Source organism: Centropristis striata, chromosome 1, assembly GCF_030273125.1.
Source record: "Centropristis striata isolate RG_2023a ecotype Rhode Island chromosome 1, C.striata_1.0, whole genome shotgun sequence".
Lineage (NCBI taxonomy): Eukaryota > Metazoa > Chordata > Actinopteri > Perciformes > Serranidae > Centropristis > Centropristis striata.
Window position 1 is genome coordinate 19,741,161 of NC_081517.1, and position 129,745 is coordinate 19,870,905.

Genomic DNA, 129,745 nt, shown 5'->3' on the forward strand with positions numbered 1-129,745 from the left:
TGGGCAGGTGGGTTTCAAGAGGTTTAAAATATTATGAAATTCTCTTTTATTTCCCTTTTCACAGCGTACCGGCTAAACATTTGTTTTATTAGTTTGGTTTGTTTCTGTTTTGTTCATTTATACCAGAAAATATAGGGTAAAATATATTCAACAAAGAAATTGATTTCTTGTATTCCTGGGACATTCAACTTACAAATAGCAAAAAATAGTATTCTAAGACTAAATAAAAACTATTACTTAAAGCTGTTTTCATGAACATTGCATGAAAACACAAGCCATGTAATGATTTAGGTCACATATTGCAGTATCACAGATAACAAATCTAATAAAACATGATCATTATGAATGTTTCTTAATCTCTTTTTGTCAATAATTAACATGACACTGCTGCCTGCCATTGGGCTCAACTCTCACACGCTTCCCTTACTCACGCAACAGGTCCGTCCCGCAGGAGATAAAAGCCATTGGGTGTGTTGTGGGGTCTTAGTGTAGCTAGTGTGAGAGAAAACACGCAAAGATGGGCTTCCTTTTTCTCTCCACTGAGACATGGACCTTCCTGCTGGGACTCATAACACTTATCTTAGTGTAAGTGTTTAAGAGTGTTTGCCCACTGAGTTTGTGTGCTTGTATGATAAAAAATATTTCTCCTCTAACTACATTTTGTATTTTGTTTAACAGGTATTCCTGCTGGAAATTTGGAACATTTAAGAAATTGGGCGTCCCTGGTCCACAACCAATCCCTTTATTCGGCACAATGCTGGCATATAGAAAGGTTGGTAAACTTTTCAGAAGCAATGGACTGTAGATTTATAGTATACACACTTGTCAAGGTCATTATTAGGGACCGAGCACTAACGGTGCAAGGACCCTATTGTAATTGAAGGGATTATTATTATTATTCATCTCCCAAATGAATCGCCTTTTTGGGGCCTTTATCATATTCAAAAACTCCTGATATTTGGAATATACATAAATCTCTTGTGAAATTTACGTATTCTAGTGGTCCCGGGAATGGGCGTGGCACAATGGCTCACCAGCGCCCCCTACAAACTTTTCTACCGTGAAGGCATTACTCCTACCCGTTAAACCCTATCCACTTCTAACTTGGTCAGTGTCATCATGAGGCCTTTGGGATGAAACATACTCGAAATCTTGACTGACCGTCACACTATATGGGCGTGGCATGGCGGCAAAATATGAAAACACGAGACTGTATAACTTGACTATACATTGTCCAATCTGTCCCTAATTTCTCACAGGTGATGAGGGTCCACCTCTGAACACACCCACATGTCAATATTGATACACTGTCATTGCGCCCCCCCACTGGCAACAGGAAGTAACAACTTTTATGCCTAGCCCCAGCAGCAGGTTTCACGTACAGACACGAACTTTGGTACACACGTGCTTCATGTGGAGACGCACCTAAAAGCCTCTTGGACCCATACCTCACACCAAACCGGAAGTCCGCCATCTTGGTTTGAAAATCGCAGCATTCATTGTTTTTGGCCATTTCCATGTTGTATACTTTAACGAACTCCTCCTACAGATTTCATCCGATTTACTTCAAACTTGGTCAGTACCATCACAAGGCCTTTGGGATCAAAAGTTGTATAAATCTTTACCGATGGTCACACTATGTGGGCGTGGCATGGCGGCAAAATATGGCGTCTCGCCATAACACACGAGACAGTATAACTTGACCATACATTGTCCAATCTGTCCCAAATTTCACACACGTGATTAGGGTCCAGCCCGGGACACACCCACGTGTCAATATTGACACACAGTCATAGCGCCCCCTGCTGGCTACAGCAAGTATTATGTTTTACACCTACCGCGAGCACAGTGGTAGGAGACACGCCATTTTGGATGCATAGGGACTGAGCCCACATCGCCGCGTCCGATGTGCCCTCCCCTGACGGCGCCTCCCCCGATGGCTCCACTCTGCGAGGGCCCGTTCAGTACTGCGCGCAGTCCTAGTTGGTATTGTTGTTTAAAAATAATGGTATCCACTTAAGTAAAGACATTGGGATGATAGCCACTCTGGTTCTTGTACATCCTTCAGAATTCACACTATTATTGTTAATGATTAGCATGTTTAAATATTTTTTTAATGCTACATACATTTTCATTATGTTGAAGTAGACCAAAGATTTAAGAATGATGCTCATTTCATAATCTGTGTATTATTATTTTTGTTCCTAGGGGTTCACTAACTTTGATGAAGAATGCTTCAAAAAATATGGGAAAACATGGGGGTAAGCATTCTGTGTTTCTGTATGAGCTGCTTGTCTGTCTAAATAAATAAACTCTGTCTACGAGACTTAAGGTAGACATGTATGCAGCTGCATGGAAATCTCATTTAATTTTCTTTTTATATTCTATTCTCCTCTTTTGTAGCATTTTCGATGGCCGTCAGCCCGTCCTGTGCATCACAGATCCTGCCATGATAAAATCTGTTCTAGTAAAGGAGTGTTACTCTTTCTTCACTAACCGCAGAGTATGTACACTCATCATATAGAAATCACTCGTTGTAGTTGTTTGAACTCTTCTCATCATCTGCAGATGTTCCCACACTCTTACAGAACTTCCGTCTGAACGGACCACTGTACGATGCCGTGTCCATCGCTGAGGACGACCAATGGAGGAGGATCCGCAGTGTGCTCTCGCCCTCCTTCACCTCAGGAAGACTGAAAGAGGTACAGAACCCTCCCACTCTTTACTGCATAAAGTCTGTGCTGTTACTCGACTTGACTCTTTCTAGAGCTATTCACAACCTGTTTGTCATGTGACTGCAAGGGTTTTGTTTGTGGACCCCAGAACGTTGACCATTTTATTTACAATATACACAAAAATGGAATATTGCTGCTTCCAAGAGGCAAAATCAGGGAGAATGCTGAAGAGTCATCTCTGGAACTGGCCAGACACAGGAACTGCAATCAGGTGTGTCTGCAGCCGGGAACGGCCACCTCGTACAGCCTGATGGATCTGGGGGTAAGCTTGCGTGAGACTGTCTAGAGAGGAAGGTCCCTGGAGGAGAGCCATACCTGTTGTCCAGGTTGGTACTCTGGGTCTGGGGTGCGATGACAACTCACCAGACGCTAGTTCTGAACAGCAGTGCAGACCTGGGAAGCTCAGGCCTTCCACACCGAATGGCAACATCAGACTTGGGATTGCACAAAGGAGATCGCTATCTACCCCTCCTGCGCAGGTCTTGGTTGGCCAGCTCAGTCTGGCTATTGGTCTGAGTATGGTACCCTGAAGAGAGACTGGCTGATGCCCCAAAGCCCCACAAAAGGCCTTCCAGACCTGGGATGAGAATTGGGGACCTCGGTCTGATACGATGCCCACAGGGATGCCATGAATACCATGAATACGAAAGACACGAGAGGTAGAGGGAGTTCTGCAGTCTCCAAGGTGGAAGGGAGCTCCGGAAGGGCCATGGCTTGCTTCAGCAGGGAGAGAGTGCAATAAATCCCTGGGTGACAGGTGATGGGGTAGTCTCCTCCATCTCCTCGGCAGCCAGCTGGCGGGAAACAGCATCCGGTTTTCCATTCTGGGAACCAGGCCGGTCGGTGAAGGAGAACTGGAATTAGCCTAGGAACAGGGCCAAGCCAGCCTGTCTAGAGCTTGATCTTTTGGCAGAGCGGTGGTAGGAGAGATTCTTGTGGTCCAGACTAAGATCGGATGGGTGGCACCCTCCAGCCATTGTCTCCACTCCATGGCCAGCATTTCCCGATCTCCCACATCATAATTCCTCTCTGTGGGGGAGAGTTGGATGTGTGTGTGAGTGGGATGAACCTTCTGGTCCTTGGAGGAGCACTGTAAGAGGATGGCTCCCGCCCCAGAGTCAGATGCGTCAACCTCAACGAGCTGGATCAGGGTGCAACAGGATGGGAGCAGAGGTGAACAGACTCTTGACTCTGGTGAAAGCCGCCTCGGCCTTGGGATCCCAAGAGAAAGGGAGTTTAGAAGAAGTCAGTCGAGTCAGGGGAGCAGTGGCCAACTATAGTCACAGATAAGTCGGTGGTAAAAGTTGCCGAACCCCAAAAACTTTTGGAGTTGTTTACTGGAAGAGGGGTTGGGCCAGTCAGAAAGCGTCTGTATCTTAGTGAGGTCAGAGCGAATCTTTTGGAGAACCAGACAGGCGTGTTGCACATGTTCCTCTGTATTGCGGGAAAAAAAGTGGATTGACAGAGACAAACTATCCCATAGGAGGGATCCCTGTAGCTGCAGCCGACTTGAAGGAGCAGGGCAGTTTATCTTCTCGCTCGTCAGCACCTCCCCTGGAAGTGGTGAGACCAATATATTGGCCATATGGGACATTCAGCCAGGAAATGGCTGGCCTGTCCACAGTGGCTTCTGAGTTCTCTCTCTTTAGCGCTCATGCATATGGTTGTCTAAACAAATGGCTAGAGAAATCAGTTCATCTAGAGATGCGCATTCATTATCAACCGACAATTCGTCTTTCATCTTCTCAGATAAACCATGGAAAAACCCTGTTTGCAGGGACACCTCATATCATACCTCTTACAGGTATGATACATTATGAAATCCTGCTGCCTGGCAGACAATTTTTTCGGTGTTCAAGAGGTTTTTTACCAGCAGCCATATTATCCATAGAGGTTTCCTCCTCTCCAAAAAAACAGACTATATTTAAAACCAATAAAGATCCTATTGAATGATGGCGGTTTATCAGCGATTACCATCCTATATGTATTAGTTTATCCTGTAGGTTGTTATCAGCCCATTCAATGGTCTCCTATATTAACTGTCTGTGTCCTCAGATGTTTGACATCATGAAGCACCACTCTGCGAACCTGATCAGCAGCATGAAAAAGAAGTCAGACAAGAATGAGCCCTTGGAGCTGAAAGAGTAAGGATACTTTATACTTCAAACATATTTCATTTATTTAAAATGATTACAGGAAATGCATAAAGTTGTTTTTTCCCATGAAAGGGGAGGGTCATCCCTGGTGTGTTTGTTTGCTCTTCAGGTTATTTGGAGCCTACAGTATGGATGTAGTAACCAGCACGGCCTTCAGTGTCGACATCGACTCACTCAACAACCCCTCAGATCCTTTTGTCACTAACATCAAGAAGATGCTGAAGTTTGACTTTTTGGACCCTCTCTTCCTCACTGTTGGTACATAATTCATTTTATGTCTGTAAAGTGCTGTCATTTATAATTTTGAATATCTGTCCTGTGTCGTTGATAACTGTGTTGCTTTCTGCCTAATTCCAGCTGTCTTCCCCTTTATGGGTCATTTTTTTGAGAAGATGGAGTATTCCTTTTTCCCTACATCTGTCACAGACTTTTTTTATGCTGCACTGCAGAAGATTAAGTCTAATCGAGAGCAAACCAAGCAAAAGGTATGACTGTCTGCAGTGGTGGGAAGTATTTAATCTTAGAGGGAAATTATGTACTTTTTTACTGCATTACAATTATTTGAGAGCTTAAGTCACCAATTACGTACAAATTAACATTTTGCATACAAAACATACAAACTCAAAGTAAGCTACTTGATTAATTAGCATCTCATTGATCGTCATCTTTCATGCAAAAACATTTTATTATACTAGTTTCTGAAATGTGAAGATTTTTGCTGCTTTTAAACATTTTGGTTAAAGAATATTTTGAGGTTTTAGTTGATGACTGTAGTAACCAGTTACTTTGCAGATTGATTATTAATACAATGAATAATAAACATAACTTACATTTGTAAAACGCCTTTCAAGAAATCCAAGGATGCTTTCCATGGGACATAACTGAAAGACAGAGAAAGTGGGCATGGATGACAGGGTTCAGAGGAGTAACTGAGGTGAAATAGGCCTCGGTGAACAGATGGTGCTTGAGGAGTTATTTAAAAATTGCCAGGGATTGAAGGATTGGGGCGGCAGACAATTCAAAAGGGTGAGGGCTGCAACGCTGAAGGCACAGGCTCTAAAAGTTCACAGTCAGGACTGGACTTCCAGGACGGGGTATTGGGATGGAGGAGGTCAGTGAGATACAGAAGGGCGTGGAGGGATTTGCAGGTCAGGAGGAGGAGTTTGTAATCTAAGCGTGGCTTGATTGGAGTTGGTATAGATGGATGAGGGTGGGCTTCATGTGCTGCATGGGCCTTGACCGGGTGAGAACTATGGCAGCAGAGTTTTATACATACTGGAGCCTGTTCAGGGATTTGCTTGGAACCCCTGACAGGACTCCATTACAGTAGTCCAGGTGGGAGGTGAGAGCTGCATGTATTAGGGGTCTCTCAATGGGGCGGAGAAGACGGTTTATGGTAGAAAATAGCATTCTGGGGTAGAATTGGACATGGTTTTTGTAGGGCGCAAGGTGAACAGTGAAGCCAGATCTTTTGTACCAACGCTCCAGCTGACGGCTAGAGGCCCGCAAAGCATGGAGGTCGTCGGGCTGGATGGTCTGAGTTTTGAGGAGGGAGAGCGAGTTGAGACTGAGGGATAGAGCGGTGTCGTAGTGGGTCACCAGGCCATCGAGCATGGCGCTGTGGGGATGAGAAGCCAGGTGCATAGCTAACTGATTAGTTGGGGCTGATAGATTTGGGTTCAATAACAAATTATTAATATGGATTAAGTTATCCAGCAGTACGCAATGTAATTAAAATTAGCACACACCATCAATAATTATGAGAATATAATATATGTTATTCTAAAATGGGCCATACTACATAATAAGTACTTTTACTTTTTGGTCATGTAAATATATTTTAGTAAAACAACTTTTTAAATGCTGGCTTTTACTTGTAACAGAGTATTTCTACACTATGGTATGACTACTTTTACTCAAGTAAAATATCAAAATATCTCTTCCACCACTGACTGTCGGTGCATGTGTGTATCTACTATATGTATGATAAATGTAATCGTATCAGCAGTTTAAAAAAAAACTTTTAAAAAACTACTTTTACTACTTTTAAAAAAGTAATCAAAGCTAATCTCATATGCAATTTCTACTTTTAGGGCCGGGTGGATTTCCTTCAGCTGATGATTGACTCACAGAAAAACAATGAATCCAGTACAGTGGACCAGGATAAAGGTGACACACATACACAGCCACAGACAGTATCTACACACATGTTAAAGCATAGCTTAAAGCTAAACTATATCTCCTCGCTTTGTTCACAGGCTTAAGCGATCACGAGATCCTTTCTCAAGCAATGATTTTCCTCTTTGCTGGCTACGAAACAAGCAGCAGCTCTCTCTCTTTCTTGGCTTACAATCTCGCAAGAAACCCTGATGTGATGAAGCGGCTGCAGAAGGAGGTCGACTCCACCTTCCCTAACAAGGTGCATTGGGAGTAAAATAAGTCATTTAAATCTTCTTTCACTTTGTACTGGCCACCACAAAAAGTTGACAACCCCTGAACATCTGATATATTATCACTATATAAAACTGTTACGGCTAACATGCTCTTTCACACATTAAACAGGTACAAAGAGTTAACAAGTTTCAGGAGTTTCATCAGCCCACCAGAGTGAATTTAACCCATTGAAGCCTGGAAAGTGTTTACGTCGTTTTGTAGTATTTGTATAAGCTCTCAAATACTTCTTGAATTTCATTTCTGTCTGCTACAGAGGCTGAAAAATCTATTATTTAGTAGAAGAGTTCACACTTTTTTTCCCAGAATTTTTCCAGAATTTCCAGAAAATTAGAGGCTTATTTTAAAATCGGCCATCGGTTTTTCAGGCCTCAATGGGTTAAGGCAGATATTCACTTTTCTTTTGCTTGTGGTTTGATTCCTAAAAACACTTGAGAGAAGTAGCTGCTAGTTTGAAGCTGAAAATACACTTCTTTGTGATGAACATGAGTGATTGGTACTTGGATACATTTGCATGACATGTTTATGTGTCTGGCATATTTATTAGGGCCATGGGGCAATCGCACCGAGCACTATTGTTATACTGTGGATTTTTTCTTCTTCCTCTTCCGGACACAATTTCCCGCTACTCAAAGAGTTGCAGGACAAATTATATATCAAAACGTGCGGTTTGATTGGGATCGGTGTGCTATTACTTTTCACTACGGAATTTGAATTTTTCGCAACGTTTCGATAGGTCATATAGTTTTTTATCAATCCCTGTTCAATGACCATGATCATTTTTGGAGAAATTCTGAGATTATAATGGGTGTGTATTGCATGGAATCTTCGTGTCAGAGTGTGTGATGTCATTGCGCAGAGTGTAGAGGGACGGAAAAAATAAATTTGAAAACTGCGCTCCAGACTGCAAATTCCACTCTACAGAAATAATTTATACATGAAAATGTAGGAAAATTTGTCCTCTCACTCACAATCGTCTGGTAAAGCTGTCAGAGTTATAGTTTGGGCGTAGGACGCACAGATGCACCACCAACACGCACCAACAGCCTCATTGATATTAAAAACGCAGGAAGATTTCTGAAAAAAAGCATATTTAACAGTTTTTCAGATCGCTCTTACAAAGCTATTTCTTAATTTTTCTACACAAAAAACATATGTAGCTGTTCAGGAAGAACTCAGGACGCTCAAAGTGAAGTTGGATCAATGATAGGTATTATGGTTTTGCCAAAAATGCTTTTTGTTCAAGGCCAGAAATTCCAGTCTGTCCACCTCTGGCTGCTGTCACTGTGCCGGAACATTCGACAGCTGCAGTTAATTCCGTTGATTCCTGTGATTGCCTTTGATCCTTTGATGTGATTACAGTTACAGATACACGCACGCACGCACGCACGCACGCACGCACGCACGCACGCACGCACGCACGCACGCACACACACACACACACACACAAAGGTAACTTTATGTGATTTTAGTTACACACACACACACACACAAATGCGCACGTATGTGCTCCAGATATCCTCCAGATACACATGCTTCACACACACACACACACACACACACACACACACATTTTGAGGTTAAAGGGCATAGGTTGCTGTATAAATAGATACTTGAAAAGGAATGCTTGTTGTAGGTGTGCTCCTTGTATATAATATAGTATCATAACATTACTAGTATTAATTGTTTGAAATCTCTGAAGAATCTCATCATAGTGTACACACACCAGCAGTAGCCCCCATGACCCTTTCAGAACTTCCCCAGAGGAAATTTTCTAGTTGTTATTATTATTTCTATTGTTATTATCTATGTATTTATTTTCTTTTTTTAACTAGTTATTTTCTATTGTTTTTAGTTTATATACCTATATAATTTAATCTGTTTTACCTCTTGGTACATTATGCTGCTTCTGGTGTTTCCTCACTGTAAATTGATGAGATTTAAGATAGCCTTTCCTCAGTTCTTGTTTTTACTGGTCCTGTTTTTAATTGTTATTGAATGCTGTGTGTGTAACTAAGTACATTTACTCAAGTAAGGTGAGGTGCTTGTACTTTACTTGAGTGTTTCCACTTTAGAGGCAAATGTTGTACTTTTAAATCACAATGAAGTATTAAGTTAAGTTATTACGTAGTTAAAATGAGCCCGACCTGGACAACAGTAAAATGCTGCTTACATAAATGCATCAAACATAACAATCCAATAATATATTTAGAATATATTTGACAATCTTAGTGGGTCCATTCTGCAACAAGTACTTTTACTTTTTATACTTTAAGTACTTTTTGATGCTGATACTTTGGTACTTTGGCTTTGAATGCATGACTTTTAAATGTAGTGGAGTAATTTCACAGTGTGGTATTAGAACTTTAAATGAAGTAAGGGATTTAAGTTAATTCTATGTGTATGAAAAGTTCTCTACAACTAAAGTTGTATTGATTGGTGTTTGTGTAGGCTCCTGTTGAGTACCAGGCTATGATGCAGATGGAATATCTAGACGGTGTCATCAACGAGTCTCTCAGAATCTACCCCATTGTCACACGTCTGGAGCGCGTGGCCAAGGCGTCTGTGGAGATAAACGGCGTTGTTATTCCAAAAGATATGGTTGTGATGGTACCCACTTGGTCACTGCACCGAGACCCTGAGCTGTGGCCCGAGCCCGAGGAGTTCAAACCTGAGAGGTAAAGAAAAGACTGAGCATCTGCAGAAAGGACCTGAGCTCTACTGGTCATTTCTGTTATTGATTTATTACTGTGTATGGGTGCCCCCTCAGGTTCAGCAGGGAGAACAAGGAGCGTATTGATCCGTACACATACATGCCTTTCGGGGCAGGACCAAGGAACTGCATTGGGATGCGATTTGCTCTGGTGATGATGAAGCTAGCAGTGGTGGAGATCCTCCAGAGGTACAGCTTCTCTGTGTGCAAGGAGACTGAGGTGAGACCACAGATGGTCATCTTTACACTGCTTGTTATTGCTTTTTTTGGTGAATGAGCAATCCTTTTATATGGTCTATGAGGTGCACTGTCCCTATTTTTAGGGCCACGGGGCAATCGCACCGAGCACTGGTCCCATACAGCAATAGCTGTAGTAGGGACTACTGTTATACTGTGGATTTTTTCTTCTTCCTCTTCCGGACGCAATTTCGTCCCGCTACTAGTCCTACAACTTGAAGAGTTGCAGGACAAATTATATATCAAAACGTGCGGTTTGATCGGGATCGGTGTGCTATTACTTTTCTCTACAGAATACGAAAAACTGCCCAAAATTTTGCATTGAAATGAATCGGACGGCCGAAAAAAAAATAGTGAAAAAGAACAATAATTGGAGATTTTTAAATGCCTAATTTCACCTAGAGATTCCATTTAAACTTTAAACAGTAGACACAAGTCTTGTGTATTGGTGTATTAATCCACGTTTCGATAGGTCATATAGTTTTTTATCAATCCTTGTTCAATGACCATGATCATTTTTGGAGAAATTCTGAGATTATAATGGGTGTGTATTGCACGGAATGTTTGTGTCACAGTGTGTGACATCATCGCCAGAGTGTAGAGGGAGAGAAAAAATTGTAAAAAATAAATTTGAAAACTGCGCTCCAGGCCGCAAATTCCACTCTACAGAAATAATTTATACATAGAAACGTAGGAAAATTAGTCTTCTCCCTCACAATCCTCTGGTAAAGCTGTCAGAGGTATAGTTTGGGCGCAGGACGCACAGATGATTCACCAACACGCACCGACAGCCTCATTGGCTCCCATATTAAAAACGCAGGAAGATTTCTGAAAAAGGAAGATGGAACTGTTTTTTTAGATCACTCTAACAAAGCTATTTTTTCATTTTTCTGAAAAAAAAAACATATGTAGACGTCCAGGAAGAACTCAGGATGCTCAAAGTGAAGTCGGATCAATGATAGGTATTATGGTTTTGGCAAAAAGGCTTTCTGTTTGAGGCCAGAAATTCCAGTCCGTCAGTCTCTGCTGTCACTGTGCCGGAACAGGTGTCAGTTAATTCTGTTGATTGCTTTGATCTGATTGCCTTTAATCTTTGATGTGATTACAGTTACAGATACACACACACACACATGCGCGTAAGTGCGCACACTCCTCACACATGCATACATATGCTTCAAACACACATGCGCACGCACACACACACACACACACACACACACACACACACACACACGCAGGTAACTTTATTTTAATTACACACACACACACACACACAAATGCGCGCGTAAACGCGCATACTCCTCCAGATACACGTTTCTCATACACACACACACACACACACACACATACACACACAAACACACACACACACTTTGAGGTTAAAGGGCATAGTTTGAAATCTCAGAAGAATCTCATCATAGTGTACACACACCGGCAGTAGCCCCCGTGGCCCTTTCAGAATTTCCCCAGACTAAATTTTCTAGTATTTAATTGATAGCTAATCATGAGTGTTGTAAAGTTTGGTCTGTTCAAAGATAAAAAACAACAACAACCTGACACTGAATACACTTGATACTGATTAGGCAAAAATAGCAAACTCAACAAGCCGTCTGTTCTTTGCAGGAGGTTTCTACTCTCTGTAATACCACCATCTGATTCTTTGATTCATGCATTGTTGACTTTGTTCACACTTTTTTTCTCTTCACCTGTGTTTTCCTGCCAGATCCCCTTAGAGATGGACACCCAGGTCATGCTGATGCCAAAACGATCAATCCAACTGAAGCTGGTGCCACGCGCTGAACCCTCAAATTAAAAAAACCCAAACCAAGATAAAGGATAATCCTTTTAACTATGATGCTCTTGAATACAGAAACAACATGGTAATAATATAGTTATGTGTACTTCTTGATTAGGTTTTATTTATCCTTCATTTAAATCTCAAGGAATCATTGAGGGGAGGCCCTCATATTCAACGATGTCGAGAACACAGAAAAAAAACACAAGGAAAGAGCAAACAACAACATTTGTTTTTGTTCCTGTAAAGCTTTAATGGAATCCTAAACAGAATTAATAATAAATCATGTGTAATGCCTGTGTTAACAATAAAGGATAGTTTGGATTTTTCTTTATGCACACTGTCATGTCTTTCCCAGTAAGTCACCTGTGGGCAGTCTGAGCTGAGGTTAGGTGGACTTAATAACAAAAAATATAAGTTTATTATAATATTATGCCACAAAGCATCACCACCTGTCTCTTAACCATATGGTTAATCAACACCTCTCTGGAAAAAAAGCTTTACCAAAGGAAGGACTGATGTTTGTTGTGGGCTGATTGCACAAGTTTGTATTATATTTTTCAGGTGTTGTCATATTTATTTCCACCCTGTGTAAAACATTTATTTCCACCCTGTGTAAAACAACACAACATGGACTGAAATTAAAGGTAAATGGGGTTCATTGAGATATCAGCCAAGCAGTGAGTTAATGTTTGGCCAGATAATTAAGTCAAAGTGCATCAACCTGCCCACTGTGATTATGTCGTAATCAGTTTGAGTATATCTCTCTCTGAATTATTTATGTCACCACAGCGCCCTCGTGTGGATGGTCTGTTTTCCTGTTTGCGCATTAATAACTCATGTGCTCCTGCTTCTTCAGAAATCCAGTATCCGCGTCTTGCAACCACCTTGTTCTTTCCATGTTTATAAACAGAGGGTAGAGATAAAAAAAAAAAAAGAAAAGAAAAAAGAAAAAGACAAGAAATACATGAGGTGGGCAAACCAGACACATTACAGACACCACAGGTTCTTGGTGCTGAGATTAAAGAAAAATCACCATATTTGCTGAAAATAAATAAAATCTGTGATTTTACACTAGACTTGACAACTTAATGCACCATTTTTATTTATCTTGGCTAAGCACCCAAACTGTAGGATAAATAACTATACGATTAACTGTAATCCCCATGGATATATTTTTAGTGTATTTTAGAAAGGTTTGGTTAAAAAATATTATTTAATTTTATTTGAGATTTGTTTAGTTCAGAGAACTATGTGCAGTGATTTACATCTATTCAGATCCACTATCCAGGGAAGACATGAAAGTGAAAGACTGTAGTAAAGAAGCAGTTCCGAGTAAACCACAGCAAATAATAAATCTCTCGACACTGTTGAACTCAACCTCCAGTTTCCTGGTGTGACGACATGGATTGCAGCCTATCGGCCGAGGTGCTCAGATGTGGCGTTCATGTGCAGCCATCATAGCAACACTGTTGGCGACTACTTTTTTGCAGTTGCAGTTTGATTCCCCCAATCAGCGATCGGTATTACTGCAGCTTTTTTTAAATCTGATGTGAATATTATAATATCACAGACTTTTGTTGAGGCCTGACATGGATTTCCGGTAATTATAACATAATGTGCTATTCTGTTTTTGTGTTTTCCTGTGTACCTTTATTTTGTATTTATCAATTTTGAAGCAACTTGTTACTGTACCGTAGCAGCACTGTTAATGTTGTCTCATTTTTTTGGTCTAATATAGCCTAGTTAATCTTTATTTATTCTATTGTATTGTATTCTTCATTGTGTTTTAAAATCACATGATTTTTGCCCCGTGTAAAGCAGTTAAAGTGTTGAAAAGAGCCCATACGAATGAATTTAACAATAACAATAAACAAATCAAAAAACAATTTTCACTAAATGTAGTGTATGCCCAGCCCTAAAAAAAACCTCTACTCTAGGGGTCAAGCAGGCCTCAGTTTACACTTTCCACAAATCAGCGTGCTAGTTCGATCCCATACTAAAAACAGTTTAACTGCCGTAAAAAATTCTGATTAAAAAATAACAATAGTAATGAAACAAAATATAAATAAGCCCTTAAGCAATGTGGGTGGAGTTTGGCTGTACAAAAATTGTTTAATGAAAAAATGGACACGCCTCCTATATTAAATATAAATATTTTGTTGCATATTGGACATACTGTGTATATCCTTTATTTAACCAGGTAAAAGTCTTGTTGAGATTAAAAATCTCTTTTCCAAGAGAGACCTGGCCAAGAAAGCAGCATAAAAAATGACAAGTTACAACATTTAAACACAGTTAACATAAACAATTAAATACAATTAAATACAAATACAGCCATCACAACAACACCGAAGGAGCCTCAGTAGAGACTCATATGGAGCAGTCACACCGACCAAGAGAAATTCCTTCTTTATCCCTTAGAATCGATTTAAATTCACTGATTGTGATCAACTCAGACAATTTCAGGTGTGTTTTCAGGAGTCATTTTTTGTCAAATTTGTTTTGTTTTTTTGCCTAAATCATCTCCTCATGACGCCGGCCACCTATGGTAAAATCACCTACATCCTCAGTTGATCAGATCATGATCATAAAGTGTTACCAATGACTTGGACAACTTGAGTCTCAAAAAATTGCCTAAGTCATTTATTTCTCTCAAGTTACATCATTTACTGTGTTATTACTATGCCAATAGCCACCCTTTGTTACATCCTTTTTGAGTGAAATGGTCAATAAATGTCATATGTTACACTTTTGGTGAAGTTTTTTTTGTTTCCTGCAAAACTTAATTATTATTATTATGATTATTTTAACAGGGTGACGATTTGTTGTAATTACTGAATCTTGTTCGAAGCAGCATCTTACGATGAGGTCCTGAACGCAGCGCCAGTCCCGTTCCTGCGAAGACTCCGGTCCGGTTCTTGCACCGACTGGGACTCCATGTTGTTCCGACAGCCACGGAGCGAACAAGTGCCCTGGCCGAAAACTCTCACGTTGCAACTCTGTGTGTGCGAGAAGTAAAGAGTGTGTGTGTGTGTGCGTGTGTATGTGTTGACCCTCTGAAAGAAGATGGCAGACTACCGGGACGATACCGGGGCTCGAGCCCTGCTGGCTCTCCAGTCGGCACCATGCAGTCCGGTGCGCGTCGCGGTGACCTCTCACTACCACCAGCCCTCGCTGGCCCTCCTCGGTCCTCCGGTGCTGGACGCCCGCGGCGACGCCGGGATGTTTCCCGTGCGCCTCGCTTGTCCTCAGCCGCAGGCCCTGGCCAGACTCGAGGGCCGGGACTTTGAGTTTGTGATGCGCCAGAGGACGGTCACCATAGGCCGGAACTCGTCTCACGGCTCCGTGGACATCAACATGGGTCACTCGAGCTTCATTTCACGGCGACACCTGCAGGTCACCTACGATGAGGCGAACGGTTTCTCCCTCCGGTGCCTGGGCAAAAACGGCGTGTTCGTTGACGGGGTGTTCCAGCGGAGAGGGGCGCCGCCGCTTGGTCTGCCCACAGAGTGAGTGCTGTCAGCCAGTTAGCATAGCAGCTAAACACAGGCTAACTTTAGTAACACGGCAGAGCGACCCAGACTCACATGTTCGGTGTAGGGCTGCACGATTATGGCCAAAATGATAATCACAATTATTTTGATCAATATTGTAATCACGATTATGAATCACGATTATTCATCATGTTAGGGAAAACATCTGTATTTTTATTGCACTACTTTTAAACAAAATAGTAGGAACAGTTTTAGTGTGTAAACAGAATGCCTGGTGCTTGTTGTAAACAAACCGATCACCAAGTGAACACCTCCTGCAGCAGCAGCACATACACACTGTACTGCTACAGAGCTAACTTTTAGCCTATTAGCAATTTGCAGACTGGACGCTAAGGGGTTAACATCCCCTCCGGCTCTGCAGCTGGGAGAGACTGCTGCAGGAGGACTGTGCTTCGAAAAGTAAGAAGGAGTCAAAGTCAAATTTATTTCTATAGCGCATTTACAGATGGCTGAGCTGCACCACAGTACTTCACATAAAAGTGCAATAAAATACAGAATTGACAAAGGTGAAAGTAACAAAAATTAAATTAAAAGAAGGGATAACTTTAAAAGCACTGTGGGATTACTAGGGGACACTATTCCCTAGCACTTGCCAGAGGAAAACTTAAATTGAAGGCAAGAGAAAAGAGGTGGGTTTCCAAAAGCAGCCAATACCAGCAGAAAGGTCACTGGATTTATTGCCGCTTTTCTTGAAAAATAGTTGCTAAGGACGTCTGACAGGTCGCTAAATATAGCAACAAAGTTGCTTTTACAAACAGCGCGTGTTGTTGTGGTGTTAAGTACTATGTCACATCCTGCTTAGCGCTCACTCGTTATATTTAGGCAGCTACATGAAACCTTAACTATGCGTTCGCCCCTTGGTGGTTGGTGGACTACTGGTGTAGAAAGTGCTTGATTAGATATGCAGGAGAGCCGCATTTTAAAATGGAAATATCGCTGACGATTAGGTTAATTTAATCGTGGCAGTCAAAATCGTGATCACGATTAAAATGCGATTAATTGTGCAGCCCTAGTTCGGTTACCTAACGTTACTGATGTGATGGACAAACCGCCCCGGAGCCGGTGGCACGCTATGTTCTGTTTCCCCTTAGAAGTCTGTCATCCCCTTACTGTACACCAAACTCTTCAATGAAACTTCAAAACATCTATAAAACTGTATATGGGCAATGTGAACACATAAACACATAATAAATGTCAATATTTTGGTGAATATACTAGCTTTTCAAATTTTCAAATAGCTCCTAATGGTTTAACTGGAGACACATTGTGACGGGGATACAAAGTTAGTCATGACACTCCAATCAGAGTGGTTTGATTGGTCTGATCTGGTACAGCTAGCTTCCATCTGTAACCGTGACCCGGCCAGAGAAGCTGCAACATTATATGTCTCCATTTGATATGTGAAATAATAACAGTTCGTTTGTCAGAGGACCCCTACAGGGTATCTTGTACCCCACTTTGTAAATCAGTAAAGTTAACCTATCTAGTTTTAGCTGTTAGCAAACTTAGCTTCAGCTGGCCTACCGACAAGCCAAAGTGCAAGGTAGTTAGCATGTACAGTTTCTCCTTCCTGTGATTTTTTTCGCACATAATAATGTTCTGGTAGAACTTGCTTTCTAAAAAAACTTTTTTGTCACATGAATTTATTTTGGCAGGATAAAGTCGTGTCTCAACCGTTTCTGTGTGATAATGTTAGCTAGTTGTTAAAGCTGCCAGCTGACGTGTCGCCATCATGTTAACATTAATGTAAACAAACGCACCCTGACCGCTCAGCTCGTGTGTCTTGTGAGAAGAGGTGTGTTTGTTTTGTGCTAAAAATTGAAATTGAAATTTGTTTTATTTGTGTTATGAGGAACCATCTGGTGTTTGAAGAACATCACAGCTTTACTCTTGTTGCACTATTGTCAAAGCTAGATATTTTGCCTTCTCTTGGTCGGCTAATATGGTTGAAATGTGGTTGACTGTGTGTGTTAATCATAGGGTGGAACAGGAGGAGGAGGAGGAAGAGGAGGAGGAGGAGGAGGAGGAGGAGGAGGAGGAGGAGGTTGTTGTGGGGGGGTTGTGCTCTCATCCTCTCTGATTGGCTGTCAAGACTGTTTGGGGGTGTGTCTGGTATTGAACAGGAAGTACAGGCTGAAATGACATCCTCATTGCAGGAGCACATGGAGTAAACACAAGACTCACAAACCAAGGCCATATCCAACAGAGCAGTGTTCACATGTGCTGCTGTGGCCCTGGGGCCTCTTTCAGGATTACAAAGCTGTGCTAGAACTAAAGAAAACTGTGCTGAGCCAAAACTGGAACCTTTTCAAATGTAGAAGAGCTGGATTAATTAGTCTTTTTACTTATCCTGTTATATTTACACTACTTATACTTGATAATATTTATCTTTTACTCACATTGGACTAATGAAGTGATTTGACACTGCTTAGCAGAAAGACACATCAATAGCAACAAATCTCTTCTAATTGATGGCAATACAAATACAGTCCTACGCAAAACAGTTGCTTGTATTCACCCCTGTCATGTCAAACTTTATTAGAGGCACCTTTGGCTAAAATTACAGCTTTGATTCAGCATGGTTTAGTCTGTGTCATCTTGTTTCATCCGGAGACTGCCAATTATTCCCAGTTTTCTCAACAGAATGTCTCAAGTGAGCAGCAATTTTCAGGTCCTGCTTTGAATTTCAGATTTGGCTGTGGTCTGACATGACTGCTTCAGGATATTATTATTATTATTATTATTATTATTATTAATAATAATAATAAGTTATTCATTATGTGTAGGTTCGCCATAATGTTTGGGGTCATTGCTTTGCACTGACAGGCCTCTTTTAAGTCATAGTTATCCTGCTGGCTGCAGCAGGTTTTCTTCATTATTCTGTTTTGTTGCATTTATTAACCCTTTACCATCTCAAGCGCTTCAATGGCCTGTAACAGTGAAGCATTCACACAGTTTAATGTTTGCCATGATGTGTTTCTGCTGATGTGCAGTACTTTGTATGATCCCAAAAAATCGTAATTTTGGTTCTTTTAAACTCTTGAACCTTATTCCATTTTTTCTTAGATTCTGTCACACAGGATTTTCCCTACCATTATAAAGCTTTGGTTCCAAAGTCTAATAATTGTGGGTGGTCTAAAGTTTATTATCATCTGCTCTAGATTTCCCAACTTTTTTTTACACATATATGGTAATAGAAATCTAAACAAAACATGCAATTTACATAATTTTGAACCATTATTAATGTTTTCTTTATTGAAAAATGTAATATTTTCTTTTGGGGAGTAACCTCCCAACCCCCTGCCAGAGAGTGGCACCTAAGTCTTTCACAGACCTAGAGAAAACACTATCACATGTTTTCTAGCACTAACACTATTCAAAATGTCATGTGAGTTCTTTGAACAGTGGCTTTCTCTTTGCTACTCTGGCTGCTACAGCTGGGAGTGATGAAGTAAATAAGCAATAGTTGTTGTACTGTAGGCACTGTCTCTTCCCTGAAGCTTCTTCAGAGTTGCCACAAGTCTGTGTCCTCTCTGACTAGAGCTCTTCTTCATAGACAGTCAGTTGTTGAGGATGGCCTGGATTAGGCAGAGACAGCTGTACATGGGTCCAGATATGGATTGACAGCTGCATTTTTTTCAGAAGACAAATTATAGAGAAACGATGGAACAGACTTGTTTAACAGTCTGAAACTGCTTACAACACGTTTGTGGTCCTGTGGGGATCCTTTTTTTTTCATTTATTTGTCTCCACTGGGAGGTCTGAGCCTGAGCTCAGCACCCCTAGAATTAGCAGGGATTCAGTTTCTTGCTCAAAGACACAATCATCATATTTGGGCAGATATAATGGTTTTAGTCACAAAGACTTAAAGACTTAACTGAACCTTGCTGCCTGAAGCTGCTCGGAAACATTATTACATTAGTCATTAAGGTCCCATTGTAAAACTTCTACTCAATCCCTCACACACATAATTATTTTTAGGGGTTTTGTTTAGGCTTGAACTAACTTGGGCCTGGACTGATCCTCTGTTTTATTGAGGCAGTTGTCCAGACCTGCTTAAAGAAGAGAAAATGCAAGTTATTGGGTCTTGTGTTCTACACCAGACTAGAGTCTTGTCATTGGAAGGTGTCCGCTAAAGATATTGTTTATAATACAGTCAAACCCCTACAGTGCTCAAACAATAAGTCGACGAATCGATAAGTTTGACATCAGAAAAATAATTACCAGCTATTTTGATAATTAATTAATCGTTAAAGTAAAATTTCATGCTTAAATGGCAGACAAAATATTATTTCAGACTTAAATATGGAGATTTACGGGTTTTCTCAGTTTTGTATGATAGGAAACTAAATGTCTTAAATGTGACAACAAAATATTTAAGGGCATCACTTTGCGAAACTGGGATGGACATTTCTCAAATTTTTTTAAATCATCAGATTAATTGACAATGAGAATTAGTTGTTAATCGCATCCCAAACCTTAAAAAGGGAAAAAAGGTAATTTGCTAATGATATGAATTCATATTTAAAAATAAAAGCGGAGCATTTTGTCTGTTGTGACAGATCTGTTACGAACAATGTAAAATGTAAAACATATACGATTGTGATCTCAAGTTCATTCATTGACCTTGGGAATAATAGTAATTGTGGTATTATAAATGTTGAGATTTTAAGTTCTTTATGACAAGAAGTTTGAGTCGTAACTACTGTGATGCTTAGCTGCATTGTTTAGAACAGAATGCATTATTTTTATCTGTGTTTCTCTTTTCTTCTGACCCTCTTTCTCTCTTCTCATCCTGCTTTCTAGGTGTGTGTTCCGTTTTCCCAGTACAGTCATCAAGATCCAGTTCATGTCACTCCTGCAGCCAGAAGAGCACAGAGAGAGGGAGCAGCCTTCTCTCCCCCCTCGCCCGCTTCTCCCCCACATTTCCCCCCTCAAAATCAGCATTCCCACAATGCAGCAGCATGAAGAGCACATCAGGGCATTTGGCTCTCCGCAGCCTTCTCCCACAGGCACAATCAGGTAAGGAGAGCTCCAAAGATACTCACAATGATATGGACTGCAACAGGTGTATGTTGATAAATGCTGACACAACATGTGATACACACACTTCATAAATGCAGAGCAGGTTGTCCAGATTTGGACGCTCGAGTTTGGAAGCTGATTCTCATAACTTTTTAGTTAATTGTTTTGACAGTTAGCTAAGCTTACTGAGCTTTAATGTATTTTAGATTAGTTTGAATAAATTTTACGAATTGTCCAAGGCAGCAATAATCAATTTATATATTTTAAAAGAGGGATTGTTTTTTTTTTTTTTTTTTTAAAGGTGCTGTACCTTTTTTCCTCCTCATTTATTTTGTTTAAACAGGACTTGTACAGCTCCCCTGTTTATTTTATAAAGCAAGATATTTTTTTTACATTATTGGTTTAAAAATGTATTATATTTTCAAATATTCTAAAGCATTTGTTCAACCAAAAAAAATCCCACTGTTTTCATTTCTCATAACTGATAATAATAATCATAATAATAGTAATAATATTCATTATGTAATACCATATACGATGATACTTTCTGAGATGATAATTGTACAGTGAAAATCTCTTTCTGTTGCCTGCTTTTCAAAAGGCATCAGTGATGAAGAGACATGCAACTAGAGTCTGAAAACCTATTTACAAAACAGTAAATACAAGTCAGTTCCATCTTTGCATGCCATACAATCAAGTTCAATGGTACAATTCAAGTTCTTTATTTATCATATGCACAACAGTAACAGAGAAGCAGTCTTTGTCATGGCTCAGGCTGCCTCCAACAATACTAACTAAAAATTAAATTAAAAGAAAAAAGATGCCAATCACACAGTTAAACTAATAAAACATGAGTATCTTAATATAAAATATTGCAAGTTAAAAGAAGAGACAAAAAAATAAATAATATAAATTTAGATGGATTATACAAAAAGTGAATAAGGATTATCAGGGTTTTTTGCAAGTTGCTTTTCCACCTTGTCTTTGGGCCTGACATGTTTATTCATGTTTATGCAACCACAAACGTGAGGCTTTGTTTTCTTTGGTGTTACTCCAATTGTGACCTGAAGACCTGCAATGTTTCTACCAACCACATACTATATCAGCACTTAATCACTGACAACGCTCTGTCTGGTTGAAGCTGCTGCAGTGTTTCTGATGAGATGGAAGTCTGCACTCTAATAAGCTGTGATGGCACATGTTTGAAAATCACTGCTCTATAAATGTATGCAGCATGTGCAACTGGCAAGCGTGGCGGTGCTGAGTGTGCCCTCTGGTGGCCTGTGCTGGTTTCTACATCACACATCACACATCCACCCACCAATGTCAGCTTGTGTGTGCCTGCCTTATATGGAATGGCTGCAGCTTCGAGGCGCGTGATTGGTTATCGGGCAGATTGTTTTGCCTGTGGGACGTTTTTCCGTCCATTCGTGGTTTCCTTTTCAGAACCCCCCCAACCCCCCCACTCAGCCCTCAGCTCCTGTTCTCTCACACGTGGACACACACACACACACAACACACACAGAGTAAAGACACTTGCTCATACATCTCCCGACCACTTTCACTCGACCTTTTTCGGGCAGATTGTTGTGTCACCTTCCTTGATATTATGTACATACAGTACATACAACAGAAGAGTATTGTGTAAAAGCACGTGCTCACACTTTGACGCCGACTGTGTGTCTTCACAGGGTGGCAAGAGTCACTCTTCCGGTTTGGCAACTTAAATGAACTGTATACAATAACATTCTTCTGCCCATGCCAGCATTCATACTTCACTGCTGGCCCCAGTACACATGCAGACAGGGGTGCAATGCTTGTTTTAACAGCGTCAGAGGAAAAGAAAAGACAAACCCTTGCTCCTTCATAGAGGCACACATATCTTTTAATAAAGTTTAAGGATGCAGATTTACAGATAAAATCATGTTTTAATACTTAAAATTTCCCTGAGGAACTTAAGAAGTTTCTGGTCGTCTTCATTCATTTTTCAACGCTGAGCTTACAGAGCCTGCAGCCCAGTTTCCCCAGCCAAAAAATACAAACATATTCTCTCTCTCCGTGTGTGTGTGTGTGTGTGTTACTATCTGTGGCTCTCTGTTGCCAAAGGCAAATCAAAGCACACTGACTCTCCCAGAAACCAGTGTTTACTTTACTAACAGAAGCAGGTGTGTGTTGTATAAGTTACTAGGTTTTTCTTGTGTTTTGTCTCTCAACAGCACCAGATAAGAAACCTAGTTAATAATTAACATACTTTTGAGTTTTTTTGCTCATTGTTGTGTATTTTATGATCACTTTATGTGTATAGAACACCCTCGATCTGAGCTTTAATCATTTTCCCAAACGTAGTTCTTGTGTGTGTGTAAGACATATTTTGCTGTTGCATCAATTTTTTCTCTTGTATGCTAAAAGGATTACACTCAAAATATTATAATATAATGATTGTCATTCAGGATAGTTGTTTAACACTTTACTAGATTTTAATTTATAAGATAAAATAAATAAAAATTTAAATTAAAAATATAATTAAATCATCAGAAAGATTTCCATTTGTCTATTTTTGTTGGATCCTATTAATATTTCCTGAAACACCAAAAATGTAATTCTTAAAAGAAAACTTCCCCTTGCTTTCTTATTACTGGCTAATGTACTACTCCACCACACTTTGCATGGGAAAATACATTGCCAGTCTTCCCTCTGATAGTCTTTTGTGCTTATCTAGGTCATAAATAAGCATCAGTATTACATTTAGACTGTTTCATAACCACTTAAAACTTCTTCCAGTTGCTTTCATTTAACCTCTCCTGGTGCATGTTTATTTACATCAATTCTAGATTGTATTCAGAGGTGTTGGTGAGACTCTATAGACTTGGTGTCCCAGAGCAGCTGCCAAGTGATTCTAAGAAGCCTGAGCAGCTATGATTAGTATCACTCATTGCTCATTCATTAAGAAGGGGTATACGGTTTGTTCTTGTGTGAGTTATTTTTTCCACCATCACTTTTAGCCATTAATAGACTCTTTCCTCTTATCTCCAGTGTTCCCAACTCCTGTCCGGCTAGTCCACGAGGGGCAGGGTCATCAGGGTATCGCTATGGACGCAACGTGACCTCTGACCTCCAGTTAGCAGCTGAATATGCTGCCAAGGCTGTTTCTGAGCAGAGACGAAGCATTGTCGAGCAGAGAGGTGGGGGAAGTGAGCAGCGGGGGGAGTCGGCTGGTGGAGACAGCCCCAAGGTGAAGACCTAGTAACATCAAAATTGGTTAATTGCCTCAAAGGATACGCCATTTTCAATTTGCAAATACAGTAAGTACTTGAGGTTGGGTGGATGGTAATACTTCTGTCTTTTTCTGTCCAGGATGAGTCCAAGCCCCCATATTCCTATGCACAGCTGATCGTCCAGGCCATCTCTTCTGCCCTGGACAAACAGCTGACTCTCAGCGGCATTTATGCCCACATCACCAAACACTACCCCTACTATCGCACTGCAGACAAGGGCTGGCAGGTAGGGTGTTTCTGTCCAGAGCTAATTGTTAACGGCTTTCCATTGTTAACGATGACTGTTAGAGCTACACAGTATGGGATGGTCAACTTACGGCTAGGGTTGTCACGATACAAAAATTTTCATCTCGATACCGATAATCAGGAAAATATTCGATACTTGATACCATTTTCGATACCACAAGGATAAAAACATAGACCCCAAAATTTAACAGAAATATCTTTATTAACATGAAAAATGCAACATGTAAAAATTAACAGAACCATGGGTTAAATATAAAAAACAGTTGTGCAAAAAGAAACTGCAACTATGATAACAAGCTTCAGGTCTGAGGTAGTGCAACGAATAAATAAATACAATAAACATTAACAATTAGAACAATATTTTGAGGTTGTATGCTGTGCACAATATTAGGAAAGCTTGATAAAAAAGAGGTAGAGTCGGCTGTGTGTGTTGCTGTTTGGTTGCAGGTCGACTTTTCTCTGCTTCATTCTGGGACTTCAAGAGAGAAAATAACACTTTTCAGTCACCAACATTTATGTAAACTTATTAACTCTATGCTTATGTATACTGACACTGTGTCAATTAACGTAATATGGGCATACTACGTATCGATACTTTTGAAAATGAGTATCGTATCCGGATACAACGTTTTAGTATCAATACTTTTGACAACCCTACATACAACACAACACACTACACAATTTGAGCGCAGACAGACAGAGACAGAAATACCGTCTGCTTTGTCACTTTTTGACCCACCCAAACAAAGCAGTGATAGTTTTCAGCAAGTTCGAAATACAAACCGTATAAAGCTTGAACCCGCCCTACCCGTGGGTTGACCCCTGTCCCTCCAGGTCGATCAGCTCATCATTATCAATACATACTCACAGTTCCTCCTGGTGAAAGATCTTGTTGTATGTGGCTCCCTGTCACTGGTCAGTCACATAGTGTGAACTGTTAAACATCAATCTGACAACTTAAAAAGTCAGGTAGTGGGAACTAAGCATTAGTAACACTGTTTTGGTTGCATGATAACATAGGAAGTCCTCCTATGTTATCATACAACCAAAACAGTTATTTAGCTACTTAGGTGGAGTGTTGTTAAAAAAACTTTTGATGCCGTTACCAATACTTTGACACCGATTCCAGTACTTTTTTTCCAATTAAAAAAAAAAAAGCTATTACACCTTTACACATTATGGTTCAAATCTTTATATTTATTTACACAGCCCCTTGTGACTCACACTGTAGTCAAGCCTCTCAAAATGAAATACATGCACACAAGTGAGCCTCGTCTCTGTGTGTAACAGTGACATAGTTTTTTTTCTTGCATACATGTAACATTAGACAGACAACCACCAGCATTTTTAGATCTTGGTGCAAGCATGCTGCTTACTTATTGGCTAACTGACACTGATGAGATTAACGCCTTAGGCATTGAAGTTGGCATTTAATACCACAGCATTTTTCAATACACGGGAGGGTTGAGTAATTTCCTATAACATTGATCTTCTGATAAATTCCTTTAGATTAATATTTCTGTGTCCATTGATAAAAATGTTTTTTTTTGCCTCCCTGCAGAACTCAATCAGACACAACCTGTCTCTTAACCGATACTTTCTGAAAGTGGCCCGCTCTCAGGATGAGCCGGGGAAAGGCAGTTTTTGGCGTGTGGATTCTGCTTCTGAGAGCAAGTTGGTGGAGCAAGCCTTCAGGAAAAGACGCCAAAGAGGGGTGGCTTGCTTTAGGACGCCGTTCGGACCTCTCTCTTCTAGGTAAGTTGGTCACCTGTGACCTTCAGCTGCGTGGGTGTGTGCACACAAACGAACACGGACACACGCTCTTTCGCTTCTTATCTGTTACATTAACCCTTTCTCCCTTCTCTCTGCTTCTGCTCCTGGCTATCATTTGATTGGATAGAACAAAGTAAGTCTAATTTCTAGGTTAACATTCAGCAGAAGGCACTGGCAGTGAAGGAGCTCTGTGTGTCATCAGAGGTCTTTTGATATATTAACTGATTTGTCCCTTTATTCCTTCTTTTTCAGGAGTGCTCCTGCATCCCCGACCCACCAGGGCCTTCTTTCTCCTCCATCCAGCGGGCTGCAGACTCCTGAATGTCTGAGCAGGGAGGGCTCTCCTATTCCCCACGACCACCACGAACAGCTGGTTCACAAACTGGCATCTGTACCTGAGTATAGGCAATCTCAGAGTGCCCCAGGTGAGCCATGCAGGTGCACACAATTGTACACACATGAAGGCTTTCATATACAATACAAAACAGGTGAAATGATTGTGTCTGCCTTTGTGTAGGATCTCCACTCAGTGGTCAGCATGTCATCATGGCTGCACCTTCCCACCCATCAATCCCCTCTTCAGGCCCGGGAAAAGCCCTTGCTTTTGTTCCAGGTGGCGGCGGCCAAATCCAGCCCATCCATCTGCTCCAGAACCCCACTCAGTCACCTGTAACCATGGTGCGGGTGGTTACCAGTGCCCCTCTTACTTCCAACCCTCCGAATGGGTACAGCGCCCCCTCAGAGGGCAACAGTGAGCTCAGAGGTACAGCCAGAAGACTCTGTAATATGAGATACATTATTACCTGATTATCACATAAACTGGTCTGCTCAGCTCCTATTTGAACTATTTAAAGCTGTTGTGGGCTTGCAGGATTGTTAAAATATTTTAAATTATCTCTGTTTGTTCTCACATATTTTATTTGTCCAGTCAGTGGGGCATTTGGCTAAATTCAAGCATTCACATTATCATCAACAGGTTATGATTTTTGTCATGTGTTTGACTCTGGAGCATAGCACAATAGAAAAGTGACTGTATGTCTGTTAGTTTAGCAATTGTAACACTTTGTATTCCCTCAATAATAGATTGAAGCCGGTGCTACCAGAAGTCTGGCAAATAGGGATGTAAATTCTTGTGTTCGGATGTAACTAGCATGATAGAACATGCCCACATTAACAACACTGTCACTGTCAGTGATTTAACCAGTTATCCCTTATACAGAGTTGTTCTCAAGTTTGCATACAAAAAAAATAAATCTATGGGATCATATCGTGACCGGATAACATTTGCTTCTGTCTGGCACTAATGCTGAATGTGTGAACAGACAAAGTTCTTTGTTTAAAATGTAATATATAAGAGGTTTATCCCACTTTTTATTCCATGTAGACTAAGAAATCGAACCTGATATTGATGATCATTTAACCAGATTTTTTTTTGGCAGAGTGATCATACATGTGCACTAGTATTTATTTATATATTCAGTTAGTTGTGAGTTTTGCTGCCATATGTTTGAATTGAGTGTTTGTGTCTCTGTCAGAAGCTCAGCTGAACAGAGAGCGAGTGATTCAGACTGTGGACAGTGCGGTGCAGGGCGGGGATGGGCGAAACCTGGCCCTAGGTTTACATCAACTTCCTGTTCGTCCTGTTACCCAGAATGGCAAACACACCACTGCTGCTGTTGCCACAGCAACCAGCCTTGCAAATGCATCTGGTAAGATTTTTCAGCAGGCACTGCCTTACACATTGTCTGGTCATGATGATAAATATAGACTGATGGTTTTGCTTAACCCATTTAGACCACATGTAACTTTTGCGTTTTTTGGACGATTTCGTCTTTTTTAAAGAGACGTAACTGATTAAATGCAACGGGAAAAATTCTTCTGTGCCTCCACATGGAAGAATGGACAGAAAATATGGTTGAACAGTGACGAGAACATGCAAGACATAGGCATTTTTATGACAGACAGACAGAGCAACGCAGAGGCCGAATACAGTGTTACTGACAATAAATCAGACGATGACCCAGACTATAATGTGCCTACAGACCCGCTAGTCCACATCTCTAGTTACAGTACGATGATGTTACAGTATATGACAAACTGTCATGTAGTTATTGCACTACTGACAGTATGTTTTATTGAAAATTTGGCTGTGATGATTTTCTTTGTGTACCACACAGTGCTATACAATATATATATATTGTTTTTTAAAAAAAATGTTAATGCACTTTAGGTCAGAGGCAATGATTTAAAGTTAAAGCCAAACGTTTCACCTTTAAGATTTTTATTTTTTTTAATTTTACCTCATATTTCTATGTGCGTCAGAGGCTGAGAATTTTGATAATTCATATTTTTTTATGGTATTTACAAATTAAAAAAAAAAAATCTTAATGAATTTAAGGGTGATGGCAGTGCTCTACAGTTAAAGCCAAGGGTTTAAGATTTTTAGATGTTTTTATTTTTATGTCTCTATCTGCTACAAAGGCTGAAAAATAAATTATTTAGGATTAACATTGACATTCTGTGCAGAAAACCCTCAGGATTTGGTGGGTAGTTTTGACACGATGCTTAGGTTTTAGAGGGGACGGACTTGGGTCTTAATGGGTTAAAAAAAATCACTTCTTAAACTTCACTTTTATAGACTTGCTTTTATGTATATATTCTCAATATAGTTGTCATTTTACCTTTCAATTCTGTTCTTATTAGTTAATTACTTTCCCTTTGTATCTGATATTGTCTTGTAATTGATCCTATGCTCTCTTTTATTATTTTCTTATCTCTGCCCTGTTGGCCATATGGCACCATTCTCCTTTGTGATTAACTGCTCTCTGTCAAAGCACTTTGTAAGCTGTTGTTTTTACAAGTTGCTATAGAAATAATAATATTATTGGGATAAAAGCATGCAGCCATATCTTACACATTGTCCCTTTAAGGTAAAAACTTAAAACGTACCGGATCAGCCATTTGGAGCCAGAGTCGGTGCAGTAGCTGCTGTAACGAGTTCTTGTAAAAACACCAACCCAATCAGATCACAGATCCGCCTAACTTTTCTTTTTCTCTTTGTTTCCGTTCCAGGCCTAAGTAGTCCTCTGCAGATCTTGGCTGCCCAGGCCTCCAGCTCCCCTCCAGTGCTGGTGAGCAGACAGCCCAGTGCAGAAACTTTAGCTGAGCATCCAGCTGAGCCCCAGGCCAAGCGGCCAAAGATGGAGGATGAGGGAGGGAGTGAATCTGCACAGCATCAAGTCACACCTGCTCAGCAGCCTGTCATCGTTGCAATGACATCACAAACCCACGACCCCAGAAAGTAAAAACCCAGGGCCTCTTACCAGGTACCCAATGGACAGCCTCCTCATGGTCCCCTAACTGCTTCGCCTTTTATACTCATTTGATATGACTGCAGCCGACACGGCCAAAAAATGTACAGGCAGCCTCTCTCAACAGAAGGGAATTAAATTGTAAGGAACTTTTATTTTGGTCAAAAAATAGATGAAAACTTTGAAGTACATTCTGAATGTAAAAATCAAGTAAATCTTTCAGGACTTTTTCAGCTTTACAGTCTTTTTAATGTAATCCATCATTCACTGACTACACAAGTAAGGATATTAATCTTATGAGAGCATTATGCATATTAAAGTCATTTCAGCACTACTTTTACTACGTGAATGTTGGATAATATCTCAGATACGAGGTTTCTTCTAGTTGATGGTTCAGATGCACCAGTTACTGTCACTCTCAGGCCAAAGAACTCACCTCTCCTGCACTTCTGATTAAAGTCACTGCCTGATTTAAAAAAACAGGGAATGTGTGTTCAGAGATTTGAATGGCCGGCATTTGCAGAAGAAACTGTGACGATCAGAGTTGATGTTTATTGTGAAGTTTCACACAATCATAGACAGAAAGATAGGGCTTGGCTGCGTGTACCCAGACCATTGACGGGGCTTGGGAGACTGTTAAGAATATGATTGTACTCTTGGTAAGGCAACCCTTACTGAGAAACAGGTTGACTCTCTTAGAAAAGAAAGATGTTATTAATATTAGACCACAATGTGAGGTGTCTACCCTTCTTGCCTTCTCTGTGAAGCACAAAAACAAAGAGGTTTTGTTTTGGAAGAAGAGATGAGAGTAAATCCAGGAATAACAAATCAGGACTTTGCAGTTTTCTCTTCACTTCAGCTCAGTTTGGTTAATCAGTGTGAAGCAAGCTCCTCAGATTTTAAGATGATCTGGGTGATCAGACAGCAGAGAAGGGCAAAAAAAAAGAGGCAACTATTTGGAGTTGATTGAAGTGGAGCTAACCTAATGTAGACAAACTGATTGTTGTTTTAATTTTTTTTCTCTTGTTTCAGTAGAGGTAAAAGGAGAAATGGAACAGCCTGTGCGTACAGTTTTGTTTGTATTAGCACAGAAAAGCATTATTGTAATAATCCTTAAAGCCTTAAATATTTCTACATTTTTTTTGTCATTTTATTTTAACCTTTAGACAGCTTTACCTTTTTAGATTGTTAACACAGCGCTTCATTAACAGTACATGATCAGCAACACTACATCGATGACAGTTATGTTGCATCAGTAGACTTGTATCAGTTTTATCAGGGGAAGGGCGGGACCAACACACGACCACAAATTTCAACTGCTTGTCTTTTTTTTTTTTTCTTTCTTTCTGTACGGTACTTTTGACATATTTTCTACTCTTGGCTCCCCACTCTGCTTTCAATTTCCCCCTAAACGCATTAACCTTTCTCCCAATCTACCTCTCTCCCTCTTCTCAGTGAGCAGTTTCTATCTTTGCAGTCTCTACAGAGGCATCAAGCTGTCGGCGGTTCCTGTCACAGACGCTGCCTTAATTAGATATTCTTCAGCACTCCCCCCACCCCCCCTCTAATCTCTCGTTCTCACTCTGCCTTTAGCTTTTCCAAATGTCCTCGCACGGGCCTCATTTTTAGCTGGCAATCAGGCACAATTTGCGCAAGATTTCAGTGATTGTTGTTGCACATTATTAGAAAAACAAAACAAAAAAAAAAGATGCGTAATGATTGTATGCTGCTCTATCTGCTAAATGACAAAGCTATTTAGAAGGTATTTTTTCTGATTTTGGAAAAAAGAAAAAATATTTTGCTCTATGTAAAAACGGCTGTCGTCAATACGTAAACATTCTGGAAATAGAGAAGTATATGTATTTTTAAATGTTCCTGTTTTTGTGATTTGTTAAAATGTGTAGCACAAATTAAAATTCCTCATTGACTTAAATGTTACATTGTCTTCTATGTTATCAGGTGTCAGCCATGTTGGGTAAGTCTGCAGTTTCTGATCACACGGTTTGGTGATATTTTGGGTTTTTATGCAAAACAAAATGCAAGTATTCAACAATCTTTATTCTTAAGTACCATCATTTTTTAACAGTATAAATAATGAACATAGTAGAATTCACATGCATTGGTCAATGTCATACAAACTTTAAAACGCACAAAAATAAAATGTTACTGCAGAGAAATGAACAGAATCAAAAGTGGAGAGTAAAACAAAGCTGATGGAAAAAAAGGAACGACGTTCTCATTTCATTTGAAATATTGCCTAGTTCAACTTCTCTTTGTTTTTGGACCTTTCTGCTGGATATTTTACATACTCAATGATTCGTTGGAAGTATAATTGACATATTTGTTGCAGCCCTAGTAAACCTGAACAGCAGTTGCCCTGCAGTCACTAGCAGTCTGGCCCGGGCTCCTGCTGCAGACAGAGGGCCGGGTCACAGGCTGGCAGAGGGTCACTACTCCTGATATGGGGATCCAGGGCGTCTCAGGGGAGCGCCACAGAGCTGAGGTCACAACTGAAGGCCAGGCAACAAAGAACTGACTAAGCATGTTTTCTTGTAGTGACCTAAGCTTTGAGTTAACTTTATAAAAGTGACCTGCTATTGTTCTAGGGCCTCTTTTAATGAGTCAGACAGAACACATTTTCATGTGATTTGGCTGATATCTGGTCATGCAGATAGTTTTGGTTTTGCTTGACTAGATTTTTAGTTATGCCTCTGAGATTTCTGCCTCTATCCCAATACGATGGAGGTGAATGGAAGCCTGTTTCATGCTCGCAGTGTTGAAGTTATTTAAGCATCTTCATCCAGAAACACTACATTCATAAACACATAACCTCAAACACTTCAGGTTAAAGGGTGCAATGCATTTTCATTGGGACTATTTTCTATCAAAGAACAAGTCCTCATAAAACCATTATGGGGATCGGTAAATTATCGAGAAAAACTAAGACACTATGTTTGCAAAAACGAGGCTGTTGAATGATATTTGTCATTGCTGTGAGCAACCAGGAGACGGACAACTCAGAGACGAGTATCTCAAAACCTAAGAAAAGCCATCTGCGTGTTGAGATAACACTAGAAGTAAAATATAAACCCCTTTAAGCAGAAGTGCAGCTAACATCCTGTGTGAGCAGTACTCTATAGTTAACAGATTGTATTCCTGTTCATAGCACTTTAACTTAATGACATAAAATAAAAAATCACAATCCATACCTATATTTCTGCCATTCCAAACAAAACAAAAAGTTTCTCTTTTTCCATCAGTAGGTTTTAGTTTTAAGTGACCAACATATTTCAGAAAAAAAATGATTGAGTAGTTCCCAAAATGCAGTTTCTCTTTTAAATGTCCAAACAATATGTGACCAGGTGTTAAATATATATACAAACAACTATTTACACCTCATAACCAGATACATACAGCATATATTCACAACAAAAGTGTGGTTTATACACACCAGGATTGTGCACCAGAAACTCTGGAGTGAAGCATGTTGTCTTGATGATCCAGAAATGAATAAACAATGTCTCACAACAGCTGCACATCCGCTGTGCACGTCGAGCCTCGACAGCTCTTCCAGTGGAGGTATAAAGTCCAATGAGGAGGTTGAATGGGGGAGCTGGGCTGTCTGTCTCGAGTTTGCTTCCTCTTCTTTTTTTCACCCAGTCTCCAGTACAAAAGTCAACATTCATAGACAATCTTTAATGTTGAGCAGATGGTGATAGTACTTTGGGAGTTGCTAACAAACAGGATTATAAAACATTCCACTTTTAAAGCACTGTGTAAAACATCCAGGATTCTTCTTATTTGTCTGCAAATGCTTTTAGAATCGTACAGGTACATTTTCAGTTTCAGAGTCCCTTTGTCTGAGAGCTGGGTAGCTATTTTACCATGCTACTTAATGTCTGAATTACTAATACAAATTATTCTAAAATACAGGTGGAAAAAGTCCACTGAGCGCACATGCTCCGGGCGCCGACTGAAGAGAGATTAAAACCCTACAATCTACTGTGCTTTAAACCACATCAGACTGCATTCTGGCTGGTTAGATCTTGCTTCCCTCAAACGCTGATTAATTAGGCAACTTTTCCTCGCAGCATATTCCTTTGATGTCGCGGTGGGTTAGGGATTCTGTCTGTCACACAAACCCAGTAGGAGTCAGCGTGAGGGAAGCAGGTCTGGCAGCTGTGGAGTGGAGTCATGGAGCGTTATCTCCACTTTGATTACTTGGCTTTGTGCTGTTGCTAGGTTTCACATTCGTATTTCATGCCGCGTATGTACGCAAGGTTGTGTGTTCGCGTGTACGCTGTTTGTCAGTGCACACATCTGTATCTGTCGTTGTCATGCTGGTCTATCTCTGTAGTCTTGTCTCGTCGTGTTGTGTGTGTCTTGCTCTGAGATGGTCAGCAAGAGGAGGCACTGATCTTCTCTGAGACGTCGGGATCGGACTTGGCCACTAGGAAACGTAGGCGACCTCCTCCAAGACGAATCAGATCCACCGCACTGCAAGAAGCACACAGAAGAGTCCAGTTACGTGAAGCTCAGCAGAGACAGAGTAAGCATGACTGTCTGGGCTTGCACCAATCAATCACAGTAATCAATTGGCTTAAGAGGCTGACAGCCATGGGTATGGTTAACATTGTGGGAAGACTGCTCACTGTGTCATCAAAGTCAATATCAACCAGTAGCATCATTAATCTCCAGCAGCCCATTGTTATGGTCACAAAAGGTCCAACTGAAACGTCCTCTGTACCTCTGGTAGTCTGCTCCAATCAGACTGGTCCCGTTCACAGCCAGGATACGATCTCCAATCCTCAGTCTGCCATCGGAGGCAGCAGGTCCGTCAGGGATCAGAGTCCGGATGTAAATGCCTGGAGCGTTGAGAGGAGTGTGCTGCAACAGGGAGAGGTATTGCAGTATGAACATTATGAGCGTGTCCATTATTTAGGTGAGCATCTGCTCGAGGTGACACATAAATTCAATTTCATTCATTTCAATTCCAAATTTCATTAAGAAAGCCATGATTTCATTGAAAAAGTCATAGTACAGTCTGTCGTCCAAATTTCATGAAAAAAAGGTCATATTATAGTACATACTCCTATTGTGTTGTGTGTCTGCCTTTGTTTTGACAGGTGGTGGTTGGAGATGCTGATTGGCCAGGAGCTGATCAGGCCAGCTTTAAAAGGATGTCTGAAGGAGATGTCTTCCCCTCTCCTCGGTCCTGACTTCCAGCCAGACCATTGTGTCTTGTTAAATTTAATTGTTATGAAGTGTTGAATCTTTGTTAAATTATTGGGAACAAGGAAAGCTTTTTATATAGTGCAGTCCCGGTAGATAGGGGTGAGTAGCCATTGTGTTTAGGAATCTTTTTTCTCCTATTTTGTGTTATGGAGGCAGGTAAGATTCCAGTATTTTCTTTTATACTATTTCTTTGTGGATAGGTATGTAAGTTACAATTAAATAAAGTTTGTTTATGTTTGCTGTACTCAGAATAAATTTGTGTTGGATTGCAACTCTGGGAGTTGGGAAAAAGGGAGAGCCTTACAATGGCGTAATAATAGTATGGTATGTTGTCCAGATTTTATGAAAAAAAAGTCATAGTATAGATCAATTTGGAGTGGACATCACGGCTATGTCACTGGCAGGTGAGTGCACAGACTGGTGGTAAAAAACTCAGAGGAAAACAGTTGTGATCTATAAAAACAAGGGAATGGAGGAAATCAGACTTTCAGGGGTAACTATGTCAAATGGTTCAATTATACATATTAGAGCATAAAATGATGATGTCCAAAAACGACCCCCTCAAAAAAAGTCATACTATATTATGTTGATTTTTGTCAAAAATGGTCAGATTTTAAAATGCCTGTAAATGCTTAAAATAGTTCAATTATAGTCGGTTGATACATGTGGTAGTATTGTATGTCATCCAAATGTAATGAAAAAAGTCATGATTTCATGAAAAAAAGTCAGTCTGTTATGTCATTCAAATTTCATGAACTCCAGTTTGTACTGTTTCATAAAGACAAAAAAACACACTGGTGAATAATGGATTTAACGGGTAGGATAAAATGTCAAATGTGTTTTTAAATGTGCTTCTACTCACCAGGCCGTCTATGAGTCCCATGCCCAGTCCGTAGGGTCCCTTGTCCAGTTCCACTACAAACACCACACACAAGTCATCAGGAAGGGGAGGGGCGCCAGGGGAGGATACAGGGAAAGGAAACTCACACCCACTAATACACCCTGCAGAGGACAAGGACACCCAAATACACAAAAACAACACACACACAAACACACACACACACACAGACAGGGTCTCGCTATGGGGTTGAACAAACATAAGAGGTCTTGCTGTGCAGAAGACATACACACATGCTACATGCTACAGAACTAATCTGACACACAAACATGTGCTTCTGACAAGAGCCTGCAGATGTCACACTCACTGCACTGTTAACACTACACAGTCAAAGAGCTGACCGACGAGCTCCAGCATTTCATTTACACGACTGCACAAGAAGTAGTGCAGATTTAAAGCTGTATTTATCATTTGTTGGCCACTGGGGAACAGAAGGATGTATTATTAAGTTGTTGCACATGTTTGCAAACAATTGCCTACTTACACATTCAGTGGACATTATCTCTAGTTGCAATTGTGTTCCACGACACGGTGATTAATCAAAGTCAGTACAGGCTCTCATTTTGGTTCATTTTTGGTTACACCTTCAACAGCTAGCTGCTAGATTAGCTTTTCTGGCCATTTGATGCAGGTAGCGTGCAGTGGACTTATTGTAATGGTTTTGCATAAAACAGTAAATGTGATTGTTAAACTATATGTATGAGCTAAAAGAGGCTAAAAATCATTGTTGGTGCAGAGTTGGTGATAAATATTGCTCCCCACTTCATATGCTGTCCATTGGTGTGTTTATCAGCATGATTACAAAAAAAAAAATCAGAGCCTGATAAAATTTGGTGGAAGGGTGTAGTATGAACCAAGGAAGAACATTTTGGAGCAGATCTGGATCACAGGGCAGATAGACTAAATCATTTTTATGGTTGTTAACATTGTAAGATCAGGCAAACGTGCTGTGTTCATGTGATGTTGGAACAATTGGAAAAATGATTCTACGACTGAAAATTCATACTGAAGATCTTCAAGCCATAACATCATCTCAGAAAGTCAGTAAAAACTTTGGTACACATTTAAAGGTACACCTGATCAGTTTGCTTTGGTCTTTTTTGTCATATAAATACTGAAAACACTAAGCAACAGAATACAACCCATGTTTCTTGTTGTGTCCATGTTGTTTCCACATTACAACTTAAAGTTCTCACGTACACAAAGAACAGGGAAGGATGATTTCCCCTTCAGCGTTTCTTGTCATCTAATTCATTAATATAAACACTGATGAATACAGCTTTAAGTTAATTTAGAATGACACTATGTTGTGCAGGTGTCATACATTTCAATTAATCATGCAGCCCCAATCATGTGCAACATTATTACTTATGCAGTGTGTATTCTGCATACTTGTAATAATATGTAGTGTAGGGATTCACCGATCTGGATTCATTCAGTCACGGCTGGCTCAGTGTTTAGTGCCCGGCACCCTCTGACCTCATGTTACCTTAAGGATTTTCCTCCTTCTTACCTGTAAGGCTTTAAATGGACTGGCTCCCTTGTATATCTCCAGCCTTATTTCCCCATACACTCGATTTCAAGGAGCTCTTTCGGTTACTGAGCGTTTGACCATCTCCCACTGCACATTTAAGAGATAAACTCTGTTGGTACTTTTAAATCCAGGCTGCAGAAATGTCTTTATGCCCACTATGACCTCTCCTAAGTTATACTCTATAGTTACAGAGTATATATGGTTTTCATATTAACATTATTACCTGCATGTGTATGTTTACATGTAATATAGTTTTTTTTTATGCAAAGAATCTCTGGGTTATGTGTACTTTAAATACGGTAAAGTGGATGTTACCTCAACATTTTCTTGAAATAACTCTGCAGTGAGATTTACAGATTTTTAAATATGGGAAAATCTTATCATCAGACACACTGACATGCCGTTAGAAAAAGTTGGATCGGTGAATCCCTTTTAATGTGTATAAAGATCTGCAAGGTTTAAAATTGTAACTGCACATTCTGGGTGGACAAAATATCAAAACACCTTACAATATGTGATTTAGTCCAATAGCCATGGAAAAAAATACTGCCTTGTGTGAAGCTTACTATAGACCTTTTTTTTTTTTAAATGATCATTTTTAGGCTGTCAGAGGTGTTGGTTATACCTACAGTCATGGAAAAAAATATTAGACCACCCTTGTTTTCTGCAGTTTCTTGTTCATTTCAATGCCTGGTACAAGTAAAGGCTGTTTTCCATGGTTTTCTTGATAATAACCAAAACCATTATCAAGAAAACCATGGAAATGTCTAGATATCAGCTCTTAAATTAAACTCTAATGAGCTATTTTTGTTGTTATCATTAGATTTGTCCAAACAAATGTACCTTTAGTTGTACCAGGCATTAAAATGAACAAGAAATTGAAGAAAAAAATTGTCAAATAATTTTTCCATGACTGAAAATCTTTAAGGCCATATTAAATATGATGTAATCCTTTATACTGCTTATATGCTGTGCCTGTTATTTTGTCCACCTGCTGTAAGTTTTTTAGCCTACCTTCCAGTCCATTAGTGATGAGTCCGTTGGCCTTTTTACACTCTGTCACAGTTCTGCTGGTGCAGCCGTTAGTCTGGGGGTTTTGACCTTTGGTCGGCCCTCCTCCTCCTTCCGGGTACAGCGGGGTGTGGGGAGGGGTCAGCAGGCAGGACGGGTCTGGATTTGCAGTCCGAGTGTGGTGGTTGGTGCCGTTCCTCCTGAGGCTGTGTGTGTGTGACTGGCCTGGGGGTCTGTCCCGTCCTCTCTCCTCTCCAGTCTCTGCCGTTGCCTCGTCAACAGGACCTCCGGAGCGGGGACTGCTGTGGGCCGGAGGCAACAACTCCCTCTGTGTAAGGATCAGACGGAAAGACTTCAGAAGACAGTATGAGGTCCAAAACCAGGGTGCAGTGGTTAGAAAATGGAAAGAGAATAAATATTTCTTTTGTAAAAAAAAGCTTACTTGACACAGTGCACTAAAAGTTACGTTCTTTGATAACAGCTCATTTAAAGACGACTAAAGGGATGCATAATTATTTCATAGACATATTTGTGAATGTATATGTGTTTCTGTGTGCGTGTATATGTGTACATATGAGGGTGCAGTAACACTAGGGATTATGGTCTAGTCAGCCGTTCCCACTAATTAGACAGCCTAAAGACTAATCAGATTAACCATGATTTAACCATGTCTAGGTTTCTGTGAGTGAGTATGTGTATGTGTGTGCAGGCTGGCTGGAGTAGAGGGTTTTGTCTTTCATTTATGGGATTATGAGGAACTCCTCAACAACCGCAGATGCTGAGGCACATGGCCTGGATTACTGCTAGGTGTGTGTGTATTTGACAGTATGCAGCATGTGTTCGCTGACCTGAACGTCGGGCCAGTCAGCTGTGTTGGTGCCATTGGAGTGTGTGTGCACGCTGGGAGTGTTGGTGTGTGTTTGCGTCTTGGTGCGCAGCCCCCACAGGTAGTGGCGGATGTAGAGCAGCTGTCGGTAGATGCTGTCCTCCACACACTCGCTGTCCAGGTCCACTCTGAAGCCGGCACTGGGTAGCACTATGGGAGGGTGGTTCTCAAAGCTCTCCAGGAGGTCCACTAAACACACACACGATGATGTTAACTCACCTATACACTCACACACTTCATTTAAGGCCTGATCCAGGACTGCTGTACAGCTGACTCATCAGCCTGTTACTCTTTCTGCTTTACAGCTTTCCCACCCAAAACTCTTCTACATCATTTAGAGCTAACAATGGCTGCACCATAACAAACAAGAATGACAGTTAATTAAAATATATAAAATGGAGATGGAAGAAATTCTCTGGAAAAATGTGATCCATCTTTTTCAGCTCAAGGTCAAGAGTAAAGATTTAATCATAAATCTACTGTCCTGGACTAAGCGTGGAGATGCAGATCCCTCACATATAATTTGGTATTATATTATGCTGCATTCAAGAGGTGTCAGAATAATTGTAAAAATGAGATCCCGACTGGGACAATTAATTAAAAATTCATGTAAATGCCACCTCAAGTTGGAACAACATCGATGTGTTGTTTTTACACTCAGCGATAAATGACACATCTTCTTTTGCAGCGTCCGTGTTGTTTTCACATTAAAACTTAAAGCTTATTAACACGCTGAAGTCAGAAATTCCCAATTTGAGAAAAGACAATTTAAGGAGCCTGTGAATGCACCATTAGTGTTGATTTTTTAAAATTACATATTAGTGCATTAAGAAGTATAAACCATCCATCAACTCCTTCTTCACTTTAAAAAAAACCCCTGAATATTTGAATATGCAAATACATTCCTTTTCAAAACTTCCAATGCTGGACACAAGATGTCTCCTACTCCACTAAAATTAAATTATCGGTGTTTGAGACAAATCACAGTAATGTCAGTTACACATTAGACACAAATTTATAATTTCTTGAACTCAGATTGAAAGGTGAGCACACAGAAACTTTCCTCATTCAGCAAATAAATGTCAAAAGAGCCTTCTGGAGTCAAACTCTGGAGCGTACACCATTCAGCACAGTGAAGTAATTATAAGCAAAACACATTTCTGAGTGGAGGGGGAAATATAAATGTGACTGTACAAAAAATAGTTTAGGAGATATAGACTAGTATAGCTGTATCCCAATGTCAAGGATCCTTCCTTGGTGGGATCTTTCCTTCAGAGTCTGGTCCTCCAGAGGCCAGAGTCCTTCCTTTCACTGTTAAAACGCACAAATGGAACAGCCTTCAGAGTGTGCAGCTGTGCGTCATTGCGTAATTGGACGTCCTGCTTAACTTCAGCGCCACAATTTAAAAACCAGTTCACAACATGGATGTGGCTTTGGCATCAGCACTCTGACACATATTTGTGAAAATGGAAGAAGATGCTTCAAGGTTGAATCTCCAGGATTTAGCAAAAAGAAAAGGCAACAAAGTGGATTATACCTGAATATTTCACTGATCCTGCTGAATTTGGCCGCTACTTAGTTCCATAAAAGCAGCGGAGCATAACTCACCATGGAGATGTGTTCTGCAATTTTTTAAATTTTATTTTACAGTACAGTACAATAACAGTTATTTATAAATAACAATAACGGATAATAGCGGACTGCTGGTCTGTTAACACAATAAACAAATGTATAACTTTCTGAATGGCATAGCTACCTATTAACTTTGCACATCCTACATCATCTGATGCATATGAATTAACAATTAATAACTTTGGCCAACTGTGACGCATCAATTAACTGAACCGGAAATGTATCAAGATGATATTTATTATCTTTTAGCTAAATATTCTGGCATTTGTTTGTACATATGTTTTGCTTGACTTTGAACACAAGTTTTGTAAATTATGTGTGTAGGAGCTGAATGTGTTTGGTTGAGTGTTTATGTGTGGTGTAATTCACTCAATGTATATGTGGGGTCGCTATGCTGTTACCTGGGGAGCTCAGGTGTATATAGGTGTGATTGTTCACTCTTTGTGCGGGGGTTTGACCCGGAAGGGCAAACGGTTTTTTGACCGCCGCTACGCCGCTGCGCCGCTGTAGCGCTTTAGCAGTGTAATGCATCATGCCGGTATTTGTTTGTATGTTTTTTCTTTGTTTACATTGCACGGCAATAAACGGACTATGATGTGCAACAGCGTGAACATTTATTCAATACGGTAGAAGAGCATCAGTCAAGGCGAGGCGTGTCAACCAAGTTATTCCGGGACCCAAATACCTCAGTAACTCAGTATAAGACTGAGCTCCTATAATATTAGTCAAAAAACCCGCACCAGTTGGAACTTCGTTTGGACACCGGCACGTTTGGTACGGACCGGAGGTGAGCGCAAAGACGAGTGGAGCTGCTGGAAGCGGTTTGGAACTGCGAGGAGGTTTGGAGAGCGTCTGGACGTGGGTGTCGGGACGCCGGCGGAGTTACTGGACTGAGGCTGAGCCAGCCGTGGAGCATCGGAGCCACCGGAGCACCGGATCATCTCACGGCGCCCAACGCACGGTCGGAGGTATGTGTAGCGCTACACCGGTGAATGGCCATTTAAATTGTGTGCACACATAGCCGGACATAAATCCAATGCATTGGTCGGCGAAGCCGGGGGGACAATAAACTTTGCGTCGGTTCTTTTGTTTCGCTGTGAACTGTTTATCAGCTGACTATTCATTATGGAGAAGCGCGACGCTGCGTCGGACATAATTAAAACTGCCGGGACTCATGTGCAGACTGTTAATAAATCCAGTAGTGTGGCTGGTAGTGTTAAAACACAAACTGAAAAACGAGTGGTTAAACTCACTGCAAAGGCTCTTGCCAATGAATTAGACAGGTTGCAATCTGGTAGAAAAGCTAAGTTAAATAAAGCAGCCAGCATAAGAAAATCAATACAAGGTTTGATGTTAAACAATGATAAAACTGAGGTGCAAAATGCTCTTGAGGAATTGTTTGAAGTGTGTTATGAAGTAAAAAATATGCATAATCATTTGTTGGGTCTCTTGCCATGTGAGGAAAAAGAAAAACATGAAATATGGTTTAAGGCCAAAATGTTGCCAATTAATGAGTGTATTGCTGACACAAAAATGTGGGTTTCATGTGATGAAGGTAATGAAAAGGGTTATGTGGTGGATGACATTAATCCTAATGACAGCATTTCAAATGTTAGTAAACGCTCAAGCCATAGGAGCCATAACAGTGCAAAATCAAGTACTGCATCCTGTGCAGCCATGAAGGCTGAGGCAGAAAAGGCAGCACTTGTTGCTCGTGTTGCAGCTTTAAAGGAAAGGCATGCTTTGGAGGAACAGGAACAGCAGCTGAGAAGGAGAAGAGAGCAGCTGGATTTGGAAGCTGAAATTGCTGCTTCCACTGCTAAGCTAGCTGTATTAAATGCTTCAGAGCGGAGAAGTTCTTCTCAATCATCCAATGGCATGAATTCCTATCTGGAAAAGGAGAAAAGGAAAAATCTGGAAAAAGCTGTCAACACTTTAAACCCTGCGGCAAAGGAGTACAACCCTGAGACATGGAAATCAACACAACAAAATGAATCAACAAAATGGTCACTTCCACCCAACAAAACTCTACCAAAGGATGTGCGACCCAAGGAAACTGAGCAATGGATTCAAGCTGCTTCAGTGCATCAGTTCAGCCAAAATGAACAGCAACAAGTAAATACATCTGGAACAACACTGAATTTTCAACATCAGTCAACAACAACTGCTCAACCTACACACTATCCATACGTCAGTCAAAGTCCACCTGACATACTTACCATCATGCAGAGGCAAAATGAAATAACAGCAGCTCTGGTACAGCAGCAGCATATGATGTCACTGCCCCCACGAGATATTCCCACATTTGAAGGGGACCCTCTCCAGTACAGGGCGTTCATCAAAGCCTTTGAGCAAGGAGTTGAGGAAAAGGCAGGAAAAGCAGACTGTTTGTACTATCTGGAACAGTTTACAAGAGGACAGCCACGTGAATTGGTGCGTAGCTGCCAGCACATGGCCCCTGAGCGTGGCTACGCAGTGGCAAAGGAACTCCTCCAGAAACATTTTGGAAATCAGTACAAAATCGCAAGTGCTTACATGGAAAAGGCTCTGGCTTGGCAGACAATAAAATCTGAGGACGTGAAAACACTGCAAGCCTATTCCTTATTCCTGCGTGGATGCTGCAATGTAATGGAAGAGCTTCAGTACATGCAGGAACTGGATATGCCAGTAAATATAAGAGCCATTGTGTCCAAGTTGCCATTCAGAATGAGGGAGCAGTGGAGGACCATAGCTCATGACATAATGGAGACAACCAGTCAGCCAGCTTGCTTCATTAATCTGGTCACATTTATCGAGCGTCGTGTCAGCATTCTTTCTGACCCTTTGTTTGGTGAGATACAGGAGTCATCTGGTGTTGCTGGGATAAAGACTGTCTCTTGGTTCAAAGCGCAACCTAGAAACAAAATGAAAGGAAATGTTGTGGCTACCACTGTAACATCTATGGAAGAGCCTGGGAAAATTAAAGAGTTTACATCAGACCCAAGAGAAGCAAAAAAGGCCGAATGCCTTTGCTGTGCTCGTGACCACTCTTTGGAGGACTGCAAACAGTTTAAGGGAAAGAAGCACAAAGAAAAAATCTTGTTTCTGAGGGGAAAGGGGGTTTGTTTTGCATGTTTATGTGTAGGACACATGAGCCGTGAGTGTGAAAGCCGCTTGACATGTAAAATTTGTAGTCAAACCCACCCCACTGTGCTTCATATTAAAAGACAACCAGCTCTGGAACAGTCTGAAACATCTCACCAGCCAACTTCATTCAAAACATGTGGACACACAGGGGCCGGTCAGGACCGGTGTGTGTTATCTATCCTGCCTGTGAAGGTTAAAGGTGCAAAGGGAAATCGCATCATAGAAACCTATGCCTTTTTGGACCCGGGAAGTTCAGCCACATTCTGCTCAGAATATCTAATGCGAAAGCTAAATGTCCCAGGGAGAAAAACCAGCTTCCTGTTGAGCACAATGGGGCAAAAAACAGTGGTTCCGGCGTACTCATTGACTGGTTTGGAGGTATCTAATCTGGACAGCAATGACTTTCATGTTCTCCCAGAGGTTCTCACACAGACAAAAATGCCAGTTGATGTTAATAACATGGTAACAGCTGAGGAACTGGCAAAATGGCCATATTTATCCAAGGTGAACATCCCAAACATAAAAGCAAATGTCGACCTGTTAATTGGAACCAACGCTCCCAGGATATTAGAGCCCTGGGAGGTCATTAACAGTAGCGGGAATGGCCCATATGCTATTAAGACAGTGCTTGGGTGGGTTGTTAATGGACCACTGAATGGAAACAGTGTTGCTTCAGAAGAGGAGCTGCCCTTGGCAATGGTGAACAGGATCTCTGTGTGTAAGCTCGAAGAAATGCTGGTCAAGCAGTATAATCATGAGTTTAATGAGAAAACCACAAAGGAGAATGAAATGTCCAGAGAAGATCTCAAGTTCCTGGAAATCATGGAGCACTCAGCAGTACTTCAGGAGGGAAGGTACTGTTTGAAATTGCCCTATAAGAACAAGGAGATTTGTCTACCTAACAACTTTGCAGTGGCTAAGCAAAGGATCCAGGGTTTGAGGAGAAAATTTCTGAACAACAAACACTTGCACCAGGAGTACAGTGGGTACATGAACACGCTCGTCAGTAAGAACTACGCAGAACAAGTGCCTCAGGAACAGCTGCATGGTGAAAGGGGGAAGGTGTGGTATATCCCTCACCATGGTGTCCATCATCCAAGGAAAGGATCTCTCCGTGTAGTGTTCGACTGTGGAGCCACATTTCAAGGAGCATCTTTGAACAGCGAGTTGTTGCCAGGTCCCAACCTCACCAGCTCTTTGCTTGGAGTTCTTCTTCGTTTCAGGAATGAAGTGGTGGCATTCATGGGCGACATTCAAGCCATGTTCCATCAAGTGAAGGTTGCTGAGGAGGATAGAGATTTTCTCCGCTTTCTTTGGTGGCCAGATGGTGACATCACTCAGGACCTCAGGGAGTATCGGATGACTGTACACCTGTTTGGCGCTGTGTCATCTCCTAGCTGTGCAAGCTATGCACTTAGGAAAACTGCGGATGACAACCAGTCTGAGTTTGTGGACGAGGTGGTTCTGTCTGTCAAGCAAAATTTCTATGTAGACGACTGCTTAAAGAGTGCAGCCACTGAAGAAGAAGCTATCCAAATGATAAAAGATCTTACTGCTCTGTGTCAGAAGGGGAGCTTCATTTTGGAAAAGTGGATAAGCAACAGTCGTATTGTGTTGCAGGCCATCAAAGAGGAGCAAAGGGCCAAGGACCTGAAGGAGTTGGATTTGGACCAAGATATTCTGCCGCTGGAAAGGGCTTTGGGTCTACAGTGGTGTGTGGAGACTGACTCTTTCAGGTTTAAGATGGAGATGAAACAACAGTCTCTCACCAGACGTGGTATGCTGTCAGTTACCAGCTCGGTGTACGATCCGTTGGGTTTTCTGGCACCAGTCACATTGCCTGCCAAGATGATGCAGCAGGAGCTCTGTAGGAGAGGCTGTGGCTGGGATGATGATCTGCCCAGGGACATCTTACCTCGTTGGAAAGGGTGGCTGGAGGACTTGAAGCAGCTGTCTGCATTCAGTGTGGGAAGGTGCATCAAGCCAGTGGGGTTTGGAGACATCAAGCATGCCCAGTTACATCACTTTGCTGATGCCAGTGAAGGAGGATACGGAACTGTAACATACATCCGTATGTTAAATCAGGAAAATAACATCCAGGTCACCTTTCTGCTCGGCAAAGCCAGGGTGACACCACTGAAGGCTGTGACTATTCCCCGACTGGAGTTGACGGCAGCTGTCCTCGCAGTTAGAGTGGACTTGTTGTTAAAGGCAGAGCTGAATGTCCAGGTGAAGGATTCAGTCTTTTGGACTGACAGCACTTCAGTTTTGAAGTACCTTAACAACGAGGACAGACGATTTCACACGTTCGTGGCCAACAGAATCTCGACCATCAGAGAAACATCTAAACCCTCACAATGGAGGCATGTAGGTTCCAAGGATAATCCAGCCGACGATGCATCGAGGGGAATGAAGGTCTCTGATTTTCTGAACAACCGCAGGTGGCTGGAAGGGCCTTCTTTTCTTTGGAAGCATGAGGAGGACTGGCCTAGAACTGTGTTGGACGTCTCAGTGGACTCTGATGACCAAGAGGTCAGAAAGGAGGTGACGGTGAATACCATCAGTGTGTGTGATGTTTCTAGTCCTACGAACCAGCTCATCGCCTACTTTTCTGACTGGAGGAGACTAAAGACAGCTGTTGCCTGGATCCTGAGGTTAAAGGTCATGTTGTTGACACAGAGTCGCAAGAGGAAGCAATTAGAAGCTTCTGTGTCTAATTGTCTGGAGAAAGGAAGTCAGGGCGGTTCGTTGCAGATGGAAAGAAAGGGAGTCGCATCAACGTCCATAAGTGGCAGTCTGACGCTGGATGAGTTGCTGGGAGCAGAGGGTGCCATAATTCGCTATTGTCAGCGACAGAGGTTTGGTGAAGAGGTGTCTGCTTTGTCATCTGGGAAAGTGGCAGTAAGTCGACAGAGTCCCATATACAGGCTGGATCCATGTTTGGAGGATGGATTCCTGAGAGTTGGGGGAAGATTGAGCAGAGGAGCAATGCCCGAGGAAGCCAAGCATCCGCTTATTCTTTCCAAAGACCAGCACATTTCCACGCTCATTCTCAGACATGTGCATCAGAATCTGGGGCATGGTGGACGGACTCACACACTGTCCAAGGTGAGGAGGAGGTTTTGGATAACCAACGGCAATGCAGCTGTCAGAAAAATTGTTGGTGAATGCAGCTTCTGTAGACGCTACAATGGAAGAGCAGTGGAACAAAAAATGGCCGACCTGCCAAAGGTGAGAATCCTTCCTGATCTTCCACCATTTACCAACACAGGAGTGGATTATTTTGGTCCAGTGGAGGTGAGGAGAGGAAGATCAACTTGTAAGCGATATGGCGCTATCTTTACCTGTATGGCGAGCAGGGCAGTCCATCTGGAGGTGGCTGTTTCATTGGACACGGACGCATGCATCAATGCTCTGCGGCGTTTTATCAGCAGAAGAGGGCAGGTGACAAGTCTAACATCAGACAATGGCACTAACTTCATTGGAGCAGACAGAGAGCTGAAGGAGGCGCTTACTGCTTTGAATCAGGACAGGATTCAAGGAGCTCTGTCACAGGTTGGAATTCAGTGGAACTTTAATCCGCCAGCAGGCTCACACCATGGTGGTGTGTGGGAACGGATGATCCGCCTGGTGAGAAGAGTACTCAGTTCTGTTCTGCATCAGCAGAAGTTAGACGATGATGGACTTCATACAGTGTTCTGTGAAGTGGAGGCCATTTTGAACGACCGTCCAATCACCAAGCTCTCAGAGGATGCTAATGACTTGGAACCTCTCACGCCTAATCATCTTCTTCTCTTAAGAGGGAAACCAGCTTTGCCACCTGGAGTGTTTGAACATCATGATCTGTACGTGAGAAGGCGCTGGAGACAAGTACAGTATCTCTCGGACCTTTTCTGGAAGAGATGGATTCGGGAGTATTTGCCCTTGCTCCAGGAGAGGCAAAAGTGGAATGAGAGGAAGAGGAGTTTGACAGCTGGAGATATCGTGGTGATCATGGATTCTTCAGCTCCACGTGGTTCATGGCCACTTGGCAGAGTTCTGGAAGGTTTTCCAGATAAACAAGGGCTTGTGCGTTCTGTGAGGTTACAGACAAAGGCCAACATTATTGAAAGGCCGGTGACAAAACTCTGTTTGGTACATGGAGTGTAGATTGGTCTGTACTGTACTTTAATGTAACTGTATTAACACATGTTGCTCCTTTCATGTTGTATTTTGAATTGTTATGTCGGTCTGTCATTAACAATTAGGGGCCGGTGTGTAGGAGCTGAATGTGTTTGGTTGAGTGTTTATGTGTGGTGTAATTCACTCAATGTATATGTGGGGTCGCTATGCTGTTACCTGGGGAGCTCAGGTGTATATAGGTGTGATTGTTCACTCTTTGTGCGGGGGTTTGACCCGGAAGGGCAAACGGTTTTTTGACCGCCGCTACGCCGCTGCGCCGCTGTAGCGCTTTAGCAGTGTAATGCATCATGCCGGTATTTGTTTGTATGTTTTTTCTTTGTTTACATTGCACGGCAATAAACGGACTATGATGTGCAACAGCGTGAACATTTATTCAATACGGTAGAAGAGCATCAATCAAGGCGAGGCGTGTCAACCAAGTTATTCCGGGACCCAAATACCTCAGTAACTCAGTATAAGACTGAGCTCCTATAATAATGTGATAACAAATATTTAGTCCATCCATCCATCCATTTTCCTCTGCTTATTCGGGGCCGGGTCGCGGGGGCAGCAGGCTAAGCAGGGCATTCCAGACGTCCCTCTCCCCAGCCACAACGTCCAGCTCCTCCTGGGGGACCCCGAGTCGTTCCCAGGCCAGGAGAGAGATGTAATCCCTCCACCGTGTTCTGGGTCTTCCCCGGGCCTCCTACCAGTTTGACGTGCCTGGAACACCTCTAACGGGAGGGGCCCGGGAGGCATCCTTACCAGATGCCCAAACCACCTCAGCGGACTCCTTTCGACGTGAAGGAGCAGCAGATCTACTCCGAGCTCCCTCCGGATGTCTGAGCTCCTCACCCTATCTCTAAGGCTAAGCCCAGCCACCCTACGGAGGAAACTCATTTCAGCCGCTTGTATCCGCAATCTTGCTCTTTCGGTCACTACCCAAAGTTCATGACCATAGGTGAGGGTTGGAACATAGATGGACCGGTAAATCGAGAGCTTTGCCTTCCGGCTCAGCTCCTTCTTCACCACGACGGTCCGGTACAACACCCGCATCACTGCCGACGCTGCACCAAACCGCCTGTCCATCTGACGCTCCGTTCTACCCTCACTCGTGAACAAGACCCCGAGATACTTGAACTCCTTCGCTTGAGGCATTACCTCTCTTCCCACCCAGAGGGGGCAGTCCACCGTTTCCTGGCAGAGAACCATGGCCTCAGACTTGGAGGTGCTGACTCTCATCCCAACTGCTTCGCACTCGGCTGCAAACCGTGTGGAGGTCCCGGTTTGATGAAGCCAAAAGAACCACATCATCTGCAAAAAGCAAAGATGCAATTCTTAGGTCACCAAACCGAATCCCTTCCTCCCCCCGGCTGCGTCTTGAGATCCTGTCCATGAAAACCACAAACAGAATCGGAGACAAGGGGCAACCCTGGCGGAGGCCAACACCCACTGGAAACGTGTTTCCAGTGGGTGTTGGCTGTGCATTTATCTTGTGTGGACTTAACCTAGCTCCTAGTCTCTGGTAATGTAATTTTGCTTTAAGATTGTTAATTGTTTTGCTTAAAGGTTGCTTAGTGTTGCTTAGTGTTTCTGCCTAAGTTTGTTTCTCTACTTGCTGGGCTTTCTGCTTTATTTGCTTGGTTTAAGTTTAAAGTTAAGGTCAGTTTTTAGAGCCCTACTGTCTAGCTACTTTATCTGTTGATTGGCTATTTAGTGGCTTTTGTTTTCAAGTATCTGGGAGTGGCCAGCCCCTTTAAAAACTGTGAAATTTAGCTGGAATCTTTAGTGCATTTATCTTGTGTGGACTTAACCTAGCTCCTAGTCTCTGGTAATGTAATTTTGCTTTAAGATTGTTAATTGTTTTGCTTAAAGGTTGCTTAGTGTTGCTTAGTGTTTCTGCCTAAGTTTGTTTCTCTACTTGCTGGGCTTTCTGCTTTATTTGCTTGGTTTAAGTTTAAAGTTAAGGTCAGTTTTTAGAGCCCTACTGTCTAGCTACTTTATCTGTTGATTGGCTATTTAGTGGCTTTTGTTTTCAAGTATCTGGGAGTGGCCAGCCCCTTTAAAAACTGTGAAATTTAGCTGGAATCTTTAGTGCATTTATCTTGTGTGGACTTAACCTAGCTCCTAGTCTCTGGTAATGTAATTTTGCTTTAAGATTGTTAATTGTTTTGCTTAAAGGTTGCTTAGTGTTGCTTAGTGTTTCTGCCTTAGTTTGTTTCTCTACTTGCTGGGCTTTCTGCTTTATTTGCTTGGTTTAAGTTTAAAGTTAAGGTCAGTTTTTAGAGCCCTACTGTCTAGCTACTTTATCTGTTGATTGGCTATTTAGTGGCTTTTGTATTCAAGTATCTGGGAGTGGCCAGCCCCTTTAAAAACTGTGAAATTTAGCTGGAATCTTTAGTGCATTTATCTTGTGTGGACTTAACCTAGCTCCTAGTCTCTGGTAATGTAATTTTGCTTTAAGATTGTTAGAAAAATTTTCAAACCACCAGCCCCGTTGGGGCTGCTGGTGGCTTGGCCCCTTGCACCATCTTTGTACCTCCTGCCCTGACCATGACAACGTACTCAATCCCAGTTCGAGTTTCAACTAGAAGATTCTTCAGACCTCGCACAACCTGTTGCACTTATCACAACCTTGTGCACCCCGCTCGCTCCAAGCACACTCAGTGCCTCGTCAAGGGTGGACTCTGGAACTGTCAGTCTGCATGTCGCAAGTCTGAGTTCATCTCTGGCTTTGCTGCTCAGCAATCACTGGACTTCCTTGCCCTCACTGAGACATGGTTAACACCAACCAACTCCTCCACTCCTGCAGCTCTTTCTGCTGCCTTCTCCTTCTCTCACACTCCTAGACACACTGGTAGGGGTGGAGGAACAGGTCTTCTTATCAACCGTGACTGGAAGTTCTCCCTCCATCCACTCCCACAGTTCTCTCCACGGTTCTTTGAATTCCACGCTGTCTCCATAACCTCTCCCTCACCAATAACCATTGTTGTTCTCTACCGCCCACCTGGTCCCCTTGGAGAATTTCTGGAGGAGCTTGACGTCCTACTGTCAAACTTCCCTGAAGATGGTCCACCACTTGTCCTTCTCGGGGACTTCAACATCCAGCCCGAGAAGTCAGCAGACCTACTACTTCTACTCTCCTCCTTCGCTCTCTTGCTCACTTCATCACCCCCTACTCACAAATCTGGCAACCTCCTCGATCTCATTTTCACCAGGAATTGCTCGACTACCAATCTCTCTGTAACCCCACTTCATGTCTCTGACCACTACTTTGTCAAGTTCTCCCTCCCACTCTCCCGATCGGACTGTCTGTCCTCACCGACAGATACCGCACTGGTCCGCCGCAACATTCGCTCTCTCTCTCCTCCTGCTCTGGCCTCAACTGTTCTCTCATCCCTCCCTTCATCAGACTCATTCTCACTTCTGCAGCCCAACTCTGCAACAGACACTCTCCTTGCCACCCTCTCCTCCTCTCTTGACTCACTCTGTCCTCTCACTCCTCGTAAAGTGCGCAAGTCCTCCCCTGCCCCTTGGCTGTCGGACTCTGTGCGTGCCACCAGAGCTCCCCTACGGGCAGCAGAACGGAAGTGGCAGAAAACTAAACACCCTGATGACCTACACAACTACCAATCTCTTCTTGCTGCCTTCTCATCTTTAATCTCAGCCGAAAAAAGCTCCTTCTATCAGACCAAAATCCAATCCTCATTCTCCAACCCCAAGAAGCTCTACTCCATCTTTACAAACCTCCTGGTCCCTCAACTCCCCCTCCTACCTCCTCCCTCCTACCAACCCACTTTGTCAACCATTTCCTGAAGAAGATTGAGGACATACGCTCGTCATTGACCCATCCAGTCTCACAACCTGCCTCTCCTCCCTCCCCATCAGTGTCTCCCTCCCTCTCAGCATTCACTCCACTGTCTCCTCCTCAAGTGCTCAGCCTTGTAACCTCTGCCCGTCCTACCATTTGTCAGCTGGATCCTATTCCCTCCCACCTGTTTCAGTCTATTGCTCCTGATCTCCTCCCGTTCCTCTCCCATCTTGTCAACACTTCCTTGACTACTGGCTGCTTTCCTAACTCTCAGAAGGAAGCAAGGGTGAATCCTCTCCTAAAGAGATCCACCCTCGACCCATCCTTAGTGGACAATTACAGACCCGTCTCTCTCCTGACGTTCCTCTCCAAAACTCTGGAACGGGCTATCTTCAATCAGCTGTCCTCCTATCTGCATGGGAACAACCTCCTTGACCCTCACCAGTCTGGTTTCAAGAAGGGCCACTCAACAGAGACTGCCCTTCTCGCTGTGACTGAACAGCTTCACAAGGCGAAGGCGGCCTCTCTCTCATCTGTTGTGGTTCTACTGCACCTTTCTGCAGCTTTTGACACTGTGGATCACCAGATCCTCATCTCCACCCTTCACCACCTGGGAGTATCTGGCTCCGCCCTCTCTCTGCTCAAATCCTATCTCAAGGACCGCACCTTCCGTGTAACTTGGAGGGGTTCTGTTTCAGAACCCTGTCTACTCACCACCGGGGTCCCTCAAGGCTCGGTCCTTGGTCCGCTCCTCTTCTCGATTTACACCAACTCCCTTGGCTCCCTCATCCACTCGCATGGCTTCTCCTATCATAGCTATGCCGACGACACCCAGCTAATCTTCTCATTTCCCCAGTCTGAAACACGTGCAGCAGCACGTATCTCTGCATGTCTGGCCGACATCTCCCAGTGGATGTCCTCGCACCACCTCAAACTCAACCTGGGAAAGACTGAGCTACTTTACCTCCCAGGGAAAGGCTCTCCCACCACTGACTTCCACATCACTGTCCAGGACACAGTGGTTGCCTCCACAGAAACCGCCAAAAACCTTGGCGTAACTCTTGACAACCAACTGTCCCTCTCAACAAACATCACCGCCACCACCAGATCTTGCAGATTCTTGCTGCATAACATCAGGAGAATCCGCCCGTTTCTCACCCAGAAGGCAGCTCAGGTCCTGGTCCAGGCACTGGTCATCTCACGCCTGGACTACTGCAACTCCCTCATGGCAGGTCTGCCTGCCAAAGCCATCCGACCTCTACAACTCATCCAGAATGCAGCTGCTCGATTGGTCTTCAATCTTCCCAAATTTTCACACACAACACCCCTCCTCCGCTCCCTCCACTGGCTACCAGTGGCTGCGCGGATACGCTTCAAGACTCTAGCTCTGGCGTACTCTGCTGCTAACGGTTCAGGTCCTACTTACATCCAGGACCTTGTCAAACTCTACACCCCTGCCCGTCCTCTCCGCTCTGCATCAGCCAAACAGCTGGCGACTCCCACCTTGCGTGGGTCAACTCGCCTCAAAACCACTTCCAGACTTTTCTCTGTCTTGGCTCCCAAATGGTGGAACGAGCTCCCCACCGACATCAGGACCTCAGACAGCCTGTACATCTTCCGCCGCAGGCTGAAGACCTATCTCTTCCAACAATACCTCGGTTAAGTCATGGTCACCTAACAGATATATATATATTAAAAAAAAAAAAAGAAAAAATAAAAAAAAATTCTTCTTCTTTTCTCTTCTTTTCTTCTTTAACATATAGCACTCCTTAGCAATGACAGTTAGCTCTTAAAGTTATGTACTTACTCGATTCCTATGGTCTATGTCTAGTACCATCAGGTTGAATGCACTTATTGTAAGTCGCTTTGGACAAAAGCGTCTGCTAAATGACATGTAATGTAATGTAATGTAATGTGTTTGACGTTGTGGCGAGTATGCGGACACAGCTCACACTTTGGTTACATAGGGACCAGATAGCTCGTAGCAACAAGCCCGGTACCCCATACTCCCGCAGTACCCCCCACAAGACTCACCGAGGGACACGGTCGTAGGCCTTCTCCAAGTCCACAAAACACATGTAGACTGGATGAGCAAACTCCCATGACCCCTCCAGAAGTTTTGCAAGGGTAAAGAGCTAGTCCGTTGTTCCACGGCCAGGACGGAAGCCGCATTGTTCCTCCTGAATCTGAGGTTCGACAATCGGCTGGAGCCTCCTTTCCAGCACCCTGGAGTAGACTTTTCCGGGGAGGCTGAGAAGTGTGATACCTCGGTAATTGGAACACACCCTCCCGTCCCCCTTTTTAAAAATGGGAACCACCACCCCGGTCTGCCACTCCACTGGCACTGTCCCAGACCTCCACGCAACACTGAAGAGGCGTGTCAACCATAACAGCCCAACAGTGTCCAGAGCCTTCAGCATCTCAGGGTGAATCTCATCCAACCCTGGCGGTGGTGGTGATCAGTTGACAGCTCTGGTCCTCTCTTCACCCGAGTGTCCAGAACATGCGGCCGCAGATCTGATGATACGATAATGAAATCGATCATCGATCTTTGGCCTAGAGTGCTCCGGTACCAGGTACACTTATGAGCAACTCTATGTTCAAACATGGTGTTTGTTATGGACTGACCGTGACTAGCACAGAAGTCCAATAACAAAACACCACTCGGGTTCAGATCGGGCAGGCTGTTCCTCCCAATCACCCCCCTCCAGGTACCATCATCGTTACCCACGTGAGCGTTGAAGTCTCCCAGAAGAACTATAGAGGCTCCATCCGGTACCCCTTCCAGGACACCACCCAGAGACTCCAAGAAGGTCGGGTACTCCGAACTGCTGTTCGGTGCATAGGCCACAAGGAGGCGACCCTCTCGTTCCTCGGGGAGAACTCCAACACAGCGGCGCTCAGCCGGGGGCTTGTGAGTATCCCCACACCCGCCCGGCGCCTCTCACCCTGGGCAACTCCGGAAAAGGAGAGAGTCCAGCCTCTCTCCAGGAGTTTGGTTCCAGAGCCCACGCTATGTGTGGAGGTGAGCCCAACTATTTCTAGTTGGTAACGATCCACCTCCCGCACAAGCTCGGGCTCCTTCCCCGCCAGCGAGGTGACGTTCCACGTCCCCAGAGCTAGCCGCTGGAGCCGGGGGTCAGCAAGCCCAGGTACCCGCCTTCGCCTGCTGCCTGACTCACACTGCACCCGACCCCTATGCCCTACTCTGCGGGGGGTGGGCCCACAGGTCGGCGGGTCCATGTAGCTTTTTCGGGCTGAGCCCGGCCGGGCCCTATGGACAAAAGCCTGGCCACCAGATGCTCGCCTGCGTGCTCCCCTCCCGGGTCTGGCTCCAGGAGGGGGCCCCGGTTTACCCGTGCGGGGCGAGGTACGCACATCTTCATGGGTCCACTTCATAGGGGTCTTTTGAATCGCTCTTAGTCTGGCCCCTTCCCTGGGACCACTTTGCCATGGGAGACCCTACAAGGAGCTATTGCTCCCGAACAACACAGCTCCCAGGATCACTGGAGCACATAAACCCCTCCACCATAATAAGGTGGCGATTCTTGGAGGAACAATATTTAGCAATATTTAGTGTAAACAGAAAATACTTATATATGTAAATTCATATTGCGACGCCGGTGTCGCCGTTTCTTCGCTCGCCTTTTTTAAATCTCCCAGTAGACCGGTATGCGCAAAGCATTATGGGTACTCGGGGCGCACGGAGGATACACACATGCATCCTTGGAATTTGGGCAGAAGAAGGACTCTGTCCTCTGGAGGATCCTGGACATTGGGACAGTCCTTCAGCTAATGTCTATGACGTAGTATTCTTCAAATTCAGCCGTTTGAGGATCCTTCCTTGACATTGGGATACAGCCACTGTGCCTACAGGCTAAACTTTCACTCTGGGTAATATATGTTGAGATTAAAACTCAGGCTCACAAAGCTACACATGTACCTGTTCTGTATATATATGCTTCGTCCTCGCTGCTGGGTTGCCATGTGGGGACGGGGCCTATCTCTGCTGTGAGCTGGTACTGAGTGAGAATCCTGTGCAGCTGGACAGGTTTCAGAGCCGGGTGCTCACTGGACAAAGCTCGCCAACTCAACTGCACACAGGGAGAGGAGAAATAAATCAGAAGTCCTGGGAGGTCTTTTTCCTAATGCAGCCAAGCAGTCAGAGGAGGTGGAACAATGTGAGGGCAGTTGATCCTGGCTAAACCTTTTCAAAGACATCATCAATCAATAGCTGATCAGAGCGACTTGTTTCATGAACAGTTGGATGTATATGAAACTGATCACTCAAAGCTCCTCTGTTCTGTTATCTCTTTCTTGTGAAGAATCCATTGTTTGAGCTGATGTTAAGCATGCAACTTAATATGGTAATTTTGCCTCCTAATCAGTGATGTATATCAATTCTATAGGTTGTCTGTGATCTGTTCCATTCTGAAAAGTCAGATTTTTTAAAACCAACATGGCTCAGTTCAAAATTTTGTTTCAAAACAAAATTTCTCATCTCTCATCTGACATGATTTTGACATCAGAGGATTTGCTACCACTACACTTCATAGTGAGGCTTGTTCAAACAGAGAGACTGAAGTCTCATCTGTCACTGGATTTAAAGTAATGCCTCCGACTGTAGTAAAGGCAGGAAAATCTAACATCTGTCATTAAAGGAATGTATAAAATAAGACATGTCTTCTGATGAGTCTAAAAATCAGACTTTTAAAGAGATTTGTAGCTTCGTGGAGTTCATCTCATCTTTTGTGTGTGTAGTACCTGTGTGAGCTGTTGTGGGGGCGTGGCCAGTACGGACACAGTGCTGTTGAGTTTGGTGAAGAATTTGTCAGCCAGATGTCCAAGACCGGACCTGCTCGCCCACTCCATGACCATCCGCAAACACGCCTGAATCTGCAACACCTTGGAGCGCTGGAACCAGCCCCGAGACGGACCTGCTCGCACACACAGACAGACAGACAGACAGACAGACAGACAGACAGACCGAAGAGAGTGTTTGGATATTTCATCAGAGACACTGCAGTAGATTTATATTCTTGGTTGTGTGCATGTCTGAGAGAGAGGCAAACAAAGAGACTGTGTGCGTTTCTCTGCATGTGTTGTACGACAATACAGACATTCATTTTTAAGTGAGTTGATATTGAAGTCAATGTAACAATAGCAAAAGCCACCAGCCGCCCCGATCCTTGCAGAATACAAATCGACTGCTGCAGAGGGGCTCAGCTGACAACAAGCCAGCACGCAGCCAACACTCGTCACTCTGATGCGATACGGAGAAAGAAAGGATTACACAAAGAACTGAAAGGAAGTTTTGTGTCAAGTTAAGCAGGCGATAAGTTGAAATCTGGCATTTGTCAAGATGGCATCCCATAGTTTGTCAATCTGTCGTTCCATTACCTCACTGCAGCTATAATTCCTATCTAAGCTTTCTGAAATCCCCCCAATGTGAGCTCAGACCTCTGCTGGGGTTTGGTACAAACAATGACAAACAACTGGACTGTAATGCTGATGATACCTGAGTGTCTGAACACAAGCCAAAGAAATGTGTTTTATTTAAGCATTTACGCTGCAAATACCAATTGTTTCTTCATTCTTTAATGAATCTGGCAATTACTTTCTCAATTATTGATTAATTGTTTGGTCTTTTAAATGTTCACATAAGACAAAGTAGCAAAACACCATAAAATACAAAAAAATGAAGGTTTGGCCGTTTTTTTATATGGTCGTATGGGTACTTTATATGTCAAATGAATCCTGACAGAACTTGTTTCTTAATGCTCATTACATTGAGAATTACATTTAATTTTTGAATGAACCCCTAATCCTGCCGGCACCTTTGAAAGGTGTGTTTTCTTTAAAATAAAAAGAAAGAAAAAAGACAAAAAAGTGTTTCCAACGCACAATTTATCATAGCCAGACACTGTAAAACCGAACCGACAGTTCTTGAACAAATCATGTGATAAATGTTTCTCTTAAGATTATTTTTGTGGCATTTTTGTTGCTTTTATTGATAGTGATAGATAGAAAGGGGGTGAAAGAGGGGAAGACATGCGGCAAAGGGAGCTCAGGCCGGATTCGAACCCGGCTCCGCCGCAGCACACGGCATACATGGTAAGCGCTCTACCGGTGTGAGCCACCGGGACGCCCATGATAAATGTTTCTGTCAGGAAAAGGTAACCATATTGAAGCTTTAAAAAGCAACAAAATCACATCACCCTACCGGTCTCATATAAAAGTTTGCCCCAAATAAACAGCGTGCACAAAACGGATCCTGTAAAAAAACATTACATTCTGCAGTAATCTGCACAAGTGGGCAGCATGACTCGGACAAGTGATAAGAATTCAAAGAAAGTTGGCTTTGAAGGGCTGTTTACACAGAGCAGAGAGAGGAGAGGACAAGAGAGATTGCGGGTTTTTTTTTTTTTTTATGATTTATGGCATTATAATGTTGTTCTCCCTACATCTAGTCATGACTGTGCTGTTTTCACAGAGGTAGAGGACAGAGCCACAGTGAGTTAAATGTTATATGAGCTAAAATAAAACTCCTGGGGTTCAGAGAGATAATAAACCCTCTTTCTTCATTTAAAAAAGACGCCACATATTAGATGTTCAGTTGTTTAAATGTAAGCAGCTGTATAAGGAAATTCAATACACAGTGTCTTCACAAAATCAAGAGTCTTTCATAGAAAAATGAAGGTAAGATCAGAAGCTGTCTGATCACAGAAAAAGTAAACAAGATTATGAATCTGATCAGACAATCATTTTTGTCGTCGGTATCAAAGAAATACAAGTCAGGCCTGACAAGGAGCTTCAGGCAGACAATAAACTGGCAGCATTATGTGCACACAGCACACACACACATAACCCTTCAAATATTCTGCCATATGTTTTGGGTGCACACACACACATATGCACACACTCCTGTCTGTAATAGGCTTATGTCTAGGCATACTGTAATCTATGTGAGAGGCATCGCAAACAGACGAGACATCACTTAACCTCTTAGCAAAATGTGTCATAATGCTTCATCACAGCTGATTTACAGTCACACACTCACCTTTAAAACACAGAAAAGTCACGGTACACTCTCAAGCTGTACCGGAGAGACTGACTCTTCATTCATAACACGTTCAAATTCTAAATCAACATTTCAACACCTTTTTTTTTATCTATTTATTCTGTTTCAACCCAGTATTTTTGCACAGTTGCAGAAAGGATTATGCCACACTTATATTATTTTATACCAGTTCGATAATTCCAGTGGCGGCTGCGGAGGATTGTTTCTGACTTGTGTGATTTAAACATTTCTAATAACTCCGAAGCGCTGTAAAGTCCAAAACTCAAAATGTATTAGAAAAAACATTTTGATGTTTTCACTAGAGTCCGACCAATATGGGATTATACAGACCGATGCTGATACTGATTTTAGAGGGGGAAATTATCCAATATGGTGGCCAATATAGTATTTTGTTGAGCTCGAATGAAAATAGACTTGAGAGACTAACAGAAAAATTTTATGTGGATTGTACACCAATTTTTTCACCACTCTGCAAATTTACCCACAGAGCTACTTTCTAAACATAAAACTTAAACAATATTTAACATTGTTATACATTAATGGTAAATGGTAAATGGACCTGCACTTATATAGCACTTTTCTAGTCGCTTTGCGACCACTCTAAGCGCTTTACACTACAGACTACGCTCATTCACCCATTCACACACACATTCATACTGGTGGCAGAGGCTAATCTAAACGGTCCCACCTGCCACCATTGGGAATTCATTCACACACCGATGAACGCAGCATCGGGAACAATTTGGGGTTCAGTATCTTGCTCAAGGACACTTCGACATGTAGGCTGCGACGGTCAGGGATCGAACCACCAACCCTTCGGTTAGGGGCCAACCAACTCTACCAACTGAGCCCCATTATACAAACACCGTATGACATTGTCAGACAATTATGATAACTTAGAAAATAAAGAATAAATAGGAATAAAATAAAGAGCTAAATAAACATTATTACTCATCAGTTTCAGTCAATTTCTGACTATGACTAAAAAAAAAATCACGGCAAGCAACATTTTCTCTATTATATATTGTGTAAAAAAAGTTTTCATAACAGCACATATCAGACAGCATATACACCGATACTGATATGCCTTTGAGAGGCCAATATCTGCCGATAATATCTGTCAACCGATATATCTGATGGGCTCTAATTTGCATCAAAATTCACGGTGAAATACACCTATTTTTATTCAAGTAAGTACAGTAAAAAGGCAACAATGAACTTGTATTCCAAATTAAGTAAATAAATTAAATAAATACTGCATGCATAGCCAAATTTCACACCTTTTAAAAGATTTCCTGCTAAAAATGAGAATGAGATACATCTCATCAGGCTCTAGTTTCCACACTTTTATCTACCAAAAGCCATATTTGTTGGTGTTTAGCTGTTCAAAGACACCATTTTTGTTGCAGTCAAAAATCTGTTTGCTCTCACACTTTTCCCACACAAGGTGAGGCACATGAGAGTCCAGCATTAATCTAACAGCACCATAAATTACATTTAGATAGCCACATATTCACTGAAGAAAGTTTTTTTTTTGTTCAATTATATATATATTTTTTTTCATATAATATGACAACAGACATTTTCGAGGCTTCAATTGCAAACCTCAAAAGAAGCTTTGCATGTAAAATAATGACTTTTGGTACAGTCCTACTCTCAAACAAACCGTCTGAAAGCGTCTCAACACACTCGTACAAAAAGAAAAATCCAAATCCAGGACAAAGCAGAGCGCCTGCACCACGTCTCATCTCCTCCTCAGTTGCCATCACATCACCAGAGCTAACAGAGAGAGTGTTGCAGAGCGCCCCGTGCAAACGTCAGCGTTACCTGCCACAAACTCACTTCACTGTTACCATGGACACCATCGGCGGAGAAATATCAATGAGCTCCAAAAAGGGGAGCGAGGGAGAGAAAGCCAGACAGAAGGGTAGAGAGAGGGAGGGGGGGATGAGGAGGGGTAGCCTCTGCATGAATATAAAGGCATTTCTCCTTCTCCCTTTGCCAGACATGTGATCTCTGCTGTCTCCACCGGCTAATGAAGACATATGGCGTATGCGTGAGTATGTGTATGTGTGGCTAAAGGTACAGCGGGAGGGTATGGAGAGGTTGAAAGTGATGGGCGGTGGGACACATGGAAATAGCCGGCGGTAAATGACTATTTTCTGTATATAGACAAGTTAATAGACTATTAGCAAGGTCCTCACAACAACAGAGCACCACGCCAGCCTTTTCCCCTTCACTCTGACCTTTTCCCCTCCCCTCTTCCATCTCCTCTCTCCTCCACCCAATCCCACCTTTACTTGTCTTTGTCTCCCCCTCTGATGGCCAGATGGAAGGAAGGAAGGCAAGAAGGAGGAGGAGGAGGAGAAAGAAGAGAAGGGGGGAGAAACAGAATGCAGATAGGAGAAGGGCATTGAGGACAAATCTGGGTTAGACTCTGTCAAAATGCTGACAAGGACACAAGGACACTCTCTCTCCCTCTCTCTCTCCATCTTACTTACATACACACACACACACACACACACACACACACAGTAGCAACTGTAAAAATCTCGAGGGAGGTCTAATGGAGTGCAAGCCTGCACGCTTTTTGCCCTACCTTTGTCCATTAGCTGGTTAAACAGCGACACGTTGGAGAAGAAGAAGAGATAAGCGAACATCTGAGCCTGGATCTCCGGGTGAACCTGGTAGCCCTGCAAAAGCTCCTGGCCATTCTGAAACACCTGCAAACACAAAGGTGAGCAAAGAAGTACTTTAGTTACTAAAATGTGAATGTGAAAAACAATCTTAATTATCACGTATGTTCTGTATCAGCTGTTCCTAGCTTTTCATTGAAGCTATATGATATCGACAACAAGAAAAACATTCAAATCCAAGACTTTTTACAGCGATACTTTTTCCATTTCTCATAATTTTATACAAAAATACCCCAAATTCAGCCTGTTGCATTCTATATCTTGCACTGCATTTAAATTAAAATTGAATTAAAGTTCTGTGGGTTCCAACAAAGGTTTTTCCTGTTTGTTTTTATTTACTGAAGCACATTGAGTCCATGCCTGTCGTATGAAATACAAATAAACATTACTTGACTTGACTGCACAGTAAAAAAGTTTGCATTAAGTAATCAATGTTGTATAAAATACTTTTAGAACGAAATCCAAGGTTCTTAAATCGAAAGAAACATGGAAAAGGAAGCTAGTGTTTGGCTGTCTCAACCTTGACCTTGCCGGCTCGTATGAGACAGTATTTCTTGCTGCGTGAAGCAAAATAAAGAAAGGTTTCAACAGTCCCCTCTGACCTGTGGACCAGAGTGTCTCATTGTCACAACACAACATCTCCCCTTCAGCTGCATCTGTGTGTTGCTTATTTTATAAATATACCGCCTGATAATTTGAAGATACATTTCAATGTTAATTAATAATTATTATAATATTTTATAATCCAGTTTAGAAACAAAGCATCTGTCGTGTTATATTTTCTATACCATCTTATAAACAATTACTTTCTGTTTTGTCAAATAAACTCTTGTTGTCTGTGTCTCCACTCTGCTGAGTCTCACCCGCTGCCATACACCAAACACCTTAAGCAACAACAAAGTGCATCATGCAACACTATATTTATCTTATTTACCTCTTTTTTTTACACTTGGTAAATGTCAGCTCAGTGTCAGAACCTTTAGCTTTAATGTATTGTGCGTGGTGTTTCACCGCATTTAAAAAACAGACAAACAATGGTGTCGACAGCTGCTGCAAGTGCAACAAAAGCCCCATGGGCAAAAAAAACAATAAGAATAACACTCAATGTAATACAGTTTGTTCAGGTAACTCAAAAAGGTGTTAAAAGGAGGAAGAAATTCCCTGGAGACAGCGACGGCAAAAAATAAGTTTATTTTATTTTGTAAATAATTAAAAATAAAAAAATGAAATTAATTAAGAGTTGGGCTACACAGTTGTGTAGTAGTTAGCACTCTCGCCTCACAGCAAGAGGGTCGCTGGTTTGCCTCCCGCCTGTGGCTCTTCTGTGTGGAGTTTGCATGTTCTCTCTGTGTCAGTGTGGGTTCTCACCAGGTACTCCGGCTTCCTTCCACAGTCTAAAAACATGCACTTAGGTTTAATTGGTGACTCCAAATTGCCCGTAGGAGTGAATGAGAGTGTGATTATCTGTATCTATATGTGATAGTCTGAGACCTGTCCAGGGTGTACCTCGCCTATCGCCCAGTGTCAGCTGGGATCAGCTACAGCCCCCCATGACCCGAGTGCAGATAAGCGGTTAAGGATAATCAATGAATAATTAAGAGCTTGAATGCAAACATTGTTTTGTTATTGCAATGCAGATCTAATCAGTATAAAGATACATGATTTTAAAGTTTAATGTACCCTGAAGTTTGCACCATGCAGCAGTATTAGCTAGTATCACCTTCAAAAAACTTGTCAAAACTCACCTTCAGAACTGCTTTTAATGTATGACCGATGCTGTTGATTTAAATAGTTTGTTTTTATTTGTAACTGCACTTTCACTGTGTTTTAACACATTTTACTGTGTTTTTAAAGCGCTGTAAATTAAATGTATTATTATTATCAGATCGGGACTTGATATCAGCAGATATTCTATATTTAATGACTGAAATGACAAAATAACCTCATCTGGGCATGCATAATCGATTTCATGATCCATACAACCCCACCTGTACTACAATAAAGGACGTGCTCACCTGCAGGACCCTCCGCACAGGTTCAGGAAACCCTACACCTCCTTTCCAGCACGGCTCAGAGCTGTCGACTGGGAATGGATTACAGTCCAACAAACCTGGTAACACTACATAAAGAGCCTGGACACACAGACACACACACAGACACAGACACACACACACACAAGTTATGATGGAAGTGATTTGAAATTGCAAAATAACCTCTAAGTTATTCATATTCTGACCTCAGACCCCTCGTGTGCGTGTGCGTGTGTGTGGTCTTGAGTATGAATGAGGGTCTGTTATTATTCATCTAACCCATTTTTCTTTTTTAAAAACAAGATTTAAAAAATCCCTCTCTCATTAGGAAGATGGCGTCGTTGCCGCAGTGACAGATTACCTTGGTGATATAGTAGACACATTGTTGGAAAGTGTACATGATCACTTCTTCCAAGATAGTCATCGCCTCCTCATTGGCTGATATGGTCGCCGATAGCAACGACTCCTTTGACCCTAGACGGGGATGACAGAGATGGAGGCATACTTAAGAGATATATGGTGAGATGGAGCTGTATCAGTGTCTACTGTACGTCAGTGTGAGTAATGACTCCTCAGCCAAGTTGTTTCCACACTCATCATTCAGACTGTGTGTGTGTGTGTGTGTACCTGTGTGTGTACATATGTGTACCTTGCAGAGTCTCTATGCTGTGTGTGTACGCTGGCGCTCTTTGCTGTATGAAGTAGAGGATCTCGATGGAGTTGGACATCCAGAAGAAGATGGTCTGCAGGTCTGGGATCAGGTCTGAGATGCTGAGTAGAGACAGGGAGGCCGGGTCCTGGCCACTTGAACACAGACATACATAGAGTGGAGGGTTAGTTCAGTTGGAATTTTCTCAACATATTTTACCGCACAAAAAAGACCCACCTAAAAAATTTAAATCTTTATCTGCATAAGCATACACTATATTTAGAATATTTTCATCGCTTTACCTTGATGTCAGAACCTTGGACCTTTGGACAGGAAATTGAAGCCATTATAGTCATCTATGCTCTCGGGCAAAGCCACCAGACAAAACCAGTAATGTAACTTGCAGAACATGGGAGTTGCTGGTCTACTGCTTCCTTGATTGGGTAGTAGAGATGTGAATCAGCGGAGGCCACACGATACAATTTTATCCTGATACTTGAATCATGATACGATATTATTGCGATTTTAAGCTTTTTGCGATATGCTGAATGTTGCGATTTAACTGTTTAACTGCATTTTGTGTCCACAAAATTAAATTCAATCAAGAATTGTTTTGTCAAATGAGAGAAAATTCTCAGTCTATTCATCTGACTGCAGTCTTTTTATTTCTCCACAATGAGAGTCAAACCCACAGACTGACCAACAAAGTATTCAGTCAAACTGAACTCAACTGATATCAAACATGTATGGACGACAACAACTGCAGCATTTTATCAAACTTTCCTCAACTTTAAGCTCCACTGCTCTGAATTTTTCTGAATGAAACATAAAGAAAAACTAACTTTGCAGCGTTATTTTCTTCCTGACAAGATCTTCATGTTTCATATGATACCAGTTTATTCCTAAATATGAGCCAGCTACGGCCTCCGAAAAAAAAAAGGTAAAAATACTAATGGCCCGCCGGAACGCTAAATATTGATACTTGGCGGCCATGAATTGATATTATATTGCCACACAAAATATTGCAATACTATGCTATCTATCAATTTTTCCCCCCACCTCTATTGGGTGGATGGTTTGTGTTATTGTATGACCTTTGTAAATCTAAACTAACCCTGTAAAACACCAAAGTCACATAACAACAGAAAGAGGCTAACTGACTGAGGCAGCAGTAGACCAGCAACTGCTGTGTTCTGGGAGGTAAAACTACTTTTTCTATCAACAGAGTCTGGTAGTTTTGTGTGTTGGCAATGACTGAATACCTGAAGCCAGTCTTCACCTTTGGTGCTGGACTGTACCGCTCAAACAGATTGCAGGTGGGAGCTCATGTGTGTGCCCAGCCTGGCCCATTAGCAAAATCACGGTTTTTGTCAATGGAGTCTGGTGGCTTCCAAGAGAGTATAGGCCAGGGGTCGGCAACCTTAACTAACAAAAGAGCCATTGAGCCAAAAAAAGAGAAAAAATCTCAGAATGGAGCCACAATTTTTTTTTCAAAGCCTTACAATGAAGACATAACAGCCTTAATTGAAGCCTAATTAGCCTACCAACATTACTGATAGGTCACAGTGAGGTGTTATAAATATGGTTTTGTCAGAATTCAGTGAGGACCCAAGTGCAAATAAGAGGCTAGACTCTTGAGAAATATCGCAGGAAAGCTAGCCTGACAAGGCAACTCAAAACTCGACTTGAAGTTGGCAAAATTTAGAGGTTAAGGTGCCGGGCCATAGACTTTCATAAGTTATGATGCACATTTTAGTTGACTAAAATGTAAAAAAACAAAAAAAAAGTTTACTGCCATTCATAAACCAAACATTTTTACAACTGAATAATAAAAATGTATTTGGGCCTACACCAATGATAAATGAAACTTAAAATGTAAAGAAATAGCTGTTATTATTTATTATAATTTTTCAGTAACAGCCACAGGGAGCCGCTGTAAATGGCCTGAAGAGGAGCCACTTGTGGCTCCAGAGCTGCAGGTTGCCTACCCCTGGTATAGACGATGGCTTCTGTTCCCCCCACATAATCTTAATTAGGGCTGTTTTACAGCAATGTAAAGCAGTGGAAATATTCTAAATACAGCTGAATTTAAACTGATATTGTTTTCTATCTGTGACTAAGCTGCTGCCCCCATCCACAGCAGAACATTGCTTAGCTTCTCTGTCAGTACTCCTGCCTGCTTCTCCAAACTGGAGACGTGTTGACTGCCATCTACTGTAGCTAATACACTGACTATGGTTAAGTACCTCATACAACCCCACTTCAGTAAAATCTGCACTGTCCCTTTAAATAGAGTTAAGTAGACATACTGACACACTGAACACTCTGACATACATACTCAGAAAAGGTACATGCTCTCTTTTTGTTGGAAAGCGATACTTACTGCTGAGCTTGCTTCTGAGCCAGCTCCTTTGTCTTCTCCTGCAAGACACACACACACACACACACGCACAGCAATTAAGTGCTCATTAAACTTTCAGGGTGTGCGTAGGAGAACCACACTTCATGACGCTATCGCTAACCTGCAGAAAGAAATACCACTATCATATTTACAGAGCCCAACACACACACACACACACACACACACACACACAGACAGACGCAGGCTGATAATTACTTTGGGACTTCACTGGACTGAATAGAAGCTCACTCGATTTATAAGATGACCAACGCTCTGACCTTTTTTTGCAACACCGATTTTTGGGTAAAAAATATAACCCCTTTTAATAGGAAGGCTGGACCATATTCTGCTTTTCCTGCAGTGTTTTAAAGCTGAGGTAGACAACATCATCTAAAACTCTGCTAATATGAAATAATTATACACTTTTGTAAAAATATGACACAAAATAGAGGTCACTGCACACAGCAAATTCCATCATCTCTTGAGTAAATTGATGCATCAGGATCTCAGTTTCTTACTGCATCCACTAAAATTCCTGTGGGGATATCCTGATATTTGAAATATTTTAAATGCATCTATTTTAATATTAAAATAACAAGAAACAGATATACAGCAACTCAATGAGGAAAAAAACAGCATGACAAGCTACAGCCAAGTGACTTTTCTGATTCAAAGTTATCAACTGAAAGAGAATCAGTAGGATTTAGCATTATTGGTAATTTACAAAATTCAAGATACGATTTCCAAACTCGTACTATAATAGAGTTCAAACCTTAACACTGATACTGACGAAATGTGTCTTATTTCAACACAGTTTTGCATGCAAACTAAAGCATCCTAAAAAGTTTTGTTTGGTTATTTGCACCGGTCTCTCAGGCACTGTATCTGCACCCATCTAAAAAATACAAAACATAATAAAAAAGATCCTCAGAACGGTCTGCAAGTCATCATCCTTGAAGCTTTGTCTTTCGTAATGTGTAATTCAGTACAAAACATGTGATATGCAGCCCTGTTTAACTATTCACCTGACCTGACATAGCTGACCAGTTTGCTCCACATGAGGTCATTTTAAGCAGAGACCAAAGTACCACACAGGCAGGCTGACTGACAGACAGACAGACAGACAGACAGACAGACAGACAGACAGACAGACAGACAGACAGGCAGGCTGACAGACAGACCGTCATGGAAAAAATGATTAGACCACAATTGTTTTCTCCTTGCTTTCTTGTTCATTTTAATGCCTGGAACAACCAAAGGTACATTTGTTTGGACAAATATAATGATAACAACAAAAATAGCTCATAAGAGTTTAATTTAAGAGCTGATATCTAGACATTTTCCATGGTTTTCTTCATAATAACCAAAATCATTGTCAAGAAAACCATGGAAAATGTCTAGATATCAGCTCTTAAATTAAACTCTAATGAGCTATTATGGTTGTTATCATTATACTTGTCCAAACAAATGTACCTTTAGTTGAACCAGGCATTAAATGAACAAGAAACTGAAGAATGCAATGGTCTAATCATTTTTTCCATGACTGTATATAGACAGACAGACAGGCAGGCAGACAGACAGACAGACAGGCAGGCAGACAGACAGACAGAGAGACAGACAGAGAGACAGGCAGACAGGCAGTCACTGACCCATGCAATAGACTGGATTCGTCGAACAATCTTGAGTAGCAGTTTTCCAAAGCTCCCCGGTGGAAATGTTGAGGCAGAGTGTTGTATGCACAGACACAGCAGGTAGGCAGGCGTCAGCTTGTGGTCATCTCCTGTGTGAAGGGGTTTAAAGGGTCAGTTCACTCAAGTTATGCATCAAGGTGTTTTGTCATTTACCTCTGGTGGTATTTATCTGATCATGCAGCTCAGACACTTTGAGAATTACTTAAAAAAAACAATTCACTTGAACTACTTTTGGCCTTAGAATCAGTCCACTGAAAGCGCTGACAATGAGGTCTGTGGATTATCTGGGGTAAAGAGGACACGGATTCTGGGAAGAGATGTTACTTTTTATGGACACTTCTTCCTATAAATACCCCTTGCCTACAGAAAAAACAAGAACTGGATGAAATGGGACTGAAGAAAACAGTGCCTAATTACGCCTAACTCCCAGCTAAGCTAAAGAGGTGGAGCGTGGAAAAGCTCAGATAAGCCAAACAAAACCCAATTGCTTAAACAAAACACTTTAATAGCAACACAAAAGGTGTTTTCAGACTGGGGGAACATTTTCTAAGAATCCCATCTTTTGAATGTGTCAGCACGGCAAGAACTAGGAACGATCATAGTGCTGTACAGCGATTGGTTGAACAAAGGCAATGCAGCACCAGCAGTCCCCATTTTATAAAAAACCTTCTCCGCAAAACACAAACTAAAAAAACTAAAACATTTAAGAAAACATGGGCAACTGGACCAACAACAACTAGGTTTCCATTAAAGTCAAAGTGAAATTTTGAAATGTGGCATTGAAGACGATGCAAATTAGGGATGTTTCCATCAACTGGTTAAGAGCAAATAAACAAAGTTGGATAATGTAATGTGTAATGTATTGCTGTAGGCTAATCTGTCAGTAAACAGAAGAAGAACAACTTCTTCTACTGAAGATTGCACGAGAGATAAAAAACAACAACAAAAAAGCTCATAATTGTTCTTTCATGTCAGCTCATCTTGACTGGCAGAGCAGAAACAGCTTGCTTTTCAATCTCCTGTTTAACTATTTTCAAAAAAGAAAAAAAAACGCCTCAAGCGATTGTAAAAACTTCAATGCACATTTTTCAAAAGTTTATCGAATTTTGGTGTTTCCATCAAGCATTTCTCATTCCAATTTTCAAAACGCCCATAGAAATGTATTGATGGAAACACAACTCGTGAAGTCCAGGTTTTACTGAGCATATATACTCAGCGGCCACTTTAGTACAACTAGTACACCTGTTCAGCTGCTCGTTAACGCAAATATCTAATCAACCAATCACATGGCAGCAACTCATGCAGACATGGTGAAGATGAGCTGCTAAAGTTCGAACCAAGCATCAGAATGGGGAAGAAAGTTGTTTTAAGTGCCAGACGGGCTGCTCAGAGTACTTTAGAAACTGATCTAACAACCATCTCCAGGGTTTACAGAGAACATCTCTAAGGTCTGGGACAAAAGCCTTGTTGATGCCAGAGGTCAGAGGAGAATAGCCAGATGGGTTTGAGAGGACAGAAAGGCAACAGAAACTCGAACAACCAGCCATTACAACAGAGGAATGCAGACGACCATCTCTGAACACACAACACAACTAACCATGAAGGAGAAGAGCACCCTGCCACTTCATTAGGTACAAACTCCACCTGATAAAGTGGCAGGTGTTTGTGTGCAACAGGGACAGTATGGCATCATTTTTTACATCTCCACAGACAGCTGGCTTACAACACTTCAGCGTTTCTATTGGCGGAGTGATTGCAAACAGAAAAGAAGCCCTTAAAGTTACGTAGCTCCCCAGTAGGTAACTACAACCGTTTGGTCAGAAAACGCCTGGTATCCACTGAGAAAAAAACAAGTCAAACTGACGTGTTATATTCTAGATCATAGTAGATTTGAGCACCAACCTCCAGGTTCTATTAGAGACACAATCCTGTTCAACAGCTGGTCTTCATGAGCCTGGTCAAAGTCCAGCTGCAGCCTCCTTTTCTGACCTCCTCCTCCTCCTCCACCTCCTCCTCCACCACCTCCTCCACCACCTCCTCCTCCTCCTCCTCCTCCTCCTCCTCTTCCTCTTCCTCCTCCTCCTCCTCCTCCTTCCCCTCCTGACAAACCAAGCGGCCCTCCTGCTGCCGTCCCCCCGCTGCGAGGTTTCACCAGGTGAGGTTTGAAGCTGCGTCTGACTGCGGGAACACTTGACACCTGCGCTGCTCTGTCCTTCAGCACAGAACCACACATCTTACAAGTCTGAGTGCCGCCCTCTCCCTCCTCCACTCCGACATCGTAAAGCTGCCCCAGGGATCGAAGGCGTGCCAAAGTCTGAGCGGGCAAAGGCTTAGCGCCCGTGGGGTCCTTGTACAGGAAGATGTAATGCGCTCCAAAGGAGAGGAGGTCACCGTGTCGCAGCGTGGTGGAGCGCTCGCAGCGGGAAAAGTTCACCAGGACTGTGGCGTGGAGCACCGGCTCGACGGCAACACAGAACCGCTGACTGTCCGCCTCCTCTCCCTTGTTGTTGTTGTTGGCGTGGCGACGGGGTGCGGGGACTCGGCGCAGGCGGCAGTGCAGGGGCAGGATGTCGGGAGAGAAGAGGCAGATGTTGGGGCGAGCTGATGGCGTCTCCTGCCCCACTGTGTGCTGCTCTCTGTTCAGCAGGTACACCAAACAGTCCTGCAGCACGGAGAACAACACATATCACATCGGGGCTGCAAAGATCTATCGATTACTAAAGGATTCATTGGCTTGAGTTATTTTTAAGATAAGAAAGTAAAAATTCTCTGATTACAGCTTCTTAAATGTGAATATTTTCTGGTTTCTCTATGACCGCAAACTGAATTTTCGGGCATTTTATAGACCAAACAACTTCTTCATTAATTGGGAAAATAATTGACGGAATACCCAAGAATAAAACTAATCGTAAGTTGCAGTCTTGCATCACATAATCGGTTATCTAAGATAGAACCCAACAGATATTTTGGTTGACAGATACAGATAGTGTATTACTTTTTATACACAATATATAATGCAGAAAATGCTTCTCACCTTGATTTACAAATGCTGCAAGTTATTCATTTTTTTAAAAAGTTGGCAATTGACTGAAACTGAACAGAAATTATGTGTATTTAGCTGTTATATTATTATGAGGTGCAGGATTTTCCATCTTTTCTGTCAAAATCATGCAACAATCAAGTAAAAACTATAACACCCATTGTGTGCTTAGTACTTTCTTTTGGACTAATTTGGGTGTTTTTGTCTTTGACTTTATAATAAATCCAACTTGATTTCCCGTCGATTTGCACGTGAGATTGAAACCAGCAGAACCGGGGATGCAGATAGATCACTCAAGGTCGATAATGATGTTTATTTTATTCCTATTTATTCTTTATTTTCTCATTTATAGAATTGGCTGACAATGTAATAAATTGTTTGTATAATGTACAATTAATGTACACTTATTTAATAAAGTTTTATGTTTTATGTAAAGTAGCTCTCTGGGCTGAAGAATCAGTGCACAATCCACCAAAAAAGGTCTATTTTCATGGGCCTATAACAACACTTGTGTATCCTCACCTGCCGGTTATACCCCTGCAGCAGCAGGAGGTGAGGGGACTGGTAAAGCGAGTGCCTCACCCCTCCTCCTCCCTGACTCCCCTCCTCTTTCCTCCGTCCACTAGAGACCGCCTCACGACCCCTTAAAGGCCCTGGCAGGGTGGAGTAATAACGCTTGGGCTCATCTCCCACTCCCAGCTGCAGGGACACAAACAGAAACACACATGCGTTCAGGATTTCAGGCAGGTTGGCAACAATTTCATGAGTAGTAAGAATCAATTATCCCGACTGGGCTTCAGTGGGAGGCCCCACCTGGTTGAGGCTGGTCTCACTGAGGCTGCGGCAGAAGGACGAGTTGCTGGACCGGGGCAGGGTGAGCGTCCCCTTTGCCCTGTTCCTCTGGAGCTTACGAGCCTGAGCATTAATATCTACAGTCGGGCAGAGAAGAAAAGTAAGAGAGAGAAACAAGAGCAAGGGAGGGACAGGTGGAGAATAATAAAAAGGGGCAGAAGGAAGAGCAGAGAGAGAGGTAGAGGACACAGAAAGAAAGAAAGAAAGGTAAAGAGTGAAAAATAATAAGGAAGTGTACATGTGCATTGTTAGCATTTATGTTTGACTTATGAGTGAAGTCTGGGTACATAATTGCATAACAGTCATGTGTGAGCTGAGTGGAAGTAAAACAAACCAGTCAGATGGAGTAAATGTCGCTGGATGGAGCAGCACATGTGGCCGACAACATTAAACCTGATGGAAAGGTGAGCTGAGCTCCTCATGACTTTAATTTAAGGCCATGCGATGGCTCTGCACACACACACTCACACTGGTTGAATCACTGGCAATGGGGGTGGCGCTGGTGACAACGCAGGTAGAGGTGGGCTCCATGGCAATGACTGACAGCCACCCTACCTGAGGCCAGTCCCCACCTTTAGAGCTGGACTGTACCGCTCGACCGCACCGCAGGGGGGAGCTCCTGTGTTTGCCCAGCCCAGACCGACCCATTAGAGCCGCCAGGAATTGGGAGGTTTTGGGCCCTACAGCAGGGTGGGAGGGGTTAGGAAGGGGGGGCAGGCTGAGAAAACACCCCCTCACCAAAACACGAAGCACACAATAACCCCAGTATACACACAGTCACACACCACAAGACACGCATGCAGTGTGGAGCAAAGAAGGGTCTGTGGTGCTTTTAGTGAGTCACATCAGCAGTTAGTAAGTAGAGATACAGTTAAAGGCATGAGGTGCAGGATTTTCCATCTTTTCTATCAAAGTCATGCAACAATCACGTAAAAACTAAAAAAAGCAGACACCCATTGTCTGCTTAGTACTTTCTTTTGGACTCATTTGGGTGTTTGGGTGTGCTTTTACTTTATAATGAATCCAACTTGATTTCCATGTCGACTTGCACGTGACATTGAAACCAGCAGAACCGAGAATGCAGATCGGATCACTAAAGGTCAATAATGCGATTCATTTGGCTGTGATGTGTTCATGTAATTATTGAAAATCCTACCGTACCTTTAAAGTGTAATCTCATTATAAAATAAATAAATGTGTGTGCAACAATACACACAATTCACACATGTGCAGGCACGCTCACACATACACCAGGGGAGAAAAAAAGACAACAAGTGAAAGACAGTAAGAGAAGTAAAGAGAAAGAGGCTCCTCGGCTTGTGTGAGTTTTCTAAAACACTAACACAAAAGAGAAAAGGTTAATGTGAAAATGAAAATATGTGTATTAATAAGTTATTAAACCTGTTTCATCCCAGAAGGCATTCGTTGATTATTTTTTGTTCACAGTTGTGTAACTGTAATTGAAATGTCTCAAAGCACTGTTTAAAAGGAGAAGGCTGGTGTTAATGAGTGATAATTTCACCTCCACCAAGGAGGTCATGTTTTCTTTCTGTCTGTCTGGCAGCAGGATTACAGAGAAACTACTGGGCCAATTTCCATGAAACTTGGTGGGAAGAAGCATGGGCCAAGGAGGAACCCATTACATTTTCAAGTGGATCCAAACCATGGCGCAGATAAACAAAAGATATTATTCTTTTGTTAACATTGTGAGATCAGGCATTTGTGCTGCATTCATGAGATGTCGGAATAATTGGAAAAACAAGTTCCCAATTGGAAAAATTCATCCAAATGCCTCGTGGAGGTCAGCACTCTCCAATTACCTCTTCAGTTCTTATTGTAAACAAATCCAAAGAAAAGACCAAAACCTACAACAAACTGATCATTTTAACAAGAAATAGCTGTCTTGCTAAAAGCCTAGTATAGTTTATTGCTCTGATCCATTTATTTAATTATGTCAAATAGTATTCACTAAAGTTTTATGTTAGACAAAGAAATTTGCAGATTGGTGATTAAAATTGGTACACTATCCACATAAAAGAGGTCTGTTTTCATTCCAGCTTAAAAAATTACTATATCAGCCACAATATTTATTATTATTTATTATTGATGAATTTTCCCCTCTAAAATCAGTATCGAGATCGGCCTCAAAAACTTCATATCTATCAGGCTCAAAGTCAGAGTACAGAGAGAGGGTTTAACAGGTTTTGGTCTTTTCATGGGAATTGTTGACCTGAAGAAAAATATATCATAACAAAAACTTTATCCATTTTCATAGCTTTTAAAACATTGGTAACTACTGTTTTACTGTCTGAAATGTGTACAAACACTACACTGTGTCACAATAGAAAAAAAGGAAAAAAAGATTGTTGACTGGCTCTGTCGTTGCAACACGAGTTGACATAGCAACCAGTAAAAACTCTGGCATGCTTCATGAGAAATGTTAGTGTGGCTGCAAAGTGCAATGTGTGACTGTGATGCTGAAAATATTTGCTTCATCTCTCTGAACACTGTTGTACACTTAGTGCGTTTTTAAATGTCTTCAACAGGATGCACAGGGGTGAGTGTGTGTACGTGTGTGTACGTGTGTGTTCGTGTGTGTGTGTGTGTGTGTGTGTGTGTGTGTGTGTGTGTGTGTGTGTGTGTGTAAATGGCAAACTTTTCATCCATCAGTAAAGCGATCTGTGTAAAGGTCATTTCATGGTTCCAGCAAACACACATTCGGACATAGATTCATGTTACTGCATTGCAGATGTAAAGTCTTAACAGTAGATTTAATGAGTTTGTGCGGATTGTTTACATGTTATCTATTGAAAATGATGCTGCATCACTGTAGTAGAAATGTGTCATTCATAAAAACACTAGAGTGCCACTGCCCACACCCATCTACACCTCCGGTCACAAAGGATTCAGCTTTCACTCAATCAATCGACCAGCTGGCCATGCAATTCCACTGCACTGTTCTGTGTGTGTTTGTGTGCGTGCATTTATACGTGTGTGATTTTCTCACAATTGCGCATGCAAGTGTGTGTTTCTAATAAAAACCCAACTGAAAGACTGTCTTTGCAGAAGAGCTCATCCGTATGAAAAAAAAACGCTGGTTATCATCCAGGATAATGACTTCTGTACAGGATAATGACTGTGAGGAAAGCTCTTATTCTGCACACACACACACACTCTCTCTCTGTCACTCTCTCACACACACACACACACACACACACACACACACACACACACACAATCTCTCTCTCTCTCACACACGCACGCGCACACGCACATGCGCGCACACGCGCGCACACACACACACACACACACACACTGCAGAGGAGGTAACGAGCTGTGCTTTTCTGCTGAGTTTGACTTGTCAAGAAAGGAAGTGAATTAGACCAGCTGTGTGTGTGTGTACCTGTCTATCCATATGTGTGTGTGTGTTTGTCTGTGTGTGTCCTCACCAGCAGTGATGGTGTCCTTCTCCTTGGCGTTGAATTCTTCCACCTCTGCTCTCCTGCGCAGCTCGAACCTGCGAGCGTGTCCTTCTCGGGGTTTCCACAGCTCCTGGAGCAACAGCGGCTTCTCGTTGTCCCCGAGCGCACGCAGGCATTCAGTCCGCCACCCCCCCCCCTCCTATCCCGCCTCCCCCCTCCAAGCGCCCGATCACATCGCACAGGACGTAAGAGTGGGCGGCGTTCTTGTTGAGAGAGTAACGATCGAGTGCCTCTTTGACCAGCTCCTGGGCGCTGGAGCGCGGCGTGGCCAGGACGCTCTTGTAGTTGGCACCCGCACAGATCTCGTCTCCGAAGATCTTCAGCACCCCGGGGGCCGAGCTCTGCGTGGAGAGTTCAGCGGGGTCGTCCGCCGGTCGCTCTGGGGGTTCAGTCGTCGAGCGCCGGTCCCCACGAGTGTTTGTTCCAGTTTCCACTGGGACGCGGTCCCTGTAACTCAAAGTCCGGTACAGGACCTGGTGAACATACAAACAATACTGAATGCACTGTAGGAACCACTTCATCACATCAGACATCACGTAGAGCTGGTCTACTGCTGCCTCCAACAGCTAGTTTGTTTGTCTTATTGCATGACTTTTTATGAAAGGTAAGAAACACAATCACAGAAATAAATAAATAAACTAACCAATCGAAGCAGCAGGAAACCAGCGTGCCAGCTGTGTGTTCTATCAGGTAAAATGACTGTTTTTGTCAAAGGAGTCTGATGGCTTTGAAGAGAGCATAGATAACAGCTTCAGTTTCCCACATGTTAACTTTAACAGGGCTTTCTGACAGCAAGGTAAAGCTGTAAAATACTCTAAATATAACATTCATTTAAATTGATATAGAAATTTTTAGGTGGCTAAAAGCATAGTTTCCATTCCTGCTGGGGCCGTGCTGACTGCTGCATACAATACCATTCAAAACTTTTTTTTAAAAAACTGCTCTATTTCACTACTTTTTATGCTGCAGGAATAATGTTTTTAATCTCTGTTTGGTGTGTTTGCATGCCAACATTTTCTAATTATATCACTAAACATAAAGCACAGCTGAGGCTGACTAAATTCCAATTTAGCAGGTTTTGCAGGTATTTGTTCATAAACCAAAGTAATGGTCAAATTACACGGACAAGAACATGTTTATGTGTACTTATGATTTTCATGACATCCAATTCATCCAATAGTTGTTGAGACAATTAACTCAAAACTACAAATGAAAACGTGGCCGCTGAAGCAAAAATCAGAAGACCACAAAGGTCATAGATGTCTGTACTAAATTTTGTGGCAATCCATCCAGTAGATTTTTGAGATATTTCAGTCAAAACTGAGCTCCGAGCTAGCAGCTAAAAATGGCTAAAAACAACGAGTCTTTCCAGAAACTGTATCACAGTTTACTGCATAATCAACTATAGATATCACAAAACCTCAGCAAATAAAGCCTAAACTTTCTCCAAGTCTGGAAACCACTAGAGACAGGTGAGAAGTGCAGAGACAAGCACCGAAAACTGTATTAATATTTGCTGGAGTGTGTTTGTTTTCATCATGTAATTTGACCTTTATTTAACTTGGAGGGTCTCTTGAGATTGTAAGACTGAAATGGCAGTGTGCATGTCTGTGTGTACGCTTGTGTTTGTGTGTGTGTGTGTGTGTGTGTGTGTGTACCTGTGTGAAGGTCCTGCTCTGGCGTTTCAGGCGGCTCTTGGACGGGAGGGACATACTGGCCCCCGAGGAAGAACCGTAGAACATGATGCTGCTGTTGGCTTCACAAACTCCACAACTACTGAGCAAGGAAAAGCATATTAAATGTTTTATTTGACTCCAGCTAGAAGGATTTGAAGCTTTACACACACACACACGCACACACACACACTCATATGCATAAAGGTCCATGCATAGAAGCTGATGATGGACTCACGGCTACATCTTACACTTACTTGTGGAACATTTGTAGATCTGGAAGGTAAAGAAAATCTCCCCTAAATCTATGATGTAAAATGAAATCCCCATAAAAAGACAATGACAAATAACAAATGCTCTATATATATGTGTGTGTGTGTGTGTACTTGTAATTCCTACATAGTGAGGACCTGAACGCGTTTTTAACCAACAGAGTGAGGACATTTATGCAAAGTGAGGACATTTTGGCCGGTCCTCAATTCTTTAAAGGCTTTTTTGAGATTTAAGACTTTGTTTTAAGGGTAAAGGTTACAAAAAAAATGATAACTAACTGAAACTGTATTTTGTGGTTACAAAACTAACTAAAACTATAGTGAAAATGTCCTTCGTTTTCGTCTTTGTCAACTTTTTTATACATAATGAAGATGGATAAGACAAAGGAAATAAAGGCAAAATTCACTGTGAACTCTTTTAATCTCCTACTCAACAGATACCCCATTACAAAAAAACTAAAACTAACACTAAAACTAATAAAAACTAAACTAAAACTAAAGCATTTCAAATAAATAAATACTAAACTAAAACTAGCAAACTCACTCTAAAAACTAATAAAAAACTTACTGAATTTGAAAACAAAAATTCACAACCCAATTAAAACTAAAACTAATGAAAAATTTAAAACTATTATAACCTTGCAAGGGAATTCACTGTTCCAATGAGGGCCCTCACAAAGATAGAAGTACAAGAATGTGTGTGTGTGTGTGTGTGTGTGTGTGTGTGTGTGTGTGTGTGTGTGTGTGTGCAGCTGGTGATTACCTTGATGCTGTTACGTATTGTAACTCCAATGTGCAGCAGCACCAGGTAAACGTTTACAGTTGAGGCTCAGATGCTTTTCATTTACCGTCACCTTTCACACTGGAAAATAAAAAAAATAAAATACAATTTTAATGTCAGTTTACAGCGAAACTGAAAAGTTCCTGCTGAGTTATTGATCACTGAGGTTTACTTATTTTCCAGATCCTCTGAGATTCAGATAATATTGACGTGGCTTTAAGCTTTTCAATTATATATTGACAGAACTCAAGTCAAAATTGAGTTCTGGGCATATACAGTTTTACAGCAGATATTGAGGCAAAACCTGTAGATAAAAAGTGGACTTTGTACAGATAAAAACAGCATTTGAAAAATGCACCTTTGTTTGAAATATACTGACCTTTGACCTCAGACTTTGAGTTGACATTATGCATTTACCCAATCTTTTACTCACCACTAAATATGCAAATCAAAATTGTTGTTGATCATTACCAACGATGGAAAATATGGCATTCAAATCCAGTGTTTGATATACCACAAAACTAGAGTGATTTTGGGTGGAAGAATTAATTGGAATTTCAACGAAAACGCAACATGGACCGGCAAAATATGTGTCAAAATACCGTCAGGAATCCTGTTCTGTGGTGCTGCAGTGATGCCCTGGTCTACAAACTGTGTTCTACAGACTTAAGACGTAAATCTGTACTTGGTAGAGATTTTTGCAAAAAAAAATCCCACCATAATAATTTAAAAATACTTTTCAATTTAAAAGAGTTTAATGGTGCAAAAACCATCATTCCCTTCAATCCTGTGAATCATATCGAATGCAATTTTTTTTCATTATTATTATTCCAATTTGACATTTTTACAAACTGTTCAGCCTTAGACTGCTTCATTTTAAATTATCTAAAAAATGGAATGTTACTTTTTAAATGAACAAGTTTGTTTTTTATTTGGAAAAACTAGATTTAAAAAAATATTTTTTTCCCATTCTTTTTCTGACTAACATAAAATTGTTGAAAATGTCCACGATAAAAGGTCCCAACGCCCAAGGTAACTGCTCCAGATTGCTCATTTTATACTTCCAAACCAAAACTACCAAAAACATTATAATTTATTTTTGTGTTGTAGATGGCTGCTGTGTCTCGAGGTCCTCCTCTTTTATTTATTTTATATTTATTTAGTTTTATATTTGTTTATATTTTAGCTCAATAATTTAATTTGTACTATTTTATATTCTATTTTTAATTACCATTGTTTTCTAATAATATAATATGACATTTCTAAAATTTGACCAACAAATGTTTGAAGGAATTTTTTTTGCAAAAATGCAAATCCATGAATCAAATATCATAAAACTCTAATATTCTATATTTCTCCATTGTTTTTTTTTCACTCTTTTGACTGATGAAGACCTTTCATGCAGGTTACATCAGAAAGCACCAAATTGACATTTGACAGCAGATCAAAGCAGCACCTTCATGCAGTCTTGTTTTGACTGCAACTTGTGCAGTTGTCCACTTCTATATCATTTCCTCTCAGCAAATATTTGGCAGGCAGCCTAAAAGGTGTTGTTGTAGCTGACTCTGCAGGCACTGGTGGGATAACGTGACTATTTTAAATGCCCGCTAATCCACAGTAATCTGGCTACTTGGCCGCAGTTAACTCAATCCTGGGACCAACAAACCCCTCCTGTGTCCACACAAGAAACTGAGAGAGACAGAGGCCTATATTTTGCATTGGTGTGTTGTACTTTGTGACCCAGGAGGTAGTGTTACATTTGGTAATCATGTCACACAGACTACAACTTCTCCACCACCTTGTTTTTTTCACTCGCTGTGTCCTTGTCTAGACTGCCAGAAGGTCAGAAATAAAACCTGCGATGGTGGAAAAACTTGCCCCCATAAAGCAGGCTGGGTAATATTGCACAGAACTTGTGATTAGCATGGTTCTGCTCTTTATTCAGCGTCTGTCTGTCTGTTTACGACTCTGGACTCAGTGGTCGTCAGTAGCAACAGCCGCAACAAAAGGCAGGAGAAAATCCTCAGAAATTAATCCGCTGATGAGTCGTCAGGCGCGGCACTAAAAGCTACCAGCCCCGGCCTGCCGCCGGTCAGCAGGCGCGCCTAATGATCATCAACACACAATGGATAATCAATTAGCGGTGTTTCGATACGGGAGCAACACTCAAAAACAATGACTGTGAAAATAAATGTTTAACTATGAGGGTGGTAAATATAAAAGCGGTAGCGCGTGTGGCCGTAAATAAAATAGACCGTGTAAAAGTTGTGTGATCCAGCAGTGACAAGCCCACTCCCCTGAGGGTCTCCTGCTGTCTGTTGCCTTCATACTCACGCTGCCTGCAGTGCGTGGCTCCATAGTGCTGGGGAATCCTTTTTGGCTTGCCTCTCATTCCGATAGAAAATCCCCCGGAAAAAATAGGGGAGAAAATAAACCCCACAGCGACCGACACGCAGCCGCCCGGCGCTGCCGCCCACATCCCCCAAAAACAGCCCGTTAACTTGGACGACCGCCAACCGCTGAGGGCTCCGGTTTCCGTACGCACATCTCCGCCGAGTGTCCAGCAATGCCCGCTGCCTCCGGCAACCGCATTCCCACATCCACAGCGGTTCACTGCCGAGCCGCGACGGAAACAGCCGAAACCCTCCGCGCTGCCTCACCTCGGCGCACCTGCTCCGGCAGCAGAGTGTGCGGGGACAGCGCCGCCTGGCGGACAACCGGCTACCAGCACGACACGGAGGCAGTAGTGGCACATATCGTCACCGTGTTAAAATAATCGTCTAAGTAATTTTTTGTCAAAATTGTGTTTTTTTGCCTAAATCATCTCCTCATGACGCTGGCCACCTATGGTAAAATCGTCTTCATCCTCAGTTGATCAGATCATGTGATTTTACCCCTTTAAGATAATCACTTCTTTGACAATTTGCCACATTCACAGGCATCAGATAAGAACCCAGCAAAGAAGAGCTAGAGGGAGATTGTTTCGTTATCAGTTTAGTTTATCTGTGTTTTATTGTTGACACTAATATCGGTAACACTTTATTTTGAAGGTGTCTACATAAGAGTGACATGAACGTGTCATAAACATGACATGGGATGTGTCATGAACATTAATGACACTTTGAAGTAACATTAATGCTCATGATACTTGTCATGTTTCTGACACGCTCATGTCACTCTTATGTAGACACCTTCAAAATAAAGTGTTACCATATCTTGCTTAAGTCACAAAGGCATGTTAAAAAAATTCCTAAGTCATTTCTCTCTTAAGTTACATACTTTACACACAGTGTTATTACTATGCCAATAATCATCCTTTGTTACATCCTTTTTGAGTGAAATGATCAATAAATGCCATATGTTACACTTTTGGTGAAGTTTTTTGTGTTTGCTGCAAAACTTTAAAAAAATGAGTTAGGCAATTATTTTACCAGGGTGACAATATATTCTTCAACTTTTCATTTATTTAACACAAAGAATAATGATAGTATGAGGAAGAGATGCTTATAGTGATAACACATTTGCTTATATGTATGTTCTTTTTATAATCCTATTTCACATTAGACTAATAAATAGGCTAGTATATGTAAATCAGTAAACACATATAAAAGAATAATAAAGTAACAAAAGACAAATAAAATAGGATAATAATACTACTAATAATAATAATAATAAGAGAAGGAAAAAAATAATTAAAAAAGAGGGATGATAATCATTTTTAAAAAGCTATGGCTAAGGTATTGCCTGTAATAATGGTATCCGTTGTTTATTTTTTATTTTTTACTTTTTATGTACTTAACACAAAGTATAATGACAGTACATATGAGGTGGAGATGCTTATAATGATAACACATTTGTTTATATGTATGTTATTTTCATAATCCTATTTGACATTAGACTAATAAATACATAGTATATGTAAATAAGTTAACAATAATAAAGACAAAAAAATAAAATAAATAAATATGAAAAATAAAAACTAAGACAATAGCAATAATAAATAGTTTTCAAAATTATAAAATATTGAAGGGAACCATTGTTTATTAAACCTAACAATTTTCAACTGTAATCTTGCTGTAATGTGTAATTTATAATTTATTTATGTTAAAGACATTTTTTTTTCTGCCCCTCCACTGGTTTATGCTGGTTGATTTCCAAATATCTGCATATGAATTAAATAAAAAAGACCAATTGAATAATTGCAAGAATGAATACACACAACACGGATAGTATATCAGTGGAAATAAAATATAATCTAATGAGCATTATTATAAGAAAAAAAAAGATAAGAAGAAAAGAAAAGATCAATTTTATGATTTCACACTGGAGAAATTCACTTACATCGTCAGATTTGTAATTTAAAAAAAAAGAAAAAGAAGAAACAGGACAAAAAATTTAAATGAAATAAAGTAAGTATATAAATAAATACAAATAAAATAGTTATATAATTGCACAGGATAAACGTACCTGTAGCTGGAATACAGCAGCATTGTTCTAGAAAAAATGTTTTATTTCAAGATTCAAACATTTATTGTCATTGACCAGCTGTACAACAAAACTTAAGTGCAACTCCTCTCAGTGGACAAACCACTGTTTTAATAGGGGCATTTATTACAGCTTATTTTATCTCACTTCATTTTTAATGGTTCTTATTTCAGAATCCAAATAAATTCACAATAATAACTTTTAAAACTATATTTATCATTTTATAGTTTCATGATTATTGGCCTATGTTTGGTCTTTATTTATGATGATGTATTTCATATGGCATTCATGGTAAACAGGTTTTATGGATACAATACTAAATAAGTATGTCTTGTCTTTTCATTTGCTAATTTTTTAAACTTTGTTACAATAGGATATCTAATAAAATAGTTTTGTGATGATGTATTCCAAGATGAAACTACTGTGACACTCAAAAGTTACATATTCAAAATTAAAAAGGATTTTTTGTTCATTATTTATATTATTTACTAGCATATATAACATAGTAGTCAAATTCCATTGTTCCATTCATTAAATGTGAAATGAGTGAATGTTTAGTAATGACGATCTCAAAATATAGATTTCATTTTCCCCACATTCTTGTGATTTTAAATTAATAACAATGTGTTTAAAGAACCACTATGTGTCCTGATATATGAGGTATTTTAAACCCAAATATTTTACCTGATTTACCTCCTTGACACTACAGTTTGGGTGATTCAAAATAAAAAAAGAGTTTATTCCAAATATTATACATAGATCCAAATATCATAATGCCAACAGTGCGTATAAGAAAGTATGCACAGCATCTCAATAGCACTACTTTATTTATTTTTTTATATGTTTATATTTCAACCAGTAAGCAATAAACTGCTGCAGTCTTACCTTCAACAGCTTCTGTAGACAAAAAAGTTGTTTTTCCAAAAAGGCAAGACATTATAAAATGTTGAGTCCAGGAATATACTGCATGAAAAAGCTTTTTTATTACAAGAGAAATAGAAAAGATAAAAGCATTGTTGGCATCATATAGGCTTATCACAGCACAAAAGCACCACAGACACACACACGAAGAAAAACAATATGAAAACTATAGAGAGAAAGAATATGAGATAATATAATCTGTAGTCTCTTACGACCAGAAAGAAAACACAAGCAGCACTGAGAACAGAGTCAGCAGCTCCACAATCACAGAGCGTCTATAAACAATGTAAAGAGGGTCCATGAAAGCTTCATGGAGAGTTTAAAAACTCTATACAAAGTCAGGTGGGCACTGTATGTCTGAATGAGACACATATAATAACTAAGACAAGACAGACACACGTCAAATCCTCAAATATTTCATCTCACCGTCACCAAACCTGCCTGTATAGCAGGTCAGAATACAGGCTCTGATCACTTCTAATACCCCCGAGTACTCCAGGCAATAAACTCTCAATCATTTGGTGTTTCTCAGAGGCTCAAGTAAACACTTAGAGTACGAGTACTACAAAGTACTCTTAAATTCAAGAATATATCTGAAGAGTTTTAGTCCAAACTGAGATATTCACAGTGTGTAATTCTCAGTTAGCTCAAACAATAAATGTGTTCATTTGTCATTAATATACAACTCCTTAAATACTAAAATAAATACAATGATAATAACAATGATTTGTGTTACTTTGTTTTTGTTGGTTAAATGTCTTAATAAGTAATGAATGCATTTGGTTGAATTTTGTGTGTTTTATATCATCAGATGGTTTTTCTTTTTGGATCCAACAGTATGATGCATTCATGTGCTGCTTGGTTAGTTGTAACTGCAAAAAGTTGTAGTTATATTGTAGGAATGCACACTATGAAAGGCCTGTTCAAGGGCAGTTAGGCAGCAACGGAGACATTTCCAGCATGGCTGCTGCTCTGTTAAAAAAATGTGCAGATTTGTTCTATAATATTGTAATAGTCTTTTTTTTTTTTTTTTTTAAATATACTGCCAAATAGGTTTAGTTGACAGTCTCGTGTTTTTGCTTGGTTCTCATTTTTAGCAGGATATCTTAAAAGTTTTGAAAATTGGCTATGCATGCAGTATTTATTTTTTAATTATCTCTTAATTTTGAAACATAAGGTCATTGTTGCCTTTTCTCTAGTAGCACTGCACTTACATGTTTTTCATTGTGAATTTTGATGCAAATTAGAGCCCGGCAGATATATCGGTTGACAGATATTATCGGCAGATATTGGCCTCTCAAAGGCATATCAGTATCGGTGTATATGCTGATATGTGCTGTTATGAAAACTTTTTTTTACACAATATATAATAGAGAAAATGTTGCTTACCGTGATTTAGAAACGGTGTTGACTAATAAATTATTTTTTTTAGTCATAGTCAGAAATTGACTGACACTGATGAGTAATAATGTTTATTTAGCTATTTATTTTATTCCTATTTATTCTTCATTTTCTTAAGTTATCATTAATAGCATTGTCTGACAATGTCATACGTTGTTTGTATCATGTATAACAATGTTAAATATTGTTTAAGTTTTATGTTTAGAAAGTAGCTCTCTGGGTACATTTGCAGAGTGGTGAAAAAATCGGTGCACAATCCACATAAAATTTTTCTGTTTGTCTCTCAAGTCAATTTTCATTCCAGTGTTCAGTTTCATCCATCCGTTGAGTGACGTTATGGAAATTGTTTTTACCCAATATATAATACAGAATGTTGCTTGGCATGATTTAGAAATGCAATTAGCTATTAATTTGTTTCGTCTTTCTTTTTTAAATAGTCAGCAATTGACTAAAACAGATGTTTATTTAGCTATTTATTTTATTCCTATTTATTCTTTGTCTTCTCAGTTATCATTTATAGAATTGGCTGACAATGCAATACATTGTTTGTATACTGTATATTGATATATAACAATGTTAAATCTTATTAAATAATGCCTTCTCTTTTTTTTGATCAAGTAGCTCTCTGGGTTCATTTGCAGAGTAGTGAAAAAGCGGTGCACAATCCACATAAAAGGGTCTATTTTCATTCTAATACCATATCCGTTATCAATGAATTTTCCCCCTCTAAGGCCAGTATCAGCATCTGTCTCAAAAATCCCATATCAGCCGGGCTCTAGTGCAAATCACATACAGCAAATTTAGAGCTGTGCAGTTTTAGTGAACATACTCTTTGCTGCTGTAATATCTGCCTTAAAGCTTTTATCCTGTTTGGTTACTTTATAAATATTACCCATATCTATCTAGAGCTCGCAGGAAACTTTTGCCTTACTTGGGGATGTGAGTAGGCAAGTGAAGCAAGTGAGTGCCAGCATTAAAATAAAGCAGCTTCACAGCTATTTGATCATTTTTCGTTGCTGCAGAGAGCGCTCGAACAACCGGAGCAGCTTTAGTGGTCCTTGAATGTGGCTTCACAGGCTTTTAAGCCCAAATGATCCAAATCCTGAGAGACAGACAGCAGCGAGAAGATGTTGAACAAGAGCAGAGGTTTTTTCAAAAATTCGTTAACACCTATGAATAGGAGACCTTTTGGTCCTCTAGCCGCATTTACTGTATCATACAAGCTCGTATATCATTATACCGTGTGCCACCACATACAGTTTAACACTAAGAGTACATATATATTTCAAATATACTTTTTATGTGTTCAAGGTACATGCGTTCACGTGTAAACATAGACTCAGCCGGTTACAGGCTTTGGATTCATGGGAGTCCGATAGTATACAAACACTCACACACACTCACACACACACACACACACACACACACACACACACACACACACACACACACATGCACACACACCTGAGATGCCTTAATATTGGGCCAGATTGTTCAACAATACTATAGCTTCAGTTTCCTTTCAAGTGTGAGACGTATATATGGTAGTAGTGTGCTATCAGGTACGGCAGTAAGTCAGTCTTCTGGCAGTGCTGAGTCAGACAGTGGTTTTCCCTTCTGAGGTTCAACATGTAACTCGAACAAATGGGTCTCATTCATTAAGATGAAGATGATGAAGATAAACAGCTGATGAAGTACATCAGAAGAAAATATAGATGAGGTCAACATATACTGCACGTCATTAATAAATATATACTGTATAAATCGTACTGATGACATCTTCACTTACTAAATCTAATCAACAACAGTAAACTATTAGAATTCAGTAATTATGCTTGATAATCTACTCTGTAGAGCCTGGTAAAGGTGGAAGCACACAAGTAAAAGTCTCCGAGACTAAAACCATGAATATCTGTATGTTCAACATAAATAAAAGATCATCTTACAGTCATGCTTGATTTAGAAATCACAGTAAATCACTGACTGAAGCAACTGCTGTTAAACCATAGAGTGTACTACGGTGAAGATAGCACAACTAGTAACAATAGCAGTAATAATACTATCTACACTGCAAAAAAGCCAACTTGTATTTTTTGGCCTAAAACTATGATTTAAGTTGGGAAAACTTGGAAATATAAATTATTGATATTTAGGGCAATAATGTAAGTTAGCACAACAAAGGAAGCCAGTTGTATGCTCAAAAACAAGTTTGTGAGTTGTTGTTACTTATATCTTTAAGTTGGGGTTCACAACAAAGGACAATAGTTCTGCTAACTCTTATTTCTTTGTTGTGAAATGTGGGAAAGTGGTGAAATTCGGTCATTAGCGAAAGCTAGCGGCTAACTGATGCTAGCGGCTAACTGATGCTAGCGGCGCTGCTTGTTACAGCTACAAGAGTAGCCATTAGCGCATCAATGCTAACTCAAAATTGTGGTCGCAACATTAGCTGACATTTCATAGCGGCATTACAATCGTGCCAATTCAGCACATTGCAGGAGTTAACACAAGTAAGGATTAAAAGTTGTTACAATGTAAAATTTAGTTAAGTAATTAAAAAGTTAGTACAACTTACAGTTCAGTTGAGTTGAGCAAACTCAAAAAAAACTTAAACTATTTAGTTTAATTGTCCAACTTAAAATTTTATCGAAGTTTGTTGCCTTGAAATTTTGAGTTCACCCAACTTTTCTTTTTTTGCAGTGTAGCACTCTGAATTGGAATAGTAAATTACTGATGTCGCGACCTCCTAAATGTAATCAAAGCAAAAAACCTTTTGTTAATGATGATAATTATACTTTAAATAATGTCTTATGATGATAAGTAATGTCAGCTAATTGTAAACATTGTCCTCCTCTTGACAATAAGACAATGCCTTCAATTCAGCTTCTGAACACTGAATCTGGACGTGCACCACTTAGAGGGAAATCTCCAAGAATAGTATTCTAAGCCCTGATCATTGGAATGAAACCAAAGTTCCTGCAAAAAGTAACTTAAGATGTAACTGAACTGGAACTGGTAAAAACCAAAAAGTAAAAAGCTGTGTCCTGATTCACGGGCCGCCTCCTTTAAAGTTAAGGAATTTCACAACCGGTTGTAAGGCTGCCTCAGTGTAGTTTCCTTCAAACGCAGCCTTCGTTTTTGACACATTTGGCAAAAAACAACTTATTTCCAGTATACACCACAGTGTCCTGCACTCTTAATGGTGCATTCAGGTGTCTTCATCAACTCATAAATTATGTAAACAATGGCTTAAACTAAGACCATTTTAAGTAATATGGATACATTTACCATTAGTTGAGCACAGTGTTTTTCAGCATGTGTTAAACATACTATGTGAAGCAATTTACATGCATTAACTGCTTTGTTTTGACAATGTGAGAATGGATTGTAACTTCCTGTGAACAGATATTCATGTCAAGAATTTGGGCGTATTTGCCAGGAAAATCCAAAGGATGTGATGTTCATGTGTAACTCTGAATGCACTCAGGATTGCCTTCAGCTCCCTACAGTATGCCAACACACAAAACTGAGATGGAGAACATCAACAACATACCTCTACAGGTCTAAAATCAGACGTTATTGCTCACATTGTCATTGTGAGCATGTTGGCATGCTGACATTAGACTTTAGTGTGTGAGACCAGTGTGTAGAATTAAAGGGGATCTATAGAGAACAAAAGTACATATTTTTGTAGGTTACCCTGGAAGTTACCATCTCCATGGGGTCTAATAGGAATTCGCATTTAGGATTGTTGCATTGGATTTCGGTTCATTGCAGAAAATAATCTCTATGGCAAACACACTGTTTCTGATGCTGACGTGTTTTGCTCAGCAGGATAATCTTCACAAATGAACACCACTTTTATGATATTTGAAGCGTTAATGCAGCAGATTGAGGTAAAAAAAAAAAAGCTAACGTTAGGCTATAGCAAAGTACTTCACATTCGCATGACTTTAACGTCACAAGCTAGCAAAACCGTAGCCAAACAAATTGCTTACTAACCTAATCTACTATCTACAGGAGTTTGCAAGAGCACTGAAAAACATGACTGGAGGCTGAAAGGCGGACTAGCGAGAGAGTTCCCGTGCTTGTCCGGAGTGATGAAGTTTAATATCCCTGAAAACCACTGTAGTCTCATTTAGAAACTTGTTAGCAACCGCTCTTTAAAGGACAGTTAAAAACTCCAAAATTCACAAGTGGATTTACCAATGTAATTTATGTCGTAAAACAACAGGCGAAGATCTCTTTAGCTTGTGTTAAACACAGACCTTATTTCAGGCATCTAACCACCAACCCATTCAAAATCCTCATTGAGTTTCTTGTTGTTTTTTCTCTCTCTCACAATCTCTACTTCTTCTACTGTTTCCTGATGGACTAGACTACAATACATTATACCGCCATCTTCTGACCAAAGTACGTTAATGCAGCTCTGTTTATTTTGCTCAAAACGTTGATTGAAACGTCCCTATTTGCATTTTCTTTAATGCAACATTTCAAAATGTGCTTCTACGCTAATGGAAACACGGCTTATGTGTGTATTCAGTTAGTTGCAATCTGCAATCTCACTGCTAGATAACTAAATTCTACACTCTGGTCCTTTAAGTGCAGCCTCACACCAACTGAATTCAACTTCCTGCTGATGGATGTGGATTGTTTTGCTCTTTGAGTTGATGAAGATCACCTTAATGCACCATTATCTTTCTTCTACATTTGTTGAGGTTTCACCATTTCATTTATGGAGGAGGTTCAGGCCACTTGCTTTCCAAAGGAGGCAGCCATGAACTATGACACAGCTCACATTATCCCCTTGAAGTAGCTCAAACAGAGGAACTACTTCCTGTGAGGTCAGCGCTGATGTCATCTGGAGGTCTGGACCTGATTGGATGGCTGGGCATAGAGGTATTTCCAGATGGCGTAGTAGTGTATGGCTGCTCCCATAGCTACAAACAGGTGCCAAATGGCATGAGCAAATGGGACGATGCCATCACTTTTAAAAAAGACCATCCCCAGACAGTAGCAGGCTCCGCCCACCAGCAGCTCATACAACCCAGACTGCTCCGGCTGCAAAGAAGCAGACATTTTATCATTTTCAGGTTTTAAAGACATTATAGTGAGGAAATGACAAACGTGAGAATAATTGAGTGAGCTCACCATGGAGAGGATGACGATGGCAGGAAAAACCCCCATCACCGTGTAGCAGATCAACTCTGTGATCTTATACCTGACACACAGAAGAATATTTCACTGTGATTAGTCTCAACCTCAGGACAAAAGGATGTCAACTCAATGGGCCAACTACTCGCTTTACCTGAACTGTGTCTCATGAGATGTAAGCATGGAATTTAAAAGCACAGTATGTAATTTCTGCAACTAGAAGCCCCTTCAAGAAAGACAGGCATTAAGTTTGAGGCATCTTTAACAACTTGAATTCACAAACAAACAACTTTTTATGTAAAGTTGTGCATGTAATTTACTTCCCATGGCACGCATAACTACCTCACATTTCCATACATTTATTTACTGTTTAAACTGTTTTTTATAATGCCTTACCAGGAAGTTTTTTGCCCTAAACTTAGATCAGTGGTTTTGTAGCATAAATTCACAGAAACGGCAGCCTATTTTAGAACCGTGAGCTGTACAAGTATGTATAATTACTTGTGTGCTATTTTTAAAACGATCAAATCTCGACACCCTCTTAAAATAATGGCCTAAGTAATTTTTTTCATGTTTTTTTGGAAAACAAAAAACTGGTGGCCAGCATCATGAGGAGATGATTTAGGCAAAAAAATATATTTTTTGCCAAAAAAATTACTTTATTATGGCCATTATTTTAGGAAGGTGACGGTCTGATATTAAATTGTGGGAAATACTACAATAAAACAGAATAAAAAACTAGAGAATTAAATAAACTTAAAAGTGCAGAAAGAAGGAAAAAAGAAACAAGGAATGATGTTACATCTTATTAACAACAAAAGAGAGAAGTGAATTGATGGTGAAGTCCAAAAAGGGCGTTTGTGTGTAAACATGATTACTTATAGTTTAGAAGTGATGTGTAGTTACAGGCTCAAATTCCCTTACACACATTGCAAGTATTCCCACACTGAGAGATTGAAATATTTTACATTTTGGGATAAAATTATGTTATTTAAGCTCAAATTGCTGATGCAGATCATTGTGTAGTTGTTTTCTCTGGGAAAGCTAATATGTGGACCTTTGAGTTGAGATTAGAGATTATTTTGCCACATGGGAGGAACATTTATTACAATAATTATCACAGAGACTCGCATGAATGCATGAACTGACCTCTCATGAAAGAAGAAGACATAGGTGGTTCCAAAAGAGGCCATGACCCAGACCAGCCAGCGCATGTGACACCCCCAGGGCCCGAGCTCCCGCAGGTTCAGCCTGTCGGTGCATGAAAAGCAACGCATCACTACTAACACTTTACACACACACACACAGGTATAAATAAATACATACAGCGGGCTAGTTAGTTTACCAAGGGGCGTAGGAGGCAGCAATGAAGAAATAGATCACCATCCTGTCACACATGTGGAAACAGTGCTCCACAGACCTGAGGAGAGAGACCAAACAGCCTCATGACAACTGAGTGACACTGTTTATACATGTAGCATCAGTGAGATTTAGATGGAAAAAAATACAAATCTGGAGAGTTGGAATATAAATATGTATTCTGGTTTGAAGGGGCTATTTTGAGTGTCCTCTTATATAATTTTGTATCATCTGCAGTGTTACAATTACAACTCGACAGATATATCAGTTGACAGATACACAGTCACCCATGGAGTCTGAATATTTTTTTTACCTCTTTCCATGAAATGATTTTGACAATGTAATTTATTCTTGACAGATAAAGTGCATATCTTCTCACAACTTTATTAATCAGTCTCTTACAAACATATCACAATGAAAATGAAACCACAATTAACAGAGGATTCTGTCTGAAAACAAGATGATTCCAACTTTATGGGCAAACCTGTATTATCGGTAGATATGCGTAGTTATGAAAACTTTTTTTACACAATATATAATGCAGAAATGTTGATTGCAGTGATTTAGAAATGGTTTTAGCTATTTTATTTTATTATATATTTTTTAATAGTCAGCAATTGACTGAACAGTATTGATTTATTTATTATTTATTTAGCTATTTTATTCCTATTTATTCTTTATTTTCATTTATAGAATTGGCTGACAATGTAATACATCGTTTGTACAATGTAAAATAATGTATGACAATTTTAAGTATTATTTTTATTTCTATGGTCGCCCATAAAGTTGGAATAATTTCTTTCTAGACACAATCCTCTGTTACATAACAATGTTAAATATTATTAATAAAGTTTTATGTTTGAGAAAGTAGCTTTCTGGGTGCATTTGAGTGGTGAAAAATCGGTGCACAATCCATATAAAAAAAGGTCTATTTTCATTCCAGCTAAAAATATTTATATACCGGCCACAATATTGGTTATCAATAAATTTTCCCCCTCAGAAATCAGTGTCAGCATCGGTCTCAAAACCCCTATATTGGGCTCTAGTTACAATCCAGTTCACATACTGTGTTGAAATGTGTGTGCTTCTGTGTGTGTGTACCGTAGGTGGCTCTTCTTCCAGGCCACAGTGTGGAACAGGGTGGAGATGATGAAGAGCGAGCTGAGCCCCGCCCCGTACACCCAGGCCGACAGCCGCTCCCATTGGTCCTCCGACTGGAAGTGCAACACTGAGCTGCCCAGCAGGCTGGGGATTATCCATAACTAAATGAATTCATAACATAAATGACACATGAGATACTGATAAACGCAAGAGCATGCAAGATGAGCTGAAAATCTCTTGAATGGTGTAGGTGGTAAGTTTTAAAAAAGAATCCGGAGGCGTCGCTCATTTGTCTGTTATGTAAGAGCGCTGGAGTGTCATTTCATCCGTGTGAGATTAATGGTCACCTTTTGTGGTCTGTGTGTGTGTGTGTGTGTGTGTGTGTACCTTGCAGAGTCTCTATGGTGTGTGTGTACGCTGGCGCTCTTTGCTGTATGAAGTAGAGGATCTCGTTGGAGTTAGACATCCAGAAGAAGATGGTCTGCAGGTCTGGGATCTGGTCAGGTGTGTGTCTGTGTGTGTGTGTGTGTGTGTGTGTGTGTGTGTGTGTGCATTTACCGCATGCGTGGCACAGTTGGCAGCATGCTCATATTCTGTGGGCTGGTATCTCTTGTTAGGAGGAACACGGTTGTTCATAAACCTGGAATCATCACAAATGAAAAAAAATGTAAGTTGATATTCATTTCTCAGTTTGAACAACGTGCAACTCAAAAATAGAAACAAAATGCACCAAATTCAGATGATGCATTTGATGCAGATATTTCAGCTGAATATATGACAAAAAGGATGAGCAGATGATCAAGAGTCATTCATGTTTTAGACAACGTCCCAACTTTTGGTGAATTGGGGTTGTATTTAAATTAAGACTGCAAATGTTAATAAACTAATCGATTAGTCCATCACCAGAAAAATAATTGCCACCTATTTTGATAATTGATTAATTGTTAAAGTACACGGTCGCCCATAAAAGTTGGTTGTGGTTTCATTTTCATTGTGATGTGTTTGGAAGATATTGATTAATAAAGTTTTGAGAAGATATTAACTTTATCTGTCAAGAATAAATCACACTGTCACAATCATTTCATGGAAAAATGGCAAAATATTATGTTTTCAGCCTCTCAAGTAATGAGATATTCTGCTTTTCACTGTTTTAAATCATATTAAACTGAATATCTTTGGGTTTTGGACGGACATAACAACTCATTTAAAGACATCATCTTGGACTTTGTGAACCTAGGATGGACATTTTTCTATCTGGACATATTTTTTACAATTAATTAATTAACATTATAATTATGTTTAATTATTAACCTGTAATACAGACTTTCTATAGAAATCTTGTGCAATAATTGAATTCGTCACTTACACTGTTGTTACACACATATTTGTACATATATAAGACTTGTTGCATTTGTATTTGATATTGTTGTTGTAGCTTTATGGGGTTTTTTTTCCATCTTTATTTCATTTACAGTCTTAATTATTTCTATTTACATTTCTTATACAGCAGGAACTGTAACAAAGGCAATTTCCCCAAGCTATCAGACTTTTAAACTCTTAATCCCCACCCCCCCTGGACTTTACATCCCCCCACCTCCTACATTTTGCACTGTGAACTCGTTTTTATATTTATATCCTTTATGTCTGTTGTTTATGTTACAAAAGATTTTCTGCTGCTACATTTCTGTGCCATATAAATATTCTATTTTATAGTTTTACTGTGAGCCAATGCAACGGAATTTCGTTCAAATGTGCATATTTTTATGTATAACTGAATGACAATAAAGTCTGTCTAAGTCTAAGGATCAAAAAAGTATTTCTAATCCTGATATGAGAGGGACACACACTGCTATTAGAGAGATGCTGAGTGTGATGATATTGCTAATTTCATGTAAAATAATTGCATTTTAGACACTGATCCATCATTGCTCATGCGGGACAAAAGCCTCATTTTTCAAACCCTGAAGAAGACTTTCATGTTGAGACTTTGGTAAATTACAAAAATTATTATTGTGCATTCTGGTTACAAGTGTGCAAGATTTTTTTTCTCGACACAGAATCAGAATCAGATTTACTGACCAACATGCCCCTCAATGTGAAAGTGCAAAGATGCACGTAAGTCAGGGGTTATTGTGCAGAGGTGTGTGTGTGTGTGTGTGTGTGTGTGTGTGTGTGTGTGTGTGTGTGTGTGTGTGTGTGTGTGTGTGTGTGTGTGTGTGTGCGGTCGACAGCGCTCTGTAACGACCAGCAGACGGGAGGAGCCTGAACAGAGCTGAACAGAAGAACTGATCAATAAAATAATTGTTAGCTTCTTAAAAACAATTTTCAATATCTGAACTAAAATGTGCAATGAGACATTAGTTTTGGCAACATGTAACAATGAGTCATTCTCTACACACTAGTAGAGCTGAAAAATAAAGAAATATATATTTATTTCTTTATATGTTTATACATAAATAAAATAAAATAATTTATTTATGTCCTTAAGGGGAGACACTACAGGTGAATAGGGTTTTTTTTACCTATAGATATCATCATGAAACTTCCCCAGTTTGTTATTTACATTAAGACAATATTTTTCCACATTATTAGTTTTCTGAAATGTTCTGTTTATATATGCAAATGAGGTGTTAACTCATTAAATATTAACAAATTTGTATATATTGCCAGGACAGAAATCATGCATCATTGGATAAAGCAAATTTCAAAGTTATTATTTTATTTTGTTGATATATTAGAGAGTCATAGATAGATTCAGAGTTTTTTTTACTGAGGAAAATAGGGTAACTCCTTTTATCATTTCATAAATTAGAAATTTATGAAGAATAACATCAGAAACAAGATATTGTATCTGAATGGAAATGACTCTGAAGATAAATTATTGAATCTAATTCATAGCAGCAACCATATAGAACATTTAAAACACATAATATTGTGCAGGAGAGTGGGAGCTTACGACGTCTGTGATGACGAGGTTTGGACTCGTGGTACTAAATGCTTCAATAGAATGCTTCAGTGGATTTAGGAGAAATCTACAAGTAAAATATACACCGAAATGTTTGTTTTGGATGTTTTCTTTCGAAAACTTCTTTTTCTTACTATTCTGAAAGAAGTTATGGGTGAAAAACAGCCCAAAACCTCAAACTGACCAGTGCATGAAAAAACGATGTTTTTGCCTGTAGTGTCTCGCCTTAAAAGCAGAATTTGTGGGACTCATAAGGGCTTAAAATGTGCCAAAATGTTTCATGTCCTAAAACCACGTGGAGCCTCTTTAATATTTCTATTCATTTGTGTCTCAGTGGTGCTCATAAAATTTCACCCCCGTCCTGTCCTCTCGCTTAGCAACGCTCCATCATGCTTCAACTTGTTGCCATGACTGCTGTTGCCTGGCAACAGTGTGGGTAACCACGGACTGAGTGAACTGACGGTGAAGATCTCTTTCATAAACAATTCACATGTACAGACACGCCTGCATGCTCACAGACATACAGGCCTTCAGATATACACACAGATATACATATATATGTAAGCTGAAATCTTTAAGCAGAAACCAAACAAACAAGCGGCGCCACTCAGGAGGTAGCGCTCCATCAGTGATGTCACTGTTGTCATGGAAACCACCGGGCAGGGATTGTCTTTTTTTTTCCTTCTCTCTCCTCCTCACCAGAAAACTCCTCATTTCTTTCATCTTTCTTTGCTCATCTCTCCCTCTCCCCCTGCTGCTCCCCGACCATGTCTCCTCTCTGCTTCCCGATGATTAAATTAACATGCAGGAAGGCAAATGGACAAAGACGTCCATGCAGACACACAAAACACACACAGACACACACACACGCACACACACACAACACCACCCCTCCCTATTTTTCATGCTGCATCTTGCAGAGCCAGATTTCATAAGAGACCTAGATTTAGCGATGTCTCTGTCTCTTTCTCTTTCTCACACACACACACACACACTGTTCTAAGATTGGTGGGAGTCAAAACGAGAGAAACAGGCAGCCATCAGAGGGAATACCACTCGAATTAAACATTGATATGAAACCTGAAGATGTTTCAGCAAGGTAGAAGATCAAACACCTAAAACGCTTATATATATATATATATATATATATATATATATATATATATGTATATAAAAATTCATCTGTGAGATTAATATTCATGCAAAAATGGCAAAAAATGCTATTTCAGCCTCTAAAAACGGTGAAGATGTCCTGATGATTTCTCTGTATATATCTTTGGGTTTTGGACTAAAAGACATGACATTTGAGGGATTGGGGTGTATTCCTCACTGTTTTCTAACATTTTATCATTAGTGCAGCCCTTATATATATGGATTACATTTATATATATAAACATCTATTGAGCTGTGCATTTATGTGCCATTTTCTGAGGAAAAAACATTAAAAGTCCTGCGTACAAGTGTTCCAGTCTACGAGGAATATTACCTTTAAATCTGTCCAGTTTTTTATTTCTGCCTCGTTGTGCAACAGTGTGAAACGGTAGAACATGATGTTCTCCTCCTACACCTCAGCTGTTTCAAACCTTTTTATATTTCTGACACTCCTGATCCTTCTGGAGATGGATCAGGAGGTAAAACAGAGGGATAAAAGAAACCATAAACCTCATTTATAATGACAATGATCTTAACAAACATGCCTGATTCTTCCTTTCTCCCACACTGTGCCACTCCTGTTCCTTCAGCAGCTGTTTTTAGACGGACACTCATTCAGAGTTATTAATACGAGCTGACCCAGCCCAGAAAAAACACCATCCTGTCCCAAATTAGGAGGCTTCCTCGCCTTGCATCCAACACTGGCCTTACACTGTCAGACTCTCTCTTTGGTGTGTGTGTGTGTGTGTGTGTGTGTGTGTGTGTGTGTGTGTGTGTGTGTGTGTGTGTGTCAGTGCCAGGCCCAGCAGGCTTGGCCGGGTCATTAATGACTTTATCAAGCTGGCTGATAATTACCAGGCCAGAGGCCAGACAGAGGGACACACTAAGTGGACGGAGAGGAGCAGAGCTGCGGAAACATCATGATAACTCTTCTGTCACGACAGCAGGACAGACAGAAGGAACGCTCGTATTGTCTCACTGAACCGTGAAGACTGAAACCTCAGTCCACTTAATGCTGAACATGAATTAATCTTACGGCCTGTTTTATGGTCGAGCTGCTCAGTGAGTTATATCAGATACACAGCAACAGAAAGAAGAAGGACAATCGTGGGGGGGAAAAACTTCCAGTAGAGCTGAAACAATTTGTTAAATAATTGATTAGTTGACAGACAAAAAATTAGTCCCCCACAGTTTTAATAATAATAAAACCTCACAAGCAAAAATGTCACATAATGTCTGGTTCCAGCCGATTTGTTAATTTTCTGCTTGTTATATCACTTTAAACTAAATATGTTTTGATTTTAGACAGCTGGTCTGACAAAACAAACTATCTGAAGATCTGTGAAAGGCATTTCTCATTATCTGATGTGTGAAAGAAAAATTAAAAGTAAAAATATATTAGCTGTAGCTATAAACAAGTGGACTTGGTCAACAAGGTATGCTATTTTCGTTTTTAATTAGTTTTCAATTGTTTAATAACCAAAATGTCAAAATAAATTATTTTCAGTTGGCATGTTTGGTGCAACGAAAATATCACATTTAAAGTGATACAAAACACAGAAAAGCAGCAAATATTTACATTATAAATGCTTGAACCAAGTAAAATTTGCATGTTTTTCTTGATTAAATGACAGTAATGATTAATCAATTATTAAAAAAGGTCACTGATTTTTTTTTTTCTGTCCGTTGACTAATCAATTATTGAATGGTTCCAGCTCTGGTGTCAAGGTGTGAATGAAGGAAAGAAAGAAAGGATACGTCATCGTTTTCTGCAAAATAATAAGCACAACTGCAAATAATTTTGTATTTTTAAATAATGGCAGCTGTGTATACGACTTGTATTATATTCAATGATGATCATTTGCCTCAATCTACATGCATTACAACACACTGAAGCCAGACTTTTAACACATGAAACAGTTTTCCATATCTGATTTCATGCAGAAGGAATGGGAGTTGTGCTCATGGTGGACAGAAAACAACACTGCTCTAGAATCAAAACAGTTTTGATCAATCATTAATCGTTACAGTTGTTTTTTAAAGGAGAAAAAATGCTGAATCCGGCTGATTAGATATGACAAGTTGCTGCTTTTTTCTGTCCACATCAGTGCAAACTGGCTTTATCTGGGCTTTTGGACATATGAAGATTTTGCCCTGAGCTCTGCTAACTTATAATGGACATTATGCATTTTTAAATGATATTCTAAAGCAATCAGCACATTCACTAGCAATGAAAATGTATCAGTAGCAGCCCTGATCTGCTCTGTTTGACCTCTTCGAGCCGCAAAACCCATCCATGACAGCCTGAAACCCAGAGCTGCTTTCTTTTAGCTCTAATATATAAGAGAAGCTGTGTGTGTGTGTGTGTGTGTGTGTGTGTGTGTGTGTGTGTGTGGCCTGCTGTATGTTTCAAGAAAGCCTAACCACATAGAGAAAGACAGAAGAGAGAGCAAGATGATGAGGATGATGATGATGATGATGATGGGGAGGAGGGAAGTAGCAGGTTTGTGTGTGTGTTTGTGTGTGTGTGTGTGTGTGTTCATAATGACTGTCAGGAAAATAAACCGTGAGCAACAAGATTATTACATCATCAGCTATAAGATGCTGAAATGTTCATGTTGACTTCTTTTTTAAAACCCATCATCGTCATCAAAATCACTCCCAGGCAGCATTATGAGAAATACTCTCATTTATCGGCGTTTTTCAATCAAATTTTCTATCACGATGGGGATCAAACGATTGCACCTACCTTATAAGATTCATTTACAGTGGAAATCAGCAACAGTTGACAGCAGACAGACAGTATGGCTAAAGCCCGGATCCCTCTGAGTGTTGAGCGAATTAACCGCCGCGCTTTGATCAGCACTGCTCGGATTGTAACGGGCAGGTTTAATGTAACGTAACGGGCGCCGCCGCTTCACCGGGGACACGTCGTCGTCTTATCCTCATGTCAAGCAGCAGCAGCAGCAGCGGGAGACGGATGCATCCCGACCCAGCTGCCTCCAGAGGCTCCAGTCCGGAAGTGTGGGCGTCGGGGATGGTCTCTGAGGGGACAGCCGCTTCTCCTGCACGGTGGTGCTGATGTTGGTGGTCTCTCTCTCTTTTCCTCTCTCTCTCTCTCTCTCTCTCTCTCCCTCTCTTTTCCTCTCTGTCTCTCTCTCTCCGTGTCTCTGCTGGAGCTCCAGCCGCCGGTTCACCTCATCACGACTCGGTGAGGAGGTTGTTTTTCATCACTGAAGGCTGCCACATCATTTTCTGAGGGACTGATTCATGGCTCAGGAAATTCGTGCTGATTTGTTCTTGTACGTGCATCTGCTGGCTCCTCCTCTAGGTGGCGATGCAGGGCACAGAGTTTAAGGCTGGTCACCGATAACAGGCTACAGGTACTATACGTATACAGGTGCATCTCAATAAATTAGAATATCATAGTAAAGTTTATTTATGTCAGTAATTCAATTCAAAAAGTGGGAATGAAACATTATATCGATCCATTACACACAGAATGAAACATTTCATGTCTTAATGTATTTAATTTATTCTAATTATAATGAGTATGGCTTACATTTAATGAAGACCTAAAATTCAGTGTTACAAAAGACCAGTTTTAAAAATTATGTTTAATATGGAAATGTGGCCTCTGAAAAGTATGTCCATCTATATGACTCAATACTTGGTTTGGGCTATTTGACTTAAACTTCTGGAAATTGACTTTTCCATCATATTCTAATGTATTGACATGCACCTGTAGTTACTCTGCTGCACTTTTCATTGTCTATATTTTTAACTCCCATTTTTTAAATTGAATGCTGTGTTATATTGGGGTTTTTTTTTTTACCTTGCATTGTTTGCACATAGCTTTTTTACTAAAGAAAAATAGAAATAGTCAGATCCCTTACTTAAGTAAAATACACTGTGAAATTACTCCACTACAAGTTAAAGTCCTGCATTCAAAACTTACTGAAGTAAAAGTACAAAAGCATCAGCATCAAAATTTACTTAAAGTATCAAAAGTAAAAAGTACTCGTAATGCAGAATGGCCCCACTCAGATTGTTTTATATACAGTATTCCAAATATATTATTAGATTATTGTTACTGATACATTTATGTAAGCCGCATTTTCATTTTCTCAACATTGGGCTGATTTCAACTACTAAGGAGCTGAGCTGGAAGGCAAAGAGGGACGTCTGGTCTCAAGAGAGCACAAAATATAGCACAAGACACAACACACCCGGGACACATTACGTTTGAACTGCTGCCATCAGCCAGACGGTTCAGGACTCATGACACATGCCATGACGGACTAGTGTAAATGCAGATGTTTGAATGTGTTCTTTTTTATGTCTGTTTGTTGTTGTTTTATTTTCCTCTTTTTTAAAATTCTTATTATTTCAACATGGTCTCACAGAAATCCGTGAAATAGCCACGGAATCGCTCAAATTTCCATGAAACTGACATGGATTTCGCTACAATGCAAGTTAATGACAGTCATATCCCGTGGCTATTACAACATACAAAGTGATTATGTACATTCACTGAGTGAATATTTAGAAAATAATACAAAATCCATCTTTATGCAGAAACTAAGTCAAAATATAGATTTTTCGCTAAAAATGAGAGAACTGTCCGCCATGTTTTTTGTTCTGACCGCTGGGACCTTGAAAGTCACGTGACTTGGAACAAACCAATAGCCACGGGATATGACTGTCATTAACTTGCATTGTAGCGAAATCCGTGTCAGTTTCACGGAAATTTGAGCGATTCCATGGCTATTCCACGGATTTTGAGTTAATCGAAATCCGTGGCTATTTCACGGATTTCTGTGAGACCAGGTTGTATTATTTATTCATATTGCATTTATTTTTAATATTGCACAAGAATGCACTTCATTTCGCTGCAAATGCGACAATGAAAATTAAGATATTCTGATTCTGATTCTGATTCTGATTCTGAATGCCTTGGTTAAACTACTGCCCCCGCCACCCGGCCACAGATAAGTGGATGAAAATGGATGAATATATGTTTTTTATGTTAAATTTCTACCTGAAAAGTAACTAAACCTTTCAGCTAAATGATGTGGACTGAAAAGTATAATATTTGCCTCAAAATGTAGTGGAGTAGAAGTATAAAGTTACATAAAATGAAAATACTCAAGTAAAGTGCAGGTAGAGAACTATAGTAAATTAACTGTAATAACCCAGACATTGTTGAGCACTGTAACAGCATCATTTATTAAATGCATATTATGACCAGCATAAGCTTTAACACATACTGAAGCCTTTTACCAAGATTAATATAAAATTCCAGCTTTAAGCTCTCTGATTATACTAAACTAACTCACGGAGTACCGTTTGCAGACCTGCAGCCAGTCCCTCTGTATACAGTGTTGAGTTTAACGAGCTCAGCTAAGAGCTTCAGAGGGATTACAAACAGTGACCTGAGTCTGATCGTTTTAACTTGTATATAAAAAAAATACCTGATTAAAATAAGGCCATGAAGCTTTGCATAATAAGGCAGAAGTTTTTCTTCATATCTCCAGAAACTGATAGTAAAAACTTTACTTTAGACAATCTTTAAGTTCTTCATTGAAGACTCCAGAGTCTGAAAAAAGAAATATTCAAGATCAATATATCAGACATATAAACATTTGATGACATATGCAAATGCATTCTTGTGTAATCTGTGCAATGTTTGTGTGTGTGTGTGTGTGTGTGTGTGTGTGTGTGTGTGCGTGTGCGTGTGTGCGTGTGCGTGTGTGTGCGTGTGCGTGTGTGTGTGTGTGCATGTGTTACCTTGACATCCCAGATGCCCATCCCTCCATCCATGCCGGTGGTGCAGAACTTGGTGCACTGGTTTCGTCCTCCATCCAGCACTGAGATTTGGCTGTTGAACAAAGAATGATGATGATGAAATAATTCACAAATTATGTTGTGTATTTTTGTGAAAATAAGCAGCCATACATTTTTGAAATAAATATTTCTAGATTTAAAGACTAATAAGACTTGTTCTTTGCACAGGTGAAATTAACAGTAAGTGAGTTCCCAGATTAAGTCTTTTTTCATTCTTATAGCCATTAATAAGAGGAAAAAACACACTATTTTGTACCATGAAGTGAAATAAATGTTTCTTTTTGGATATGCACTTATCAGATTACTCTTTACTTATAATATACAGTTAGTCTTTTATGTCCCCTGCTCACCTGATGCTGTTCTTGTGCAGGGTGTTCAGGTCCTTCTCGGTGCTCTGGGTCTCCGAGGCCCGGCGGTCCAGGTTCTGGAAACGTTCCCTGGCACTGATGCCCTTCTGGGCCGCCTGCTTAGGAACATCCAGCTTACCACCAAATGTCAAGCTGGCTTTGGCACCGTCGTACACAAACAGCACCGGGTAACAGTCGTGTCCCTGGAGGATCAGAAACACAAAAGAATGAAGCTGTGAGCGGCTCTATGTGGACAGTACATCAGCATGGTAATATGAAACTTGAGATATAATGATAGAGCTAGAAAACTTCACGCCATTAAATGGAGAATCTTTATTTTGGTGGCATATTTTTCTGTAACAATGGCTTTTTATTAATATTACCTCTGGGTGGTGTCAAAGCTTAACATTATCTACTCAGTCAATTGTTAAAATTATACACGTAGTGGCTTTAAAGCGAGATTTTGGAACAGTGTGCAAAAAGACACATTCTTCCATTTACAAATCAAACATTACCAAGAAACGTTAAGCTTAACTAACAAATAAAAAATATATTTTAAAAACTGTTATTTGCACAAATAGAAAACCTACAATGCAATATAAATTAAGGGAACCAATTGCCCATTTTGCAAAAAAAGGGAACGCAAGCTACATTTTTTAAAAATAAAACAATTTAAAAAAGATTGACCCTAGCCCACTGATTCTAAAACAACGAGTTTACAAAGTATTTTCATATTTTCAGCTCTGTAGTAGTCTATACCCTTTGCATTTATTATTATTATTATTTATTTATTTTTTTTAAATCTCTTTATTTGCAGGGTCATGGGAACACCACAAAATTGTCTCAAACAATACAATATACCTCATTCTGTGGAAACACCCCATTTTCTTAAAAAAAAAAAGAAAAGAAAACTAAACAAGGAAACAAAAAAAACATATATCCCTATATATAAAAGTAAAATAAATTGAAAAATAACACTACCAACTACCATTGCCTGCAATGCTACATTGCCTAAAATTGCATCTGTTAAAAAAAAACGTTTTTTATCTGAGTCCTTATGTCCACTTGGTGATTACACGGACAGTATCTTAAAGGAAATCTGCAAATCTATTGTACATCCACACAGATTTTAAGCTTATTTTGAATGATTAGACCTAAACCTCCAACCAAATCTACGTACGGGTACAAACAGAAGTAACCTGACCTCTCCATCTCTCCTCTCTTAGCTTTGTTGCACCTGAGCAGACGTCTAATCAGCCAACATGACTAAAAACACACATGGGGGTGTTCAGGGCCTTTAAACCCTGAGGACACCAGGACGCCCCATTAATGACTTGAAAGCAACTGACTCAAGACAATCTTGGGAAAATGAAGGGCAATTCAATTTGCCATTATCCAGTAATTGCCACACAGACTGCACTGTTCAGCAAAAGTGACACGGTCTCATTTTAAATTACAGCTTTCTGAATTAGACTTCTGTAGTTGCTTGGCTTTTTGTCCACATTACAAGTGTTTAGCTTTTTTTGTACCTCAGTGTACAAATTACCCACCCTTACATTACCCATTTTTTTTTTTACTTTTTTTTACTGAATGAGTAAAAAATTAGATATTAGATGAAGGCTCAGTGCTGAAATGTGTTGATTTTTCCAAAAGTCAGTTACAGTTGTTATTGCGGTTATTTTTCACATTTAGTTCTCTTGTTGAATGGATTATTAAATACAGATGCATCTCAATAAATTAGAATGTCACAGTTAAGTTTATTTCTGTCAGTAATTCAATTCAAAAAGTGGAAATAACACATTATATAGATCCATTACACACAGAATGAAACATTTCATGTCTTAATTTATTTAATTTCTTCTAATTATAATGATTATGGCTTACATTTAATAAAGACCTAAAATTCAGTGTCTCAATTTTTTTTTATATTACAAAAGACAAAATTCAAAAAGTATGTTTAATATGGAAATGTTGGCCTCTGAAAAGTATATCCATCTATATGACTTAACACTTGGTTGGGGCTATTTGACTTGAACTACTGGAAATGGACTTTTCCATGATAATCTAATTTATTTTACAGCTTCTCAATGTCAGTCAGGCACACACAGAATAAGTTAATGTGGCTAAAATAAAATTAAGCCAATAATTAACAAGTGAATGCTGGACAGGTATTGAATACTCACAGCTGCTACTAAGCTGTTCTCAGTGATGAAGGTGACACACAGCAGAGGGAGTGTCTCAGAGCTCAGACTGTTCACCCTGTGGAGTCATAACAAAGGTCAGAGTGCGCACACACACACACACACACACACACACACACACACACACACACACACACACACACACACACACAGGAATGCCGCCCTGCCCTCTCTTACGTGCCGGTCTTGCCTCCCTCTGCGACAGACACAGTGGAGTCGTGGGAGGTCCAGGCCAGGCGGTTGCCGGAGTGTGAGAAGCACACGCTGTGCACCCAACCTCCTCCTCCAGCCGAGGTCTGATCGGCTGCTCCAGAGCCACCGGATTCAAACAGCATCTCCCCGAACGGCATTTTGCTGCCCCAGGGAGTAGGCCCGGGCTTCTCCTCCACCTCCTTAATGTAGGCGGAAAACACCCTGTGGGTGAAGAGACGAGGGAGATGGATGGAGGTGAAGAGGATGAAAACAATGGCTGATCAATAGTGGGAGGGTCAGACAAAATTGATTTTTTGTTGATTCAAGCTGTTACAAATTCTCTATTATAAGATGCATCGCAATTCTCTCAATCAATGCTTTAAAGTCAATATTTAGATGATGAAACACCCTCAAGCCAAAATAAAAGCAGGTGGTCAAAGTGCCTAGGGTCATAGTCATAAGGTCATAATTCGCATTTTCTTTAATACACTGTAAAAAAAAAATCTGGTTAATTTACAGTAAATCTGTGGTTGCCAGAACTTCACCGTAATAATACAGTGAGTGGGTTTTTTTATTTAAATTTAAATATCAGCAAAAACTGTAATTTAGACTGAAAAGTCCCTTTATTTTTTAGGGTAATTGTGTCCTTGTGACAATATGGTATTTCTCCATTAATATTACATGAAAAAATTATATTTTTACAGTAAAAATATGTGTCTTCTACAGTTTTTCAAAAGTTTTTAAACTATTTTTTGATTTATGGTAATTAAAAGTGTCTACTACTGTGATATGCAATTTTTTATTTTACACCCTATTTTTCATGTAATTTGACAGTGTTTTAATGTAATTTCTACAAACATTTGTGTACAACATTTCAAAAATTTGCTTCAAAATCCGATTAGACTTCCTTGATCATAATAAGGAAAATCACAACAAAAAAAATTATCAGGGAAAGAATGAGGAAGAAACAGATACCACATGTGTAGAGCAGACAGAAGTAGTAGTTGTTAAATATAGTCATTAAAATGTCCTCACAAGTGTAGTAACAGATCTGTGTGCCTCTTTTGATCCGCTCATACCTGCATTTAAAGTCACAGGATCCAGCAGCCAGCAGGACGTTGTTGGGATGCCAGTCAAGGCTGAGGATGGTGGAGCGGATCGGTTTCTTGATGTGCTTACACACCCACCTGTAGGTAAGAGCATGATAGAGATGTATGCTTCATAATAATCTAATGCATTCTTGCCTGTAAATCACAAGCAGGAAACTATCTTATGTAAACCCTCACCAGTCGTTTTCCTGCTCAAAGTAGCAGATGGAGATGAGGCGAGAGCCACTGCCGACAGCAAACTTGTTCTCTCGTGGCGACCACTTCACACAGCGAGCAGCACGGTTGATCCTGAGGATGACCAGGGTGGGCTTCCACGAGCCCTCTTTTAGGGTCCACACGTAGGCGTTACGGTCCGCTCCACAAGTTACTATACGGTTACTGTCCGGAGCCCAGTCGATACCTGCAGGAGAAACAAATTCTCACTGTCTCATCTCTGTGCATTATATTTATTTAAAGGAAAAGTTCAAACTTGTGGGAATACGGGAGATGCCTATTTACTCTCTTACCACCAAAGAAAAAGACTCTTTACATTCATTAGGTAGATGTTTTTGTTCAAAGAGATTTTCAATGTGTACATTCAAAAGCTTGACGTCTTCCTAAACATTTAATCCAAATGGCTATAATTTAATGGTTTGATTCTGCAAACTGTCTTTTTAATTTAGAATTTCCAGTAAAGGCATTCTATTCTATTCTATTCTTTAGAATTTAGAAAACTAGAAGTGCAACCATCCTGAATCAAATAAATTGTGCTCTAGAGATAAACTGTGGTTTTAAAAGAATGAAAATATATAGATTTAGCTATATGTGCAGCAGGGAAATGCATTACCATTGACTGAAAATGAAATAGTGAGATGATTTATCAAACTATTGGCTACTTGACAAGGTTCATTAAGATATCACACAGCCCCCCAACATTTTTTTTTTGGGGGGGCACAAGTTTGAACTCTTATCTTTCAATATCCTTAACCGCTGATACGCATTTGGGTCGAGGGGAGCTGGGAGAGAGGCGGGTAAACCCTGGACAGGTTGGCAGACTATCTCAGGGCTGACACATGGACAGACAATCACACTCTCATTCACTCCTACGGACAATTTAGAGTCTCCAATTAAACCTAAGTGCATGTTTTTGGGAGGAAACCAGAGTAACTGGTGAGAACCCACGCTGACACGGGGAGAAAATGCAAACTCCACACAGAAGAGCTGCAAACCGGCGACCCTCTTGCTGTGAGGCAAGAGTGCTAACCACTACAGCACCGTGCAGCCCTGTAGAAAACAAGTCAGTGAGTCTCTCTCACCTGTCACTTGTCCATTGTGCTCCTTCAGCTCATGCAGCTTGGTCCACTTGGTCCCATCCTTCTTGTAGATGTGGACCTCGTGGTTGTTGGGGCACAGGGCGATCTCTGAAGCACAGAAACACACCAATAAACATCAACAGATTAAGCGATGTAAATCAGTGGAACCTATAAACAGGAAATTAACCGGTGTGGGGACAAAGTCTAGAGCGATTAAAAGAAGAAGTTTATGGGGTTGATCAGTAGAGCGAAACACAGAGCAGCTGACTGTGTGCATGAGAACAGAGAAAACTAGAGAAATACAATATGTATCTGCCTGCAGGCTGAACACACACACATGGTATCTTTAAATAGACAATGTGCCAGAACTGCAGCCTTCCTTTCTGTAATGTTGTAGCGAACCCTGCACATGTTTTAGTCAGCAGATGAGTCAGAAGCAGGGTTTGTCTGTGGGTGCTTTAGTGTGCATTTTTGTGACTGTTTAGCCTGCAAGCTGAGCAAACTTACTGCTTACAAGTTGAGTGAAACTACAACTGTGTGACTCTATGACTCGACCACAGCCGCCTGTAACATCCGCTTTGCCCAGAAACCAAAAGCTCTGATCAAAACAGCCAAATATGGCATTAGTTTCCTGCAGCTAACGGAGCACAAGAGCTTCTCAGAAAAGGCCCCCAGACACCACCCTCACTGTTACAGGAAACAGGAAATACCTTCTCCCACCTGGGAGCCAATCACAAAGCTCCGACTATTACACTATTTGTTCTTTGGCGCAGACTCCGGCTGAAGCAAGATGTTCCATGATGTCTGTGATTAAAACTGTGTGCAGCTCAGAGAGGAGACGACTGAAATACAAGCCTCGAGTGACCAATCGGAGAAGGCGGACGGACTTACGGGTACGATCTTTGTTCCAGGCGTGGCAGCTAATTGGTTCCAGCAGGAAACTATGGTATGCCATGGCCAATCAGATGTAAGAAACAGACCAGGAAGAGGTGCGAGGGACCAGTGGTGGGTGAGCTGGGAGATAAGACCAGTCAGGTCTAGAAAAACAGAAGTTAAAATAAGCGGAAAGAACAAAGTCATTACATATAATTCAGTTTATAAAGATACTTTTCTCAGGAGTTGGTAAAGACTGTTTGAGATAAAAGAGAGGTAATAAAACAACACATCATCAGCTGATTTTAACCCTCTGTGCACACTGAAAAACACACTGAACTTATCTCACTCAGGTTGTGTTAATGAATTCCAGACTTTCAGAGGCATGAGAGGAATGATGCAAGTCAACGGTAACACACATCCCCCAGAAAAACTTTACAGCCAGAGCACACACCCAGGAAATAAAAATCTCCATCACAGGCCGTTATTTTACAGTTATAAAACAAATCCACCATAATAACATCCTACTTTCTGTGACCTGAGTGTGGGCTGGAGTGCCTGTTGCACACTTTTAGCTTTCTCCTGAAAATGCATAACACTTACAGAGTGTGTGTGTGTGTATGTGTGTGTGTGTGTGTGTGTGTGTGTGTGTGTGTGTGTGTGTGTGTACTCGTTACTGACATGTCTACACAGACTCAGTCAACTGTTAAATATTTTCTAGGCTACTTACCCTGAGGGCCGGGCAGAGATGAATGGATGGATAGCTGCAGAGATGGATGGAGAGAGAGAGAAAGAATAGGAAGGTGGCAGATCAAATGAAAGATAAGGGTGTTCAGCTCGCGGACTCTGGCCAGTCAACGCGAACGCCAACGACAGAGTGAGCTCAGGAAGAGAAGAGCCGAGCTGAGGAGAGGGAGGAGAGGTCAGAGAGGGAAGTGGAGGAGGGTACAGTGAGGCTCAGCAGCCGAGACATACAGGAAGTTTATACAGGCTTATGCTCGAGGCAGAAAAGATCATGGGTGTGACGGCTCAAAAATGTGAGAGAATGGCAACAAATGCTTCATTTTTTGACTGAAAAAGAAGGGAAAAGAGGATTGTTTGCTGCAGAGAGGGAGGGGCATGAACACAATGCTACAAAAAGGAGGAAGTAGAAACTGAGGTGGAAGCAAAAGCAGCATGAAAGACACGGAAAAGAAGGGGGAGGGACGTTTGGCCACTTCTGCATAAAGAAAGAGGAACAAGAAGAAGGGGAGGGGAGAAAAGTAATCTGCAAAAGGGAGGAGGAAAGAAAGGGTGGCGTCACGGGAAAAGAAGTTGACTAAAGAATACATTTGCTCTAGTTTGTTTCTCATGGATTTTGAGTTATATTTTACACAGCCCAGATATCCCAACATCAAGTTTTCCAAGAGATTCCTGCATTTTTTTTCTCTCTTTTTAAATTCAAAATCAGGCATGCATAAGTTAGTTTTCTCTGAGCTAGTGTAGTGTCTTCACGTGAAACTTAATTCTACTGTTTGTCATTGTGGACAAGGAAGAGACAAAGAGTGGGTGTTTCTCTATATACGCTAGGATCCACAATGTGACCTGAGAAAACTCATTTCAACACATTTTATTTGCATTTTGTCACCTTTCTCTTGGGCATCCCTGGAGCGTGACCCTGTCCATTTGTATTACTGTGTAATACAAAAAAACACTACAAAGACTTGTTTGTTTAAGCAGGCAGAGTTTGAATTTCCCTATTGTTGCTATATAAATAAATGTGTCTTGCCTATATAAATGTAACTGTGATGTCACAACTATATAGGTAGAAAGTGGCGCTACAGTACAGTACAATCATTCCCCAGCTGCAATGACCGTGTAGAGATTAAACCTAACTAAATACAGGTGCATCTCAGTAAATTAGAGTATCAGAAAAGTTTATTTATGTCAGTAATTCAATTCAAAAAAGTGGAAATACCACATTATAAAGATCCAATACACAAAATGAAACATTTCATGTCTTAATTTTTTAATTTCTTCTAGTTATGATTATGGCTTACATTTAATGAACACCTAAAAACCACTGTCAATTTTATTATTAAAAAAGACTAATCCTAAATTAAAAGTAAAAGTAAAGTTAAAGTGTGTTTAAAATGTAAATGCTGGCCTCTGAAAAGTATGTCCATCTGTATGACTCAATACTTGGTTGGGGCAATTTGACTTGAACTACTGGAAATTGACTTTTCCATCATATTCTAATGTATTGAGATGCACCTGTAGTTTTGGTGCCATAACCTAACCTAACTACAACCATTCAGTTTATTTTTACTCCTGTTGCTTAGTAGGAGTACCCTGTCGTACTTTGCACCAACAGATGGGCCTACTTGGAGAATGTAGATGGAAGAAACACTGACCAATCAGAGCAGAGTGGGCCTTTTCAGGAGGGAGGTTTAAAGAGACAAATGCTAAAACATTTCAGAGATAGAAGGTAAATACAGGTACATTCACCCAGTTTTTTAAACATTAAACTGTGTAAACATGTTTAAGTAAAAACCCAAAATACAAGTATGAACATGAAAATGAGGACAATGTCTCCATTAACACTGTATAGTCTGCTCTGTTCCTGCCTCTTGTTGCCATGCTAACAGTCTGTCCATCCCTTTGGTGCAAACTGAAATATCTCAAATACCATTAGGTGGATTGCCATGACATTATGTTCACATTTAAGACACACACATTATTGTATCATCACCATGAGGTTATAATTGTCCAATTATCTGGTTTATGATCAAATACCTGCTAAATAAACTAACAATTTACTGCTAGTAAGCAAATGTTATCATGCTAACACGCTACGCTAAGATGGAAACATACCTGCGTAACATCAACATGTCAGCATGCTTAGAAGAGTAATGACAGTTTGAACGGTTACTTCTGAACTGACCTCCTTGAGTCATTTCAGCCACTCTGTAATAAACACACAATATGGTCAATGAAGAAATAAAGTATTGTCTTACTGCACAGACCGGTGCACAAAGTTTCTAGACTCTGAATCAAAGATTTAACCAATATAATATTTTTACTCCATCATCTCACTTAGAAATGGTTCTCAAGATGAAATCTGGAATGCAGATTTAACACAAACATAAACTAGCACTGCAGATCCACTCAAGGCATTTAGTGTGAGAGAGACAGAGACAAAAGGAAGAGAACAGTCGAGTGAGTTGTGTACTGTAAATGTACTTCATCTTTATTTCATGTCTACCTCATGATCAGTTACATAGAAATCCTCCATCTTGTGTGGTTTTAGTGTAGTAGCTACAGAGCCTAGTGCTGGCCAGCCGTGATTCCGCACAGAGTCTAGACAGCTGCTTTCTCTCTCCACCATCAGATCCTGTACAGATCTCTACAGCCAACCAGCAACATGACCTCAGAATATCAATAACCCGGGTCCTAATCTAAACAATGACTTCACCTGCTGGAGAATATTTACCGTCCAGCAGGAAGTAAAGCATCACGTCCTCCGTTCTACTAAACATTGGTATTGAGAGATCATGTTAAGGTTGATCTGAGGTGAAGTACGGTCTGAGTTTTGGATAAAACGCACCTTTTAGTGTTCAACTTTTGGTACAGGAGGTTAGAGAACATAAAAACACACATTTCACGTCACGTTTTAATACGTGTCAGAGGACCTTCCCACTTTGACACCTGGTTAACCTTCATTTAAAAACAAACAAAACAAAAAAAATCAACAGTGATGTCACACGTCAGCTCAGTGTGTGTGTGTAGTGTATCTGTAGTGTGTGTGTGTAGTGTATCTGTAGTGTATGCATGTATATGTACTTTAGTGTGTGAGAGTGTTTGCACACACCCACAAGAGTGTGTTAGGGTCTGATCAGTGCTTCAGCAGACACTCGGTTAGGTGGTCAGTTATGTGTGTTACTGGCTGCGTCGCAGGAGAGGAGGGGTCAGGTGGAAAGGGGAGAGGGGGGAAGTTGGGGGGGTGAGGCCTGCTGCGTTTCTGCATTCATTTACAAGATTTCTTCACATGATGCGGAGACCCTGGATAGAAGCTTCTAGACTCTGAGGAGGTAAACACAGAAACACCCAGGAGAGTTAGAGCCGTGAGATCTGAGGAAATTAATCTCCGAAGAGGATTTCTTTCTGTGTGTGTGTTTGTACCTTGAAGTCCCAAATGGTCATTGCTCCATCGATGCCTGTGGTGCAGAACTTGCGACAATCCCTTTTGTCTCCTTCATAGATAGACACTTGGCTGAGGATCAGACAAGTAGACATATGAATACAGTTTTAAAAAGGAGTGGAAGAAGGTATGATATTCAAAATTATAATGATGGATTTCAGTATATTGCCATGAGTAGAGTGTGACATATGGGCAAAATTCTGATCCTTTTAAAAAGGGACAGTTTGAGTTTTTGTGGTTGAGTTTTTGCATATCCATAGTCAATGTACAGTACAGTAGTTTTGCAGTAGATGAACTGTCACTTGGCCCAACTAACGTAAAAACAAATTGTGTTGTTTTACACTGTTTTTGTTGAGGTGTTTAAACACTGAGACAAAGGTTAATGTTAATAATTATGCTTTATATGTGCTTGTAGCTGATTCTTATTACCTTTGAACAGAGCCCCCTGCTTTCAGTTTTTATGGTTAGTTCAGTTATGCAACATATTTACTGTGCAGATACAAAAGTGAAATTGAGCTTCTCAAATCTATTCCTGAGAATAAAAACTAAATCTACATCACACAGTCCTTAAAATAAACAAAAAACTGAAGAAAAATTCCACCATGAACATAATTTTTGATTCATGACATGCTTGGAAACTCCCAGCTCAAACAGTCATCAGTTTATATAGCACAAGGGTGAATGTAGAACCACTATCAAACAGTGTACTATATTAAATTTACTATTATGTAAATTTTAACATACTGAGAACTGCAACTGCCTTATCTTGAACCAGTTATTCACGTTTTTGACAGCCAAAGAGAACTGCTGAGAAAAACAGGCTAGTCTTTTGTACAAAGTATATCGTCTGTAGTTAAATAAAGTACTCTGGTATACTGCATTTTCAACCCATGTGTTCACTGCACAGCCTGCTCCACAGAGCTTCAAATACAGCCAATGTTCCAGCCAATACTTTCGTTACATAATGCAGCATCTATTCTAAGTAAGCTAAAATGAAGCAGTCCTGCAAAATATCCTACCATCAAGAATGTTAACCTGTTTGGTTTTTGCTCAAACTGTCTAGTTGATTCAACCTTATGGTCATTTTCAAACACTGTGGTGCATCATGTTATACAGAGAGACGCTCACTGAGAACAAAATACTACAAACACCTCTTAGTGCAGCGTTCAAAGTGACCTCAAGGTTGACTTATATCTTCTTTATTACCAAAAACTGTAAACATTCAAAATCCTTTCTGTTTACACCGGCTATATTACCCCTTATCGACCAACACAAACCTGGTTCTTTAGCTGAAGTTGGTTCAACTTGCAAACTGTCTCAAAACCTGTTTGCTTTTCCCCAAGCTTGAAAGTCTGTATATGCCTCCACTCCAGCAAGTATAATATCAACAACGGCAGACAACATCCTCTCTTTACAAATGTTGCTCATGGCTTTGCGAGCCTACATTGGCATCCAAATATGACTGGTACAAAACATTTTCTCTGCTTGTCTTGAACGATATTGACGGGGATTACGTTCTTATTAACGTAAGGTGTTAATGTTTTAAACTGTGTTGTAAGCTAACGCGAGCCTGTATCAAATCGCATTGCACTTGAACAAATGAAATAAAGTAAATGATACACGTTTGGTCTTGTTGGTCATGATGATCCCGCCCCCAACCCCTGATGGTTTCAAGACCATCATAGAGTTGGTGTTGCTCTGGAACCAGTTTTCCTGGCCCAGAGCTGGTTCTTTGGCAGTGTAGAAGCGAGAAACAGGTTCAACATTAGGCACCGACTCCTAACTGGCCCTAGAATTGCCTTGTGGAAAAAGGGGTATGTGCGCACAAAATCAGCTAAATTGTAACCTCTTCTACACCTTTTAGTCCCTAAACCTAAAGGAGATAAACTCTGCGTCCTGCCCTTCACTGTTCCCAGTCAGTGCGACTTACGTGATGCTGTTCTGGTGCAGTGTGTCCAGGGCAGTGTTGCGGTCCTCGGTGGTGGCTCTCTTGTCCATGTTCCTGAAGCGCTCCATGGCAGAGATGTTCCTCTGGATGCTCTGCTTTGGGAGGTCGAGCTTTGAGACAAATGTCAGTGTTCCACCATCATCGCAACGGAACAGCATTGGGCAACAGTCGTGGCCCTGATGATGCAGAAAATAATAATTTAGAAATGACACTGCTTACTTTCTGTATACATTTGAATGGAAATATATGTATATTTCATTCTTACCGCAGCTACTAGACTGTTCTCTGAAACAAAAATGACACTGAGGAGAGGAAGGAACTCCGTCTTCAGCTGAGCAGGACTAAACACACAAATTCATCATCAAGACTGAGAATCAGCTGGTTTCATTGTACTTGACAAAATAAAGATTAAACAGGCAGCATACGACAAAGAATTTAATAATTGGTGTTTTCACAGAAATGACTGATTTGTGATCAAAAACAAAACACCGGGCTTTGATCGCTGCAGTGTGTGCAGGTTTCCAAGAGGAAGGTGTTGAAAATTTTGTACAGTCTCACCGCCTCCTCAATTCATGTCACCTGCAATTTACTGACAGCATGTCATTATGTAAGTGGTTGTTTACCTTTCTCACCTTACTTGCACTGTGAGCAGATGATCAGATTACAAAGCGTGGCTAAGCGTGGCTGCAGTGGCCAGTAATATACAGAATGTACCAGAGTGTATTGTCATGTAGTGGAAGAAATAACACCAAATTCATTTTTTTAATGTGATGGATCGCTTTCTGAACATGATTAATGCGTGGGAGAATATTCTAATTTCATGAAAGGGGGTTAGTCATTTTTCGGAGATCATTAAACTGGTTGGGATGTATTCATCTCCTCATCTACACACATCTGTTGCTTGAAAAGACACTCTCCATCCCATCTGCCTGTTTGGTTTAGAGGTTTAACATTTTATCCCCTTTTCTTGTTTCGATCTGATCCAGTAGATAATACATTTCCTACTTCCTTTATCCGCAGAAACTTTACATTCCTAACTCATGTCATTCCTTAGAGACTATACAGTCTGAATTTCCAGCATCATCTCAGCATCAAAAATGTCAACTTCAACTTTATTTGTAGTTCAGTGACTGTATAATTTCATATTCTTCTTCTAGCTTTCCATCATATTTTGTGTAGTTGATAAAAAGCTTAAAAAAGCAGATAATTCACAATATTAATTTTGACCACTGATGACCACTTATAGTCCCATGGTGCATTTTTTCTGTGAGGTTCCTTGTTTGTTGATCTTATGCATGCGCATGATGACCCAGTCCTAACAAGGTTTGAACATTATTGCACTGATCAACAGGTGGTGATAACACAACACAAAAAAAGAGCTGAGTCGCATAGAAGAATTCTGCAACTGCAATGATAATTTTAACATATCTTTACGCATTTGTTTTTCTCCTGCTGTACCAAACTCACAGCAACCATGACTTTTGTGTATCGTTACACCTTAGCCGTTACAAGACACAAGATTCCTCTATGGGTAGACATTATGTACCTGGCAGTCTTAGAGCTGTCCACCACAGTGACAGTGCTGTCATGGCTGACCCAGGCCAGTCGGTTACCAGAGGATGAGAAAGAGACAGAGTGGACCCAACCCCCTCCACCTAATAGACACAAAGAGGAGTTGGTTTAGTTCAAAGGGCTAGTCATATGAAAGAGGATTTTTTTTTTTTACTACCACATCTATAAAAGACACGGATACAGACCCGCTCCTCCAAATTCTGCTAGCACAGCCCCAAATGGCATCTTGCTGCCCCAGGGTGTGGGGCCTGGTTTCTCTTCCACCTCCTTAATGTAGGCTGAGAACACCCTGCAGGCCAGAGAGGGAGGCAGGGAGGCAGGGAGGGAGAGAGTAGAAGGAAAGGAAAAAGCAAAAGAGCAAGTGAGGATGTTGGCTGGTTTTCGATCGTTACATTTTTCACTCTTAACGACGTTTACCTGCATTTGAAGTCACAAGATCCAGCAGCCAGCAGGATGTTGTTGGGATGCCAGTCGAGACTGAGGATGGTGGAGCGTACTGGCTTCTTGATGTGCTTGCTCACCCACCTGAAACATTTTCAAAAGCAAAGGGATTTTTAATATAGAACGAGAAACAACTTCAGCACATATTTACATAGAAATGCAATGGCCAGTTCATCTGATACATCAATGTAATTTATGAATGGGGGACAGCAGCAATTTGTCACATTTAGTTCAGGAAATCTGATCTGTTTTTGTTGAATTGTCTGCTGTCAATTTAACACTCACATGAACAAAACAAAAATGAAAACAAAGCAGCTCTGTCATTTGGAAATACAATACTTTGGTTTTAAACCAGCTGACGACAAACAGTTTCAGTGCCCTGTATGTCTCAGGGTTGTTGTCATAAATAACTAAAGAGAAATGATATTACATTTTCACAAAAAAAATGTCAGAATAATGGAATCTCACTGCAATACAGCACTTAAAAAGTGCAAAAACAGCTGATTAATCATTTTGATCACATCCTCTAGCAAAAATAATCAGAAAAAACAATTTCAACAAATACATTTCCACAAAATGTCATGATTGTAAAAATAGTCTCACCAGTCATTCTCAGACTCAAAGTAGCAGACAGAGATGAGTCGAGCGCCGCTCCCAACTGCAAACTTGTTCTCCAGTGGAGACCACTTGACGAAGGTGGCGGCTCGGTTGATCCTGAGGATGACCAGTGTGGGCTTCCATACCCCCTCCTTCTGGGACCACACGTAGGCATTACGATCTGCCCCGCATGTCACTATACGGTCACTTTTGGGAGCCCAGTCAATACCTACAGCACAGGGGAGAAAAGGACGTAAGTACTGGCTGACTAATGCATTAAGCGAATTACAACAGCACAATCTAGAGCTTTTATATAGATGGATGATTCAGAATCAGGAGTGTCAACTTGTGTTAGGGACAGTTGCAGACACAGTTGTTTGTGGGTTAGTCACAAGAAGAAAGAAGTCTAATGCTGTCTGTTTAAATACCTGTTATGTGTCCATTGTGCTCCTTCAGCTCATGGGTCTTAACCCACTGGTTGCCACTCTTCTTGTAGATATGGACTTCATGGTTATTTGGACTGATGGCAATTTCTGCAGGAAAGAGCAGGATAACAGGATTTAAATACAGATTACAAACAAGCCAGACCGGTTTTGGAAATGAGCTGGACTTGTCAATGTAAAACTATACTAGTACTAACAACAAACTGTGGAACAATAATATCTTTGTGGCTGGAGATGCACTTCTGCAGAGATAAAAATATTTGTTTTCAAATGCATAACCTGTAACATTATTTCTTATCTGGTAAGTAGTGCACAAGTTGTTTAGTAGAGGTACACTCATAGAAAGGAGGAAATATTTGAGGCTTACGTGTCCTGTCGCGGTTCCACGCGTGGCAGGTGATGGGCTCCAACAGGAACTGATGAAGGGACATCTTGTCTGTCTGGGTGTGGTCCTTAATATATATATATATATATATATATATATATATATGGTCCTTCAGTAGAACTCTGCCAGGTCAAACAGCAAAACTTAGTTTAGCCGCTAGCGACAACAAATCCAGAGCCAACAGCTGAAGTGAACTTTGCCTCTGGCGGCTTTTAAAGTTGAACCGCTGACAGCTTCTATAAAAGTCCCTTTCATTACTTCTCAGCTCAAGCTCAACTTTACTGCAACGTTACTCCGTGTGTTAGCTTTGGTATATGAGCTGAACCCGTCAAATCAGTCATAACATTGAAATGCTGCTTCAACTAGACAGTGTTAGCTAAAATAATATTACCAAACTAACATTAGCCACGTTACTTTCACTACAATCTGTTTTATTTACCATGGCACAATAAGTTAAACTCTTTTAGAGCTGAAGTTGACTTGCCTAGCTAGCTACTATAATATTACCATGACTAGGTTTGTTGCTTCACTCGCTAAATCGCAAAACATTACTAGCACGTTAATTAAACTGCTAGCTTGCCGTTTACCGGCGTTATATAGGCCTAGCAGCAACATTAGTCATTTTGAGAAAAATATAGACGTGTTGCTACCCACAGGTTTACTAAAAACGGCCTCCCTTTACTATGTCAGACCCCGGGTTTTCCTCGGAGGAGATGCCTTTACTCCCGATGATAGCGACACCATGACACTCCGCTAGCCCGCATGCTAACTCACCTCGTCGGTCCGGTTCTCCGAGTGTAGCCGGCGAGCTAAGTGACGCTAGCGGGGAAAGGTTGGATCAGGAGTGGACCTGAATTCGCGGACTCTGGTCAGTCGACACGAATTCGTCCGGGAATGTTGAGGGAATGTCAAGACGGCCAGGAGGATAGGAACGGGAGCATCCGGCAGCTAACTCGGCAGGAGAACCCGTGGATGGCTGGCTGACAGCTAGCTTAGCCTCATCACGCTAGCTGTTACATTCAAGTGAAAATCCTCACACACAAACTACGACCAGAGCGAAAGAGCTCCTCTGTTTGTTCAAATAGAAACACACAAAGTGGCCTAACCGGTTACAAAATACCACCATCTAGTGCCTCGTAGACACACCTCCCATAACATTCAGCCAGACAGTGGCAGAGGCGGACTCTCAGCAAAGTGGAGTCTTGTTTGAAGTTAGATGAGGATAATAATTCCCAGGTTCCCGGGGGGGCCTGAACGCCACATAATTAAAATCAGTGGCGGTTCTACACAGGGGCCTACAGGGGCCACTGCCCCTGTAAAGAAGCCCTTGGCCCCTGCTGTGGCCCCTGTGTCAAATTAAGAATAAAACTATCAATTTATAACAATGAACAACAATTCTTACCTATTTTTTGTGTAAACAATATCTCATTGTAGACAAAAGGAATCTAGTGGGGCGGATTAGCTCAATATTGTACAACAATCGTTCACTTTGTGATAAAAGCATGAAATTTGGTAGATGTGTTGGTGAGTATATTTCAAACAAATCTGGATATTGGGCCACCCCAAAAGCGCCCCCTAGTGGCCGTGGCAGGCATTTGTTATACGAATAAATCAATGATGAATAAAAACTGCCCTTTTAATAATACCAACTGGTGATGAATTGTATATTGTTGGAAAGCCTGATTAGTCACCTTTACAACGAGGTACAGCTTGTAAGGATCGTGCATTCATGGAATGAGCAACGGGGCTAAACGTGTGGTTAGCACCCCCCAAAAATGTGCATCCCCTGTGTAGTGGGGCGGATTAGCTGAACAATCGTTCATTTTGTGATAAAAGCATCAAATTTGGTACACTCATTGCTGAATACATGTTTAATGAATCTGGATATTGGGCCATCGCAAAAAAAATTCTGATGGCTGTGGCGGCCATTTTTAAAAATGGTCATTTAAAAGCGGCCATTTTTAAAAATGGCCGCCGGTGGTTACTGGCGAGGAATGCTTTGCCTACCCTACAGCTGCTGTTTCACGTTTTCAGCACCAAAAATATATAATTTAGAGACATGTTAAAGTGACAAAAGCTTTATTACAGTCTAATAGAAAAGAACATTAACTTTGTATAACATTTTATTAGGTCTTGATATTCCCATTCACAGGCTACGGCCTCCTCTTTGGCTTGTATTCTTCTGTTGCTCCTTAAAAAGAAAAAATAATTTTCAATATTGTATGACCTGCAACAATAAAAACAAAACACATTTAGACAGAGAAAAAAATCATACATTTTTAAAAATTCTACTAGGGTTACTTGTAGCAGGTTACTCTTTCTGGCAAAATCCTTGTACTGAGGTGTGTGAATTAGTCAGGCGGCTTAGCCAAATAAAGGGGACACGCCGGACAAAAGCACCACATTTTTTCCACATACTCTCTATCATTATAGGTTTCGATTTTTAGTAGGAGCCACTTCATCAAGATTGCGGTGATGGCAGCCATATAAAGTCTATGAGAAATGCTATATCTTCCAAGCCACTTAGAAGGTCAATCTTGGTGTCAAAATATACATTTTCTGGGTCCAGGAATCATTTAAAGCTATTGAGAATATCACTAGATGATTATTTGATCAAATAGTTATGTTCATTTTCACTCAGACTGGGCAACTCACTTCAAGTGCTGCAGCAGGGAATCCTAAGTTGAAACTGTTTGGAATCAATGTTCACAGGAGAGTGTGGATTAGCTGCCATGTACACTGCTCAAAAAAATCAAGGGTACGCTTTCATCTCATGTCAGATCTTGATAAACAAATTATTTACAGTGAGTCATCCAGTGATATTCTCAATAGCTTTAACCCAGCTTCTTTGACCCAGAAAATGTATATTTTGACACCAAGATTGACCTTCTAAGTGGCTTGGAAGATATATTGGTTCTCATAGGCTTATGGCTTATATGGCTGCCGTCTCCTATCTGCAATCTTGATGAAGTGGCTCCTACCAAAGTTGAAACCTTTGGTGATAGAGAGCATGTGGAAAAATTTTGGTGCTTTTGTCCGGCGTGTCCCTTTCTTCTCAAATCTGGTCCTAAGCCGCCTGACTAACTGTGATGGAGTTATAAAATACATTTAAAAAAAGAAAAAAAGAACCACATGGGCAAAGGAGACATTACTTATAGTGTGTGTGTGTGTGTGTGTGTGTGTGTGTGTGTGCCTGTGTGTGTGTGTGTGTGTGTGCAGAGAGGGATGTCCACATTCCACAGGACATAATTTAACAGTGTCTTATTAAGCTTTCACACCCAACAGCCACTGATACATGTTCCAAGCTAACTAGCTAGCTTAAGTACCTATTTTTGCTATCTTGCTAATTTACTTTTCCGCCAAGGCCCATGATGATTGTTTTTCTCTTTAGCCTTTATGATGTTCATAGCATATTTTATTCATAATTATAACAGGTGAAATAAAATATTGAGACATACCTTGATGGACAGTTCACTGCACTGCTTGTCCCAGGAAGCAAATGCTAGCTAGCTCATTTGCTAGCTAGCTCGATGGCTAGCCCGATTGTGGTGGGGCAGGAAAAATAACTGAAAGAGTGTCTAACTGGAGTTTTGTTAATTTAATATGTGTATTTACATTTTTTAATTTACGTTTGTATATTTAGTTTAAATTTTTTAAATATTTTAAGAAATAATTTAAATATTTTTTGTAATTTCAACAAAGAAAATGACTGCTATGGCCACTAGGGGGCGAATTTGCGATGGCCTAATATGCAGATTTGTTTGAAACATATCAACCAACACATCCACCAAATTGTGTGCTTCTATCACAAAATAAACAATTCTTGTGATTTATTGAGCTAATCCGCCCCACAGGGGATGCACATTTTTGGGGGGTGCTACCCACACGTTTAGCCCCGTTGCTCATTCCATGAATGCACGATCCTTACAAGCTGTACCTCGTTGTAAAGGTGACTAATCAGGCTTTCCAACAATATACAATTCATCACCAGTTGGTATTATTAAAAGGGCAGTTTTTATTCATCATTGATTTATTTGTATAACAAATGCCTGCCACGGCCACTAGGGGGCGCTTTTGAGGTGGCCCAATATCCAGATTTCTTCGAAACATATTCACCAACACATCTACCAAATTTCATGCTTTTATCACAAAGTGAACGATTGTTCAGCTAATCCGCCCCACTAATCCAGAATGTGTACATTGTATAATAGTTAAATTGTGCAATAAAAGCTTGTGTGTGTGTGTGTGTGTGTGTGTGTGTATATATATATATATATATATATATATTTTGAAACTGCAGTACAGTGAGAATTATATATATATATATGTGTATATATATATATATATATATATATATATATATACATATACATATATATACATACATACATACATACACACAATCTCACTGTACTGCAGTTTCAAAAAAAAAAAAAAAAATATATATATATATATATATACACACACACACACACACACACACACACACACACACAAGCTTTTATTGCACAATTAACTATTATACAATGTACACATTCTGGATTCCTTTTGTCTACAATGAGATATTGTTTAAACAAAAAATAGGTAAGAATTGTTGTTCATTGTTATAAATTGATAGTTTATTCTTAATTTGACACAGGGGCCACAGCAGGGGCCAAGGGCTTCTTTACAGGGGCAGTGGCCCCTGTAGGCCCCTGTGTAGAACCGCCACTGAATACAGAGGCAAACTTTCATACAAAAACATTGTAAAGTGTACATAAATTCAAAGTTTTTATAGCTTTCATGTTGGTAGATTTCTTAATAGACTTAATATATTGTTTGATTTCATTTTCAAAGACAAGAAAGAGAGGTTTTTGATTAACGTAACAACATTTGTGGATTTGCCATTTGGCTAACTGTATCATGAGATTGATGATATAGTATTGTTTTTCTTTTGCAAAAGGAAAGTCAGTGAAACCAAACAGTATATGTTCAAAGCACAGGGACAAATGAGGTTCAATCGAAAAAGAAATCAGGTTACAAATATCTTCCCATAATTTAGTTGAGAAAGGGCAAGACCAAAATAAATGAAAATCATCTTCAGGGTGTCCTTCACAGAAAGAGCAGTTAAAGTCTATGTCTTTCTTAAATAGTTGTAAAAACAACTTTAGATGGGTAAATTCTGTGAATTATCTTAAAATATACTATTTAACCTTATTATTGATTATATATCTAGCAGATAAATTCCAGAGCTTTTTCCAGTTAGGGTTATTAATAAGGTTATTCCAATAGTTTGTTACATATGGAGTTGATACGACTTCTTTCCGAAATAAAGAGTGTATATTACAGTTACTATTGCGTATAGAGGAGAAACATATTTGGTTGATTTCAAGTTTGGTTGGATCAAGGGGCAATAATGATGGATTTTGTATTAATGTACTTTATCTCACAGCGACGTCTGGCACACTACGACCAGAGCGAAAGAGCTCCTCTGGTGGTTCAAATAGAAACAAAGTGGCCTAACTGGTTACTAAATACCACCATCTAGTGCATCATAGACAAACCTCCCATAACATTCAGCCAGGCAGTGGCAGAGGCAGACTCTCAGCAAAGTGGAGTCTTGTTTGAAGCGAGATGAGGAAAATAATTCCCAGGTTCCCGGGGGGCCTGAACGCCCCATGATTAAAATCGTGTAAATATTCAACACTGTGATAACAATAACAGGAAGAGGGCCTTGAGATGGGGTCTTGGACAAGTTCCCTTCGTCAAAATAGATTTTTAAGATACTGTGCATACATACGGAGCCCCTAAAGGGACATGGTGAAAATTAAAAAAAACTTTGGTATCTCGTGAGCACGAGATATTTTCTCCTGAGCACGAGATACTTTTCTCGTGAGCACGAGATGCATATTGCATGCGCGCATGGTGTCTGTAAGAACACCCTCTGCATTTCAGCTTTATGAAATGAGCTCTATAAAGGCTGTACACAATACAACAGTAAAGACAAAACATGCGTATCGGCTCTATCGCACGGCACAATAAATCATTTTATTGCACAAAGTGCCGACTACAGATTAACCCAATCAGTAGGCTCGATAAAGTGTTAACGTACAGCATAACATAGACCTGCATCAGACAGAAAATTATCACATTAACGGCGATTGCTGTTTCAGTACCACGGACAGCTCACGCGTAACAGAAACTGCGCAGATCTACGGCAACCAGTTAGTGTGGAAACCAGTAAGGACACAACACAAGCCTTTAATCTTTCTGTTGTCTCACGCCAGTGTTTACTGGTACTGTTTAAGGTTGAGCTGCCAGCCGTTGTGAGAAATAAAGCACAACGAGAAAATATCTCGTGCTCACGAGAAAGTATCTCATGAGATACCAAAGTTTTTTTTAATTTTCACCATGTCCCTTTAGGGGCTCCGTACATACACACTACATTAAGTCTAAATTCATTGTAATTGTATTATGTATTTTTTTCATAATCAAAATACATCAAAATCAGATTTTTGCTGCATTCAATATAATTATACAGAAATGGGCAAAAATAAATACTACAATCAGATTAATAATTACATAAATAAATAAAAATAAATAACAGCTAAGAACTAGGACAGCGAACGTGAACTCATTAAAAATAGTATATAATAATGTACACAACAGATTTTATTTTTTTGATCCAGCACCTTTTACATTTTTTGGGATATGCATACACCCTATTTATAATTTTCAATAAACTGCAAATAACTGCAACTAACAATGAGATCTCTGCATCATTTATCAATATACTTATTTTTGTGTTTATTGTGATCAGTGTTTTCAGAAAGTAGGTTGATGCCATAGTGGTCAAAAGAGAAATAGAGTAAATTTGTTTTGAGCTTTAGTCACCTACAACAGAACTCAGCTCATCATTTAGGCGATGCCCATTTTTATACCTTTCTAGTGATCAAAGTCAGCTACTTATAATTCAACTGGAAGTAGTAAGTTTTGGTTTTTTTTTTACAGAAATCCTACATCCTACTATTGCTTTGTGGGTAATGGTTCCTAAACCAATCAGAGAAGACATCAATTAGTACCTCTCCATTGCACCTGGTAGACCTCCAGATGAACTGCTGCTGGCTGCAAACACCAAAACATATTCTCAGTCTTATGCTCTCTTTTACACCATCAAATTGTTAAATGGAGTCATTATCGAAAGGAGATGAGCCATTTCCGACACCTCCTCCGTACTTCATACCGGGTAAAATATTCTTTACTTGATTCACTTGATCAGTTTTCACAGTTAAAAAACAACTTGTCTGTTTTTCTAGGTGAAAGTCTATCCGATCAAGATGTGCGGGTGTACCATATTCACTCACCTTTTACGCCTCCACCACTTCCCTCCTTCTCACTTTCTCCTGGAGTCGGCTGCTCCACTCAAACTCAGTCTCCTCTAACAGGTACATGCTCTCTTAACACCTGCCTCCATTTTGAATATGCAGAGTAGGCCTGAGTCACATTTTCTTTGTTCACAATTCAGCGATGTTCTTCCCTTTAGACTTGGCAACCGTTGATTCTCTGACCATTATTGGTGCTGTATTTAACTATCCGTTTGTAAATCATATGCAAAGTCTCTTATACATACTGATTTAATTCCACTGGTAGTGTCGCTCTTTAAATTGAATTTATTGACATGCAACAATTGAAAAATTATATTATTCAGCACACGTTCCTTGTACAGTTCAAGGCACGAACAAGTAGTATTCAGATCCCTTACTTAAGTAAAAGTTCTAATACCACACTGTGAAATTACTCCGCTACAAGTAAAAGTCCTGCATTAAAAAATACTGAAGTAAAAGCACAAAAGTATCAGCATTAAAATGTACTTATAGTATCAAAAGTAAAAGAACTTGTTATGCAGAATTATGCAGAACCCACTCAGATTGTTTTATATATTCCAAATGTGTTAAATCAATTATGTTAAATCTCGACCTGAAAACATCTAAAGCCGGCAGCTAAATCTAGTGGAGTAAAAAGCACAGTATTTACCTCTAAAATGTAGTGAAGTGGAAGTATAAAGCTACATACAGCTTTATACAGCGGCTGTGGCTCAGTTGGTAGAGTCAGTTGGCCCCCAACCGAAGGGTTGGTGGTTCGATCCCTCACCGTCGCAGCCTACATGTCGAAGTATCCTTGAGCAAGATACTGAACCCCAAATTGCTCCCGATGCTGTGTTCATCGGTGTGTGGATGAATTCCCAATGGTGGCAGGTGGGACCGTTTAGGGTAACCTCTGCCACCAGTATGAATTTGTGTGTGAAAGGGTGAATGAGCGCAGTCTGTAGTGTAAAGAGCTTTGAGTGGTCGCAAAGCGACTAGAAAAGCGCTATATAAGTGCAGGTCCATTTACCATTTACCATTGACCATACAAAATACTCAAGTAAAGTCCATCAAAATGATACTTAAGTACAGTCCAATTCTACAATGTCATTTATCAGTACTAGAGTTAATGTACTTAGTTACATTCCACCACTGTTTTGGATGATACTGTTAGTCAAACTTCTCAAACACTGATCAGATAATATTAAGGACTTATAATGTGACCTTCTTATCTTATCTTGAATATAATGGAACTAGATGGCACTTCATTGTGGTGCAAAAAGCGCCAAAAAATACATTTGAAAACCTGAATAGCAATTTTTCTTTTCCCCAAATCATGACCCAGTTACTCAGGATAATCCACAGACCTTATTGTGCCTGTGAGCAGGTATTTTTTATAATATAATATCATAATGTTATAATGTAAAATAAGCATTTCTTTGAATCCCCTCCTTCCCTCTAGCGCCTGCTCTGCCTCCGCCCACTCCCAAGCCAAAGTTTGTGAGCTACGAAACGCAGCTGTATCGCTGCCCAGCTCTGACAACATGCCCGTCCTGTCAGACTCAGGTCACCACGCAGGTCTCCTTCCAAGTCGGGAGGCACGCGTGGCTCATGTGTCTTGTGTTTGTGTTGTGCGGGTGAGGAGGAACTCATTCAGACACATTAATCTGGTTGTATGATCTATAAGAAGACTGATAATGTATCATTTCTATCTGGCAGGTTGCTGCTCGGATGCTGCCTGATTCCTTTTTTTGTGAACCATTTCAAGGACGCCTATCACACTTGTCCTCGCTGCCACCGAGTCCTCCATGTACACAGGAGAACGTGCTGCGAATGAACACACACTTTGACTCTTAACAGGTTCATGTAATGAACATTATGTTCTATTACATTACAATATGTATGCCTGGTTTAGTCAGTCCGGATAACCCATAATATATAGATTTATGTTTAATATGTAAGAAGAAATGTAAAATTTTTAACTATTTTAATCATGTTTTGTACAAAATAATGTTGAATAAATGTTTTCCGTGGCATTTTTCATGTTTTCTGTCTTATAGAAGAAAAGAAAAGCACAAAACAGAAGAAAATGCTAAACTTGGGCACAAGAAGGACAGTTGTTAGCATGCAAATAATCAAATTATCTAGATTTGAAGGCTGATGTGTTGATGGAGCCTGCATCTTTTGGTTTATCAAAGCTGCGCAACTCCATGTGGTATCAATATTTGACATGGGACATTTATATTTTTGTTCAGTATAAATCAAATATAGGTAGGAAAATATTCCCATACTTATAAATAAAAAAACCTAAATGAATGTAAAATAAATTATACATTTAGAGAGACATTAAGAGAACAAAGCCAAATTTAGTTTGAGAAACTGAACAAAAAGGCATAAACAACTTGCATCATGCCTCAACCACTTCTATAATATAACCACAATCACATTATCTCAGCACTCACTATGAAACACACTAATAATATGAGATCTGAACACGCTGTTACCCAAGTTAATTTCATGAAGGATTTACAAATCAATCCTCAAATTGCTTTCAAAAATCCAAAGTAGTAAAATGAGAATTAACAGGCTAATGATTGGGTTAGCCTTGTATCTGCTGAATTATTTAAGCTACATGTGGAGAACAGGGCCTTGGTTGTGTGTATTTTGCTGCAAACAAATAAAACCTGACTAAACCTGACTAAATTAACATTTGATAAGAAAGGAACCAGTTTAAGATTCACAAACTAGCCTTTTCCTTCTAATTAAGATCATGAGATGCAGTCAAATGTTGGGGAAAAAGCGAGTTAGTGGACCTTAATAGTTATTTATAATTTGTCAAACTACTGCAGGCTATCCAAGTAAAAGAATAAACTTTCATGCTTAAGTAAGACTTGATTTCCACAGATTTTCCCATCGCCCCTGCAGTGCTCCGTACACAGATCCCCATCCTAGTCTGGTTATCGCTACACTGTGTGGATTAAGCCTGCATGTGCACTGTGTGTAGTCCCTTCGCTGACATGACAGAGGATTAGAAGTGTGGGTTTATTTTAGATCTTTGAGCCTCGGAGTAATGAGCATTTGTGATTCATTCCCCTTGTCTGAGGTCATACACGCCTTTTGCAGCGTGCCATGCTATGCCACGCCCTCCTGCAGCTCAGGTATAAGACTCTGTCAGGGTCTGCTGTTTCCCAGTGATGAGCACGTGTGGATCCCAGCAGCAGCACACTGACTGCTGACCCCTGCATGGCCGAGGATGCATCAGAGTGTCTCGCCTCTCTCAGTCAATCAGTTTCCTCCTTAGTGCCCGCTTCTTTTTTCTTCCAGCACTTCAACCGCAAAACTGAACTCCTCTCCTATTTGATCCTGTGTGTTGCCAAAATGCCGTTCATCCCACCGGTGTCGATTGCACGCTCCGTGTCAGGACTGACTGTGAAGGAGAGACCTATCAGCGCCACTTCATCTACTTTGATTAAGGTCCAAAGAGAAGACAAAGGCAGCTCAGTGAAGGAGCGACTGGCTTCCAACCTCAAGCAGCTGGGGAAGAAGAGCCAGCCCAGGAGTAATCTGCCAACCAAAGTGGTGTCAGGGTCAGAGCTGCATGCAAAGAGAAGGGAAAGGTTGCTGCCTTCCTCACAAACAGACAGCTTCCCAGCATCCAGCTCCGGTGAATCCCTGTCTAAGACACAGCAGCTCAAAACTGTGAGCCAGGGCTCTTTAAAGAGTGAACCACAGGTGAAGACGAAGGCCAGGCATCAGGAGGAGGTTTGTTTCACACTGACTCTCACACCTGAGGCTGTTCTGCTGCTGCAGCGGAGGAACAGTGAGAGACAAAAACGTTCAGCGTCTAAAAACGCCGGAAGTGGAGGAGGTGTTACTGGAAGTGCCTCGGACTCCAGACACAGGAGGGAAAACGTCTCTAAAAGGCAACAACCAGCAACTCAGAGATACAGCACTCCCAGCAACAGAGTTGCAGCTAAAAACAACAGTGATGCTGAACTTCGGGACATAAGCTCAATTGTGAAGATTTCTCTTCTGAACGAGCAACATAAGTACGATGATGTGGAGTACGAGGAGGAGGAGGACCATGGTGTAGATGAGCGTGTGGTTCTGAAGTGCACAGAGTGGCTCCGTGGGCTGGAAAACACACCAGTAACAGTGGGACACACACTGAGTAAGAGTTCAAGTGGTGTGAAAAGTTTCTAAAAGTGAAATGAGGGTTAATTG

At 40.6% G+C, this 129,745-nt stretch overlaps 7 protein-coding genes across 8 annotated transcripts; 3 read left to right on the forward strand and 4 right to left on the reverse strand.

Annotated features, from left to right (window-relative positions):
- The first annotated feature begins 438 nt into the window (after positions 1 to 438).
- On the forward strand, positions 439 to 12,418 carry LOC131972224 (cytochrome P450 3A40-like). Its single transcript, XM_059334023.1, has 13 exons — positions 439 to 585; positions 679 to 772; positions 2,209 to 2,261; positions 2,404 to 2,503; positions 2,589 to 2,702; positions 4,791 to 4,879; positions 5,001 to 5,149; positions 5,249 to 5,376; positions 6,985 to 7,060; positions 7,150 to 7,310; positions 9,794 to 10,020; positions 10,113 to 10,275; positions 12,016 to 12,418. The coding sequence occupies exons 1-13, from the start codon at positions 518 to 520 to the stop codon at positions 12,103 to 12,105; spliced, it is 1,512 nt and encodes a 503-aa protein (XP_059190006.1). The 5' UTR covers positions 439 to 517; the 3' UTR covers positions 12,106 to 12,418.
- A 2,485-nt stretch (positions 12,419 to 14,903) lies between these two features.
- On the forward strand, positions 14,904 to 32,193 carry foxk1 (forkhead box K1). 2 transcript variants are annotated; one of them, XM_059334052.1, is made up of 10 exons: positions 14,904 to 15,599; positions 20,451 to 20,666; positions 23,703 to 23,901; positions 24,024 to 24,170; positions 25,752 to 25,945; positions 26,216 to 26,388; positions 26,481 to 26,726; positions 27,499 to 27,672; positions 29,036 to 29,289; positions 31,234 to 32,193. In XM_059334052.1, exons 1-9 carry the CDS (start codon positions 15,157 to 15,159, stop codon positions 29,266 to 29,268), a joined length of 2,025 nt encoding a protein of 674 aa, XP_059190035.1. In that variant the 5' UTR covers positions 14,904 to 15,156; the 3' UTR covers positions 29,269 to 29,289; positions 31,234 to 32,193. The 2 variants fall into 2 exon arrangements, with proteins under 2 accessions (XP_059190035.1, XP_059190027.1); XM_059334044.1 differs by lacking the exon at positions 31,234 to 32,193 and having other exon boundaries at positions 29,036 to 31,207.
- Positions 31,315 to 80,966, reverse strand: radil (Ras association and DIL domains). The gene is given in 23 exon segments (XM_059334035.1): positions 31,315 to 33,771; positions 34,022 to 34,161; positions 35,372 to 35,511; positions 37,956 to 38,280; positions 38,801 to 39,027; positions 55,512 to 55,662; positions 56,333 to 56,505; positions 61,249 to 61,372; positions 63,361 to 63,477; positions 63,737 to 63,849; positions 64,025 to 64,179; positions 66,408 to 66,445; positions 68,075 to 68,205; positions 70,019 to 70,778; positions 71,679 to 71,855; positions 71,970 to 72,085; positions 72,581 to 72,688; positions 75,458 to 75,626; positions 75,628 to 75,963; positions 77,149 to 77,263; positions 77,421 to 77,439; positions 78,199 to 78,297; positions 80,551 to 80,966. Coding segments are annotated over 21 exon segments (3,726 nt in total). The 5' UTR covers positions 77,432 to 77,439; positions 78,199 to 78,297; positions 80,551 to 80,966; the 3' UTR covers positions 31,315 to 33,671.
- A 2,733-nt stretch (positions 80,967 to 83,699) lies between these two features.
- Positions 83,700 to 99,849, reverse strand: LOC131972258 (monocyte to macrophage differentiation factor 2-like). Its single transcript, XM_059334064.1, has 7 exons — positions 99,501 to 99,849; positions 93,193 to 93,274; positions 92,635 to 92,795; positions 91,520 to 91,594; positions 91,324 to 91,425; positions 90,172 to 90,241; positions 83,700 to 90,081 (listed from the first exon to the last, which is right to left on the reverse strand). The coding sequence occupies exons 1-7, from the start codon at positions 99,512 to 99,514 to the stop codon at positions 89,878 to 89,880; spliced, it is 708 nt and encodes a 235-aa protein (XP_059190047.1). The 5' UTR covers positions 99,515 to 99,849; the 3' UTR covers positions 83,700 to 89,877.
- A 2,015-nt stretch (positions 99,850 to 101,864) lies between these two features.
- On the reverse strand, positions 101,865 to 109,515 carry arpc1b (actin related protein 2/3 complex, subunit 1B). Its single transcript, XM_059334100.1, has 10 exons — positions 109,343 to 109,515; positions 108,631 to 108,776; positions 107,743 to 107,847; positions 106,625 to 106,847; positions 106,418 to 106,525; positions 105,324 to 105,560; positions 105,129 to 105,204; positions 102,949 to 103,148; positions 102,542 to 102,632; positions 101,865 to 102,350 (listed from the first exon to the last, which is right to left on the reverse strand). Exons 2-10 carry the CDS (start codon positions 108,692 to 108,694, stop codon positions 102,312 to 102,314), a joined length of 1,143 nt encoding a protein of 380 aa, XP_059190083.1. The 5' UTR covers positions 108,695 to 108,776; positions 109,343 to 109,515; the 3' UTR covers positions 101,865 to 102,311.
- A 2,296-nt stretch (positions 109,516 to 111,811) lies between these two features.
- Positions 111,812 to 119,309, reverse strand: arpc1a (actin related protein 2/3 complex, subunit 1A). Its single transcript, XM_059334112.1, has 11 exons — positions 118,953 to 119,309; positions 118,161 to 118,300; positions 117,779 to 117,883; positions 117,357 to 117,579; positions 116,730 to 116,837; positions 116,498 to 116,601; positions 116,287 to 116,395; positions 115,006 to 115,081; positions 114,723 to 114,916; positions 112,774 to 112,864; positions 111,812 to 112,674 (listed from the first exon to the last, which is right to left on the reverse strand). The coding sequence occupies exons 2-11, from the start codon at positions 118,222 to 118,224 to the stop codon at positions 112,636 to 112,638; spliced, it is 1,113 nt and encodes a 370-aa protein (XP_059190095.1). The 5' UTR covers positions 118,225 to 118,300; positions 118,953 to 119,309; the 3' UTR covers positions 111,812 to 112,635.
- Positions 119,310 to 125,237: 5,928 nt separating this feature from the next.
- LOC131972311 (lipopolysaccharide-induced tumor necrosis factor-alpha factor homolog) lies at positions 125,238 to 127,557 on the forward strand. Its single transcript, XM_059334129.1, has 4 exons — positions 125,238 to 125,403; positions 125,474 to 125,602; positions 126,984 to 127,158; positions 127,241 to 127,557. Exons 1-4 carry the CDS (start codon positions 125,343 to 125,345, stop codon positions 127,356 to 127,358), a joined length of 483 nt encoding a protein of 160 aa, XP_059190112.1. The 5' UTR covers positions 125,238 to 125,342; the 3' UTR covers positions 127,359 to 127,557.
- Positions 127,558 to 129,745: the final 2,188 nt, after the last annotated feature.

Excerpts from the sequence above, each read along its gene's own strand:
- LOC131972224 (XM_059334023.1), top strand. The coding sequence starts at position 518 with ATGGGCTTCCTTTTTCTCTCCACTGAGACATGGACCTTCCTGCTGGGA. Across the intron at positions 2,262-2,403 it reads AAATATGGGAAAACATGGGG|CATTTTCGATGGCCGTCAGC; the intron begins GTAAGCATTCTG and ends CCTCTTTTGTAG. Across the intron at positions 5,150-5,248 it reads CCCTCTCTTCCTCACTGTTG|CTGTCTTCCCCTTTATGGGT; the intron begins GTACATAATTCA and ends GCCTAATTCCAG.
- foxk1 (XM_059334052.1), top strand. The coding sequence starts at position 15,157 with ATGGCAGACTACCGGGACGATACCGGGGCTCGAGCCCTGCTGGCTCTC. Across the intron at positions 20,667-23,702 it reads TCTCCCACAGGCACAATCAG|TGTTCCCAACTCCTGTCCGG; the intron begins GTAAGGAGAGCT and ends TCTTATCTCCAG. Across the intron at positions 24,171-25,751 it reads CTGCAGACAAGGGCTGGCAG|AACTCAATCAGACACAACCT; the intron begins GTAGGGTGTTTC and ends GCCTCCCTGCAG.
- LOC131972258 (XM_059334064.1), bottom strand. Across the intron at positions 91,595-92,634 it reads TGGAAGAAGAGCCACCTACG|GTCTGTGGAGCACTGTTTCC; the intron begins GTACACACACAC and ends CTCTCTCCTCAG. Across the intron at positions 91,426-91,519 it reads GCTGCCTCCTACGCCCCTTG|GCTGAACCTGCGGGAGCTCG; the intron begins GTAAACTAACTA and ends ATGCACCGACAG.
- arpc1b (XM_059334100.1), bottom strand. The coding sequence starts at position 108,694 with ATGGCATACCATAGTTTCCTGCTGGAACCAATTAGCTGCCACGCCTGG. Across the intron at positions 106,848-107,742 it reads GCACAATGGACAAGTGACAG|GTATCGACTGGGCTCCGGAC; the intron begins GTGAGAGAGACT and ends TTTCTCCTGCAG. Across the intron at positions 102,633-102,948 it reads CTGCACAAGAACAGCATCAG|CCAAATCTCAGTGCTGGATG; the intron begins GTGAGCAGGGGA and ends TTTGTTCAACAG.
- arpc1a (XM_059334112.1), bottom strand. The coding sequence starts at position 118,224 with ATGTCCCTTCATCAGTTCCTGTTGGAGCCCATCACCTGCCACGCGTGG. Across the intron at positions 117,884-118,160 it reads GTGGAACCGCGACAGGACAC|AAATTGCCATCAGTCCAAAT; the intron begins GTAAGCCTCAAA and ends TCTTTCCTGCAG. Across the intron at positions 112,865-114,722 it reads CTGCACCAGAACAGCATCAC|CCAAGTGTCTATCTATGAAG; the intron begins GTAAGTCGCACT and ends TCTGATCCTCAG.
- LOC131972311 (XM_059334129.1), top strand. The coding sequence starts at position 125,343 with ATGGAGTCATTATCGAAAGGAGATGAGCCATTTCCGACACCTCCTCCG. Across the intron at positions 125,404-125,473 it reads TCCTCCGTACTTCATACCGG|GTGAAAGTCTATCCGATCAA; the intron begins GTAAAATATTCT and ends CTGTTTTTCTAG. Across the intron at positions 127,159-127,240 it reads CTTGTGTTTGTGTTGTGCGG|GTTGCTGCTCGGATGCTGCC; the intron begins GTGAGGAGGAAC and ends TCTATCTGGCAG.